Here is a 111,674-nt window from a genome sequence, read left to right as displayed (position 1 = left end):
TGATTGTTAGTTCTTCCTGATGGATGGACCCTGTAATTATTATGAGTGCCCTTCTTCAGNTCTCTCTCTCTCCTAGAAATAAATAAAAATATTAAAAAAAAGTAAAAAATAAAAAAAATAAATTCTCCATTTCTTATGAGGTTATCCCTAAGAATTTTATCTTTTGTTGCTCTTATCATTGAATTCTTTTATATCTGGAGAACTTATTAATTCCCTTCAACACATACAGTAATTTTTCTATTGATTCTTTTGGGTTTTCTAAGGAAAGTCATATAATCTGCAAATAAAATTTTAATTCTTCTCATCTTTGTATACCTTTAATATTCTTCTCTTTTCTGACTATATTGGCTAGTATAATTTGAAAACAAAAAGTCAGAAAATAGTCCTGATAGTAGATATATTTTTCTTATTCCTGGCTTAAATGGGAATATTTCCATTGTTTATGGATTGAGATGCTGGTTTTTGAATTGTAGTAATTATAGTTTATGGTGTTAAGAAAATGTCTTTTTATTCAATGTAAAGTTTTTTCCAAGCATAAGCACTAATGGACACTTTCCCCACAAACAGAGAGATGATGATACTATTTTTCTCCTCAGTTCTGTTGAGTTATATTAGATTTCCTATATTGAATCATCTTTGCATTCCTGAAACAAACTGCTTGATTATTATGTTAATCTTGATGTGTTGTTGAATAATGCTTATACTATTTCATTTGATATTTTTGTACTGGTGAATTTGAATTAGTATTAACCTTGATTTATAAAAAGCATTTGGAAACTTTCCCTCTTTTACTGTTCTCTAGAACAGTTTAAATAACAAGAGCAATGTTTTTTTCATAAATGTGTGGTAGAGTTTCCATTAGACATCTTTTACCCTAGAGCTTTCTGAGAGATACATGCTTTCTTTAGTTAGAAAAGGGGATGGGGAGCGTGCATGGGTGATTAAGCTTCTGACTCTTAATTTTGGCTCAGATCTTGATCTCAGGGTTGGTGAGATCGAGCCCCATGTTGGGCTCTGTGCTGAAGGTGCAGAGCCTGCTTGGGATTCTCTTTTTCCTTCTCTCTCTGCCTCTCTGCCATTTGTACACTCTCTCTTGTCTCAAAATAAACATTTATAAAGAAAGGAAAGATTGACTTGATAAATGGATTTTTAATGTTTTTGTAATTTTTTTTTAAAACAGGAGCGTTCAAAGGAAATAAATGTTGAGGAAACAGGTGAGTGAAATAAATTTTAATGTGATTACATTTTGTTATTTTTGGATATTTTTGATGCATCTATTCAAATTTGGAATTGAAGAAGAGTCTTGCTCACTTTCTCTAAGTGTCTTCCTTTTATTATTAGAAGTTTTTCTTCTCAGCCAAGATCTTGGATTTGGCACTTGCGTAGCCACAAGAAGCTACTTTCATCCTGTAATGAATAGAAAACCGTATGGCGACAGGATTTCTTGTAAAAGCAACAACTATATTTCAGGAATTAGAAAGCTAAGCCTAATGGAGTTTTTATAGTTCCACAGGTTTACCCGGAGATTAGAAAAGACATATATATATAGAGACAGAGATTTTCTAGGTCAAAATATGTTGCTATGACTATTTTGTATCTGAATACAGAAACTATTACCATAGCTTTATACCAGTTACAATGTTCTTAATAGTCCTGATAACTTATATATGAATTTATAATTTAGTTTACTCTTATTAGGGTAGTTTATGATAGAATGAATGTTCTGATTTTTTTTCCTTCAAATATTGCAGTTCAACTGGATATATAAATTTCAGTATGGATGCTTACCATTTGTCTTTGATTTTTTGAAGGGGAGTCTTACAAGGGACAAGATACCTTCCCTACCTCAGGAAGCACACATACAACTCCAGAACCTCAGAACGAGGAACTTGAACCAACTTTGCCGAGTGTAGAGTCTCAGTCTCTTGATGAAAGAGCAGATACACATACAGAAACGAGTACACCTCAGTTACCTCAGAATGAGATGATTGTCTCTGATAAGGAAGAGGGATCTTCGAAGCCTGAGCAAATGGATAGCATCACAGCAGCTTCAAAAACCCCATTATCCAGGTACTGTGAGAAGATCTTTAATAAATCCTCCCTGCCATTTCTGTCTCTCCAAGGATAAACGTAACCTCTACACAGCAGATATATATGTAAAGACTAAGTCCCGTACTTAGGATGATGTTGTATAAACACATTCCTCTGTCAGTCATGTAAACGGGAGGAGTTTTGTCAAAGGAAATTCAGTAATGTCAACATTTTTGTAGAACTCTTAAGATAAAACATTCTGTATAACAAGAGCTTACCTCTAAATGCTGAAACTAACTTTTTAGGTAGAAAATCTGCATAGGCAGCTCCTGGTATGATGGAATAAATAATGATCAGAATAATAATGATACTTAGTAGATGTGCTGATACCACTAAGGTGGTATATCACAGGTGTCATTTTAGCATTAATAGAAATTGGTATTAAGAATGTATCTTCCTGGATATTCTTGAATATGTTTACATTTGCATTTCTAGACCTGGCAGAAGACCCCTGGGATTTTTGTCTTTAATATGTTCCAAGAATAGTTTGGACTCTGATGAACCTACTCATGTTTATAATAAGAAACGCCTAAAGCCTTTTATACCTACTCTAAGACAGAATTTGAAAAGATCAAATCCACTCAATGAAAGCCAGAAAAAAACCCAAGAGTCCTCTGATCTGCTTCCATCTCCAAGTGTTGTTGTTAATACTGAATCTGAGAATATTGGCAGTTCACCAGCTCAGGTACGTGTTAACTGTTATATTTTTTTATTTGCATAGAATGGTTTAGATATCAGACTCAACTAGGAAGAACATGGCAATTGTTATTTTCTTTTGGATGTCAAAAATTATTTCAGAGCACTGCTTGTCCATCTCTTCCCCATCATACCTCATTAAAAGGGAAAGAAGATAGATGTTGAATTATTAAGTTACAGCTCCTTTAGTACAGATCCATTAAGGGAGCCATAAATGAACACTTAATTGCCATTCCTTTAAATGTTTTTTTTAATATTTTATTTATTTCTGAAAGAGAGAGAGAGAGATCGTGAGCAGGGGAAGGTCAGAAAGAGAGGGAGACACAGAATCTGAAGCAGGCTCTAGGCTCTGAGCTGTCAGCACAGAGCCTGACGCGGGGCTCGAAGCCACAAACTATGAGATCATGACCTGAGCCGAAGATGGACGTTTAACTGATTGAGCCACCCAGGTGCCCCTAATTGCCATTCCTTTAATGCAAAGAACTTTTTGACCTGTGGAAACAAAACAAAGCAGTACTTGTGTTCTCTTTGCTTTGGGGAAAATGTCCTGACACCCATAAGATTTCAAGGAATGGTGGAGTGGCTGGATGGCTCAGTTAGTTGAGTGTCTGAATTTGGCTCAGGTCATGATCTCACCGTTCGTGAGTTCAGGTCCCACCTTGGGCTTGCCGCTGTCCGCACAAAGCCGCTTTGGATCCTCTGACCCCTCTCTTTCTCTGTCCCTCTCCTGCACTGTTTTGTCTCTCTCAAAAGTAAATAAACATTAAAAAAAATTCAAGGAATGGTAAAATTAGAATTTGTATGTTTCCTTTCTGTACATTCTGTAGCTGTTCATATGGCAAGTACTGGGGTGGAAGAACATGAACTTGTATCAAAAACTTGGAAGAATATTGCAGTTGGTTACTTATGATCTAGCACAGGAAAGCTATTGGATAATGTGAGCCTCAAAAGGAGTACTTTTGTGAAGACCATCTTTAAAAATTTTTAATATTTTATATTTCCTAGAATTATTTTCTGAGACCAGTATTTTATGAGTCTTTATTATTGCCAAATTTCTATGGAGAACAGTTATTACAATTACCAGCAATGTGGAAATGTAATTTTATTTGTTTAATTTGCATTTCTTTAGTTAATAATGACTTTTTTCCCCCCATATATTTATTACATTTTCTCTCTCTTTTTTTTTTTTTTCTGTTTTGTTCCTGTCTTTTGCTTATTTATAACTTTGGGGATCTTAGTGGTTTTCTTAACCAGTTTATGTGAGATCCTTATGTAAGAAAGCCACATACCTTTTTAGCTCTTTGCTTCAAGTAATTTTTTCAAATTCATTTACTTTTTAAAATTTTGGAGGGTTTTTAATAATAGGTTTTAAATGTTTAGCCAAATCTATTTTTTCTTTACAGTTTATTAAATTGCTTTTATGATTAGAGAAAGTTTTTCTCCAAGGTATAAAATGTTCAGTAATTAGTTTTAAAATGAACTCTGTTCATAGTTATTGACTTTGGTATAGAGTGTGAGGCAAGACTAAACATTCTCAAATTGCTATTTTATTATTATTTTTGAAACAGTAATATATTCTACATGTTTTCAAATTTGTATTCTACAAAAAAAGTTTACAAAGTTTCCAACATCCGTTCTTTAGCTTCCTCATTTCCCCTTTATACAAGTGTATGCTGTTAGTTTTTGGTTAGTTTTCCAGAGATATTTTCTGTGTACACAAACATAAACATTTTTCTTCTTTTTATTTCAAAATAATAGCATACAGTTCTTCCTTGCTGTTTTCACCATAACAGTATGTCTTCGAGATCTTTGCAAAATAGTATGTAAAGTTCTTCCTTCTTCTCTGTCTCAGTCTCTCTCTTCTCTTTTTTTATGTTTGTTTATTTTGAGAGGGGACAGAGAGAGAGGGTGAGAACAAGAGGGAGAGAGAGAAAGAATCGTAAGCAGGCTCCACACTATCACCACATAGCCTAGCACAGAGCTCCATCCCACCAACTGTGAGATCATGACCTGCACTGAAATCAAGAGTCAGACGCTCAACAAACTGAATCACTCAGGCACCCCATCTTTTTTTTTTTTTAATTTAAATTAAACTTTTTTATTTTGGGATAATTGTAGATTCACATGCAGTTTTAGAAAACAATCCAGAGAGATCCTATATATGTTTTATTCATTTTTCCCCAATGTTAACATCTTATAAAAGTATGGTACAGTATCACCACCATGATAATGACATTGCCACAGTCTAGCTACAAAAGAGTTTTGTCACCACAGAGATTCTTTGTGTTGCGTTTTATAGACATGTTTCCATTGCATCCCACCCCCACTCTTCTGAATTTCTGGCAGCCTGTTCTACACCATTAAATTTGTCGGTCAAAGAATGTTATGTAAGTGGAATGTTGTATACAGTTGTGTCAGTGGAATCAACTTTTTTCCCACTCAGCATAGTTCCCTAGAGAAACATCCAGATGGTTTTATGAATTTGTTACTTTTCAATGCTGAATAGAATTCTCATGTTTATCCTTTTACCACTTGAAGGACATCTGGGTTATTTTCAATTTTTGCCTATTATGGATGAAGCTGCTGTGAACACTCATACACAAGTTCTTGTGTGGATATAAGTTCATTTTTCAGGAATAAGTACCCAAGAGTGTCCTCATTATTTTTAATGACTGTATCCTACTCCATTGTTTGGGTGTACCGTAGAGCAATATCGGTCTCACATTGGTAGCTATTTAGGTTATTCCTAATGATTTGCTATTTCAAATAATGTAATATCTAACTTAGAAATGAGTGATTTTATACTTTGATCTATAGATTGAATTCCTAGAAATGTAGCTGCTGATCAAAAGGAATGATTATTCGTTTGATAGATATTACTTGATTGTCTTCCATAGGGAATATATCACTTTCTCTTCTTATCAGCAGTGTATGAGAGGGCCTTTCTCGTCACACTAGCATGTAATCAATTTTTTTCACATTAGGACATTCTTCATAGATTTAATGAGCATTATATGAGTGAGGCTGAACACCTCTTCATGTATTTGTATGATTTATGCTTTCTTTGTGAACCATCTGTTTATATGTTTGATTTTTTTAAAAAAATTGGTTGGTTTATTAGTCTTTTTCATATTGATTTGTAGATGCTCTTAAAGAAAATCCTTTGTGATGAAGCTTGTATATGGTTTTGGTTTTGTTTTGTTTTGTTCTGTTTTTAGCCTGTATGCCCTTTATGTTTTGATTTTGTGTATGGTAGTTTTTGCCATGCAGATATTTTTTATTTTTACTTAGATGACTTTTATCAGTCTTTCCTTTTATGGCTTCTGTCTTTCTGGTCATTTAAAGAGGCACTCCTGGGGGCGCCTGGGTGGCTTAGTCAGTTAAGCGTCCGACTTTCGCTTAGGTCATGATCTCACGGTTCGTGGGTTTGAGCCCCGCGTCGGGCTCTATGCTGACTGCCAGCTCAGAGCCTGGAGCCTGTTTCAGAGTCTGTGATTCCCTCTCTCTCTGACCCTCCCCTGCTCATGCTGTCTCTCTCCTAGAAATAAATAAAACATTTAAAAAAGTAAAAAATAAAAAAAAAGTAAAAAGGCACTCCTGGGGTGCCTGGGTGATTCAGTTGGTTAAGCGTCCGAGTTCAGCTCAGGTCATGATCTCACGGTTAGTGGGTTTGAGCCCTGCATCAGGCTCAAACTGCCTGTGCTGACAGCTAGCTCAGAGCCTGGAGCCTGTTTCAGATTCTGTGTCTCCCTCTCTGACCCACCCCTGCTCACGCTGTCTCTCTCTCTCTCAGAAATAAATAAATAAACATATAAATAAATAAATATAAATATTTTTTAATGTTTGTTTCTGAGAGAGAGAGAGACAGAGTGCAAGTAGGGGAGGGGCAGAGAGAGAAGGAGAAACATGCTGAAGCAGGCTCCAAGCTCTGAGTTGTCAGCACAGAGCCCAATGCAGGGCTCAAAACTCACAGCCATGAGACCTTGACCTGAGCTGAAGTCAGAGGCTTAATCGACTGAGCCACCCAGGTGGCCCATGAGTGTGTCTGTTCTTACCCGGATTATTAAAACTTTTCATTGTAGATTTGATGTTATGTTTTTCTATATAAAATTTTTTTCATGGAAATGAGGGTAAAATAATGGACCATGTGTATATTATAATTAATTTAATCATGTCTGCTGTTGTATATTGAGTCCATTTTTATTAAAAGTAATGCTTCAAAGGTTGTCTTATTCATAAAACTCTTATACTATGTTTTGTATTATTTCCCTAATATAACAGCATAGAAATGAAATTACTTGGTCAATGAGCATGAACATAGTTAAAACTCTTAATATTTATCACTATATTGCTTTGTGGTAGTTTAAATTGATATTGAAAGGCAATATCAATTTAGATTACCCCTACCAATACATAAATGTTGTGTGGCGTACTTATTTTTATTATCTTTTTAGGTTTCTTCTGATCATCCCTTACCAAAAGAAGAATGTAAAACTGGCCAAAACCGGGCACCTGAAGAGGGGCCCACCACAGTCTCTGAATATTTTTTTAGTGATATCTTTATCCAAGTGGATGAAACATAATAGAAGTCCTTTTTTTTTTTTTTTTTTTTTTTAAAGTCTAGGATTTCCACAGTCAATTATATCAACTAAGCAGTATTTAGAAAAAAGCATCACTGGCTATTTTTCTTTAGGTTGATTCTGAATATTTAATGAGCTTGATTTGAAGCTTTTATAATCAGTGGAAAGCTTTGCCAGGTTCCTTTCATTCTGACTGATTCTGCATTTTGGAAATACAAAGCAATTAAGAACTGCTTCTGAGATGGAAATAGCTTCTCTTGTTTACATTTTTATTCTTCCTGTGCTGAACACACATGGACATTCTGGAATGTTGTGGATAAATGTTTCTGTATAAATCACAGTGCCCAAGTATTTGGAGGTGGACTGTATTTAACATTTAGTGAACTTCTTTTGTAAAGGTTTTTTTTTCTGGGATTTTTTTTTGGTGGGGGGCGGGGAGGTGGTTTTGTTTTTTGTGTTTTGTTGGTTTTGCTGAAGGCCTTTCAGTTGCCTCTAGGTATATGAAAGCATATTGTGAAACTCCGCTTTAGTATGGTAAATGTTAAAAACTTCTATTTTCATCTATTTGACTGGAAAATATGTATTTTTCTAACTGATGTTGATGTAACATTAGTCCTAATTGAACAAGTAAGTAGTATTTAAACTTATTATTTATAAAGACAAAACATCAAAAAGTTTATTTATTTTTAAATTTTTTATTTAAAAGAATATTCAGTTTTAATTATTTTCACCACTCAGATTATGGGTAGAGAAGGCATTGACAAATTTATGTTTGTCCCTTTTCCCTCTTTAATTTTAAAGATATTTAAAGTTATATCACTAAAGGTATTTGGATAGTATATGTTTTGAATACATTTGTTTCTCATAGTTTAGTATATTGAATTTGTACTGTGAATTTTTGGTTTTTCTTATTTCTTGGATAATCTCAGGATTTGTATGGGGGAAAAACCCTTAATTTATGAGGGAGATTTACATACAAAACTCAATCCCCTTTACACACACATACACTGACACACATTCCTTTTTTTAAAAACTGATTTCTTGATAGTTTTTTTCCCCCATTAAATTCTGCTTTAGGAACACTTAGGCCGTTAAGCACAGAACATAATTGTGATATTAAAACAGAAAATCAGATAATAATAAAACTTCATTAAGTCATTGATTATCATCAGTATTAATTTAAGGGTTGTTTTTAATTTTGAAATTTTGTTATTTACATTTGTAATTCCATTTTCCACCCAAATCTTTGGTGGTTTGAATCTAACTTCTTAAAAAAGCAGATTTAATATTCTATTTGAAAAGTCTCAGAGCAAGAGTCAGAAATACTTTCCACAAAATATGTTCGAATTGTGGGCTAGAAAGTGTCTGTGGCAATTATTAAACTCTGCTATTTCAGTGTGCAAACAGCCACAGAGGATTCTTAAGTGATCTACATGGCTGGATTGGGCTTTTAATTTTACCCCTACATTAGATAGCAATTTTCATACCTTAAAGGTGCTGACATCTTTATCTATAAAATATTCATCACTGAAGTTATGAGTTGTGCATCACAATTAAAACTGTTGATTGATTGCATTACAAAATCATCAGTATTTTCAGCTGGGAAGATATTTTAATGTCCAGATAATTGTATATTGAAAGAAATTGTGGCCAATTTTTGAGTTCACTAGTAAAATAGGATATGGCTCAACAAGTGTAACAGTAATCCTAAAATTGCTGTTTGAGCATTTCTTATTCATTGCTTTATAGTGAAATTTACAATTTAACTTTGTCATAAAGGAGGATCTAAGAATCTGAGTGGAAATTCTCAATAGGTATGCATTAATTTATTTCATGTGATTAAGATGTCACAAAAATCATGGAATTAAATCACATTGTCATTTTAATGCCCTGTTTTTATAAAATTTTTTAAAGTCTCATATTCTGAAATAGTTTCTTTCAGTTAATGTTAGTTTTGGTGTTAAGTTGCCACAGTTAAACTATTATTTTATCCCTTGTGTAATATTTATTTTTTAACTTTGTTAACATCTGTCTCTTGTTCATCTATAATGAATTAATTTTATGGAAGATACAGCTTCTTACTGTATAAGAAGTAATTTTATCTTTGGGTATTCATTGTGTTAAAGAATCAAGTCAGCCAGCTAAATTGTCCTACTATTATATCCTTAAAACTAATCTGGGAAAATGAGAAACGTAATCAGTGTCTTTACCTTACAGGGTGGAAGGAATTAGTCACGCCTGTATTTAATCTGATTCATATAAAGATAATGTTGTGAAGAAGAATTTTATAAATCTTAAAGGAGGTATGAATAATGGTTTTTGTTTTCTTGACTTTTCCTCCTGAACACTTATATCTTAGCACGCAATCAACATGATGGTTTAAAAGCCTAATTGTTGGTAAATGAATGAGGCACAGATAAAATTATGAATATCCACTCTTGACCATGTTATTTGAAATAGAAGTGTATATATAGACCATGTATATACTCTCTTGCTTGAAGGAGTTTTTGACAAAAAGCAATATGTCATTTGTAAATTTTCTTGTTATAAAGAAAGCAGTTATGTTCTATAGATATAAATTATGTAAATAAAAGTTATTTTATACTATTTCTGTTGTCTTTTTTCTTTTCAAATGACCGAAAGATAGTGATGTTTAATTAACCAAAACTTGTCAGTTTTTCACCTACAGCTTACACTTAACTTTCTTCCTTCTGTACAAATATAGTATACCTGGAAGAATTAATCTTTTGTCTGATACGCGTGCTGTGAAGGATATGTTTTTGATCTTGTAAGAATAAAGAATAGACTTGCCCCTGATTCCCATTTAGGACATGTGGAGAGTTGCTTTCTTGTTCATTTATTCCTTAAATAATGAATTTTTAGGTACAAGAATTCTCAATCTCTTTCATTCTTTTTTTTCTTCCAATTTTGTTTTCTCTGTAGAGAAAGACAAATGGGAAACTTTAGTCCTGGACATAATATAATCCTGGACTTCTGAAGTGGATGGATATTGACAAAATCTTAGTTGTTCAAAAAATTTAGCTGAGAGAAATATTTGTAGAAATTTTCCTAAAGAGTAGCCTGGCCATTTCTCCAAGTAGAATTTTTATACTGAATTTGGTCAGATCATCAAAGAGCTATGTATATGGGCTGCATACATTGTTTTGTCTGCTGTGGTTAAGGACATTATGTCAGATAGTACAAAAGCCTGAAGAAATTGTTATTTTTACCATAATGATGTTACAGACTTAATTTTTTTTTTTTTTTAATCTCCCAATATCCTACTTAGGAGAATCTGTAGGAAATATTTCTTTGACTTCAGTGCCAGGAATAATTGGACTTCTGTTCAACTGGTCTGATACTTTATGTGGGCCTTGTGAATCCTTATGTTGTTTTCTTTATCAAAGCAAGGCTAAATTTGTGGCAAAACTACAGCAAGATACTTCATATCACACACTTTATGTAGTAAATTCATTCTGGCTTTACTTTTTACTCTAATTTCCCTCTGCCCAGATTTTTAAAAACCCTCACTTTTTAAAAATAACAGGTTACCATTTATTATTCTAGGCTTGGTACTAACCTTTTAATATGCATTATTTCGTATTTTAAAAAATCATTATACGTGGCTTAAAAAGTTAAAGAGTGCTAGATTTCAAACTAGCTGTTTCTTCTGTTATTACGTATTTCTAAGTACGGTTATTCTGTTAATCTCTTACTTATGAATGTTAGATATTGTGCATTATGGTGCTTAAGAATATTAGCTTTCTTGAGGCCCCTTGGTGGCTCAGTCGGTTAAGCTTCTGACTTTGGCTCAGGTCATGATCTCACAGTTGGTGGGTTCGAGCCTCGCATCAGGCTCTGTGCTGACCGCTCAGAGCTTGGAGCCTGCTTTGGAATCTGTCTCTCTCTCTCTGCCCCTCCCCTGCTCACAGTCTGTCTCTCTATCTCTCAAAAATAAATAAACATTGGGGTGCCTGGGTGGCTCAGTCGGCTAAGCGTCTGACTTTGGCTCAGGTCCTGATCTCACGGTTTGTGGGTCTGAGCCTCACATCGGGCTCTGTGCTGACTGCTAGCTGAGAGCCTGGAGCCTGTTTTGGATTCTGTGTCTCCCTCTCTCTCTGACCCTCCCCTGTTCATGCTGTCTCTCTCTCTTAGAAATAAATAAAACATTAAAAAAATTTTTAAAAAATAAAGTGGGACCAAACATACATATTCACAAAATAAACATTAAAAAAATTCAAAAAAAGAATTTTAGCTTTCTTGGGCACCTGGGTGGCTCAGTCGGTTGAACATCTGACTTCAATTCAGGTCATGATCTCATGATTCATGAGTTTGAGCCCCACATAAGGCTTTGCACTGACAGTGTAGAGTGTGCTTTGGATTTTATATCCCTCTCTGCCCCTTCCCTTCTCTTTCATGTGTGTGATCTCTCTCTCTCAAAAATAAACATTAAAAAAAAAAGAATACTAGCTTTCTTAAACTCTCCCTTCCATATGTCCTTAATATGCTACAATTAAGGTTTAATCCGTATTCAGTATTGCTATTGTATTAATTGTAACTATTCATTGCTGTGCCACATTATGTACTAAGGTGACACTTATGGTACAACCTTTTGTTTTTCTTGGAGTCAGTAATTGCTTCAGAATGCCTCTGTGTATAATTTTCCACATGGCCAAACTGTCAGATAAACGGTTTCCTTTTTTTCTTAGAAAACTTTATGAACCTCTTCCTACTGTAAACTGGTCTAGTGGCTTCGTAGGTCTTTATGTGCAGCACAGCTGTCATTGTGGGACTGCCCTTTGCCTTTACTCTCTGAATTTCCTACCCCTCTTTCCTGGTTTAGATTCTCTGTAGGACCCTTGGCATTGTCTTTCTTGATTTGTTTTTAATTTTTTTTTAACATTTATTTATTATTGGGAAACAGAGAGACAGAGCATGAGCATGGGAGGGTCAGAGAAAGGGGGAGACACAGAATCCAAAGCAGGCTCTGAGCTGTCAGCAAGAGCCCAACGCGGGGCTCAAACCCATGAGTGGTGAGATCATGACCTGAGCCTAAGTCGGAGGCTCAACCGACTGAGCCACCCAGGTGCCTTTTCTTGATTTGTTTTGGAAGGTACATTCTCCACTGTTTACTGCAAGACGGTACATGGGCGATAACATTATTTAAGACTTTACCTGTCTGAAATTTCTTTATTCTACTCTCAGTTGGGCTATGAATAGAATTCTTGAATAATTTGAAAATACTTTTCACATCATTTTGAAGGCATGCTCCATTGTCTTCCAGTTTTCAGTGTTTAAAAGTTTGGTGCCATTGATTCCTTATCCACTTAATGGACCTTTTTAATACAGAAACTTCATTTCCCTCCCTTCTGGGAAATGTTCTTATATTACTGTTTTGATAATTTTGTTTCTTTTATTTTCATGGTTCTTTTATCTACAATTTCTATTAATCTTTTTTTCTGTAAAATAATTTTAATGTGCATTTTTTTTGAAAGAGCAGGCAGGGGAAGGGCAGAGAGAGAGGGAGAGAGAATCCCAAGGAAACTCTGCACTGTCAGCGCAGAGCTGATGTGGGTCTTGATATCAAGAACTGGAAGATCATAACCTGTGCCAAGATCAAAAGTCAGATGCTTAACCAATTGGGCCACCCAGGTACCCCTGTAGTTAACAGTTTTAAGGCATAGTTTACATTTCATAAAATACACAGATCTGAAGTATTCACTTTGAGTACTAACAATGCATACTCTTCTGTAACTACCCTGCAAAGCAAACATTTCCATTATGCCAGGAAGTTACCTTGGCCTCTTCCCCTCTCTCACCCACAAAGATTAGTTTTGCTTGGACTTAAACTTTGTGGAATCACACGCTGCATTTTTTTTCTATCTGGTTACTTCTGCACAATGTTTTTGGGATCCATCCCTGTTAGTACTTTGTTCACTTTTGTTGCTGAGTTTTATTCTATTTTATGAGTATACCACATTATATGAATAGACCCTAATTTTCTGTCCATTTTCCTAGGGTATTGTTTCCAAACTTTGACTATTTTGAATAAAGATATATATTCTTGTGCATAATCTTTTTGTTGATAAGTTTTTCTCTTGTGTAAATATATGGTAGTGTCATCTCATTTGTTAGATATACATCTAACTACTTGATGTTCTGTTTTAAAAATTTTGTTTTTATGTAATCTCTACACCCAGTGTGGGACTCAAACTCACAACTGTATCAAAAGTCATATGCTCTACCAAATGAGCCAGCCAGGAACCCCAGTACTTAATGCTCTTTGAATACATTATAAATGATGTTTTAAAAATGCTTATTTTCTAATTGTTTATTGCTGAAATATTTGACTTTTATAAAACAGTCGACTTTTATATTCTAATAAAAATTTTAACTATAGTTATTTCCATAGCATCCATTCATAGTCTTAAGGTTTAAAACCAACTGTGGGGCTATTAAAGCAAGCCTTTCAATCCTAAAGGAAAGCTATTTCCCCTTAGCAAACAGTTAAAAACTCAGTTATAATAAGATACACAAGTATAAACCACTAAAACTTTAGTTAAGTATAATGTTAAGTATAAACTGAAATTTAATGCCAACCAGGAAATAATAGCCCTGGCACTTACTAATAAATTTAGTGTCTAGCAGAGTATCTTGTTTCCTCATAACATGTTTTCTCATCCTAATAATTTCTCATTAAGTGACTAATTAAAGCTGGTAATCTTTAGTTTTGATTACATTTCTACCAAGTTGTAAGTTGGAAATGGGGCTTAAAATTTTATTTCCAGGGGTGCCTGGATAGTTCAGTCACGTAAGCGTCTGACTCTTGATTTCAGCTCAAGTCATGATGTCAGTCATGAGATTGAGCCAATCGTGAGACGGAGCCCTGCATCAGGCTCTGTGCTAATAGCTTGGGATTCTCTCTTCCTCTGCCCCTACCCTGCTCATGCTCACTTGTTCGCTCACTTTCTCAAAATAAATAAACGTTAAATAAAATAAAATTTTATCTCCATGTTTCTTTCCCTTCTACAGATTTTTTAAAGTCTTGGTTTCATATCTTTATTTACAAAAGCTTTAAATTTTTTTTTCATAATCCTGTTCTTGTTTCATGAATGCAATGTATTTTCATTTCTCTAAGGATGTTGTAGTTTGTTCCTTTTACCATTGGTTTCTTCTGAGGTTTTCTTGTTTTTGTTTTCTTGGTTGGGGTGGGTGTCTTTTTTCATGTTGAAAATTTTACTCAAATGCCTGTTGATGCTTGGTTATCTATGTATATGTTAGAGAAAGTTTCTAAAAAGTTGATTGGGAGCTTTTACAAGCTTATTGGAGTATAAATAGGATGAGCCAAATTGTAGGTACACAGTAGATGCTTATTTTCTAAGGAGTTTTTCCATTGGGAAACCTCAGATGTCACTGTTGATCTTTTCTATGAAGTGGTAAGGTTTCTCTAGACTCCTACATAAACCTGGTAGCCAGCATTTTAGGCCTTGGAGGAAAAAGGAAGGTCAGGAACAGGGCTTTCTTGATTTGGCCTCCAGACTTTCAATTAATCTTTTTGGTTTCAATCTGGCACTTTAATCCTGTGTAGTGTCCCTATATTTGGAACTTCTGAGATGGCAGTTTCTCCAGAAAATATATCCTGGGCCAAGTGGGAATGGAAACCTGAGGTTCTAATTACTTCTTATACAGATTTTCAATTAGTTCCACTGTTTCTTTGTCTCTACCGCCTTTCCTCAAATCCATCCACACCTTTGTCTGTTGCTGGTACCACCAATTTCTGAGCCTTGCAGGGGTTTCTGGGAGGCAAACTGACTCGTTATTTGTTTTTATCTTCCACTGGAAGCACTTAGATTTCAGCTTCCTTTTTTCTTCTAAATTTAGTATTCTTGTTTTTGCCTACTATCTTCACATATGTCCTAGTTTAATTGAAGGTGGGATATGAATTCTTCTTTGTGTTGCTTTGGGATCATTTATGAGAGAAAGAGGTAAAAACATCGTTATTTCCATTATGAAAGCTGAAATACTGTATTCCCTAAAGTAAAAAAGTAAACAATACTATGTACAACTGTACACCAACAAACTGGATAACCTAGATCAAATGGACGAATTCCTAGAAACAAAACCTATCAAGACTACATTACAAAGAACAGAAAACTTGAGAGGTGCCTGGGTGGCTCCGTCAGTTGAGAGTCTGGGTCTTGATTTTAGCTCAGGTCATGATCCCAGCATCATGAGATCAAGTCCCATATCAGGATCCTCGCTGAATGTGAAGCCTGCTTAGGATTCTCTCTCCTTCTGCCCCTCTCCTCTGCTCGTGGTCTTTCTCTCTCTAAGAAAACAAAAAACAAAGACAAAATTTGAATAGATCTATAGTAAAAAGACTGAATGAGTAGTAGACAAAAAGCACTGAACCTTATGGCTTCACTGGTGAATTCTACCAAACATTTAAAGAAGAACTAAGATCAATCATCCTCAAACTTTTACAAAAAACTTGATGAGAACACTTCCTGATGCATTCTGAGGCCAGTATCCTGATACCAAAGCCAGACAAAGACACAAGAACCTTACAGACCACTATCCTTATGAATGTTGATGCAAAAGTCCTCAATAAAATACTAGTAAACTGAATTCAGCAGCATAATACAAAGGGTTATACATTAGGACCAACTGGGGGGCTTATTCCTGGAATGCAAAGATGATGGTCCAACATATCAAAACTGATTAATGAAATATACCACATTAACAGAATAAAGAAGAAAAAAGACACACATGATCATTTCAATTGATGCAGAAAAAGCATTTGGCAAAATACAATACTGTTTCGTGATAAAAACAACTAACTAGGGATAGGAAAAAACTATCTTAACATCATATAAATGCCATGTATGAAAAATGCACAGCAAACATCATATTCAGTGGTAAAAGACTGAAAGTGTTTCCTCTAAAGATCAGGAACAAGGCAAGAAGTTCCACTTTTGCCACTGCTATCAACATAATGCTGGAAGTCCTAGCCAGAGCAGTTAGGCAAGAATGAGAAAAGGCATTCAAATTGGAAAGGAAGAAGTAAAATTATCACTTTGCAGATGAGGAGTAAGTAGAAAACCCTGAAGATACTCGGACAAAAAAAAAACCTGTTACAGCTAATAAATGAATTCAGCAAAGTAGCAGGATACAGTCAACACACAAAGAGCAGTTCCATTTTTATACACTAATGAACAAGTTGAAAAGGAAATTACAGAGACAATTCCATGTACAATACTATCAAAAAGAATAAAATACAAAAAGCATAAAATAAGAATTAACTAAGGAGGTGTAAAGCTTGCCCAATGGAAACTACAAAACAATCCTAAAAGAAATAAGACACAAATACCTGGTAACACATCCCATGTCCATGGACTGCAAAACTTAATACTGTTAAGATGTCAATATTATCCAACGTGAACAGATTCAATGTAATCCCTAACAAAACCGCAATGACATGTTCATGAACAGAAATACTCATACTAAAATTAATACGGAATCTCAAGCAGCACACCCCAAATAGCCAAAAACAAAAACAAAACCCTTGAAAGAGAAGACAAAGCTGGAACACTCATGAACTTATAAGACCCAGCGCCAGAAGAGCAATGGACACAGGAGACACTGAAGAAATATTTGTTGAATGAATGAATAAAGACGTATCGCCTCTAAAGAGTTTTGTTTCTCAGGACAGCTTACTGCCTGTGTAGTTTACAGCTCTCCTATAATGATGAGATTTTTCAAGTGCCAGCCCTCTTCTATTAAGAGGGGAAGAAAAAGACAGCACGTGGAAAATGAACTGAGACTATTTCCAAGATACTGTACCTCGTCTACTCAACTCAGTGCGCAGACAGGAGGGGAGGCAACCGGAAGGTGGCTCCGCCTCCGGACCGCGGACCTCCCGCGCTCGCGAGGGGACGGGACCTCGCGGGGCTGCGCCTCTGTCGCTTATTGGCTGAGTTCCGGGGGCGTGGGGCGCCGCGACGACCAATTACGGCTGGCGAGCGCACGCAAGCGCCTTTGCTGACCTGGGAGTCTGCGGTGTTTTCAGGCGTTTGGGGGCTGCAAGGAAGCGAGCTGAGCTGTAACCTGAATTAGGGAGGCTGGTTGGGAAGTAACCAACTCTGAACCTGCGCAGGCCGCTGTTTTCCGCTAGTTGCTCGCTCCGGGCCTGCTGTTATGTGGGCTTCCCTGAGGTTAGCCCTGCGGCCTTGCGCCCGCGCCCTTGTCCCCGGGCCGCGCGCTTATCACGGGGACTCGGTGGCCACGCTGGGTACCCAGCCGGACTCGGGTTCTGCCATCTACCAGGTAGGCTGCGTGAGCGCTCGGCGGCCCGGGCCTGGAAACGTCTGACCGAACCTGTGACTCCCTGTCCGCCAGTGTGGGCCGGACAGGACTAAGCGGTGGCGGGACTAGGCAGCGAGTGAACTGTTGACACTCTATCTGTTCTTTTCTCTGGAGCCTCCAGTCATGGTTCTGGGACACAGTAGGGGTCATGAAGTTTGCAGAGGAAGATAATTCCAAATAAAATACATCTTCGTTTTCTTTTAGCCCTGGCACTTACTTTGTATCTTTGAAATCACTGGTTCTCAAAACCTGACTTAGTATTGTCAGCCGAGGGAGGAACTTGCTGAAGGCTGCGGTAAGCCTCATCCTGGACCTTTGGTGTCTCTGGGATGGGATCCTGGTGTTTGCATTGTTAGTGAAGTCCTGAGGCCTTGGCGGCGTTCAGCTTTGGGAACACTTGCCTAGCACAGATAACCCTGGGTTTTGCTTACCAGACTTTAGTTAAATAGTTGGTTATGTTGATAGAACATACTTATTGCACACACTGTTTGAATACCATTTTTTGGAACGTCAAAGAAACAGCTTGTGAAATTTCAGAGCTGGGAAATTCCGCCCTGGCCCATGGTTTCTGAGCTTATACAGATAACATTTAAATTGTATAAGTAACTTTCAAAAAAGACATTTTAAACAATTTCCTTACATTGAAAATAAGCAAGCTGAGATGAACAATAACCAGTGAGAGGGTTCCAAAAGTCTAGATTTTCTAGGGTCAGGAAACAGTGTTTAGTTCAGAAATATTAAGTGGTTTCTGTTGTTTAGGTAGTAGTTGAGCATTTGGTATAGATGGGTAGGCATGGAGTCATAATTTTGGGGGGAAGGTGAACAAGAAAGCATGTAATTAGAGTGCATTGTGATAAGTGGTATTTAAAGCTTGAAAAGGTAGTTACAGAAAACTGCAGATAGAAGTAATGAGTGAGTTGGATCTTGATCGTTTTTGGGTCAGAGCTGGCCAGGTACAAGGTGGAGGAGAGGCAAGACTGTACAAACTATGGGAGTTATGAGAACACAGATAACCAAGTTCTGAAAGCGTATAGAGGGTATGAGGACTTTGAAGTCATGACTAGGCTATGGAGTTCATGGAGTAGACGAGATTAAATAGTCTGGAGCGTTTTGCTTGCTGAAGCCACATTCGGATTTCATTTTGCAAGCTATCTACTAAAATAGTTAAGTAGAGAAGTGGCAAAATCCCTGTGGATGTGATAGAATCATCAGCGTGGTGGCAGTATGGAGGAGAGGTGTTTGTCTGATTGCTGTAGGCTTTTGACTATTTTCCAGAGCTTCATTAAGGTTATTTTAGCCAGTTTTTGGTTGTTTGGGCATGTCCCTGGGTAAATGAGGGCCTGGAGCTTCCTGGTCTGCCATTTTTTTGGCTTTAGGTCCAGACCTGTTTTTTGTTTTTTGTTTTTTTTAAATGTGTATTTATTTTTGAAGGAGGGAGAGACAGAGTGTGAGTGAGGAAGGGGCGGAGAGAGAAGGGGACAGAATCTGAAGCAGGCTCTGGGCTCAGCTGACAGCACAAGCAGGCCTGATGTGGGGCTCGAACTCATGAACTGCAAGACTGTCACTTGAGTTAAAGTTGGACGCTTGACTGACTGAACCACCCAGGTGCCTCAAGGCCTATGTTTTTGATGGTGGCTGTTAGCTAGGGGTTAGGGAGTGTGGGCCTGAGCATACAACTTCTTTCTCTGTGTAAAATGTTTAAGGTTCTGGTCCAGTCTGTGCACTAGTAATTAGAATAGGTAAGTAGTTGTGGTATGATGGAAAAGGCACTGATCTAGTATTTCCTGTATGTTAAAAACTAAAAAATAATGTATTTCCATGGCGAAGAAAAGAAAAACCAGGAGGGAAATAGGCTAAAATATTAACAGTGGCCCCATGAGTGGGCAGAGACAGTGTAGCAGAACGGTTTAAGAGCAAGATTCTGGATAGGGGTAGGGGAGAGGGAAAGGGGGGTGATGGGCATGGAGGAGGGCACTTGTTGGGATGAACCCTGGGTGTTATATGGAAATCAACTTGACAATAAACTGTTAAAAGAAAAAAAAAAGAGCAAGATTCCGGAGCTAGTGAGCCTTGCCTTAAATCCTAGCTCTACTACTTGTTAGCTGAGTCATTTTGGACTAGTTACTTAACCTCTCTGTACCTTAGTTACCTCAGTTGTATAGTAGCATTAATAACTGCATATCTCATAGAATCATCAGGACAGATAGTGGCTGCCTATAACATTGCCTGGGATATAATAAGCCCTTAAGAAGTATTAGCTCTCACAACTTTTCCTTCTCTCCATGATGTCATGTCAGGATCTCTTTAGCCAGCTTTTTGCTTCAGTAATGCTGTATAGCAGACAATTCCAAGATCCCTGTGTCCAAAAGAACAAATATTTATTTTTTGCTCTGGGATCTGGGTTGGCTGTGGCGATTCTTCTCTGGGCAGTGCACCAGATTCAGGTCTGCTCTATTTGTTTTTTATTCCAGAACTCAGACTGAAGGGACAGTGGCTACTGAGGGGTGCTTCTCTCATAATGGAAGGCTGGGGCTCAAGAGGAGAGTATGGAAACACTGGCCCTTTTAGAGCATTTGCTTACAGTTGCTGTACTGTTGGTCTTGCCCACATTCCACGGGTCAGAGCAAGTAAAAGGGACAGACTCATAGACTGTGAGTGGGGAAGTTTATTCTCACACTGAACCTTGGCAAGGGTGGGAGGGACAGAAGAATTTTGAGCAAGTAGTACAATCTGTTTCATGCTGTGGACGTGGTCGCTTAAGCTCCACCTATTATGTCTGAGTTCAGGTACAAAGGAGGAGGAAGGGTGAGTAGGTGAAAGGACACCCTCAGCTGTTCTCTTTTAAGAAGCCTTTCCAGAAGTCATGCCTAATAGCTTCTGCCTCTGTTTCATTGGTTACAATTTAGTCACATGGCCACACCTGTCTACAAAAGGAGGCTAGGATATTTTTACTTTTCCAGATAGGCATGTTGTCACCTTGAATAAAACTGGGATTTCACCATCAAGAAAGATGGAAAGAATGGATGTGGATAAGCAGCTCTCTGTGTCTTCCATAGATAAATAGTATAGAGAGAGTGGATGTGTTCTTCTTATGTTGAATGTTAAAGATTTCACTTAGGTGTACCTTTATCTTTTGGGACCACCAACTATAAGTAGTAAACTCTGATGCAAACTAAAACCCATAAGAGGGGAACAAAAAATAAAACCATGCCTTGGATGGGAGATGACACCTAAGAGCCTTGGTCAGTTTGATTTCTCTGGCCACTCTTCCTAGTGGCTAGGAATCTGTACTGCCTGCTGTCACTTCTCATGGCCATATGCTTCAGAAAGTCTTGGCCATCAGTGACAGTTTCCTTTATTTCTTAATTGGGAGGCTGACTTAGCTAGGATAAAGATCCCTTGTATAAATAGCTTTTGTTTTGATTGACTTTGTTCTAAATTGAGCAATGCCATAGACTATAGCAATTGTTCCTTGGATTTGAGTCCACGTTATCACAGAGTCACTTGTTTTCTCTGTGTGTATGCAACTACTCATCAATTCTGAACTTTGGTGCCTGTGGTTTGCAAAGTTGACAGAAGACTCTGGGAGGTCGAATGCAGGTGGAGGGACATCAGCTAATTCTTTTTTTTTTTTCCGCTTTAAGAAATTTAGAGAGAGACAGAGAGTGAGAAGGGCAGAGGGAGAATCGTTTTTACTTTATTTTTTTAAAATGTTTATTTTTGAGAGAGAGAGAGAGAGAGAGAGAGCACAGGTTGGGGAGAGGCAGAGTGAGTGGGAAACACAGAATCCAAAGCAAGCTTCAGGCTCGGAGCTGTCAGCAGAGAACCCGGCACAGGGGTCAAACTCACGGACCGGGAGATTGTGACCTGAGCCCAAGTCCAACACTCAACCAACTGAGCCACCCAGAAGCCCCGCAGAAGGAGAATCTTAAGCAGGCTCCATGCCCATTGTGGACCCCCACATGAAGCTCAATCCCACGACCCTGGGACCATGACCTGAGCCCAAACCAAGAGTCAAATAAATGCTCAACTGACTGAGCCACCCAAGCACCCCGAGGTCAGCTAATTCTTGATGAATTGGGGGAAAAATAAGAAACTAAGGCACAAAAAAGTCCCATCAGCCTCTAGATCTGCAAGGGAAGAACTTGTTGAAGAATACTGGGAGGATGCATTTAACAATCTAGGGGACAAAGAGAACATGTCAAGACAAAAAAAAAAAAGATGGGAGAACTTACCTTTCAGAAAAGGCTTAAGAAACATCAGTCACTTGTGGCTATATATACCTTCCATAGAATCCTATCCAAATAAACAGTAAAAAACATCTCTCTGAAAGCTGAGGAAATGTCTTCATTAACTGGATATTTGATGTTATTAACAGAGCATTGATACGCAGTAATGGTCCTTATCTTTTGGAGATTTGGAAATACAGAGGAAGTGTTATGTCTAGGATTTTCTTAAAATAAATCAGGGTTGGGTGGCAAAAATGAAACAACTTTAGCCATTGTGGATAATTGTTAAAGGACATTGGCTACATTTATTATACTAGTCTTTTTTTGTGTGTATGTTTGAAAATTTCCATGAAACAAAGTTAGGTTTCTTTTATATTTTTATTTTTATGTTTGTTGTTGAGAAAGAGAGAAAGAGCAGGGGAGGGGCAGAGAGAGAGGGACACACGGAATCTGAAGCCGGCTCCAGGCTCTGAGCTGTCAGTACAGAGCCCAATGCAGGGCTCGAACTCATGAACCATGAGACCATGACCTGAGCCAAAATCAGACACTTAACTGATTAAGCCACCCAGGCCCTCCTAAGTTTCTTTTATTAACAACAATGACAAACCCCATTAAAGGGTAGCTGAACATGTTAGAAAAATCTCTGCCTTTTCACTTTGCGGTACTGTAAACTGTCTATTCATTTTCTAGTGCTGTTGAGATAAATAAGTAGGACTGAGCAGAAGATAGTATGTCATAATGACTGGATAGACTTGTTTGAGAATTAGCTCCAAATACTGTCATTGGAAAAACCTTTTTTTTCTTCATCTTATCAATTTTAAACTTAAGAAAATAAGATTATTCCAAGGTAAATGTGTTAACCTTTCACATACCTTGCTGAGATAATAGGATTCAGAGGGTTTTTTTGTTTTTTGGGTTTTTTTTCATTAGCACCAAATTCCTTGTATTGAACTTGGAATCTCATGTTGAACAATATATTGTGGCTTCTCTTTTCTTTCCTACAGTGTATTTTTCAGATTATCTTTCACCCTGACTGCCAGATGGTAAAGCAACACAAGGGTTAATAGTTTGGATGAGATTCTTTTCCAGAAATTCCTTAAACTCAAAATGAACAAATCTTTTGTTAAATAATCACGGAACCAGTCAGCCATCAGTCAGCCAGGCTGAGAGGGGCAGAGAGAGAAAGTGGAATTCCAGGCAGTGGGGCGTTTGCAAAGGCTGCCTTCACCATCCATGGGGATTTTTGAGATCAAACTTTCTGAGTGGCTCCTGGCTGGCTCAGTCAGTAGAGCCTGTGACTCTTGATCTCGGGGTCATGAGTTCCAGCCCTGTGTTGGGCTTTAAAAAAAAAAAGTGGGGCGCCTGGGTGGCTTAGTTGGTTAAGCGTCCGACTTTCGCTTAGGTCATGATCTCACGGTTCGTGGGTTCGAGCCCCGCGTTGGGCTCTGTGCTGACTGCCAGCTCAGAGCCTGGAGCCTGTTTCAGTCTGTGACTCCCTCTCTCTCTGACCCTCCCCTGCTCACACTGTCTCTCTCTCTCTCCTAGAAATAAATAAAACATTAAAAAAAAAAGTATCTTAAACATTTATGAGGTGGATTTTTTAACCTCAAAACAAAGTAGAAGTGACAAGTTAGACTTTAAGCACAAAACAAGCAAAAGATACTTTGTGCAGTAAAATAACCTGCTTTCCTTTCCCCTTAGCAACTAGTAATCAGATCTTTTCCTCACCCTGTGTGTTTAGCAGCACAGAGTGGGAGCCCAGGGCCCGAGACTGGAGTAGCACCCTCGCTGAGCCACAGAGCTGCAGCCCAGGGTTGGGTGAGAGAGCCCCACCGAGAAGATGCCCTTTAGCCACAGATAGGAGTTGGCCACCACCTCAGTCCCCGGAGCTTCCTCTGCCAGGCCGTTCTGTTCAGACAGGGAGGGCTGTCCCTCACAAACCCCCTCCGCTAGGTCCCTCGCAGATGACAGAGGGGTTCAGGACACAGCCTGTGCTGACTAGCGGTAGTTCCCAGCCTAGGAGACTGTCAGTACAGAGGTTGGATGTTAGGTTTTGAAAGGCTGTCTCTTCAGACGCGTCAAGTGGCTTATGCACGTTGCTCTAATGCCATCTCTTGGTGATGGGCTGAACAGACATGCTCTGGGCAGAGCTCTCTTTCTGTCTGAGGCACTTCATAAAGTTGCAGGTTTCTGAATTTGCTAACTGTGACTAAAAAGCATCTCTAACCTGGGCTTTTTAGTAGAGCGAAGTTCTCAGCATCCTCTGCCTCATGCTATTAATATCAACAAATACTATGGTAATCTGAAAAAGTTCTGGTGATAAAGGAACCGTTTTTGCCTATTACCAACCCCCCCTTTTTGGTAGGTTTCCAGTTTGCCTTGAGTAGAACTCAGAAATGGAGACTGTGGGCCTGTGTTCCTCTGTTTTTCGTTGGACATTTGAATCACTTGGCGAACCTTTATCGGGCTTAATGCCCAGGCCACATTTGCATCCAATGACATCAGAATCTCTGAGGGTTTATTTTTATTTTTATTATTTTTCAAAGCCTCCCCGTGATTCCAGTGCCCGCCGCCATGGTTGGGAAACAACGTTCTAGGTGAGTTCTGGAGTTCTGTTGCCTGGAAGGCCTCCCAGGGAAGTGGACAGAGACAGTTGTGAGGGTGGGAGCTCCCTGCTCCAGGGCAGAGGTTCTTTCCCTAACAGTCTCCTGCTTCTCCCATTTTGATTTTCTGGATTTTGCAGAGCAAGAGAATGTAGCAGAAACTGTGACGTTGGGAACTCTTAGAACTGTAGAAAATAAATAACAGCTCTACTGTAAACACTGTAAACACTTCTAATTTTGAACAGCTGGAAAGCTGCTTAGTACTGCATCGTGTGAAAGGAATTACATCACCAGAGACGTTAAAGCCATCCTGGGGAGCGAACTGTGTTAGTGGGTTAAACTCTGAATTTTCAAAAATAACGAGCTACTTAATTTTTGTTCTAAAGTAATGTGCTGATCCAACAAAATTTACGGAAGGGTGAAAAATGAGGCCGTCTACCCTTTTTTCCACCCCCCACAGTTTGTTTTCTTTTATATTACCCTAGAAAATTTCTAAAGACCTGCAAACGTAGTTTTGTTGCTTTTTATTTATTGATTAAAATTTTAAAAATATTTATCTTTGAGAGAGAGAGACAGAGTGCGAGTGGTGGAGGGGCAGAGAGAGACACACACAGAATCTGAAACAGGCTCCAGGCTCTGAGCTGTCAGCACAGAGCTCAATGTGGGGCTTGAACTCATAAACTGCAAGATCATGACCTGAGCTGAATTTGGATGCTTAACCTACTGAGCCACCCAGGTGCCCCTTGTTCCTTTTTAAATGTAAAATAGGATCTATTGTGTTCCCTGAGCTCTGTTTTTAAGTGTAATTTGTCAGTAACCAAGTATTTCTTTTTCTTTTTAATGTCTATTGATGAAAAAAAATTTTTAATGTTTTATTATTTTTGAGAGACATAGAGACAGAAAGCGAGTGGGAGAGGGGCAGAGAGAGGGAGACACAGAATCTGAAGCAGGCTCCAGGCTCTGAGCTGTCAGCACAGAGCCCGACGCAGGGCTCAAACTCAAGGACTGTGAGATCATGACCTGAGCCAAAGTTGGATACTTTACCGACTAAGCCACTGCTCCTTATTTATTTATTTTGAAAGACAGTGAGCATTCAAGCAGGGAAGGGGCAGAGAGGTGGTGGTGGTGGTGAGACCAAAAATCCCAAGCAGCTTCTGCAAAGTCAGCAAAGAGAGCAATGCAGAGCTTGAATCCATGAACTGTGAGATCATGCCCAGAGCAGAAATCAAGAGTTGAATGCTCAACCGACTAAGCCATCCAGGTGCCCCCAAGTATTTCCATTTTGGTTGGAAACTCCTTAGGGCAGTAATTGATGGGACAGAAAAAGGAAGATGACATTTTAATTTTCTCAAAGGGCTTATGTTACTTAAAATAGGAAAACAAATAGAAATCGATTAAGTTTGATTGATGCTTAAGGAAGATGTTAAAATGAGTAGGAGTGACCAGAAATGAGAGGTGTTAGAGATGAGAGGGAGCAGGAATTATGCGCTAAAGAGGGGTAATATTCGGATTGATGGATGGAGGAGGAAGGTGGTTATGAGAAGAGCTGGGGCAGAGACGGAGAGGCAGGAGTCATCCTTTCCATCTGGTGGGGTGACCCAACATGGAGGTCGCATGGGTAGAGGGTGGCCCTGTGTGAGGCCACATGCGGTTGGCACCTGATGTTCACATTAGCCCTTCCTTTGGTTAAAAAAAAAAAAAGATAATTGCTTTCTGATATTACTCTCCCTTTCTTTCTTTGCTTCTATTTTAGGAAAACTATGAACAGATGAAAGTACTTGTAAATCAGCTCCATGAACGAGCACAGAAAATAAGATTAGGTAAACACTCATTTATTCTTCATTTTATATTTTCAGTGAAAATGTTCCTTGATAGTTATTGGTTTTAGGAAAAACCAGTAGCAGTAAGCTTTGAGTCTTCAAGACTGTTGGTATGCTGACATTTCATTTTTTCCTATTACTTGGTCAGTTTTTCTGCTCTTACAGCATTTCCATTACGTGGGGAAAAGCAAAATTTCAAATTCATCAGTTTAAAAAAATTTAATGTTTATTTTTGTGAGGAGGGAGGGGCAGAGAGAGAGGGAGACACAGAAACCACAGCAGGCTCCAGGCTCTGAGCTGTCAGCACAGAGCCCAATGCCGGGCCAGAACCCACAAACCATGAGCTTATGACCTGAACCAAAGTCAGACACTCAAACAACTGAGCCACCCAGGTGCCCCTCAGATTCATCAATTTTTAAAGTATTTCTGCTTACGGGCTAATGTCAGCCACAGCATCCACTGAAATTTTTGTTTTACCTGAAGCAACGGAAACATTTTCTGTTCATTAGTTATATGCATCCTGTATACTAATTTTACATAATTATGTATTTTCTGCTTTGTTTTATAACTTGGAAATAATTTCTATGTGGGTTTATTGCTGATTAAATAAATGAGATTTCTTAAGAACTTGGAAAATGGTTATTATTTTCCATTTTTAATTGTGGACATAATAGACATCTTTTTGCTTAGAAGAAATTGCATCATGGCAGGGGGAATGAAACTATTAATGTACAAACAATTACCACAGCAAATTCAGCTGGGCCATTATTGGTCAGTGCAAAAATTTACTTTAGAAGTCTTTGTGACTTGAAACTAAAGGCCATTTCCAAAATAAGATTCTTTTTTTTAAGTTTATTAATTTAATTATTGTGAGAGAGAGAGTGTGCGCGTGATTGCATATGAGTGAGGGAGAGAAACTCTCAAGCAGGTTCTGTGCTCACAGCACAGATGTGGGGCTCGAACCCACAATCTGTGAGATCATGACTTGAGTAGAAATCAAGAGTTGGATGCTTAACTGACTGAGCCATCCAGGTGCTGCTATAAGTGTTTTTGATAGATTCAGAAGAGCTTAGCGTTATAATGCTGGGTGATAATTACTTTATCAATATAGAAAAACAAATAATTTTGGTGGTTAAAATGGGACTTTTAATGATCTAAAGATAAGGCTTGTGTAGTTTTTGAAGACTTTTTAAAATGGAAGTTAACTCCATGCATATAGTTCTAACAGTGCATGTAGCACAATTGAAGTGACTTTTGTGCTGTGCAGGCAGGCAGAAGCAGACAGATGTGTTGAGTAAAAGATGCTTGGGGCTCCTGGGTGGCTCAGTCAGTTAAGCATCTGACTCTCCATTTCAGCTCAGGTCATGAACTTATGGTTTGTGAGTTTGAGCCTGGCATTGGGCTCTGTGCTCACATCACAGAACCTGGTTGGGATTCATTCTCTCTCTCTCTCTCTTTCTCTCTCTCTCTCTCTCTCTCTCTCTCTCCCTCCCTCTCTTTCTGCCCCTCCCCTGCTGGTGGGCTCATGTGTACTCTCTCTCTCTTTTTCTCTCTCTCTCAAAGTAAAAAAAAAAAAAAAGATGCTATAGGGGCACTTGGGTGGCTCAGTCAGTTGAGTATCTGACTCACTCTTTTTTTTTAATTTAAAAAAAATGTTTATTTATTTTTGAGAGAGAGACAGAGCACAAGTGGGATAGGAACTGAGAGAGAGAGAGAGAGAGAGACAGAATCTGAGAGAGAGAGAGAGACAGAATCTGAAGTAGGCTCCAGGCTCTGAGCTTTCAGCACAGAGTCCAATGTGGGGCTTGAACCCATGAACTGTGAGATCATGACCCGAGCCAAGGTCAGATGCTGTAGTGAGCATTTAGGTCACCTGATCTCCAGTTACCAGGGCGTGGCTTTCCTTTCAGTGTCTCAGGTGCCTTTTTCTTTTAATTATTTATTTTAAGCAATATTTTGAAGGTATAATTGACATACAATGAACTGCATTATTTAAAATGTACAATTTGAGTTTTGACATAGGTATATTCCTCATGAAACCGCCACCACAATCAAGATAACGAATGTGCCGTGCCTCTCCCAGAAATTTCCTCTGCCCCTTGGTAACCCCTCTCTCCCACCCTCTCTTACACCCAAACCCACCTCAGTAGGGGAAGTCAGGTCCTCTGAGTGGTTGGGAGAAACAGAATAGCAATTTGACTTAATTACACTACTTTGGAACTAAATCTTTGCCTCCCAGAATTATTTGCACTTTAAAAGAAGGTTAAATGTGCGATATAATTTTCTTGGTAACTTTAAGGCAGATTTAATCTTAAAAATATGCCATCTGCCTCTTCAGAAAAAGAAAATTCCTTTGGATAGAGGAAAGAGGTTTGGTTTGAAAAACAAGTTAACACTTGGAAGCTTGTATCAAGTAGGTAACAACTTGTTTTCTCCTCTAAAAAGCCCCCAAAGAAACTTTTTTAAAAAAATTATTTTTAGGGGCGCCTGGGTGGCTTAGTCGGTTGAGCGTCCGACTTTCGCTTAGGTCATGATCTCGCGGTTCGTGGGTTCAAGCTCCGCGTCGGGCTCTGTGCTAACTGCCAGTTCAGAGCCTGGAGCCTGTTTCAGTCTGTGACTCCCTCTCTCTCTGACCCTCCCCTGCTCACGCTGTCTCTCTCTCTGTCTCCTAGGGGAAAAAAAAAAGTTCTTAAAAAATTATTTTTAATGTTTTTTATTTATTTCTGATAGAGAGGGAGGGGGCATCATGAGCAGGGAAGGGTCAGAGAGAGAGGGAGATACAGAATCTGAAGCAGGCTCCAGGTTCTGAGCTAGCTGACAGCACGGAGCCTGACACGGGGCTCGAACCCACGAACCGTGATAATCATGACCTGCGCCGATGTCGGACAATTAACCGACTGAGCCACCCAGGCGCCCCAAGAAATAACTTTTTTAGGTAGTTGAGCACTTCATCAGGCCAAGAGTGTATTAAGATGTATTAAGATGAAAGTTGTGGGCAACAGTGAAAATTAGCCTTTTGAAGTACTTTATGGTCCTTCAGTTTCTGGCCTGATACCTTGGGTTGCTGAGAGTGGGTTGTCAATGTTCCGGAGATACCGAGCCCGGCAGCCATCAGTCTGGGGGAGGCTTGCTGTGCTGCCCACGTCAGGCAGCCTCACCTGCTTCCCTCGGTGGACTCTGACTACTATTGTTTTCTTGGACTGGAGCAACTTGAGGAAACACCGAAGACCATCTCTGAGTGAAGATGCTAACGGAAGTGGACTTCGTAATTACTGTATTAGGTGTGCAGCTCTCTCCCATTTGGAGAGTGTGTAAAAAGTTGTGGGTCACTTACCTTTAGGGAAGTCTTGCTGTGCTCATCATGGAGGTCGTTTCTAAAATAGTGCTTTTCGCCTGGGGCATATGAAGCTATGACTTTTTTCCAATTTCACATCATACGTAGCAGAGCACTTGGCAGTTGTGGTAGATATTTAATAAATGTGGTGTAGGTGAGGCAGTGTTTGCAATGCATGAGATGCAGAGAAGATACATGTTATTTCTCTAAGTAATTACCGATGAATTCAGGTAATGTATGATATACTGTGAAATCAGAGGTTGACTGATTTTTTTAAATTGCCAGTTTATTTACTTCAGTAAATAAAGCTTGTGAGTTTGAATAAAAGATCTGAAAATTAGCTCTTTCTCAAAAGATACGTTGAACTTTTAAAAGTGCTATATTTTGGTCTGTTTTATGTTTTTCTGGCCTTAAATTAATTGGAGACGTTATATGGTGCCAAACTAATCTAATCATGTTTTTATTGCAGGAGGCAGTGAGAAAGCCCGAGAACGCCACATAGCAAGAGGAAAACTTTTAGCCAGAGAAAGAGTGGATAGTCTTGTAGACCCAGGGTTGGTATAGCCCAAGTGCTAACTCAGTGTTCTATAATCTGTGGTACTTTCTTAAACAGTTTTTATAGGCAAATGGTTTAAAATTCTGATTCTTATTCTAAGATTCAACAACAAATGTTTATTGAGAGGCTGCTTAAGTGTCAGGCACTATTATAGGCACTAGTGATACATGAGTGAACAAAACCGACACAGATCCTTGCCCAACTGGGGTTTACATTGTAGCAGGAAGAGATAGAAAGTACATTATACATGTGTAAGATCTATAGTATGTTAGAAGGTAATAAATGTCATGGGAAAAAGAAAGACCAGAGTGAGGGAGAAGATGAAGGTCAAGATGTAGTTTTAAATAAGGTGGTTAGGGTAGGCCTCATTGAGAGGTCTGAGCAAAGATTTGAAGGCGTGAAGAGAGAGAGACCTGAAAATACTGGTGAAAGAGCGTTACAGGCAGAAGGAGTGGCCATTGCAAAGGCCCTGAGGTAGGAATGTGCAAAGTATGCTGATATGCTCAGGAACCCAGTATGCCATTGTGTTTGGGGTAGAAAACGTGAAGGGGAGAGTGGTAGGAGATAGGGTTCAAGTCCATAAAACCTTGTAGGTCAGTGTAAGAGTTTGGGCTTTTTTTCTTTTTTAAGTTTATTTTGAGAGAGTGAGTGAGAGGAGGAGGGGTAGAGAGAGGGAGAGAGAGAATCCCAAGCAGGCTGTGTACTGTCAGCGCAGAGCTCAACATGGGGCTCAAACTGAGGAACCGTGAGATCATGACCCAAGCCAAAATCAAAAGAGTCCTAACCAACTGAGCCACCCAGGTGCCCCAAAAGTTTTGGCTTTTATCCTGAGAGAAGTGAGGAAGCTCTGTGGGATTTTGAACCTGAAACTATTACAATCTATGTGACATACGTCTGAAAAGAGTCATTCTGGCTGCTGTTTGGGGAGCAGAATATGGGCAGCGAGGCTGAGTTAGGCGGCTATGGCAGTGACTCTAAGACGACGTGATGGTGACTTGAACTAGGGTAGTCGTAGTGGAAGTGATGAGAATGTCAGGTTCACGGCATGTTGTCAAGACAGAGCTAACCCAGGAGATTTCCTGAAGGATTGGAGTGGGGGCAGGGGATGCAGGTGGAGAGAAGGGAATGAGGACTCTAAAAGTATTTTTTTTAAGTTTCATTTTTATTTATTTTGAAGTAGACAAGTGGGAGAGGGACAGAGAGAGAGAGGGAGAGAGAATCCCAAGCAGACTCTGTACTGTCAGTGTAGAGCCCAAGGTGGGGCTCAACCCCATGGACCAGGAGGTCATGACCTGAACAGAAGTCAGATGCCTAACTGACTGAGCCACTCAGTTCCTCTTTTTTTTTTTTAATTTTTAAAGTTTATTTATTTATTTTATAGAGAGACAGAGTAAGCAGGGGAGGGGTGGCGAGAGAGGGAGAGAATCCCAAGCACTCCCTGCACTATCAGTGCAGAGCACAGTGTGGAGCTCTAACTCAAACTGTGAGATCATGACCTGAGCTTAAACCAAGAGTCAGACCCTTAACCGACTGAGCCACCCAGGTGCCCCCAAAAATATTTCTTATGACATAGACCCAAACTCCCAAACTGGAGACACAACCCTGTAACACCAAGTGTATGTCCTTCTAGGCTCTTCTTCTGTATATGTGTAATAGACACATTTTTTAATAAGAAAAATGGAAAAAAAAGAAAAATGGAATCATACTAAATGCGGTGTTTTATAACACCCTTTTCCCCCCTCACTCACAGGGTCTTGAACTATTAAGTAAGTGAAAGGCAGAGTATAGCTGCAATGGTGTGGAGCCTGGTCCCTGGGTAACCCCAGGGGTTATTAAATTGCTTATTAAAACCCAGCTCTCCCACTTACTAATTGTGTGACCTCAGAAAAGTGACTCAGTTTCTTTTCTTTTTCTTTTTCTTTTCTTTTTTTTTGTTTTTAGTTTCCCCATCTGTCAGTGGGGATCATAATAGGACCCACCTCAGGAGGTAGTTCTGAGGAACAAATGAGTTAGGTTTCTGAAGCTCCTAAAAGAGAGCCAGGCACAAGGTAGGGGCTTATATAAGCGTTAGATGCTGTTCTCTTTCTATACTAATAAACACATTTGTACAACATCTTTTAAAATAGGTACTTAGTGTTCTATTGCATGGCTATACTGTGGAAATCCTCAAAATATCCACTCTAGGTTTTGTTTAGTATTCTTCTTTTTTGTAGATTTCAAATATGTTCAACATGCATGCTTGAAACATTGGCTCATTAAAATCTTTTCCACATAGAACTGTTTAAATATGCATCTTTAAAAAATAACTTTAATTCAAGCAAATCCTTTCTTCCCTGCAGGTCTCCATTTCTGGAATTATCCCAGTTTGCAGGTTACCAGTTATATGCTAATGAGGAGGTCCCTGCCGGTGGCATTATTACAGGCATTGGGAGAGTATCAGGGTGAGTGTTCTACTTAGACTCCATAATGTGGGGCAGGAAATAATTGACAGGCACAGGCTTCCAGCATTCACTGCTTTGCCTCTGAACTTGTAAGTTTTGTGCTATTTATATTATGTAGGGCTGAGGCTTCCTGCCCAAACGTGTATTAGATTTATCTGTGGAGTTTTAGAGACAAAGATTGAAGGGAGGAAAAAACCCCGTAGCGCAAATTCTGGGACTCGAATCCAAATCTTCCTACATAGTCAGAATCTGCAGGTATGTGCTTGGCTTGTATCGTTTTCCAAGGCTCTGTAGGTGATCTCTTGCACATCTCACCAGAGATGTGAAAACCACTGTCTTAGAGGAGTCATTCTCTAATTGTGTTCTTCAGCATGCCCTGAGAACTTGTTAGAAATGTAGATCACTAGGTCTTCCTAAGAAGTAATAAAATTAAGTTTTGAGGGTGGGAACTGGCAATCTGTTATTTAACAAGCCTTCCAAGGTTCTGGAATGCTAACATTTGAGAACCACTCTAGATTTAGGGAATGTAGCTTGGCTAGAACTTAAATTTACTTGCGTATATTTATGTATGGTCTCACATTTACCATCTCAAGTTAGCACGCCAGGCATTGTAGTAAACCCTTCCCACTGATTGTTTTATTTTATTTATTTATTTTCAGGGGGAGGGGGAGAGAGAGAGCACACACATGCGTGAGTGAGGGAGGTGCAGAGGGGCAGGGAGAGGGGGAATCCTAAACAGACTCCACACCCAGTGTGGAGCCCCATGCGGAGCTCTATCTCATGACCGTGATCACGACCTGAACCAGAATCAAGAGTTGGATGCTTAACCGGCTGAGCCACCCTGGCGCCCCTGATTAGTTAGTTGTTTTAATCATCACCACAGCTCTGTGAGAATGGGTATTACCGTCTGCATCACTTCTGGAGGTAAGGAAGCCTGCTTAGTGGGATAGATGACTGGCCCAAGATCAAGCCCCTGGCAAAGCCCAGCTTTGACCTCTGGTGGATGGCCTCTGAGCCCGATCCAGTTGCATTTGACTCAGATGCTGGTTTATGGTGTGTGTGCTCTTCCACCTTCTCCCCATGACCCGTGCCTTCCGAGGACATACAGCCACACCCATTCACCGTTGCTGCTTCACTTTCCTGTACCCCCAGAACTCCTCCACTGCTCTTTGCCAGTTACAATCTGCTTAATATTTACCCAGTATGGAGACACTTTTCTTTTTGGACTCTTAAAAGTAAACCTTTCATAAAAGGATAAACTTAATGCAGAGTTAAACTAAATTCATAATCATGAAATACTTAACCAGGACAGTTACTGTTAATTATGTTTCCAGTCATAATGACAGTCAGGTTAGAGCATGGTCTTCCGCCTTTCCTGTGCATATGCTAATATTTTATTATTTGTGCTTTTATATTTTTCATTTTCTTTCTTTGTGCCTTGTTCTCGCTTTATCAGGTTCTCAGCTTGGAAGGAAATTGAATTGCACTTAGGAGCTATGTGGGTTCAGGATTTGTCAGCCTCCGTTAGAATCTGGCTTTAGCATTTTGTAGCTGTTTGACCTTTAGCAAATTGCTTGACCACTCAGTGCCTTGGTTTTCACATCTGGAAAATACGATTCATTATAAACTGGAATAATCCTATAAGCCACTGTAGAGGGTTGTCATGAGACTAGAGAAAGAAACAAGAAAGAAAAGAGAAACAGCTCGATTCCTTAAGAGATACCTGGTACCACTGGTACTGCTGCCCCTGAGAGTAGACAGACTCGTGTAGATGCGAGAGTTGAAGCTCTTTTCCCTGCAGCAGGGTCATGGGGAGCTTCAGCCTGGAGCTTTTCAGAGCCAGAGCCATTCATAAGGTCATTACAAAAATTTTATACCTTTATCACTCTTTTATATATTTTTGAGTAGTGCTGGGTCTTTGATCTAGCCTCCATGATACATATGTTCTGAAGTAGACCCCAAGGAATTTAATGAGAAGACTTGTATGGAATTTCTTTTTTTTTTTTCAAAAATTTTTAAATGTTTTATTTATTTTTGAGAGACAGAGACAGCGTGAGCAGGAGAGGGTCAGAGAGAGAGGGAGACACAGAATCTGAAGCATCCTCCAGGCTCTGAGCTGTCAGCGCAGAGCCCGACGCAGGGCTTGAAACCACGAACCATGAGATCATGACCTGAGCCGAAGTTGGACACTTAACCGACTGAGCCACCCAGGCGCCCCTGGAATTTCTTTATAAACTAGCTTAGAATCAAGGATTCCTTGCCTAAAGTAGTAACTGGCTGAGGAATAGTTGAGCTGGAGTCCTTTTCTCTGGCAAATTCACGTTTTACGTGGCTTATAAGGTCCTGTAAGATGCAGTCCCTGCCTGCTTTCCTCTCCTTACTTTTGTACCTCTCTCACTGTGGCCATCCTGCTCTTGCTGTTCCATGACACATGCAAAACTCCTATATATATAGGGCCTCTACTCAGGCCGTTTGCTCTGAATGAAGTGCTCTTCACCTGGGTTTTTGATGGCTGACTACTTCTCATCTTTTGCTCTCTATTCATATTTCCCCTGGAGCAGTGCTTAGGAGCACGCATTCTAGAATCAGACTGCCGAGACTCAAGTGCTGGTTTTAATTTGTTGGTTGGTACACTTGGGCCAATTGCTTAACGTTTTTGTGCCTGTTTGCCCATCTGTAAGGTGGGCTATCTCACATACCTAAAGCCTTGAAAGAGCACCTAGTCCATTGTAAGTGCCATGTCAGGCTGGACTGTTATTTTTACCATTCCTTGACCATTGTACCTTAACATAGCCCCATCACAATGACTTTGTTTTTATTATATATTTTACTTTGTTTTATTATATGTCCTGTAGTAACTAATAATAATATATATTGTATTCCTGTAATAGTGTGATTTGTAGATAGATGTATTTGGGCAATCAGATGACCAAAATATGTTTCTCATACATATTTGGTCTTTGTCCATAGTTCCTGGCTCTCAACTCCAAAAATCCTTGCAAGTGTTGAGAGTGGTCATGGTACCTTTTGTTCTGTGAATGAAGGTGGCTTTTGGACCCCAACACGGGCAGGGCCTAGTCGTCCAGAAAGTGTGATTAGAGGGTTGGAACTTCTCTGCCTCACCTGTTCCCCAAGTTCCCACCTTTGGGGAAGGGAAAAGGGCTGGAGATCGAACCAGCTAATGGCCACTGAATTACTCAGTCGTGACTACACAGTAAAGCCTACATAAAACCCAAGAGGACTGGGGACTTCCTGGTTGGTGAGCATGTGGAGGGGGGCAGAGTGGTGTACGTAGAGAGGGCGTGGAAGCTCCCCGTCCTTTCCCCATACCTTGCCCTGTGCGTCTCTCCACTGGGTGTTAATTTTGTCCTTTATCATACCTTTAATAAACTGGTAAACTTAAGTGTTAACCTGAGTTCTGTGAGCACTCTAGCAAGTTAAAAGAACCTAAGGTGGAGGTCATTGGAACCTATAGTCTGTAACTGGTTGATCAGGAAGCACAGGTCACAGCCTGAGCTTGTGATTGACATCTGAAGTCGGGAGTGGAGAGCAGTCTTGTAGGACTAGCCCTTAGCCTGTGGAGTCGGTTGCTGTTTCAGAGCAGATAGTGTCAGAACTGAGTTGAGTTCTCAGACACCAGCGTTACCCCCACGGAGTGTCCGAGAATTGTTTGATACTGAGTGTGGGTGAATCCTCTCCCCTCCCCCACCATTGCGACTGGAAACCCAAAAAGAATTGGTGTCTAGAATTACCTGGTTTTATTAATTTCATAGCACACACAATCAGAAATTATCTTACAGATTTGTTGTGTGTTTGCTTCCCCTAACTGATCCTCTCCAGTAGAATGGGAGCTCTGTGACGTCAGGAATCTTGCCCTTCTTGTTCACTATGTGTCTTTAGTTCCTAGGAAAGGACATGGCACATAGAATACACTTAAAAAATGTTGTTGAATATATGAATGGACTACAGGAATTATTTTATAGGCCGGATTATCTCTTGCGGTTATTTCCAGAATGAGATAGTGAAATTATTATCATACTTACATGATGATGCTCTGTTTTTGTTTTCTTTATTTGGGGACAGAGTATGGGATTCTCCCTTACTCCACAGTGGTTTCAAGTAGGTAAAGGACCTACCTGATCCAGGACCAGAACACAGCCTGGTTTAATTCCATTGCACATTTAAACCCTGTAATCAGAAATCTCCTCACAGGCACCAACTTTCAAATTGTTCTCTATGCACATCAGTAACCAAGGTTTCATACTGAGCATATGCATTTTACCCCATGAGACTCCTCTCTGTGATGACACGGGCCAAGGATGTTTATTCTTGAGAGAGAGAGAGAGAGAGAGAGAGAACAATCAGGGGAGAGTCAGAGAGAGAGGGAGACACAGAATCTGAAGCAGGCTCCAGGCTCTGAGCTGTCAGCACAGAGCCCGATGTGGGGCTCGAACTCCCTAACCAAGAGATCATGACCTGAGCCAAAGTCAGACTCTTAACTGACTGAGCCACCCAGGTTCATAGTTAGCTCAGTGTAGGGATAAGTATGCATATTATTCTTATGAAATAGATATTACTCTTATCCCTATTTAAAATTTTTTTTTATCATACAGGTGAGAAAACTGAGGTAGATGAAAGTCAAGTAACTTTGTTGAGGTCATTCAGGAGTAAATGGGGCTCATGCCCATTGCTGAGCCACAGTGTAGACTTGGGGTAGAAAGGGCTAGTTCTTTTGTATACCTTTGAAGATAGGTTTTGAGGGCCAGTCTCACTTGAACCACATGGATTAGGTAAGAGGCAGTGTCTGAAAGAAAGTTTAGTTCTGCTGCCAAAATAATAGATTGTGAGTATGCAAAACCAGAAGATGTACAATGCAGTCTTTTTGTGGACTAATTTTATTTTTATTCTGTAGCATGTCTGTGACCTTTTTTGTTTTTTGTTTTTGTTGTTGTTGTTTGTTTGAGAAAGAGAAAGAGCACGCATGGCATGCACACATGAGCAGGAGAGGGGCAGAAGGAGGGAGCGAGAATCTCAAGCAGGCTCCATGCTCAGTGCAAAGCATGATGTGGGGCCCCATTCCATGACTCTGAGATCATGACCTGACCCGACATCTAGAGTTGGACACTCAACCCAACAGCCGTCCAGGTGCCCCTGTGACCTTTTAATAAACAAGTGAGAGTGGCTCTGTCTCTTGTTCAAGGTCACATGCCTAGCAAGCAGCAGAGCCAACATTTCACCATAGCTTGTTTGACTCCATTGTCTGGCCCATTTCCAGGCTCACGGCTTCATAAGCTTTTGAAGGGTAGCACCCCCGGGGCAGGCAGTACAGTGCATGCTGGAGGTTTGAGATGATAGCCCCAGCAACCTGCCATAAGCATACATTCCCTTTGAAATCTAAGTTGTTTACTAAAGCCTTGAAAAATTGGCATTCCACTCTAAAATGCTAACTGCAATGTGGATAAAGAATTTGTATCAATAAAATAGATGCTCTAAGGAGGGGAGCCCTTTTATCTTGTGGGGAGCATTGCTGGCCACATACCCTAATGCGAGGAGTCCAGTGCTAGCTGAGACTGCTGTTCAGTTGCTGTTCTCTACTTTATTTTCAACAGGGATCCAGTGACTGACTCACTTTTTAGAATTCTAGAGAATATAAAGTGAGATTTTAAAGCATATCATAAATAGGAGCACCTGGCTGGCTCAGTTGGTGGGGCATGTAACTCTTGTATTTGGGGTTGTAAGTGCAAGCCCCATGTTGTGCATAGAGATTACTTGAAAATAAAATCGTGGGGTGCCTGGGTGGCTCAGTTGGTTAAGTGTCCGACTTCGGCTCAGGTCATGATCTCATGGTTTGTGGATTCAAGCCCTGCATTGGGCTCTGCGCTGACAGCTCAGAGGCTGGAGCCTGCTTCAGATTCTGTGTCTCCCTCTCTCTGTCCCTCCCCCACTTGCTCTCTGTCTCTGTCTCTCAAAATAAAATAAAGATATAAAAAATTTTTTAAAATAAAAAACCCAAAATCTTAAAATAAATACAAATACCAGAAATACAAACAAGATTATATTTTGTAAAGAACACACTGTATTTCACCCAAGTTTCTTCCGGTTTTCCGTCGGAGTTGAGCAGTTTTCCTTACTGGTGGTCTTGCACTCAGCCCCCTGCTTTTTGTGTGTTCCTTGTGGGCGTGGCACTCAACCAACTGGTTCTGGTGAGAAAGGGCACCATTGATGATGCATTTTAACATGTTTTCGATACACTATTTTATTTTATTTTTTTAAAGTGTGGTTTTTAAAAGTTATTTTGAGAGAGAGAATCCCATGCAGCCTCCACACTGTCCGTGCAGAGCCTGACACGGGGCTCAAATTCACAAACTGTGAGATCATGACCCGAGCAGAAATCAAGAGTTAGACGCTTAACTTGACTGAGCCACCCAGGCATCCTCAATATGCTATTTTATAGTTTGTATCTGTTGTTACTTTAAGTAAGATAGATATTGTATTTTAAACTTCTTTTAGTTTAATAGAGGAAGCATGTGGTAGGAATATTTAAGAACTTTTGAAAATATGAAAAATAAGTTCTCCTAATAGGTCAGTTTTCTTTCTTTGCAAATTACCATCCTAACAGGAAATTTGGCAGTTTATTAAGAGCGATTTTCTCACCATTGAGACTTAGGTCTTTTTTGTGTGTGTGTGTGTGTGTGTGTGTGTGTGTGTGTGTGTGTGTGTGTGTGTGTATTATTATCTTGCTAGGATCATTTCACTGAAAAAACCATTAGGGGTGTGTGTGTGTGTATTATTATTACCTTGCTAGGATCATTTCATTGAAAATACCATTATGAAATATGGCTGAGGTTGTTAGTTTTTCACTGCTAATACAGGACCAATAACTCTTTAAACATCAAGTATGAGTTTGTAAACTTGTTAAAAGTGATGATTTTATATTATATAAGTGAGCATGTCGCCTATGATTAAAGCTTGCTTTCGTATCATGAGATTGTCTGCTAATGACTGTCATTAGTGATATGCACTAGAAGTTGAAGGTTGCATTGGAGTGTCTTATAATGAAATGTACTTGGCCTTTTAACTTTGAAGGAGTCTCTCATAATACTCTTTGTAACGAAATTTCTATCTTTCAGAGTAGAATGTATAATTGTTGCCAATGATGCCACCATCAAAGGAGGTACTTACTATCCCGTGACAGTGAAGAAACATTTGCGGGCACAAGAAATTGCAATGCAGAACAGGCTCCCCTGCATCTACCTGGGCAAGTCACAACAGTTGTAAAATGAATGATTCTTAGGTGGTAAAATGCAAGACTGTTTAGAAGGCCTTATTTGATGTCATCATTGTTTTTTGTTTTTTGTTTTTTTTGACAGAAAGAGTGTGGGGGAGGCAAGGGGGGTGGGGACATTGGATCTGAAGTGGTCTGTGTGCTGACAGCAGAGTCCGATGTGGGGCTTGAACCCCAAGCCAGGAGATCATGACCTGAGCTGAAGTCAGGCTTTACTGACTGAGCCACCCACATACCCCCATCATTGGGTATTTTTAAAAGCTGTTGGTTTCTCCCATAATTACAAAAGAAATGCATGTTCTTTGCTGAAGACTCAGGAAGAAAACGTGAACAAGAACTACCCATAATAACATCATTGAGGAATAACCTCTCACAGTATTTTCACGTCTGCCGGTTTGTTCTCTACGTGTATGGATTTTTTTCCTTCTAGATAGTTTCTTTTTGTCTTACCCTTAATGAGTTCAAAGTGTGAGAAAATAATAGTTAATATTTATGGATCCCTTGAGTGCTAGGTACTAATCTAAATGCTTGAGTATGTATATAATTTTCAGCAAATGAAATTTAAGAAATTTAATTTTTAATGAAAGTAGATTTATATTTGAAATGAAAATACACTTAAATCTAAGGATACTTCAAAAGGAACATAAAAGCAAGGCAGTTTAAGATTGGCACTGCCTAGATAATGGCTTCGTTTGGTGAAATACCAGTATATGTATATATATGTATATGTTTTTGAGAGTGTTTGAACAGGTACTGGCTTAGAGATTTTTTTTTTTTTTCTGCAAAAGTGAATTTACCTGGTTGACTCACAGTGCGAACTGTTTTCGCACATACGGAAAACAGCAAATGAAGCCCTACTGTTAGCAGATGCTGTGCCAAGCACTGTAGGAAATGGAGTGAAGAGTATTATGTGGTCCCCGTCTTGGGCGAGCTGAAATGCATTGGGGACAGGATGCCATGTGTTAAATCACAATGAAAGACATAATGGTTGTAGGCAAGAGTAGTGGGCAGAGGATGAGCTAACCTTTCATAACATTGCTATTAGCACTCACCCTGTGCTGAACTAAGTGCTTTATAAACGTTATTTCATGTCATCCCAAGAACAGCTTCCTGGGGGAGCTACCATTGTTACTTTGATTTCCCAGGTTAGAAGAACAAAGCATGGAATGGCCACACAGATGTGAAGTAACCAAGCTCTCTTCCAAATTCAGCTGACCTTCTTACCCCCGACTCTACTCTGCAGTAAAAAACAGTCCCAGAGGCAGCATGTGGCACCTTATCACATGAATTCTGTAGATGGTTTTGTATTGGTTTAAAAGAAGGAAAGATACTTTTTTTTTTTTTTTGCTGAACTGGTAAAGAATTTGTGGTGTTTCTGGGGCTTTAGCTGGTCCTCAAAGGAGAGAATGTCCTAAATATTTCAAGTGGAATTTTGTGCAGGGAGGGGAGCCTAATGGATTTGATGAAAACAGTGAATTTTTTGGCTGCTTTGGGGGACCGGAGAATGATGCTGTTGAATAGTTTGGAATGGCGATAGGGCACATGCTTCGTGAATGTGATTAAGAACTGTTGCTGTCAGCGGTACAAGTCTTCCGGTGTACAACTTGTTTTGTTCATTCAGATGTACTTATTTCTGTTCTTTCCCTTGTCTTCAGTTGATTCAGGAGGCGCAAACTTACCTCGGCAAGCAGAGATATTTCCAGATCGAGATGACTTTGGCCGTATATTCTATAATCAGGCAATTATGTCTTCTCAAAATATTGCACAGGTAACTTCTCATTAATGAAAGGTATCGCTTTTTGCTCCAGATGCCTTTGCCAGAATTTAATACAGAATTTGGATTTTTTTTCCCTCGCAGAAGTTGCCTTTAGGTTAGATTATTCTTTTGGGCATACTTTTATGCTTTAATAAAGGCTGTTCACTAAGGGAAAAGAGTTTTTTAAAAGAAAGGACACTGAGTAATTGCTTTTTTTAAAAAAATTTTTTACATTTATTTATTTTTGAGAGACAGACAGCACGAGCAGGGGAGGGGCAGAGAGAGAGGGAGACACAGAATCTGAAGCAGACTCCAGATTCTGAGCTGTCATCACAGAGCCTCACACAAGGCTCGAACCCGCAAACTGTGAGATCATGACCTGAGCTGAAGTTGGACACTCAACCAACTGAGCCACCCAGACGTCTCAGTAATTGCTTTCTTAGGACTATGCTTTGAGACACTCTGGTGTCTGAATAAGGAGACATGAGCAAGGAAGATTGTTGTACCATTGTCATAGCAAAAGTTAACCGTTTTTGGGATGACCGTTATTGGGAGATGAATAATACCATTTGTAGTTGTTAAAATGAATGAACCAGAGTTGCATGCATCAACATAAATAGTCTCAAAAAATAAGTTGAGTAAAAATAATAGTAGAATAAATGCATAGTCACTTGCTTTGCATGAAAATGTTAAATACATTAAAAAAAATCTATTTGGCTTAAACATGTACATGGGAATCATACACTCAGCTTTAGGACAGTGAATACCTTTGAGGAGACAGGGGGCAGGCAGGAGGCTTCAACTATATCTGAAATATTTTATTTCTTTAAAGAAATCTGAAGTAAATTTGGCCAAATGTCAAGATTTGTCAAGACTGGGTATTAGGTTAAAAGATTAACATAAAAGTAAAAGAATTTATTATTCTGTAATCTTTAATCTTGTTGGCATGTTTGAAGTACTTCATAATACCAAAGCTTGTGCTCTGTTTATGTTTTATTCCTAGATTTCTTAAGTTTGTAGTGTTTTTAGTAATATTCCAATGAATTAGCCTTTTCTTACAGTTATTGTATCTCATCTTTATTTTCTATCGATACAGTATGTTGTTGGCATTTATTATATATTTTATTATTATGCACTGGCCTTGCCTCTCTGTGCTTCATATACCCAAATAGAAACTTTAGCTTTGCTCACTTGTGCACAGGGGTGCCTTCTATTACACAGTATGAAATTCTTTAAAAAAAATTTTTTTTTAATGTTTATTTATTTTTGAGACACAGGGTAACAGAGCCTGAGTAGGGGAGGGGCGGAGAGAGAGGGAGACAAAAAATCTGAAGCAGGCTCCAGGCACTGACCTGTCAGCACAGAGCCCGATGTGGGGCTCGAACTCACGAACCGTGAGATCATGACCTGAGCTCAACCGACTGAGCCACCCAGGCGCCCCTACACAGTATGAAATTCTTATCGTGATGTTTTATTTTGTAGGGGACATTAGCCCCTCTAATCCGGTATTATAATTTGTATAGTTGTACTAACCTTAACCTTGTGTTAGTTTCCTAGGGCTGCCGTAACAAATTTCCACAAACTGGGTGGCTCAAAATAACAAAATTTGTTCTCTCAAGTTCTGGAGGCCTGAGATCTGAAATCAAGGTGGCAGCTGCACTGGGCTCTCTCAGAAGGCTGTAAGGCAGATCCTGTCCTTCGCCTCTGCCAGCGTCTGGTGGCTCCAGTTGTTCCTTGGGCTGGTGGCTGTATGACTCTGATCTCTGGCTTGTTGACCTTCTTCCCTGTGTGTCTGTGTCATCTCTTCTTTCTCTTATAGGGACACTTGTCATTGGATTTAGGGCCCACCCCTGTCATCCACAATGATCTTATCTCAAGTTCCTTACCTTAATTACGTCTTCAAAGACTCTTTTCACCTAAGGTCATAATCAAGGGTTTTAGAGATTCAGGTGTGGACATATTTTGGGCAGAGAGGGGCATCATTCAACCCACTATAGACGTGTCAGCTCACATGCTTATTCTTTTCCCTGTCTTTTCCATTTGTGTAGCTTGTAAATAATCAACATGTAACAAATATTTATGGCGGACCTACCGTAACCCAGGCGTTGCGTTGGTGAATAAAACCAGGTAGGATCTCTTCTCCTGTGGAACCTAAAGCTTGAAGTGCTTTAAAAAACTGGTCTTTTTAGGGGTTTCTGGGTGGCTCAGGTGGTTCAGCTCTTGATTTCAATTCTGGTCATGATCTCATGGTGTGTGAGTTTGAACTCCACTTCGGGCTCCATTCTGACAGCGTGGAGCCTGCTTGGGATTTTCTCTCTCCTCTGTCTCTCTGCCCCTCCCCTGCTCTCTCTCTGTCTCAAAATAAATAAACAAACTTAAAAAAATGTCTTTTTACAATTAAAAGTGTCCATATAGTTTTGGATAAGTAGTACCTGCCTGTGACTTAAAAATCTGAAATGCCTAAAGAGCATTTGAATGCTTTCTTTTTTCCTATCTTAGTTTCTTAAGATTTTTTTTAACATCAGTATTTCTTTGAGCCACTTCTCTTAGTATTTCTTTTCTCTGTTTTACTCCAGTTGGAAGTTCAGGGTACAGGTGTACCTCTATTCTTCGAAACCTCTTGGAATTTGAGAAGATTTTGTAATTTCTCTTGTGGACTAGTTTCCATAGCACCTATTCTGATCTGTTCCCCAGTAAATGAGCTCTAAACCCGATGTCTGCACTGCAGCTCTTGCTTCATACTTCCCTGAAAACGTCAGGCTGTGTGCGAGCACGCTTGTACTAAAAACATGCTGACTTCGCCTTCTTTTATCCTAGGAACAATTGTTCCTCTTCCTCTCCAGGGCTAAGCCTTTCGTTTATAATCCTAATGCCAACCCTTTGTGCCTCATCATTTATCCCTTTTCTCTCTCTTACTCTAATATTTTCTCATTCACTTTTTTTTCTCACAGTGAATAACTGTATTGACTTCCTGTGTTCNCCAACCGCGAGATCATGACCTGAGCGAAAGTCGGACGCTTAACCGACTAAGCCACCCAGGTGCCCCCGACTTCCTCCATTTCTAAAGGAAAGAGAAAAAGGACCAAAAGCAGTGACAAAAGAAAAGGACCTTTTCTATCTTCTGTTCCTGAAGCTTCCCTCCTTTGCTGGATCAGCAAACTTTGTAAGAACTGACCTAGGACCTTTGTTCCTGACTGCTCACTCTCCATAAAACCTGCCCTCAGAGGACCTGCTAGCTTCCCAGAAACCAGTTTCTTACTCCACACAACCTCTTGGTGGTGTCATTTGTCCCCTTTCCTGAAATCGTCCTTAGGCTCCCTGCCACTGGCTTTTCCTGATTCTCCCATTCTCTCCATTTAATCCTCCCCATCTGGGAACTTGTCCTTAATGGTTTCATAAAGTCTCATGACACACTTTTCACCTCCATGACCTTTCCTGACCTCTCTCTGCACCTCCACTTGCCCTTGGGAAGTTCTGCTGTCTGTGTGGACTTCCTTTGGTACTTAGAGGCTCAAACTACACATTGAGCACATTGACTTCTCTACTGATGGTTCCTTCATCCGTGTTCCTGTCTGCTCTTGGTGGTATTTCCTTCCTGGGCTTTTCCCTAGGGTTGAAACCTTGGCATGTCACCCTTTACTCTTGTCTGCTTTTTCCCCTACATGATCATTTTTGGTTAAAAAACATACACACACATATAGATATATGTATATATTTATGTATAAATTTATTTATTTATACATAAATATAAAATATAAAATTATAAATAAATATATACATAAATATATACATATATTTATATGTGTATTTTATATTTATATATAAATATATATTATACACAAATATGTATATATACACACATATAGATAGACACACATGTATATATACATATATGTGTATATATTTTTAGTTATATAAATCTGTCTATATATATCTTTCTCATTTTTGGATCTCCAGGATCTCCTCTGGTGCTGCACAGCTAATCAACACGTAATAAACCTTTGACAAATCCCTGTTGATTTTTATCTTTGGATTGGCGCTCTCTGCTCCATTCCTGCTGACATCACCGTGGGTGGTTCAGGCCTGTGTTGCCAGTTACAACGTGGCACTAGCCTCACCTGCCTAGAGTTCCTGACTACCTAGTCTTCCCTTTTCTGTCCACGGTACATGCTACTGCAGCATTACTCTTCATCTGGTTCCCTGGCTCGAAACCATAATTTCTACAAAACGGACTTCAGACTTACTAGCCCGATACATAAGACCCCTTGTGATCTAGCTCCGACCTTCTGTTCTAGCCCTTTTGCTTAGTGTAAAGTGCTGTCAGTCTGGACCACTTGCTCTTCTTCATATGCCCCTTGGTCTTTCATGACTGCTCAGGTCCCTGCTGGGCCCTCTCTTCCCCATTCCTTGCAGTCTGGGGCTCCAGCCCATTTTCCCAGGGCATCTCAGATGCCGTCTTTTGCAGGAAGGCTTCCCTTTGAGCCATACCTTAATAATGGTGTTTATTCCTTTTATCTAGATAAATTCTGACTAATTTCCCCTCACTAGACTCTAAGCCTCTTGAGATAAGAGACAGTATCAGATAAATCTTTATATCCTCACATATTTCTCTGAGAAGGTACTTTTAGTCAATATTTATTAAAAAAGTGAAACTTTTGGGGCGCCTGGGTGGCTCACTTGGTTAGATGTCCTAACTTTAGTTAAAGTCATGATCTCATGGTTCTTGGGTTCAAGCCCCGCATCGGGCTCTGTGCTGACACCTCACACCCATTGAATCTGCTTTACATTCTGTGTCTCCCTCTTCTCTGTCCCTCTCCTGCTCATGCTCTGTCTCTGTCTCTCAAAAATAAATAAATGTGAAAAAAAAAAGAGTGAAACTCTTTATGTAACTGTTCAAGTGATGTCTGATGTACTGAGTACTAGTTTTTATATTTTAATGTATGTTTTATTTACTTAAGACTTGGCTTAGATGGACTGATAAAGACAAGTTTTTATGCTTTATTTTTTTAAAGATTTTATTCATATACTTTATTACATAAAGCAGTCACTTGTAACTCCAGTCATGTTACGTGTGCATTTTGATAGGGAGCACTAGCTTCTTTACTTGTTGAGTTCCTTCTTTCCCCCCCAGCGTTGGTTTTTATTTAACGTTATTAATCTTGCCCGTTGTAAATCCACTTAATCCACTTAGTTCTAAGATGTATATCTCTTGACAGTCATATCTCTGTTATTCCCTGTATCTTTGCAGTGGTAAAAATGTGAACAGATTCCTAGCACCTGGAAGGTTTAAAATTTTTGCTTTTGCTGTTGGGGAAAAAAGCAGTTACATAAGGCACCTATGCACATCTATATTCTCTTCTGTTTCATCTTTCCCTCCTTTCTGGTATGTTTTGGAACCCTTTTTTTTTTGCTTTTGAAGTTTAAAAACTTGGCATACTGGTGTCCAGTGGTCTTGCTTGGAGTCTCACGTCCTGAGGATACCTTTCCTGGGCTTTCTTCAAATCCATGCCTGATGTCTTAATGACCTTGGAAACATGCTTCCATTATTTTCTGGATCATGACTCCATGTTGCTGGCTTTTGAAGGGTGAGGCTTATAATTCTCTTCAGAGGTGGGATCTTTGTTTTTTTTAGGTCTCACATCACCATTAATTTTTAAAATTAGTAGACAGGGCACCTGGGTGACTCAGTGGGTTGAGTGTCCGACTCTTGATTTTGGCTCTTGTCGTGATCCCAGGGTCGTGGGATCAAGTCCTGCGTTTGGCTCCACGGTAAGCGTGGAGCCTGCTTAAGATGATCTCTCTCTCCCTCTGCCTCTCTCCCCTGTGCACACGCTCTCTGTCTAAAAATAATAATTTAAAATAATTTAAAAATGAGTGGTCGTCTGGTGTAGCTGGATCTTTGCCCTGCTGCATTACCTCTCGTCCTGTTTCACTGTAACCCTTTAGTGCACCGGGAACAAAGTGTTTCCACTGTGGCTAACGGTGTGTTTCTTCTGAAACAGGCATTATTCGTCTGGCCATGTGGAGGCACAGCTCCTTAGGCCTTTCCCTTGTGTTTCTTTAGCATCCCTGCCTCTTTATTCTTGTTTTGGAGATGTACTTAAAATTATTTCAGGTGTTCCTGCTTCCGTCTCTCCATCCCTGCCCCCACTTCCACCCTCTTGGCTTAGCTTATTATTTTTTAAATTTATTTTCCTTTTTCTTTGCTTCAGGTCATGGTAATTGTTTTGAGGAACTTAGGAAGGCACTGTATCTCTCTCTCTTTCTTTTTTCCATTCAGAAAAGGTGGTTTTATTAAACCACATGGATAGGACCCATGGGCAAAAAGAGCTGCCCATTATTTTTTAATGTTTATTTTTGAGAGAGGGAGAGAGAGCGCACGTAAGTGGGGTAGGGGCAAGAGAGAGGGAGACATAGAAACCGAAGCAGGCTCCAGGCTCTGAGCTGTCAGTATAGAGCCTGATGTGGGGCTTGAACCCACGAGCCATGAGATCATGACCTGAGCTGAAGTCAGACGCTTAATTGACTGAGCCACCCAGGTGCCCGAAGAGCTGTCTGTTATTTCAGTAATGCATTTCAGCTTGTCCATGAAGTCAAATAGGACTTGGCAGGGGAATGAAATCATGCTGATTGCTTTGAGGCTGATAAAAAGGAAGAAGTAGGATATTCTTGGTAAGGTGAACTTTTTATATCTGTGCACATTTCAGCCTGTCTATTTAGCACAGATAAGCATGAGTACTCCAGAATCAGTGGTGTGGTCAGTCAGAATAATTGAGAAGGATCTTAAATTTTGGACAGCTATTGAACTGATTGTGAATTTTTTGGCTTTAAAAAAAATTTTTTTTAAATGTTTTATTTATTTTTGAGACAGATAGAGAGCATGAGCTGGGGAGTGGCAGAGAGAGGGGGAGACACAATATCTGAAGCAGGCTCCAGGCTCTCAGCTGTCAGCACAGAGCCCGATGTGGGGATTGAACTCCAAACTTTGAGATCATGACCTGAGCCAAAGCCGGACACTTAACCAGTTGAGCCACTCTGGCGCCCCATGGCTTTTATTCTTTTAATGGAGGCTGTGTAGGTAGAGGAAAAAAACAATGTGATACAGGCAGTATTTGCTTTCCACATTTACTTGGAATTGAACAAGAAGTGAGATGAGAGATTTAAAAACATTATATTTTTAATGGCTTTTCCATCAAGCACTTGAAACTTTTCCCCCCTCTCAGTTATATTACATTTATCACCGTGTACCTTTGAACTGGATAGCCTTCTGCAATTTCTCAGTGGAAGGATAGAGGTCTGGAGTTCACACAGCTTTTCAGAATTAGGTATAAAACCTTGTGACTCTCTCTCAGTGACCCTTTCTGTAGGGCAGGCTGCTGACCTATAGTATGTAATTTGGTTTTGGTGCAGTGAGAACCAGTCTCTATTTGTTTAGGCAAGACCTGGCAGGTAATGAAATTTTGTCTGAAGTTTTTGCAGACTCTTACTTTTGTTTTGTAGAATCTCATTTCCTTTTTTTTTTTTAATTTTTTATGTCTTTATTTTATTTTGAGAGACAGAGATAGAGAGTGAGCAGGGGAGGGGCAGAGAGAGGGAGAGACACAGAATCTGAAGCAGGCTCCAGGCTCTGAGCTAGCTGTCAGCACAGAGCCTGATGTGGGGCTCAAACCCATGAACTGTGAGATCATGACCTGAGCCAAAGTCGGACGCTTAACTGACTGAGCCATCCAGGTGCCCCTTCTCTTTTCCTTTTTTAAAAGAATTTTTACTTTTTTATTTATTTTATGTACTTAATTTCTATTTTTTTAAGTTTATTTCGGGGGGGTGGAGAGAGAGAGAGAGAAAACGCAAGTGGGGGAGGGGCAGAGAGAGAGAGAATCCTAAACAGGCTCTGTTTTCAGTGTAGACCCCGTTATGGGGCTCGAACTCACGAACCATGAGATCATGACCTGAGCCAAAGTCAAGAGTTGGATGCTTTACCAATTGAGCCACCCAGGCGCCTTGTTTTTTATTTTTTTAAGTAGGCTTCAGGCCCAGCACAGAGCCCAACGTGGGGCTTGAACTCACAATCCTGAGATCAAGACCTGAGCTGACAGCAGGAGTCAAACGCTTAACCAACTAAGCCACCCAGGTGCCCCACATGTCATTTCCTTTTTCTCAAAATTTCTGCCTGTGCCTTCTGTGGCATTGATGGCAGGCCGTGTTCCACTCATTACACCTCCTTCTTAGCCTTCTTGCTGCTTTCTTGCTCTTGATTCAATGATTCAATTCTTGAGTGCCCATGGACCTCCTCACCCTGTAGGAGGGAACTCTTGGCTTGTCCACATTGCAGGAAGCCCACCTCATGGGTGCCTGGGTGGACTGTAGCCTCTCATCAGAGGTCTTGGAGGATGTCCTGTGTTCTGATGCACATGAGAATCACTGTCCTGTCTCCCCTGATTTGGTGCATGTGTTGTGCCCCCAAAGCAAGCCACATCTATACCCTGAGTGTGCTCACATCAGGTTATGCTCATGCATCTTACTTATGTCCTTTTAATGTCTTCTTAGTAGACAAAGCAGCAGAATTTTCTTCCTGGGATTCCACATCATTCATCCAGCATGGTCAGTGTGAGATCTTTGTTGTAGCACATACAGATGCTTTGGGACAGGGAAAGCCATTGGAGCTGTTTGGCCCTGGGATTCCTGTGCTTGGTGAGAAGAAGGAGCAGACGCAGTGGCAGGGCTCTTTTTGGTGGATATTCCCCTGTGTTGCAAGTAAGTGCATGGCTGATAATTAAATGACAAGATGAGGAGACTCTGTGACAGTGGTGACTTCTGCAATCTAGGGCCTTTTATTTAATTTTTCTATTATCAGAATTTGCTTTAGAAATACTAAGTTTAGTGTCTGTGAGCTACATGGGACTAGCATTGCCTGTTTCTTTTTTTTTTTTTTTAACATTTGTTTACTTTGAAAGAAAAAGAGAGCGTGTGAGCAGGGGAGGAACAGAGAGAAAGAGAGTGAAAGAGAGAGAATCCCAATCAGTCTTCACACTGTCAGCACTTGAACCCACGAACCATGAGATCATGACCTGAGCTGCAACCAAGAGTGGGACACTTAACTGACTGAGCCACCCAGATGCCCCTACCCTGTTTCTTATTGATGAAAAATTTGAGAATTTTGATTCTTATAGAATTAATAATTCCAGCTCTTATTTTTTAAATTTTGTAATAGCTTTATTAAGATCTTAATTCACATACCGTACAATTCGCCCGTTTAATATGTACAGCTCAGTGGTTTTTAGGATATTCCCCAAGTTGAGGCAATTTTAGAACATTTGCATCACTCTGGAAGGAAATGCCATATCCATTAACAGTCACTCCCCATTTCTTTCTGGTCTCTCCAGCCCCTGGCAATCATTCATCTTTCTCTATGGATTTGCTTATTATCCATTTCATTTGAAAGGGATCATATAATAAGTGGCTTCTTTAATTTAGCATAATGTTCTCAAGGTTTACCCGTGTCTTTTGTTTCTCCTTACTCTCTGGGGTGGTTCATTGTTCTGTTTATAGTCTGTCTCCCATCTCTGTAATAGGGGAATGGTTTATAGATAGATATGCTGAAGGGCAGCAACAACAAAGTATTTCTTTCTTTCTTTTTTTTTTTTTTGATGTTTATTCATGTTTGAGAGGCAGAGACAGAGCATGAGTGGGTGAAGGGCAGAGAGAGAGGGAGACAGAATCTGAAGCAGGCTCCAGGCTCTGAGCTGTCAGCACAGAGCCCAACGCGGGGCTCGAACTCATGGACTGTGAGATCATCACCTGAGGTGAAGTCAGATGCTTAACCAAGTGCGCCACCCAGGCACCCCAACAGCAAAGTACTTCTAGACAAAGACCATCCCAGGGCTTCAGATATGCTTCAGTTGTAGTTACTTAAAGTAGATGGTTTTTGATCAAACTGTATTAGTTATCTATTGCTGCAGAACAAATTACCCCAAAACTTGGTAGTTGAAAGCACCATTTTTTACCTCGCAGTTGCTGTGGGGCAGGAGTCTGAGCACAGCTGAGCCGGGTCCCCTAGGTCTGGGTCTCACGTAGCTGCAGTCCTCTGCAGCTTGCACTAGGAAAATCGCCCCGGCTTGCTCACGTGGTTGTTGGCGTGATTCAGTTTTCTGCAGGTCTCACTCAATTCCCTGCGAGTGGTTGGCCAGAAGCATCTCTAGTTTCCTTCCCGAGTGGGCATCTGTATAGAGTAAGTCCCCTCATGTCAGCTGGCTGCATTAGAGCAAACAGGCAAATGGGCAAGGGAGGAGGCCAACAAGATGGAAGACACAGTCTCTCATAACTTGATCAGAAGAGTGACAGTTGTTATAATCTATGTATTAGAAGCATGTTACCAGATCTGCCACACACTGAGGGGATGAGATTATACAGGACGTGGATACCAAGAGTCAGGGATCGTTGAGGCCATTATCAGTTCATGTTGGAGAAGTGGATTGTTGCTTTCCTTGGCTTTGGAAGTGCTTTGGGAAAAAACGCATCTGAAGTGCCCTTAGGAATATGGTAGAATTCCCTAGCATAGATGCACTAATAACTTACTAGCAATTCACTTGTTAAACTTTTCTACCAAATAGGTAGGTCTTTTCTCCCCGAGATGGCATAATGACATTCAGGCCCCATTTCCCTCATTTTTGTCTTACTACCTTTTGACCAAACAGATTCTTCTTTCCTTGTTCACCACCTACCCCACCTTCCATCTTTGTCTCTATGAATATTTTTTTTAATAAATATTTTTATTTATTTCTAGGAGACAGAGAGAGAGACAGCGTGAGCAGGGGAGGGTCAGAGAGAGAGGGAAACACAGACTCTGAAATAGGCTCCAGGCTCTGAGCTGGCAGTCAGCACAGAGCCCGACGCGGGGCTCGAACCCACAAACCGCGAGATCATGACCTAAGCGAAAGTCGGACGCTTAACCAACTAAGCCACCCAGGCGCCCGTCTCTGTGAATATTTGCTGACAGTTGCTATTCCTTCCTTTTGCTTTCAGTTTGTTTCGACAGAACCCTGCTATGCCTGTTTAGTTCTTTAGGTCTTTTGAAATTTGTCCCTTTTTAGATTTTTCCTTCACTGTGATGGTTCTCTACTTCCTTGACTTTTATTTTTTTTTGGTACTGAAATAGTTTGTATCTGCTGTTCTTGTACAGAGAACAGGTTGATAAGGTGAAATCATATCCATTATTCCTGATAGAACCTTAAAGAAAAGCCCATAAAATATTTCAAAAATGCAGAAAGAACAGAGAATAGTACAATAACAAAATGGAACACTCATGTACCCTCCACATGGATTTATAAAGTGTTAACATTTGTTTGTTTTTCTTCCCCTAAGATTTTTAAAGAACTTACTTATTGACAGTTTGTTTATCCGTTCAAATGCTGTGTTGATGGATGTGTTGCTTATTTGCTACTTTCATGAACAGTGTCACAGTGAAGGTTTCTGGCGCTCCTTTCCTTGTGCAAGAACTTTTCTATTACTTTGAGACTAACTTCTGTGTGATTGATAAGCAAACTGAACGCATGATAAACTCTTGTAATATGTTGGCAGTGCAGTGTTGCAGCCATTTTTAATAACATATGTGAAATAGGGGAAAATGGTTTTTGTGACTACTCTAGTAAAAGGCGAAAGATTTATGCGATCTGAAGAGGAACCAGAGTATTGTGACTACTCTTTAGATGGAAAAATGTTAACTTGTGCTGCCTTGCATCTTTGGATTGATACTAGTGTACATTTTCATTTCACAATGGGTATTTGTATGACTGTAAGAAAACTAATGGAATGGATATTGGTATTAGTAGCAAAAACTGCTTTCATATGGTAATTTAAGAAAATAGCCATTACATACTTTGTAAAATTTTCTCTGGTATTATTTATTCCTACTTAGGCATAATCAGCCAAACCCATATTTATTCTTTGTGTCTTATTAATCTCTAAGCAAGAATTTTTTTAAAGCTTTATTATGGAAAATTTTAAACACCCACAAAAGTAGAGAAAATAATACTGTGAATACTCACATACACATCACCCAGGTTCCATACAATTGACTTTCTTTTGAATAAAATTTTCAACTGTGATGCTAACATTAGTTTTATATTTACAATGTGCTGTATTGTAACACGCAGTATTAAAACTCACTTGGAGAATTATTTCAGTATTCCTGGGAGGTAAGTGGTAGTTGTTGAGAAGATTTATTATGCATTTCAACACAGCATTGCTGATCTTTGGGTGGCTTGTGGAGTTTCTCCTCTCAATCAGTCGATCAGGCTAATGGTCTAAATGGCCAGTCTTCTTTCTCACAGAGACAGACTTATGTTTACATAAGTTAGGTTTATGTTACAAAAACATAAGTTTTATAAAAAATGTGACCTAAACCCTTCAGAACGCTTTGATAGAAGTAGTTAAGAAACTATTCCAAACATTCAGAGGACCGTTTTTAAAATGAAATACACAGGCCAGCTAGTAACATCTTCTGGTACTGCAACATTTATGGGACCATAGATCTAGAGACTATAATTAACTGTGTGAGCTGTACCTCATGGGCTTCTTGTCTGCTTGAATTCCAGATAGCGGTGGTCATGGGCTCCTGTACGGCAGGTGGCGCTTATGTGCCTGCAATGGCTGATGAAAACGTCATTGTGCGCAGGCAGGGTACCATTTTCTTGGGAGGACCCCCATTGGTAAGAACATAGCTTTGATTGATTGACTGATTGAAGTAAAATATGCCTAATATGAAATTTACCATTCTAACCATTTTTAAGGGCACAGTTCTGTGGCATTAAGTATATTCACTTTGTTGTGCAGCCATCTCCACCATCTACCTCCAGCACTGTCTCATCTGCTCCAGCTGAAAATCTGTACCCAGTAAACACTTAACTCCCTACTCTCCCCAACCTCCACTGCCCCTGGCTACTCCAGTTCTACTTTTTCTAGGAGTTTGACTACTGTAGGTACCTTGTACAGGAAAGAATCATACAATATATATCCTTCTGTAATTGGCATATTTTACTTAGGATAATGCCCTCAAGATTCACTATGCTGTTGCATATGTCAGAACTTCCTTTTTAAGGCTGAATAATATTCCATTGCATGTATATACCATTTTGTTTATTCAGTCGTCCATCAGTGGAGTTTTGGGTTGCTTCCACTTGAGGGTGTGGTGAATAATGCCACTGTGAACATGAGTATACAAATATATTTGTTTGAGTGTCATGCTTTCATTTATTTTGGGAGTATGCTCAGAAGTGGAATTGCTGGAGCATGTGTTTAATTTTTTGAAAAATCATTTCTTTCTATTGCTGAATAGTATTTCATTGTATGGATAGGCTGCATTTTGTTTATCCATTTGTCAGCTGATGGTCATTTGAGTTGTTTCCAGTTTTTGTATATTATGAATAATGCTGCCATGCACATTCACATCCAGGTTTTTTTTTTAAGTTTATTACTTATTTTGAGAGAGCGAGCGCGCACACACACCTGAGCAGGGGAGAGGCAGAGAGGGAGAGAGAGAATCCCACACAGGCTCCGTGCTCTCAGTATGGAGCCTGATGCGGGGCTCCAACCCGTCAACCGTAAGATCATGACCTGAGCTGAAATCAAGAGTCAGACGCCTAACTGACTGAGCCACCCAGGCGCCCCTACATCCAGGTTTTTGTATGGATATGTTTTCCTTTATAATGGTTATGTGAGTATAATTGCTAGGTCACATGGTAACTCTGAGTTTGACATTTTGAGGAACTACTGACCTGTCCAGAGCATATTTTACATATTTTACATGCCTGGCAGCAGTGGGCGAGGGTTCTGATTTTTCCGTTTCTTTGCTCACAGTTGTTATTGGGTATCTATTTGATGATAGCCATCCTAGTGGTTACCTCCTTGAGGTTTTGATTTGCATTTCTCTAATGGTGAGTCATGGTGAGTATCTTTCATGGACTTGCTGGTCATTTGTGTATCTTCTTTGGAGAAATATCTATCCAGATCCTTTGCCCATTTTTAATTTTAATTTTTTAAGTTTATTTATTTTGAGAGAGAAAACATGCAGCATGTGTGTACATGTGCACAGAGGAGGGGCAGAGAGAAAATCCACGCAGGCTCTGCACTGTCAGCCCAGAGCCCGAAGTGGGGCTTGAACTCATGAACCATAACATCATGACCTGAGCTGAAACCAAGAGTTGGACTCCTAACTGACTGAACCAACCAGGCGCCCCAAGATCCTTTGCCCATTTTTTAAATTGGGTTATTCGGCTTTATTGAGTTGTAAGAATTCTTTATATATTCTACACACAAGTCTCTTTTCAGATATTTGATTGTACATATTTCCTCTCTACGGATTGTCTTCACTTTCTTGATGGTGTCTTCCTTTGAAGCATGCACATTTTTAATTTTGATCAAGTCCACTTTATGTGTTGCTTTTCTCTTTTTGCTTGTGCTCTTGATGTCACCTATGTGATGGCTTTGCCTATTGCAAGATCATGGGGATTTAATACTTTGGTTTCTTCTCAGTTTTATAGTGTTAGCTCTTACTTTTAGGTTTGTAATCCATTTTGAGTTAATTTTGGGTAGGACATAAGGAAGGACATTGTTTTGTATGTGGATATGCAATTGGCGCAGGATCCTTTGTTGAATGGCTGATGAAATCTTTTGTCTTTTTTTTTTAAATGAGCCAATTAATTCATTCAACACGAGTTTCTCAAGCATACTGCTTTTTACAGAGAGAGAGTAGGGGAGGGGCAGAGAGAGAGGGGGAGAGAATCCCAAACAGGCTCCATACTGTCAGCGTAGAGTCTGATGTGGGGCTCGAACTCACAAACTGAGATCATGACCTGAGCCCAGATCAAGAGTCAGAAACTTAACCGACTGAATTACCTAGGTGCCCTACTTATTTTTTCTTCTATATCAGTTGCAGTGCAGTTTGACTCAGGGTCAATAACAAGCTGATAGATCGTTAAGTGAAAAAAACACCAAGGTGCTTGCACATATGTCGACTTTTTTGTAAAATGGGGGAAATTATACATGTATGCATATGTATAAGTGTGCATATGCATATAGTGTATTTGCATATAGAAACTCTGGAAAAGATACAGTAAGCATAGTTTAAACACAGAGGAAATGGAACAGGGTGGGAAAGAGACCTTTGAGTCTTTTTTCTTTTCTTTTTTCTTTTTTTTTGCTGCACATAAACATTTTGAAACCTTTGTCTGAGCCTTGTGAAAGTACTACTTTTCAAAAAGGTTAAGTTTTTATAAAAAGGAACAGTGTAGAATAGCTATGAGAGGTGCTCTAGATTTCTAATACTAGCAATCTCTATGAATAACTAGTAGCGCCAGCTATATAATTTGCAGACCTCAGTGCAAAGTGAAGCTATGGGACCCCTTGTTCAAAAAGGAAGAAAGAAATACTAAAATATAAAACATTTTCCTCCTGTGGTACCTTTACCTGTCATGGTGGTTTTTATTTGCTATTTAAGGACCTGCTCTGTCAAACGTGGAATACACCCCTTCTCGGGCATTTGTGCTTCCAGTGGGCCCACCATTCACCTCCTGGTGGACATATGACCTCCAAGGGTATGCAGCCTCCGCTCCAGGAAGTGCTTGGTAACCAGATGGGCAGAGGCCAAAGGCTCTCCCTTAGCTCCCACCTCCACTGAGTCATCTGCTAGAGAATACACCTCAGCACCGCCAGCCCAGGATCCTGATGGTGCTGCTGGGCTCCACCCTGAGGCACCAGGGGGTGCACGCCTGACCCCCCATTCTTCCTGTGCTCATGCCAGTCACTAGGTGGGGGTGGGGAGGACCAGAGAGGGCAGAGCTCAGGGCCCACGCACCAGGTGTCAGGGAAGCAGGGAGCCAAGAACCCCTCCCAATGAGGTGGTGGTAGACAGACCAGGCAAGAGCTCTGAACCCCAGCACATAAGTCCCATCACTCTTCATTAACAGAATGCAAATTCAAAGATAAAATTAGAATTTCAGGGGCATCTGGGTGGCTCAGTTGGTTAAGCATCTGAATCTTGATGTCAGGTGATATCATGATCTCATGGTCATGGGACCTGCTTAAGATTCTCTCTTCCTTTGTCTCTCTCTCGCTCGTGTGTGTATTCTCTCTCTCTCTCTCTCAAAAATAAGTAAATAAAAATCAATAAAATTAGAATTTCAATAAGGTAACCACTGAGCATTAAGCCCTGAAGCACAGGGCCCTTCTGAGAGTGAGGCTCCCGGGCACCCTTACTGGCCATCTGCCTGTGATGCAGGACTGAGGAGTAATGTCATCCTAGGCTCTTGTCCGTTCCCTCTTTAATCAGCTCCATTCTGGTGTTGTTCGGTGATGCAGTCTTCACTCTGCTGTGCTTGTGTCACGATCTGGCCCCAGGCTTCAAAGGGATAAAGAGAGGGTAGGTGAAGACACAGGTGATTACTATGCCTTACAACAAAATGTCCCATGATTTAAGTGAAATCTAAGAATATTATATAAGAGGAAGAATGTTGAGGATATTCTAGAATTGAAATATCCATACAATGGAATATTCTGATATATGCTACAATATAAACCTTGAAAACATTGTGTCAGATACAAAATGAGAAGCATTGGGGCGCCTGGGTGGTTCAGTCGGTTAAGTGACCGACTTCGGTTCAGGTCATGATCTCACGGTTTGCGGGTTCAAGACCTGCGTCGGGCTCTGTGCTGACAGCTAGCTCAGAGCCTGTAGTTTGCTTCAGATTCTGTGTCTCCCTCCCTCTCTGCCCTTCCCCTGCTCATGCTGTCTCTCTGTCTCTCAGAAATAAATAAAACATTAAAAAAAATTTAAAAAAAAAAATGAAAAGCATTATATAAGTCTGCTTCTATGAAATATTTAGAATAAGCAAATTCATAGAGACAGAAAATACATTGGTGGTTTCCAGGGACCAAGAGGAGGGTAGAATGGGGACTGTCTATAATGAGCATGGGCTTTCTTTAGGGAGCGATGAAACTTCTAGAAGTAGGTGGTACTGATGGCTCCAAAGTCTCGTGAATACACTAAAAAACAATGAATTTTATTCTTCCCATGTGAATTTTGTGGTATGTGAATTCTCTCTCAGAGAGTAAATTTATTCCTTTAAAATTCTGTCCAAAAAATCATCTTTGGTTTTGGAATAGTAACACAAATTTATTAAAATGAGTATGTTAAAAACAACATGCACTTGCTTTGATGTGAAATACGTGTGTTTTCCAAATGATTGTGTTCATTTTTAATAAATTTTATTAAGGATCCAGTAAGCCTGAAGAGCCGCTATTTTTTTTTTTAATTTTTTTTTTAATGTTTTATTTATTTCCAGGAGAGAGAGAGACAGCATGAGCAGGGGAGGGTCAGAGAGAGAGGGATTCACAGACTGAAACAGGCTCCAGGCTCTGAGCTGGCAGTCAGCACAGAGCCCGACGCGGGGCTCGAACTCACGAACCGCGAGATCATGACCTAAGCGAAAGTCGGATGCTTAACCGACTAAGCCACCCAGGTGCCCCTGAAGAGCCGCTATTTTAAATGTGATAAAAGTCTCAAGGCGTTATTCCAAAGGCTTATGATCTCAACCATTCTTTCATATTTTCCTGGCTGTATGTGATACCTATCACTGGTTAATGAGAGAATTCATTCACAGTTTACCTTTGTCTAGTGAAGGGTACAGACTTTGAGTAGTTTGTGTGTGTTTTTCCGTAAAGAGCAAGTAGAGGATGTTAGGCGGCATGAGAGCAGTGAAAGGACACTCGCTGTTTGCAAGGAAGCCTGTGTCTAATGAGCAGTTGCAGCGCCCTCCAGCCACTGGATTCGGATTCACCTTGTGCCTCAGCCGGGAGCAGCGAGGCAGCTGAAGTCCGCAGTTCTCTTAGCTCAACTCTGTCCTCTAGTCTCCCACTGAAAGACATGGTTACAGGTTTAAAAAAAAAAAAAAAAGCAGCAGCAGCAGCAGCAGCCTCATCTGCTTGAGAGTTCTAAATTTGACACTTGTTTTACTAAAAGTTGAAAAAGATTTCAAGCATAATGTGGAGTTGAGTTGCTACAGCTTTTAGTCGCTTAACGTGGCTGGAGAAATGCATAATAATAAGACAAGTTTTTTGAAGGATCTTTTTGTTCTTTTATCTCCTGAACTTTATGTTTAGTAGAATGAGCCATTTTTGATTTTTATCATCTTTGCACCTGTCTTAGTATCAAACATGTTGTGGGTGTTCAGTAAATATTAACCAGTGACGAATTCTTATTTTATCAGTTGATATTAGTCAGAGCCCTGGAAATAAATAGAGCATATCAGTTGTTATTCCTTTTTTACAACTTTAAAATATCCAGACAGCTCTTATAATTAGTTATGGTCTGGGCTGAATGTTGTTTTACACTGAATATTTTGGGAAGAAGAGAACTAAGAATTTAGTCCTGTGGGTGGAATAATTGGAGGTGAAAATTTTAATTACTCTTCCCTGTGCAATAATATTTTATTTAAGACAGAGCTTTTTTAAAATGTTTATTTATGTATTTTGAGAGAGAGAGAGAGAGTGCGTGGGCACGAGCAGGGGAGAGGCAGAGAGAGAGAGAGATAGAGAGAGAGGGAGAGAAAGAATCCCGAGCTATCAGCGCAGATCCCACGAACCGTGACATCGTGACCTGAGCCGAAACCAAGAGTCGAAAGCTTAAGTGACTGAGCAACTCAGGTCCCCCAAGACAGGAGATGAATAAGTCCTTGCTACACTGCAGTTTAGATAAATGTTCATTATTCTAATGAAAGTTTTTCCTATTTGAGGAAAAATCAGTCAACTCAAACAGGTAGGAATCAATAAGTAATTCCTAAGGGATCATGTTGGCGTTTAACACCAAATAATTTTTCTTTTTTTCTCTGTTAGAGTTTCTCAGGCTGTAATTAAATCATTCATAATTTATTGCTTGAGGCTCCTTTCTGTTTGGTCATATTCTGCTGAATCTTAGATATGAGTAATCTTAGAGACTTTTTTTTTTGTCCTCTTAAAGGTGTTGTACCTTGAAGAGTTTAGAATAGTTACTGGAATTTTTCAGGATAGGCCAAAAATGTCATTAGTTCATTAAATTTATTGAGCATTCAGAGACAAACACAGTCACAGTTCCTGTCATCAAGGAATTCACAGTATAGAGGAGACAATAGAGACGTGCAGATTACTGACAGATGGTCTGATAGGTGTCCTGTGGCAGGTGTATGGGGAGTATTCTTCCACCACAGATGAACAAGTGTTGTTCTTTTAGCACTGTGGAGAGTCATTAATGATGAAAAGGCCCGGGCAGGTCAGGAGAAGCCACATAGAGCAGCTGGGCCTAAGGATGAGGAGGGACTCCTCAGGTGAGTGACAGGGGAGCAGGGAGCCCAGGCAGTGGGAACAGCGTATGCACAGACACAAATGCTTTAACTTGCATAGGTTAGGATAAGGAAAGTGGACTTTCAGGCCAGAAATACCTCGATTCAACTCAGGTTCTGTCACTTGCTCAGGGGCTCTGGGGAAATTTCTGTGACTCTGGGTTCAGATTTTTCATCTGTAGACTAGAGACCATTTTATGTCGGTTTGCTAGGTGGGCGGAATAAGAAAACAAAGTCTTTAGCTCTGTGGAAGAAAGAGTGGTAGCTCTAGTCAGGTTAGAAGACGTGCATGTTAGGTAAGCATTGGTATTTCTGCAGGGGACAGAACTCACCACTGACTTTTATCCTTGTTCTAGGTTAAAGCCGCAACTGGAGAAGAGGTCTCAGCTGAGGATCTTGGAGGGGCTGATCTGCACTGCAGGTGAGACAGGCTGTTGTTTCTTTCCAGGATTCACTGTGGCCTGTCTGTCTGTTGTAGGAGAAAGTGTAACTATTTTTTCTTTCCAGGATTCACTGTGGCCTGTCTGTCCGTTGTAAGAGAAAGTGTAATTATTTTTTCTAAGAGTTAAACTTGCCGGATCTAACCACAGTCCACTGGTTCTCAGGTTGCTGCTTTAGGGTTCAGTTCTTTGAACTGTAGAGTTGTATTTCTAAGCTACAATATCAGCTTTTTCGTTATAGCCTAGAAAGACTAGAGAGACAGGTTTCTCATTTCTTTAACAAACATTCTTCAAGCACTGGTTATGTGCCAGACACCATTGTAGGTATTCAAGATAATGAGGTAGACATTGTTTTCGACCTCTAGGAGCTCATTAACATTCCAGTCAGGGGGGTAGGTGGTAAGTAATTACCAAACAGTGATATAAATGTGTACATGTGCTAAGGTCTACAAAGCAGTATATGGAGAGCATAGAGGAGGTGGAGCTAACCCATTGCCTTGCAGGCATTGCAATTATGTGAAATTAACATTTGTTAAGTGGAGCTCAGGGTGCTGGTTGGTGAGCTGCGATTCAACAACAGACCGCAAGAGAAATTGAAATGGACAAGTGCATGACTCATAGAACCTGCAAGACATGCCTCGAGGGGCCACCCTGGGAGCTGCTGGCAGAACCCCAGCACATATTTTTCTTAGGGTCCGTGGTGGGAGCACTTTGAGGTTCCCAGACTAGGGCTAGTTTAGTCCATGCAAACCAAAAGATGGAGGTTTTGTTCAGTTCCATTTGGATCTTTAAGGAGCACGTAAGGTATGCAGGAAGGAGCTGGTGGGCAGGGGCCACTGTTGATCATGAGGGTTCCTGGGAAAGTCACATGGGGACTCACACCTGCTTGTGGTCTGTGGCTGCTGTCCAGGGCATGTGCTCTCATGAGCGTGCCGGAACGAGTTTAAGGTTCCTGCAGGCCACTCAGCTAAACGAAGTAGACGCTGAGGCAGCCATTCACCCTGAGGTAGCTTAGCTAAGCTCTCCATAGCAGTAGGTGCATGACAGCTGGGTCTCTGGGGAGGACAGAAGCCCCACCTTGTGGCCTCTGCCAATGCCTCTGGTATAAATTGTCCCACCGAGGCTGACTGCAAAGTCCCGAGAGGACACCACTGAGTGTGGCGTTAGGAAGAGGTGCACGCATTTGGCTCTTGTGAGTCAGTTGTGAGCTGGCTCCACCATGTCACTGGTCCAGTCATTTCCAGTTAGAGTTCAGGGGTCAGAAGACCATCTGCCTCCTAGAGTTCTGTGAGGATTAAATGAGATGATACATAGAAATTGCTTGAAAAGATACTTTATTTTTTTNTATTGTTAATATTTTGAGGAACCTGCACACTGTTTTCCAGAGGGGCTGTACCAGTTTACATTCCCACCAACAGTAAATACACATATTTTTTTAAAAAAATTTTAATGTTTATTTTTGAGAGAGAGAGAGAGTGCACAAGTCAAGAAGGGGCAGAGAGAGAGAAGACATGGAATCTGAAGCAGGTTCTAGGCTCCAAGCTGTCAGCACAGAGCCCATCGTGGGGCTGGAACCCACAAACCATGAAATCATGACCTGAGCTGAAGTCAGATGCTTAACCAACTGAGCCACCCAGGTGTCCTTTTGTAAATACATATTTAAACCTCTCTGATTAGTCATCCTGAGGAGTTAATTTGACACAAACACTTCCATAATACAGTGTCTTATCAAAGGTTTCCCTTTCCTGCTGTTTTGATAAATACTAGGCAATTTTGAAAAGAAAGCATTTTATTTTAAATATTTACTGATTTTGAAGTAGTTCCTTCTGCCTTTGTTTGCTTACTGAATTATTGCAGTGCAGCTAGAAGTCAGCAATGATACCTGGTATTTTGTGTGAAGCATTTAAAAGATATGGTTAGTTACAAAGTGTCATATTAAGTTAAAAAAAAAACTATAGGCCCTACTATTTACAGAGGATTATGGGAGTAAACAGGGTCTCTGCTTACATTTAGAAACACCGAGTCCAGAGGTGGAGAGTGCCCTGAAACCACTATGAGAACCCAGTTCTAAGAAATATCTATCAAGGGTTTGGCCTGTTCCCTAGACAGGGCATCACTATCACAATTTAGATTGTAGCAGATTAGTTCTTACTCATAAAATGAACCAAAATTTTATTTTTTTCAGGTACATATTTTTGTCTGTGTTTACTATCATTTCATTTCTTTATTTATTAAAAATTTGTTTTGAAGTTTATTTATTTTGATAGAGAGAGAGCAGGGGAGTGGCAAAGAGAGGAGAGAGAATACCGAGCAGGCTCCGCACTGTCAGGGTGGAGCCTGACATGGAGCTTGAACTCATGAACTGTGAGATCGTGACCTGAGCCAAGATCAAGAGTTGGACACTTAACTGACTGAGCCACCCAGGCACCCCTTATTTATTTATTTTTAAAAAGATTTTATTTTTAAGTAATCACTTCATGCAATGTCAGTCTTGAGCTTAATACCCCCAGATCAAGAGTCACGTTCTCCACTGACTGAGCCAGCCAGGTGCCCCTACAGTTATTTTTAATATTATATTACAGAGTCATAGTATATCTACAAGTGAGATAATAAGCTATCTAGTCAGAATACAGCTAATAACCAGAACAAGCCCATGCATCATTCACACTGAACTTGAAATTGAATGGGAACTTCAGTGGCCCTTATCACATTTCTGTTATCAATACCCATGTTTACCATTGANTCATTTTAGCCACTCTGACTGGTGTGAGGTGGTATCTCAGTGTCGCATAACAGCTTACTCTTAAGGTGTAAGTTTATAAGGTGTGGCCTCAGCCATCTCTCTGAAATGAGAGACCATAGCTGGCATCTTCCTTAGGAGCTTAGTTAGTGGCAAACACTTTGTTATTATGGACTACATTATGCCATCTGTGGTTGTTGAACTTTACCATACACAATTTTGTTTTGAGATGCATGGGATGAGCATTAAATAGAAGTCCTTCTCACCAAGCCTCTGTGGTCTAGTAGAAGAAGGTCAAGGTTGAGAAATAGAAGGTGCGGATTCTTATACAGCTACTGCTGGTCCTAGGGCAAGGTACTTAAGTATACCTCAGTTTTAAGGATAATACCGTTCTGCCACAGCCATTATGAGAATCAAATTAGATGACATTTATTAAAGTGTTTTGGAAGTAAAATGATGTCATCCCTAAATGAGAGAAGGTATTTGGGGTTTAAGATATTTATTTTCCTTTTTCCTGTTCTGATTATTTTAGTGTGCTTTACTCTGTAGAAAGTCTGGAGTGTCCGACTACTACGCTTTGGATGATACTCATGCCCTTCACATAACTAGGAAGATTGTGAGGAATCTGAATTATCAGAAGAAATTGGATGTGAGTTGGTTATGTTTCTCCTATCTTTTATTTTCTTGAAAAGCATTTTGACTTATGTTACCCTGAATAATGTCTTTAAACAGGTTAATGTGGTTGCTTTATGTTTCTGCAGGTGTCCGTTGAGCCTTCGGAAGATCCTTTGTTTTCTGCTGATGAATTGTATGGAATAGTTGGTGTTAACCTTAAGAGGAACTTTGATATCCGAGAGGTGTGTGGAGTGGAGCTGTGAGCTGTAAACCATGCTGTCAATCTCTTTATATCCATTTTTAAGGCTGCAGTCTGTTTAGATAGGTTGGTGCCTTAGAGCCTGTTACNTGAATTGTATGGAATAGTTGGTGTTAACCTTAAGAGGAACTTTGATATCCGAGAGGTGTGTGGAGTGGATATAGATCCTGTTATAGATCTCAGCAGGGAGGGACATAGACGGGAAAGATCTCTTACTAGGAGAGAGAGGCAGATCAAAGTCCTCTTAATGGTTGGAAAGTTTTCATTGCACAGTCATGAAGCTTGCTTTGTTCAAAAATAGGACTCACTATTCCTGTAGACCTTCAGAATGATGTAGGCAACCTCATAATTTTCAGCTCTTTCTTTTTAGTGTTCTTATTTTGGGAAGTGGATGCAATGTCAGCAAGTTGTTGAACAGAAAAAAACATATTGTTTTAGATCAATATGACATTAGCAGAGATTAGACTTTTGGTTACAGTTGAAGACATTGCTGTGATTACAGATTCGACATGGTCTTCTTTGGTCTAGATTGACAATTTTTAGTGCTTGCATATAGCATGTAGTCTTTTATTTTGTTCACTCTCTGACAGTGTTTCCTAAATTAGGGAATTGTCTTTTTTTTAATTAGGAAATTATCTTACTATCAGGTTCTGTGCCTTAATATTTGTTAGTTTTCCGCTTGACTATATCCATTTAGCAGTTGATGGACATTTGGGCTCTCTCCATATCTTGGCTAGTGTTGATAATACTGCAGTCAACATTGGGGTGCCTGTGCCCCTCAACTCAGTATTTTTGTATCCTTTGGATAAATACCTAGTAGTGTGATTGTTTGGTCATACGGTAGTTTTATTTCTAGCTTTTTTGAGGACCCTCCATACTGTTCTCCAGAGTGGCTGTACCAGTTTGCATTCCTACCAACAGTGTAAGAGCATGCCCCTTATCTTTTTATTTTTCTTTAAACCAGATGAGAAAAGTGAGGCTTAGAGGACTTAAGGTAGCCAGCCTGTGACTCTAGTTTCTCAGCTGTAGAGCCAGGGGTCAGGGCTGGCTCTTCCTCTCAGCACTATTTTCTTAGGTTCATCACATCCTCACAACTTTGTCCCACCTTTGCAGAGGCAAGAACTGAGACTCCCTCCAGGACATGCAATTCCTGTGTTAACCTTAGGTTGGAGCCCAAGTCTCCTGACTCTTGAGTCCAATATCATGCTTTGTGGTTGAATCCTTAACTCTCAGCCCATAGTTTTGACTTAGAGCTCCTGAAGCTCTGAGTCAAGCGTGCAGCCCTTACAGTCTATCTGCGTCTCTGCTTTGTAACATGATGCTGCCACTCAGACCGTGCAGCATAAAACCAGGGCCCAGAATGACTTCAGGGTGCCAACCATGCATACAAAGTTAAATTCTAGTGAGAAGGCTTGCCGGCTACGGTGAAATTCTGTGGAAGTAATAACTTAGCCATGAATTTGTTTTCCTTCTGACTAACTTTAATGCAAAAATTCTTTTGTAATGTAATATCTCAGGAACACTGTTATTTTTCTTCTTAGGTCATTGCTAGAATCGTGGATGGAAGCAGATTCAATGAGTTCAAAGCCTTATATGGAGACACATTGGTTACAGGTATAAAGGCAAAGAATTGAAAATATTAACATTTTCTTTTTTCTTTCTTTTTTAAAAAGATTTTATTAAAAAACTTTTTTTAATGTTTATTTTTGGAGAGAAGGAGAGAGACAGATTGTGAGTGGGGGAGGGGCAGAGAGAGGGAGACACAGAATCGAAGCAGGCTCCAGGCTCTGAGCTGTCAGCTTATAGCCCAACATGGGGCTCAAACTCACGGACCGAGCTGTGAGATCATGAGCCACCCAGGCGCCCCCTTAAAGATTTTATTTTTAGCAATCTCCACACCCACCGTGGGGCTTGAAGTCACTATCCGGAGATCAAGAGTCACATGCTCTGCGGACTGAGCCAGCCAGGTGCCCCTGAACATTTTCTATTACTTTGAAAATAAGTGATCTTTGATCTCAAGGTATTGATGTACTTGGCGTGAGCTTTGTTATTTAGAGCATTACAAGTGTGTGGGTCTGTATTCAAAAGCTGTCATTTTGTGAAGATACTGGTAGCTGAACAGCTTCATAGATCCAGAGAGTTTACGGTGATGATGGCTGGATGCTGTGGGAGAGGACCTTGTCTGTGACTTGGTGGAATTCACTGTATAAAAACTTGTTATCACAGTAAAATTAGCAGGAATATTTGTAGTTCTTTTTGTTTGGATAATTTGTGATTGTTTTGAAAATTTCAGCACTGTTTCCTTGGTTCTTTAGCCTCTAATTCAACTAGGAGGTTTTATATGATATCCTTCCTAGAAGGGCCTTCTCATAGCCTCTGTGTGGGTCTAACATCGAATTGTGCACACACTAGTCCGAGAATACAGGACAGAAAACCAATTTTGAAAAAACAAATAAGTCTTTATAAAAGTTCATTCATTCATCTAAAGTGTTAAGTTTGTAGGCTTTGGAAGAACAGTATTTGAAACATAGATGTTAGACCCATAATAATCTATCTTGGACAAATGGCAAAACTAATTCTCTGAATTTTGCTTGGTCTTGTGAAAGCCACAAAATGTAGTAAGTAATTTGAAGACAATATATCAGAGTGGAAAAAAAATAACCACAGAAATCCAAATTGTGAATCTGTGGTGGAGGTTTAAGGATAAATCACAACACTTTCTCCTGGTGTGACTTATGAGCAATAAAAGGGTTCACGCCGGGAGTGGAATTTATGTTTTTGTATTGAGGTGTTTAAGTGATTAAGAGACTTTTGTTTGATATATAGACAGGATTTGTGGCCACATAGTTCCGGATATAACCCTCACTGTGCAGCGGTTTAAAACAAGTCAGAGTTGTTTCTGCTTCTTTTCCAAAGATGGACGGGCTGTCCTTGTTCTCTGTTTCTTGTCGTCTGTTTTTACCAGTTTGCCCCTTTCTTGCTGAAAGACCTGTCGTACCTTTGTCCCCTAGAATACCGAAGATATATGTAATTCCTCTGTCTGGAATTCAGATTAGATTGGGGAAAGAGAAGGGGCAGTGAGAAGAAGAGGGGACTGAACGGAGGGTAGTGATAGGTAGTGATAGCAGGAAGTACTGGNTGTTTCTTGTCGTCTGTTTTTACCAGTTTGCCCCTTTCTTGCTGAAAGACCTGTCGTACCTTTGTCCCCTAGAATACCGATGATATATGTAATTCCTCTGTCTGGAATTCAGATTAGATTGGGGAAAGAGAAGGGGCAGTGAGAAGGAGAAGAGGGGACTGAACGGAGGGTAGTGATAGCAGGAAGTACTGGGGGAGGAAGAACAGGTTTTCCCGAGGATCAGGTGCCTCAGCAGCTCCTTAGAGTTCCCTCCTGCCCCTGCACTAGCCTTAGTACGCCCTAGTAGTTTCTTGGACCTTTTGCTTTCCTGTTTGGCGCGAAGAAAGGCACTTCATCCATGGCCCTGATATAGTGGGGCATGTGCCCTACTTCACAGGTCCTGTGCCTGGAGATCCCAAGCCAGGCTCAGGATGGGTTGAAGATCGAAATAGCTCACACAGGGCAGTGCACCTTAGGGGCAGCACCACACTGCCGAGGGCTGTGCCGGTTCCTAGCTGCTTTGTGGGGTGGGGCACTTAGAGTGGACTAGGCCTTTGGGGAAGGTCACCCCTTTGTACTATCTCTGTAAGCGGCATTGCCATTTACAGAACGCAGCATAGGCCTTTGGCTGGGGTTTTAGGACTGAAAGACCAAGAAAATCCAGACAAGGCCAGACTAAAGAACAAAGACACATTTTTAAAAATTCAGTGTTCTGCAATATCAGCAGGTTGACGTTCTCTCTTATCCATTAATTTTCCTTCAGCAATTTTTCGAGCACTTGCTTTGTGCCACGTACCACACACTGGACCTCTCAATGTCAGCCCGTGGATCCTTGAGCGTGAAGACAGAGCCGGGCCCCGGGCACTTTGGGAGTGTGCTTTCTTTTTGACCCACATCAGCAAGCACTGTTTTTGACTCTTGGGTTCCACGTGTTTGATACCTATTTAGAGTCCTAATTTGGCTTATTGAAATTCACTCTTGGGAAGATCTCTGTGGCCATGTTTTTCAGGTTTACAAAGCCTCCTGAAATTCCCCTCAGGTGTCTCCCTCACATACTAATCGTTTTCCCCCTTCTCTCTTGCTTCTCCTGTGTGTATGGAGACAGGGTGTTTGCAGAGGTCGTGGGGCTGGTGGTGAGGAATAAAGGAAGCTTTTAGAGGAAATGAAAGTGCAGTGGTTCGTTGTTCTTCTAAGCTTAGCTGGATTTTTCACTTTAAACTACTCAGTGACCACCGGGCTTGCCTGTGCTGCCACTTTTGAAAGCAAGTTGGACTGGGTGTTATATGTAAGCCAGTTTGACAATAAATTATATTAAAAAAACAAGAAAGAAAGTTGGCCTTTCCTGAGTTCATACCCTTCACCTCGAGGGCCTCTCCTTGCCACAGGCATTTGCAGGCAAGCCGGTCACCTGAAACTGGCAGATAGCTCCGAACATAGGCCTTTAAGGGCTCTCCGCCTGTGATCTATTCCATTTCAGAATGTCCTCTCTCTGGTACTTAGTAGGAACTCAGACATGTGTTACACGAATGAATGGGCAACACCTTACCCTCATCATTGAACCAAACCAACCAGACAGACAAGTCATAACTTGACATATAATACACTCTTTTCAAGGAAGCAAAAAACCCAGACTCTCTAGTACCTTAGAAAGAAGAAATTGTGACATGAACTATTCTGTACCCTAGACAGAATCTCCATGTTAAAAATTTTTTTTTAATGTTTTTATTTATTTCTGAAAGAGAGAGAGAGAGCATGAGCAAGGGAGGGTCAGAGAGAGAGGGAGGTACAGAATCTGAAGCAGCCTCCAGGCTCTGAGCTGGCTGTGAGCACAGAGCCCGACGTGGGGCTTAAACCCACAAACTGTGGGATCATGACCTGAGCCGAAGCCAGACACTTAACCGACTGAGCCACCCAGGTGCCCCAGAATCTCCACATTTTAAACTTTGATTTGAAATTAAAGAATGTATAACTGTCTGTTGGCTGTGAATTAAAACCCCTCTGAAACACATAAATCTTTTTTCAATTTTCTTTTGAGGATTTGCTAGAATATTTGGATACCCTATAGGTATCATTGGAAATAATGGAGTTCTCTTTTCTGAATCTGCAAAAAAGGCAAGTACATGTTTCAGAATTTTCTGTTTTAATTTAAACTTTGAAGGTCAAGTAATGAATGGAAGTTTATTGCATAAAAGCTTTAAGATATTTAACCAGATGCCTCCGTAGGCAGAATACTGTATGTGCATGTGAGCGTGTGTATGTATCTGTGTGTTAGTGTTTTTGAAGAATGCTGTGTGTATTGCATGTGAGCGTGTGTGTGTGTGTGTGTTAGTGTTTGAACCTCTTTGTATGGGGGTTTACATTAACATGTTTTATCTAGAGCATTATTTAAAAAATGAAATGTTTTAAGAAAGTTTTTATAAGACACTTGAATTATAAGTGCTATGGATGACATGTATGTATCCTAAGACTGTAAGAATACTTGTCTTAAAAGTCTTTATGTTGTTTTCTTTTTTAATTTTTATTAGAAATCTTTTCTCTTAATGTTTATTAATTTTGAGAGAGAGAGCTCAAGCAGGGGAACAGCAGAGAGAGAGAGAGAGAGAGAGAGAGAGAGAGAGAGACTCCCAAGTAGGCCCTGTGCTACCAACATGGGGCTCTATTTTATGAACCATGAGATCATGACCTGAGCTGAAATCGAGAGTTGGATGGTTAACTGACTGAGCCACCCAGGCATCTCTCTGTTTTCTTTTAAGGTGGAAAACTAAGGAATTAAAGTGATGCTCAGGAATTCCCACTGCCAAGCACTTCTCTTAGTTTCTTGAGTTTCGCTTGCTGTTCAGAATATTAGTGATTGACTTCATCCCAACAGCTGTGTGCCAGTGACCACACACGTGACTGCAAACAGATGCGGTACCAACCATAGTCGCACATCCCATTGGCCATGGGTCCACATGGTAGTAGTATCGTTACTGTTAGTATAAGCTTAAACTAGCCAAGCACAGGGTACACTTCCTTATCACTGACCCAGGCACGGTGTTGGTAGGATGCATGATGACTATAGATTTGTTCACCCCTGCTTTAAAAAGATTATCTCATTTGCTTTAGGGGGCTCACTTCATCCAGCTCTGCTGCCAAAGGAATATTCCTCTGCTGTTCCTTCAAAACATTACTGGTAAGAAAATAGCTTAATCAGTTTTGTTGCGTTATTCCAGAGCTCACTGTCCAGTAGGACAAAGGTATTGGACAGTGTCGACATAGAGCACTTCCATCAGAGCAGTAAGTTCTATTGGATACTCTTTGTAGAGTCTCTTCAAGGGTTAACACTTCATGAATGTAAAATGAGAAGTTTATCCATATTTGGATAAAGCAGTTTCTCAGTTACATGTATCACAGTCAGAGGGCCTCCCTTTACTCCTTCGCCTACCCCACCCCCATCCCCCCCAGAAGGGCTGTGTTCTCTGCCAGTAACACTGATCTCACTACCAGAGAGTGTTGTCTGACCCATCATCTCTTTCCTAGCACTTTGTTTTCCATAAAGGATTTCAAACACATGCTCTGCTCCTCCCTTTTCCTCGTCTTTTTTGTGTAGTTAATTTTCCCTGAAGTGGCCCAGTAGAAGAGGTATATGTACATCCTGAACAATAGTCTGGGGATTTGAGTTTGGACTCCAGAGAATGGTATGATCAGTATCACCTCTCTGGATTTCATGTTTCATAGACGATCTTAATAGGGTGGGTGAAATGATTTCTATAGTCTTTTATGGTTGTAGGCTTCTTTTTCCTAGAATTCTCTGATTCTGTTATTTATCTTGTTTGTGGCACAGTGCCTAAACTATAGGGGGCACTTAGAGATGGTGGTTAGCTGAACCCCCCCCCCCTCCTGTCTTCTAAGTGATCCCTGGTGATCTCAAGCTCAAATGAAGGAGGGCTCTTAATTAGTCATTAGAATCAGGTGAGCCTTCACAAGAAAAAGGAGTTTGGCTCCTGCTAGTCAGCAGGGCTTTAAATAGTACTGGTGCTAAAACATCTTTATTTGGTTGCCCTTAAATTTATGATAGTTTGTTAGGTGAATTTTGAGAGACATTATGTCCAGACAGCAGCCTGAGAGGCTGTGTGTGGCAAATGTTGTGGAAGGGCAGATAAAAAGGATTCTGAAGCTTAAGGAGACCTTGTTTCTAATATTGTTTGATGGTTTATTAAGCACCAGAAAGTTAAACCTTGTTTTTGGAAGATATACCTACATTTCTGTTCTTTGGTTTTTGGGTTGGGTTGGTGGCAGAGTGCAGAGGTTGAATTTGATTTTGCAACCTTGCATTTGAGGGGCTTGTGTGACGTCCATGAAGGTACACATACAAAAGGCTGGTGAAGAAATCTTTTTTTTTTATTAAATATTTTTTAAATATTTATTTTGGGGAGACAGAGACAGTGTGAGTGGGGGAGGGGTAGAGAGAGAAGGAGATACAGAATCGGAAGCAGGCTCTGGGCTCTGAGCTGTCAGCACAGAGCCTGATGTGGGGCCCTGAACCCACAGACCGCGAGATCATGACTTGAGCTGAAGTCAGACGCTTAACTGACTGAGCCACCCAGGCACCTCAGCAGTTGAATAAGTCTTGAACACAGAGGACGTGTGTTGGCTGCGTATAAAAATATAGGCATCCTCAGAATGTGTAGATGTTATAACAGCGTGGGAAGAGATGAGAACACCCCCAGAAGAAGAGGGCTCAGGGACAGTCTTTGACGAACTCTGATTTCTCCCAAAGAGAGGAGAAGAAGGAAGGGAGTATGATTATGTTTTTTATGCTGGGAAGGATTGGGAGAAAGACAACTGAGGTGGCATAATCTTTTTTTTAATGTTTATTTTATTTATTTTGAGAGAGAGAGAGAGTGAGTGAGGGAGAGGGAGGGTGAGACAGAATCCCAGGCAGGCCCTGTGCTGTCAGCATGACCCGTGAGATCATTACCTGTGCCGAAACCAAGAGTTGGACGCTTAACTGACTGAGCCACCCAGGTGCCCTATGGTATAATCTTTTTGAAGGCAGAATCCTCTCCAGGGAATAGAGAAGCGGTGGGGTGCTGTGTGAGGGACTGAAGCCTGAAGATAGCTGATACTTGAGCTAGCTCTTGTGGAATATTTCAGGGAGTCCAAGGCGAGGCAGGAAGAGGCACTCTGAGCTATTGAGAGGGCCCTGTTCAGCGGGGTCCCAGGGAGGCACCGCATGCCTGCCAAGGGCTGTATCCGCAGAGTGTACAGCTGTCCCATAAAAACTGAGTGGAATCGGATGGCTCAATTGCTGGGGACTCGAAAAGCAAAAACAGTGCCAACCAGTTACGCAAGTGAGTGGACGGGTGGGGAGGGAGACACGTGAAGCCTGGCTTGAGTTTTGGGAGGTGAGGAGGAAGCAGTCTCCGCATGGCTGGGGGCCTGTGGAAGCGCAGGATCTCTGCATCTGCCATGAACAATTTTTCCTCCCTAGGATGGAGTCACTGGCAGGGGCGCTTAGCATCTCTGAAACATTTACCTTTATTTCATCTAAGTTTTAAAGCAGCGTTTCGGAAGGAACAGTTTATATAAACCAGGTCAGGAAGTACTGAAGCCCTGGTAGTTCGGCTCACCACAGCACTTCATCCTGAGCTTGCTGGGTCGCAGTCTTTCATCACCGAGCTGCTGTTCATGGAGAATTTTTGACAGCAAATTCCTGGCATCCTAGTCTTGTTTGAAGATGTATGCATCCACATGAACCATTTTAAGGAAAATTTTAGAAGTGATCAGCAATTTTATCCATTTTTTAAAAATTATTTTTAAATTTTTTATTTTTTGAGAGAGAGAAAGAAAGAGACAGAGTGTGAGCAGGGGAGAGGCAGAGGGAGAGGGAGACACAGAATCTGAATCAGGCTCCAAGGCTCTGAACTGTCAGCACAGAGCCCATGAGCTGTCAGCACAGAGCCTGATGCAGGGCTCAAACTCACAAACTGTGAGATCATGACCTGAGCCGAAGTTGGACACTTAACCAACTGAGCCACCCAGATGCCCCTTATTTTATTTTTTCCAGCAAACTTTTTGGGTATGTATATTTCACATGTAAATATTGTATTATAGTGGGAGGCTCTGTAGCAATAGTTTGGCAAGATGTTGGATTTGACTTCTGCACATAAATCCCATCACATGCAGAGGCTCTTTTTTCCATTCTTTTTCTTAGGATTTATGGTTGGCAGAGATTATGAGGCTGAGGGAATTGCCAAGGATGGTGCGAAGATGGTGGCTGCTGTGGCCTGCGCCAATGTGCCTAAGATAACTGTCATCATTGGGGGTTCCTACGGGGCTGGAAACTATGGGATGTGTGGCAGAGCATACAGGTAGGTGGTTTTCATGGTCTTCTCCGGAGAAAGAATCATGCTTCAAGTATATTTTACAGATGGTCACTTTGTTACAGGTTTATTTGAAACATAGAATGGCATTCACAAATTTTGATCAGTTATATCATAATTTGTATCATCTGGAGGAGCGAAATGAAATTTTAAGGCTAAACATGCTGCTTGGAAAAAACCCACACCAGGAATCAGAATATTTTGCAGTGGCTCATAATGAAAATACTAGATGTCATAACTTATGTGATACAGCTAAAGTCTTGCTTGAGGAAGGCGTGTACTAGACGTACACATATATAGACTGGAAAAGAAAGTAAGGCTGAAAATCAGTGAGCCAGGCAGCCAGCTCAAGAGGTGCAAAGGAGAACAGCCTGTTAATCACAAGAAAAATGGAGAACAGGATGTAATAAAGAGCAAACATTATAAAGATAAAAGAATCAGGAAAGCCCAGACTCGTTTTGTTTACAAAGGTTAACAAATTTGATCATCTCCTAGTAAAACTAAAAAATAAAGCAGAAAGGCTGTATATCAGGAATGGAAAACACAACATGACTGCAGGTAGTAAGGGGATATTGTGGGTATTTTTATACCCAGTAAATTGACATGAAACGGACAAATAACATTTATCAAAACTGGCGTCAGAATCACCTGGAGAACTTAAAACTCCAGCCACACTCAGGACACACCTCTGGAGATTCGTCTGGGGTAGGTTCCGAACGTTTTTTAATAAAATGCCCTTGGAATGCACAGCTGGAATAAAGAACCACTATTTTAGGAGGTGAACACGGGCCTGTGAAAACCTCTGTGTTGTACTGTGGATTAATTTGATCATTTTTTCTCCTCCCTCACAGCCCAAGATTCCTCTACCTGTGGCCAAATGCTCGCATCTCAGTGATGGGAGGAGAGCAGGCAGCCAATGTGTTGGCCACAGTAGCAAAGGACCAAAGAGCACGTGAAGGGAAACAGGTAAATGCCGTTTCTTCTCTGTCTCTGGGTTTGGCTCAGCCAGGGGTGGGCGTGCCCAGAACCCCTCAGTGTTCCCGGATTAGGGACTGGCTTCATTTAGAAGATGCTGACTTCCAGCAATTTGGACTTACATATGCTCTCTCTTTTTTATTTATTTTATTAAAAGTTTTTTAATGTTGATTATTTATTTTTGAGAGATAGAGACAGTACGAGTCAGGGAGGGTGCAGAGAGAGAGGGAGACACGGAATCCAAAGACAGGCTCTAGGCTCTGAGCTGTCAGCACAAAGCCCAGTGCAGGACTTGAACCCACAAACTGTGAAATCATGACCTGAGCCGAAGTCAGATGCTCAACCAACTGAGCCACCCAGGCACCCCTCTGTCTCTCTTTTTAGAGCTACTTTATTTGAGGTTGCTTCTTGTAATTTTTTCAGAATTTCAAAGAAATTTTCCAGGAACTTTGCCTTGTGAGTGTCTGATGCATAAGGAATTTTGGTTCATAGTCATTTGCAGTTAGTGAGATTTAAATAAGTCCAACTTACTTCTTTGATTGTATGACCTAAAGCAGCAGAATTTTGTTTTTTCCATTTTATCTCTTAGATTGTCCTTGAGTGGGAGGGCCCAGTCATCTAACTGAGAATTGAGTAACATTATTATACTGTGCACACATAAATGAAGAAAAACAGAGAGGTCAATGGATGCTTGATGAAGGCAAATCAGCAAGTGGCTGCATTTAGTGTTGCTGCAGGTTAATAGGAGGTACTTTAAGGGATTGTTTTTTAGGTATCGACAGCAGCATCACACAAAAGGTACTGACTGAGTACTCCACAGGGTACAGCGTGTTCCCATGCTCCTTAGAAAGTTTACGTGACTTGGAGAAAATGTGGTTATTGCCCCTTGAGGAGCTGACAGTCTGGGGGCAGAGAGCTTATAGTCTAAGGGTTGGGTGAACAAGGCAGTAATTTATTAAGACAAATTCTTCTTTGCAGGTGGTTGTTAAAATGGATTCTTTTGTTTGTGTCTCAGAGATTTTTCTGAAGTTGTGCATTAATTTTTATTAGTTACAACTACTTTGTATAAGCCCCCAAGCCTTAAAATGACTGATGCATGCTCCTGGGATTGTTTATGTGATCTGTTTTATCATGATCACATAGGACTGGCCCTCCTTTCTGCTAGTTAGGATCATCTGGTCAACCTCCTAGCTTGGGGAATGGGGCTAAGATAAGTATGAAGGGTAGGTGTTGCCTCCCTAAATGCATCCCACCCATGCCCCACAGCCTCAGTTGCCTTTTCCAAGCAGCAGGAACTCTGCAGACTTAAACTGAAGTTTCATATTCATTTCAGTACTGACTAGTATCCAAGCGAAATGAGAGGTTTATTCATGTGTGTGTGCATGTGTGCGTGTTAGGCATCAGAGGTGAAATTCTGATATTTTGAAGACCTGTCTTAAACCCTAGCCCAGTATGGGCTTATTTATTAATAAATAAACTATTTATTAAATAGTTGTTCTTTGACTGATATACAAATATATGAATTCATCCATTTTTATATACCAAAGGAAAGTATAGGATTTTAGTGGTTCTCTCTCCAAATTCTTGACATATAAATGATAACGAATTATGAAAGTACATAAAAGAAGATTGGATTTATTTGAAATAAGTCATTTGTTTTTGGTGTGAAATACTTGTTAAATTGAAAATACTTTCCAGGGTTTCAAAATTAGTTTGCATAAAGATTTTTGCAACTGAATTCATTATCACTTGTTTGTGGCAATACTGGTGGGCAAGTCACTAAATTTTTAATTAGCAAAAAATACCTCTCAGCTATTTGGGTTTATTCAAGTTGTGGTTGATGTTTCACCCCTTTAAACTTTAAAATTTTTTAAAGTTGGCTATTTTGAATGAAAATGAAATTCCCTATGGGGCACCTGGATGGCTCAGTTGGTTAAGTGTGCAACTCTTGGTTTCAGCTCAGGTCATGATCTCATGGTCGTGAGATGGAGCCCCTGCTCTGGGGCACTGACATGTGGAGCTTGCTTGGGATCCTCTCCCCTTCTCTCTGCCCCTCCCCACCACCCTCTCTTTCAAAAAAAAGAAAATCCCCTACTTGTCTGCTTTCAACAGAAGCTGCTAAATATAAGATTGCCCTTTTGTTACATTTCACATCCCCTGTTGGGTCCTGCTAGAATACTCGATCTTCTTGGGGTTTTTTTTCAACTTTATTTACTAATTTTGAGACTGGAATGAGGGGGGAGAGCAGGGGAGGGCCAGAGAGAGGGAGACAGAGAATCCCAAGCAGTATCTGCACTGTCAGCGCGGAGCCCAGTGCGGGGCTCCATCTCACAAACCATGAGGTCACGACCTGAGCCAAAATCAAGAGTCAGATGCACAAGCGACTGAGCCATCCAGGCGCCCCGTGATCCCCTTCGTTTTGAACCTTACACTAAACCGCCTCAGGATGTTGTCTCTGACAAGGCAGATGTAGTGGTGCGCCAGTTTGGCGCTCATGTCTCAGGTGAGATCATTATGTGCTAGAGCTTCCCTTGTCATCTGTATACAGCACTGTGCAGATGTTGATTGTAACATTCTTACTCATGAAACGCTTACCCCTTTTTTCTTGAGGTTTTCTTGAGTGGATCTGTTGCTGTAGTGCAGTGGGCTTACTCATGGTCCCTTTTCTTTCAGTTCTCCAGTGCTGATGAAGCAGCTTTAAAAGAGCCCATCATTAAGAGGTTTGAAGAGGAAGGAAACCCTTACTATTCCAGTGCAAGGTGGGAGCCAGCCTGATGGGTGCATCTGGGCTGTCAGGGCAGCAGCTTTTTGGAGATACGGGCAGTTGGGTTGGTCTGGCCTTCCTGGGAACCAGAAAATAATGGGCACATAATTTTGTATTGTTGTCTTTACAGTGGGCTTACCTGCTGCTGAAATCCCACCCCTTCCCCCAGGCTGGGCTGTGGATCCACTACCATTGGTCAGATTCCACAACGCTCCACCCTTCTTCCTTCTCTTTTTTTTTAATGTTTATTTTATCTTTGAGAGAGAGTATGAGCAAGCGAGCATGAGTTGGGGAGGGGCAGAGAGAGAGAGAGAAACACAGGATCAGAGGCAGGCTCCTGGCTCTGAGCTCTCAGCACAGACCCGACACAGGACTTGAACTCACCAACTGCAAGATCATGACGTCAGCCAAAGTCGGCGCTTAACCGACTGAGCCACCCAGGTGCCCCCTTCCTTCTCTTCACTTCTAAATGAGGTGTCTGGGCCTGCAGGGGCTGAGAAGTTAAGAGTTATAATCCTGGCTGTATCATTTTCAGGAATTCATTCTTTTATAATTTTTGCTTAAAAACGTGAATTCCTGGGGCGCCTGGGTGGCTTAGTCGGTTAAGCGTCCGACTTTCGCTTAGGTCATGATCTCGCGGTTCGTGGATTCGAGCCCCGCGTCGGGCTCTGTGCTGACTGCCAGCTCAGAGCCTGGAGCCTCTTTCGGTCTGTGACTCCCTCTCTCTCTGACCCTCCCCTGCTCACGCTGTCTCTCTCTCCTAGAAATAAAAAAACAAAAAAAAAAAAAAAACAAAAAAAAACGTGAATTCCTGCCATACCCTGTATTTGATTATTTTGTTTTTACCCCCATTTTTTAAACATGACTTTGGTTGAGCACATTTTGACAGCTGCTAACAAGTGTGCTTGTGCACTGAGGAGGTGATTACTCACAGCCAGGGTCTGTGTGTTCACACCAAGTAATCACCTCACCTACCATTGCAACTCTTGGTTCTGTTTGTTTCTTACACCCTTTAATGAGGTCATAAATCATGGTGCCTGTCCCGCCTGCAGACTGGCTGGCATGTGTGTGTTCAGGCCTCTGTTTTCAGCAACTTTAATGTTTTTCATTCTGAAGAATAATCTAAGCTTCATATCTTCCTTTTATCCCTTGGGCATATGGGATAAAGAAAATAACTATTTGTGTCTTTTAAAATTAGGTTAGGGTGTGATTTATGTCCTTTACTGGGGAAGGCAAACTGGAGAGGAAGGAGAAAAGAAAATAACAAATTAGAATCCATTTCAGTCATCTGAACACATCTTTTGTGGCGGGGACTGCTCCTGGCACTGGTCGTACAAAGGCTGAAGATACTTATTTTCAAGAGCATATAATTAGTTTCAGAATGAAAATGATACCATTTGGCATTTTTAAAAGGCTGTTTCTCTTCTTGTTCATATGTATTTTTATAAGCCGATTTGCAGGGATATTCTGTTGTGGGTCATTGATTCATTTAATTAAGATGAAAATATTTTAAAGCCTTTGAGACGGAAACATGTTCTTTTTACCATCACTTAAACAGACTTACACAGTAGCCAGTAGAAGCAAAGAGCAACAGAAAACCCTAAAAAAGGTTTAAGAGAAAATAGTAAGTTTTAAGCTCACATACAGTTTTTTTGTTTTTGTTTCTACATAAGATTTTGAGTGAAATTCACAAGGACAGTTGAAATATTAAACTTTGAAAAATAGCGTATCTTGCGTGAGCCATTCATTGCTTTTGCAGCCCTGGCTAAGTCATCTCTTGAGAAAGGCTGAATCCCTTATTATTTTCATACTTGCATTAGTATTATTATTTTAATGGGCTGTCTTCAGGGCAGGGGAGCAAATGGCCCAGATACATAAAGAGTGAAAGACACTAAGGGTTTTTATTACTGTCAATGTGTAGATGCTTAGCCCAGTGTTGAGACACTTGGTGGCATGGAGACAACAGTTTTCTTTCCAAGATGAAAGGATGTTCAGGCCAGTTCATGGCACCTTCCTTAGGTTTCACGAATCTCAGCCTAACAGTAAACTTCTGTGGTCTGTTTGGGCTCTACCATGGTTGGCTCTGACTTTTCAGAGGGCTCTTTCATTATCTGCAACCGTGGATAATGACAATGTGTGTTTCTCTCAGTCCTTCGTGTTACCTGTGCGGCTTGCCAGTTTCTTCTGCTCAGTTCTTATAATCAAAACTTTTTCAGACATTCGGTTAGGGCCTCTTACCTAGAGCGCTCTTGTTAATGACCGTCATGAAGCAGGCCTGGGTCGCTGTGCTTGCTGCTTTACTCTGCTCTCGGCATCAGGAGGGAGTGTAATCATTTGACCTGGTTACACACGACAAGAGCAGCCTCTCCTTATTGGCTGCTGCTACTTCAGGGTCCCCAGTATGAATGTTTTATGAGCAAAGATTTGATTCATGGTCTGTCAATGTAAGGATGGTTTAATAATTGATGCTATTGTCCAGATACTGAAGGCAGTTTGTTTAAAGAAAGCCAAACCTCCACCTACTAATGACCTTTAAACAACAGGATTTCTCATTCATCTTTCTTGAGAAAACTGAGGTTGTCAGTGAAAAGCAAACAGATTTGTACTTCAGGGTTTCTTTTGAAAGCATCTTAAAGCTATGACTTATTTTCCTATTGTAGCAAAAGACAAAGAACTTACGTTGAAGGTACTTTAATAAAGTATAGTGATGTCTATTCAGTAGTTTTCCTAGTTTCTTAAAAGTTTGGGAGTTTGGGGGAATACACCTTTTCCAGTAGAGACTTTGGTTTGAGATTATTACCTGGGTTCATGTGTCTCTCTCCATATTAGTAACAGGAACACCATCAACTCGTATATTTATATGGGCAGAAGAAGAACAGGAAACATTTTCCTGAAATATGCTAAAGCATTTGAAAATCAAGGATTAATTTGAGGTTTCTTGAAGCAGTTCCCAAAACTATAACCTCACTCTGACATTCTTTAAGGGCCTGGGATGAAAGTCCTGTCATTTTTCTTTCTCTCTTTTCCCTACCTTTGACCATGGTTTCGGTTGTGAGAATGTAGTACCCAGAAACTCATGGGTGGATCCCCATAAGCATTTCTGGGAGCAAATTGTATAAATGGTGGTTTGGTGGTAGATTCCTAATAAGTTTTGTTTTGTTCTTTTATCAGGCTGTGGGATGACGGGATTATTGATCCCGCGGACACCAGACTGGTCCTGGGTCTCAGTCTTAGCGCAGCCCTCAACGCGCCAGTCCAGAAGACTGACTTCGGCGTCTTCAGGATGTAACTGGGATATAAAGCATCTTCCATTGGACACGTACCAAAACTAAGATACTAGTAGCCTTAACATTTTAGACTTTTCCAACATGTGGCTATTACAGTAAAATTGTTTTCTTAACACAGTACATTGTACTTTTCTCCCTTAAACAAAAATCAGTGAAGATATGTATCTGATGAATTTCAATTCCTTGTCCATTTTCTTCGACAGATTTTTCGTGCCATTACCACCATCCATCTCCAGAGCTTTTCATCATTCCAAACAGAAACTCCATTATTAAATAGTAATTCCCCATCCCCTCTCTCTCCGCCCCTGGCGCTCTTCTCATTCTTCTTCTTTTTTTTTTTTTTTTTAATGTTTTTATTTATTTTTTGAGAGCATGAGTAGGGGGAGGGGCAGAGAGAGGGAGACACAGAATCCGAAGCAGACTCCAGGCTCTGAGGGTGTCGGCCCGGAGCCCAGCGCAGAGCTCAAAACTCACCGACCGTGAGATCGTGACCTGAGCGGTAGTCGGACACTTAACTGACTGAGCCACGCAGGTGCTCCTGCTCATTCTTAAATATATGTGTTACTCATGGTTTGGTTTATTCTTTCTCAGTCATTTCAGCCCTTCTTAGGGCTTCAGAAGCCATCTAAATGCAGATGATTTGTGTGTTAACATTGTTTTCCCTGAGCTCTAGACCTGTGTATCTTATGGGTCTACCGAATGTCTGCACTGATGGTCTTTTAGGAACCTCACATTCAGTCATCAAGGTCAATTGATTTTGCCTCCTCACTCTCTCTTGAGTTCCCCATTGTCTTTGTCTTTCACTACCAAGGGCCATAGAAGTGGTCTGCCTGCTTCCAGTCTTTGCTCGTCCTGCGTCTCCATCGCTGGGAGGCGGGAATGACCATTCTGAGTGCACACCTGGTCGTGCTGCTACCCTGCTTCAGGGTGTCCCGGTTTCCTGTCAAAGTGCCAGACTGCTCATGCCCTCCACGATCATGATCATCACGTCCCCTCTTCCGTCACGTCTTCTCGACTCTTCCCCACCCTCGGTGCTCCAGCTCTTCTAGACTTCTCGTTCCTTGAACCTACACGGCCCTTCCCACGTTAGGGTCCACCACCTAATGTTGGCTCTGCCTGTACTTTCTGAAACACCCTTTGTGACTTCTCTGTGCTGGGTTAAACACTATGTGCTCTTGTAAAGCACCAACCATTTTTTCTATCCTAGGTATTTATGAGAAACATAAATGTTTCTTTAATATTGCCTTCTTGCTAGCATGTAAGCTCTCTGAGAGCAAGGATTTCCTGTGTAATCTGCATCTCCAATCCCTAGCACTTGGAGATGCTCACGTGTTTATTGAATGTATGAAAAATCCTTATTTTAAATGATAATCTCAGGCCACATTAAAATTAAGTGACCAATGAAATGATTTAATACGACTATCAAATGCTTTCCTAATAAAATTAATGTTTCAAACATTGTGTGTGATGTTCAATTTAGGCAGCATTTGTGTATCAGAAGTCAGTTTAATTTTTTGAGATGTATATAGATAAATGTGTAATTGTTGCACTTATTTAAATAAAGTCGCATTTGGGGCACCTGGGTGGCTTAGTCGGTTAAGCGTCCGACTTTCGCTTAGGTCATGATCTTGCGGTTCATGGGTTTGAGCCCCGCGTCGGGCTCTGTGCTGACTGCCAGCTCAGAGCCTAGAGCCTATTTCAGAGTCTGTATCTCCCTCTCTCTCTCTCTCTGACCCTCCCCTGCTCACGCTGTCTCTCTCTCTCTCCTAGAAATAAATAAAAATATAAAAAAAATAACTTTAAATAAAGTCGCATTTTAAATAAGTAAAGATAAGTAGGTTGCATTTTTGGGGCATCTGGTTGGTTCATTTGGTTGAGTGTCTGACCTCGCTTGGTCATGATCTCATAGTTTGTGGGTTTGAACCCCACGTCGGGCTCTGCAGACAGCTAGAAGCCTGGAGCCTGCTTCAGGTTCTGTGTCTCCTCTCTCTGCTTCCTCATTCATGCTCTGTCTCTCAAAAATAAACATTAAAAAAAAAAAGTAGGTTGCATTTTCAGAAGGGTGTTGGAGGAGGTCCCCGAGGACGTGACTGACCGCTGGTTCACCTGCTTAGCAGACCCGGCAGCGGGAGGCTCCGCAAGCCCTCCCTTCCCATGGAACAGCCGTCCTTGCGCACTGTTCGGTAGTGTTCGTCTTTCCCAGAGCACAGCCCTTAGAGAGAGTGAGGCATTGTTGAGACCATCTGAACCCAATGAGGGCCTCTTTATAAACAAGGCTCTGGCACGTCGGTGCGGAGATGCCCCGGTGTTGTGACGGGTGCTGACCACCCCCCAGGAGCGCATCCCCTCACCTACCAGCGGGGCTTGGCCTCTTCTCTCAGACCTCAGCCTCCCTCTTCTGGGGCTGGTTTTTGAACCAACAAAGGAACACGGTAAGTATTTTAAAATAGTAAATTATATTTTCAGTTAAAATTTATGTCCATGTTAGGAAACAAAAACAATTTTTTTTTAAATCAAGAATAGGTAAGGTTTCTTTGCAAGGAACCATCAAGAAGTCAACGATTGATGGTCTTTTTAGGAGAGTTTTTGCCTCTAAAAAAATCCCAGTCATCACTCATGCCACACTTAAAATGATTAAATGATGTTGCATAGTTTATCCAGTAAAAAAATAGTCTTACCCAAAACAAGCAGCAGTTTTTGTCTGCCTCTTACTAGCCTTACAGACACAATTGACATAATGTGTAAGTTTCAGGTGTACAGCAGGATGACTTTTTTTTTCTTTTTTAAAGTTTTTAATTACTTATTTTAAGAGTGGGGGATGGGCAGGGAGTGCAGGAGAGAGAGAATCACAAGCAGGCTCCAGACAGCAGGATGACTTAATACACATACTGTGAAATGATTACCACAGTATGGTTACTTAACACATTCACCTCACATAACTTTTTTTTGTAGGGAGAATATATTTGTTTTTCTCCACTTCAGTTATAAATAAGACCAGCTAGGATAATATGAGTAACTCAGAATTTTAAGAAATATACAGCTAATTAATCTCTAAATTAGCCCTCTGTGTACTTGCTTCAAGAATAAGAGACAAAAGTATTTTTCACTTCTCAAGAAAAAACTTCGAATTAGAATTTGTCAAACTTTGTTTTTTACACGACCAGAAGGTATTATTGTTGAATGTTGTTGAATGTGCTAGTGAGAAATGTACCATTTTGGGGAGAGGTCACATAGTCCTTGTTAATTCTGAAATGTGGTTATTGGTGTTCTGGATGGATGATTGTTTACTGTTCTGGCCAAAGCCAATTCTTACAAATCTTTTAATTATTGGTTCCGAAATTTAGTACTTAGAACTAACGGCAGGAACATGATCTAGATAATCATTGCCTCTGGTTATTTACAACAGTTCTCTCTAAATGTTAGAAATTAAATGCAATCACTAATAATGACAGGTTCTTATTGTTTTGACAAAAAGTCGACCCCAAAACACTTAAATATATATATATTTTTTCATTTAATGAGCCTCAAATCCTCTTGCATCTGAAATCAGAATGTTAAGGATCAAGCTGCTCTTGGAGCTAAATGAAATTTCTCTGCACCTCTGACCTATCTAGACAAATGTACATTCTGGGGGAGGTTTACACTCAAGCTAATTGATGATCCACTCTGGGACGCTTGAGAGGGAACCAGCCTCTACTAGTAACAACATGGGAAACAGGTGTGAGCAGATGGGGGCCGTGTGCTTGTTCTCTCTGTAGTTCATTATCATGAACCCAGTAACTAAGGCTACCTGTTTTGATACTTACAAGCCATTGTTCCAGATGCCTGTAGCTTTTGTTATTATGTAACTTTTTGGTGGCTGAAAACAATACAAGTTCATTCTGTTAGAGTTGCGGGGGTCAGAAGTTTAAAATCCAGGGACTCCAGGGTGGCTCAATTGGTTTAGTGTGTGACTTCAGGTCATGATCTTGTTGCAGGATTCTCGCACAGAGAGTCTTGACACCGAGGCTTTTCTTTTCAGGAAGCAACTTTATTCGTGCCGGCATCGCTCAGTTGGGTTTGTGCCCAGAAGAATTGAGCGGTCCACATTACAGGGCATAGTTTTTTTTTTAATGCATTTTCTGTTTCTTTGTCTCCCATATATGGTAACACACATAAACATGCAGTCTGATTAAGTTGTCTCAGTTTAGAAGGCCATGGGGAATGTAGGCACCTAGGCGCGTATCTAGGTGACCTTGAAGTTTTTTTCTCTTTTTCTCTCTCCTTAGGGAGGGGTCCATACCACAGTCTCACCACTGTGGGTTTGAGCCCAGGGTCATGCTCTGTGCTGATGGCTCAGAGCTTCGAGTCAGCTTCGGATTCCATGTCTTCCCCTCTCTCTGCACCTCTCTGGCTTGCTCTCTGTTTCTCAAAAATAAATGTTAAAAAAGTTTAAAATCCAAGTGGAAACAGGACTGCATTTCACTCTGGAGGCTTTGAGGGGAAAGGCCCTTGCCTTTTTCAGCTTGTAGAGGCTGCCTGCCTGCTTTGTAACTCTTATTTATTTAAAATAATTTTAATTTTTTTAATGTTTATATTTTTGAAAGACAGCACACAGAGGAGGGGCAGATAGAGAGGGAGACACAGAATCTGAATCAGGCTCCAGACTCTGAGCTGTTGGCACAGACTGGAATCTACTAATCAGAGATCATGACCTGAGCTGGAGCCAGATGCTTAACTGACTGAGCCACCCAGGCACTCTGCTTTGTAATTTTAACACAGATTTCAGTATGATGACAACCACCTCTGTGTTAGCATTCTAGAGAGGCATTTAATTGACCCAAGAGGAGAGTTTACCACAAGGCAGAAGTTTTGTTTTCTGTAGCACCCAGCATTTCAACATGTCTGGTGGCTTTTTCTTTCACAAAGGTGACCCAAAGCACAGGTTTGTGAAACATTAAGAGAGAGAAGTGTCTGGATTTAACATAGTGATTTGGAACATAGTGATTTAACAGAACTGACTGAAGAAAAAACATGACCAGAGGTACTTGTTAGAAATAAGCTGTAGAAGGGGCGCCTGGGTGGCTTAGTCGGTTAAGCGTCCGACTTTCGCTTAGGTCATGATCTCGCGGTTCGTGGGTTCGAGCCCCGCGTCGGGCTCTGTGCTGACTGCCAGCTCAGAGCCTGGAGCCTCTTTCGGTCTGTGACTCCCTCTCTCTCTGACCCTCCCCTGCTCACGCTGTCTCTCTCTCCTAGAAATAAATAAAACATAAAAAAAAAATTTAAAAAAAAAAAAGAAAGAAGCTGTAGAAGTTTAGTTTGTAATTCAGCAAGTATTGATTGTTATAAGTGAACAGGTACAGTTCGGGAATATTTGGGCTAGTATCAAGAGGTTTCTGTAGGAAATGTATTTTACATTTTTTAGTAGCTCTATTGTACTCTTATGTTGTAGGATAATTAAAAATAACATTTGTTTTAAAATTGTTTGTAATTTAAAATCCAGTACTGTTTTTTTTTGTAGAAATTTTAGGGACAGTCAGGAAAGTGAACATTCTCCATAATTTTACCACCCAGAGATAACTGCCGTTATCAATAATTTTTTGTAGACTGTACTATTCTCTTTTTTCTAGCTGTAGGAATTTTTTTTCACAAAAAGTTATTCTGTAATCTCCATTTTCACTTAGTATAATGTAAATATATTGACATGTTTTCATGTTGTGTAATATTTCACCTATGATAATTGTGATGTTGCCTGATAAGACAAGTATGGACACCTACTTGCTTTAACCACTCCCGTATTGTTGGGTACTTAGGTTGTTTCTGGTTCCTCACTGTTAGAGCTAATACTGCAGTAAATATCTTACAGTTTCTTTAAGTAACAGTGATTAATTCCTAGAAGTGAAATTGTTGGATCCAGGTATCTGTGGACCTATTGCCGCATTCTGTTCTATAAACGTATATTTACGGTACAAGTAGTGCCAGATACAGTGATAACTCATTGTCATACAATGGTGCTTTCAGATGCTGAAAAAACTTCCAGTGGAATTTAATGGTTTCGGAAACTAGTGTTTTCCTTCATTTTTAAAAGTTGTGTCTAAGTAACGATGTGACATTAGTAACAAGCTGTGCTGACTTAGCATGAATGCATGGGTGGTGTCGTTGTTGTGGAAGGAGAAGACGGGAGAAGGCCACTTGTGTCCTAGTCATGCCAGCCAAGAATTATGTGAACTTGAGGACGACGGGAGGGGACCAAACTCAGCCTCTCTGACCCTGCAGTTGATTTCCTTCTCTCTTTCCAGTTGCTCAAGTTTTCTTTCCGTCTCCCTAGGTCCCCTCTACTTCTGCTAGTACTGGAACAAGTAGGCTGAGAGGGCTGAGGACCAGAGGAAGGGGAAGGTGGGGACTTAATAGAGAACTTAAAGGGAAAACGTGAGCAGATCTACTTGTTAGAAGTAAGCTGGAGAGAAGCAAAGGGGATGCTAAGAACTTTTTTTTTTTTTAATTATTATCCATCTGCACTAAGTATGCACCAGCTGACTTGGTGAGACTGAGGTGGAGACAACCTGCCAGGAAAAGCAGCCTTTAGCTTTGTCAGAGTTTATTTTATTCAAATGAACACACGTTTCCTGAAGGTTTGCTGTGTGTCTGGCTTTGGGATAGAATACAAAGTAACTGCGGCAGTTAACAGAAATAAGTGTCTAAGAGCATACAGTGACACAAATAAGTACAGCATGGCCCCTTCCTTGTGTGGCCATAGGTCAGTGACTTGGGAGGGTATTTTTACTGGCTCAGTCCCCCTCCATAGTCCCTTAGTAACCGCACTCTTATATTCCTTTGCGAACTACCCCTTTCCTGTGCAGTCATGGCGAGTGTCGAGCAAGGAGCCCTGATCTCTTTTGGGGAGCTGGACACTTCCCTGAGGCCTGGCCAAGCTGACTTGAGCCCCTTGATTCTTGGGCAGAGGGAGGAACATGGAAAACAACCGGCCCTGAGTTACTCCAGTGGACAGTCAGAGGCTGTTCGTTCGTTCTTGCTCTGTATCACTGGGACCACTCTGCTTACTAAGATTCTGGGTGGGAAGTATCCTGGCATCCTGTGTTCTTCCGGCAGTCTCTTTTATTTTCTTTATTATTTTTTTTAATGTTTGTTTGTTTGTTTTTAAATATTTTTATTTCTAGGAGAGAGAGAGAGAGAGAGAGACAGCATGAGCAGGGGAGGGTCAGAGAGAGAGGGAGATACAGACTCTGAAACAGGCTCCAGGCTCTGAGCTGGCAGTCAGCACAGAGCCCGACTCGGGGCTCGAACCCACATACCGCGAGATCATGACCTAAGCGAAAGTCGGACGCTTAACCGACTAAGCCACCCAGGAGCATTTTTGAGAGAGAGAGAGATGCAGAATCCGAAGCAGGCTTCAGCCTCCGAGCTGTCAGAGCACAGCCCAACATGGGGCTTGAACCACAAACTGCAAGGTCTTGACCTAAGCCAAAGTTGGACACGACGCTCAACCGACTGAGCCCTACCCTCCCCCCACCCCCCAGACCTCCAGCAGTCTTTTAAAAAGCTTGCCAGAGTCAGCTCCAGTGCTGTAGCAACAAATACTGGTACCATGTCCTACAAGACAAAGGTTAAGATAAGTTCCTCTCTGTTTGCAACATTTACTGCCTACATTTTAAAGGGCAGTTTTTGGGTGGCTCAGTCAGTAGAGCATCTAACTTTGGCTCAGGTCATGATCTCATGGTACACGGGTTCGAGCCTTGTGTCCAGCTCTGTGCTGACAGCTCAGAGGCTGGAGCCTACTTGGGATCTGTGTCTCCCTCTCTGCTCCTCCCCCGCTCATGCTCTGTCTCTCTTTCACAAAAATAAACATTTTAAAAAATTGTAAGCAAAAAAATTTCTTTAAATAAANAGGGGGGATGGGCATGGAGGAGGACACTTGTGGGGATGAGCACTGAGTGTTATGTGGACACTAATCTGACAATAAACTATCTGTAAAAAAAAAAGAAAAAGAAAATAAACAGTGCTTCCAAAGGAAGGATGTGCCTTCTCACCACAATGAGGATAGATCAAGTGTTACACTTGCCACAAGGGAGATTTGATTTACTGCAACCTTGTGATCAGTAAAATGTGTCACAGAGCAAGAGTTTAGGTTACTTTTATTGAAATCTGACTAAAAAATATCTGACCATCTTCCCCTGGGGATAATTTAAAACAAGCCATCCTGGGGCACTTGGGTGGCTCAGTTGGTTAAGCATCCAACTTCAGCTCAGGTCATGATCTCATGGTTCATGAGTTGGAGCTCCACATTGGGCTCTGTGCTGACAGCTCAGAGCCTGGAACGTGCTTCGGATTCTTTGTTTACTTCTCTGTCTCCGCCCCTCCCCTGCTCACACTCTGTCTCCCTCTTTCCCTCAAAATAAATAAACATTAAAAAAAAAATCCCAGCCATCCCAAGAGCCAGAAGGCGGAACTGAAAGGCTTCTTAGATACCTGTTGGGTAGCCTTCTTCTCGTAGGAATGCTAAACATGTTGTCTATAATCTCTTTTGAAGTGTTAAGAAGTTGTTTTTATTATGTGGGGGTTTGCAAGTAATTGTGAGGTTCTTGTTTTTAATTTGGAGCTTTTGGTATTTTCATTTCATTTGTCTGAATTTTGATGTGTCTTGTCTTCTAACCTTCTGTATCCACCATGAGGGATCTAGGAAAGAGAACCAAAGGACCAAGTTCCTAAACCAGAGCACTGTTAAGTGTTTGAACTGGCTCATAATTTAAAGCCATAGTAGAATGGATTCAGTTTTCACAGTAAGAGAACTAGAATTGCTTACTAGACATAGAGCTCAATTTGGAATCAAGGGATTTGGAGTCTTCTTCAGAGGGTAGTACTAACTACGTGTCTAATCTTGGGCTGGTCTTTCCTTGTCTCTTAAAAATTTTTTTTCAAGTTTATTTATTTTTGAGAGAAAAAGAGTGCAAATAGGGGAGGGGCAGGGAGAGGGGAAGACACAGAATCTGAAGCAGGCTCCAGGCTCTGAGCTATTGGCACAGAGCCCAGCGCAGTGCTCAGACTCACTAACTGTGAGATGATGACCTGAGCTGAAGTCAGATGCTTAACCAACTGGGCCACCCAGGTGCCCCTTTCCTTGTCTCTTAATACAGGGTGGGGCTTGATTAGTTACACATTGGAATCAACCAGAGAGGTTTTAAAAAGTGCTTAAATCAGGGGTGCTTGGGTGGTTCAGTCATTTGAACGTCTGATTTCAGCTCACGTCATGATCTCGTGGTTGGTGGGTTTGAGCCCCATGTCAGGCTGGATCCTGCTTCAGATTCTGTGTCTGCCTCTCTCTCTGCCCCTTCCCCACTCGTGTTCTGTCTCTCTCTCCCTCATATATAAACATTAAAATAATGTATTTTAAATCAGAATCTTTGTGGAATGATGAGTTATTTTTTTAAAGCATCAAGTAACTACTCTTAGAACAATGGTTCTCAGAGTTCAGCTGCTATCAGGATCTCCTGGAAGGCTTCTTAAAACTCAGATTGATGGGCTCTGCCTCAGATTCCGATTATACAGGTCTCCAGTAGGCACCATAATCTGCATTTCTAACATGTTTCCAGATGACAGTGATGCTGTTGGTTCAGTGTTCATGCTTTGTGAGCTGCTAACCACTCCAGATGATCTTTAACTTCTTCTCTAGATCTAAAATGGTAGGATTCTAAGGTCAATCTGCTTTGCTGATGTTACCACCCTGGTATATTTTTGGTTAGGTCGTTGTATATTTATCTTCATCCCTCATTTTCACAGTGAGTGAATTTGTCTTAACTTCTTGACCACTGATTCACAGTACAAGCTGAACATTAGAATCACTTGAGGAATTTTGCTTACAAAAAAATCCCGATACCCACCCCAGACTCCAGATAAGCAAATCACAGTCTTTCAGGTGATTTTTTTTTAAAAAGTGTATTTCTTATTTTTTGAGAGGGAGAGTGCACGAGTAGGGGAGGGACAGAGAGAGAAGGGGAGAGAGGATCGTAAGCAGGCTCCAAGCTGTGAGCACGAATCATGACCTGAGCCGAAATCAAGAGTCCGACACCCAGCTGACTGAGTCACCCGGGGACCCCCAAGACTCTTTGAGTTAGGATGCAGGTATCAATAATTTTTAAAACTCCCTTAAATGATTCCAGTGTGCAGTCAAAGCTGAGAGTCCCTTCATAGGGTGAAGCTACCTCAGGGGATCTCAAAATGGAGCAGCTATTCATTTCAAGATCTTTGCATGGATTTAAAACCTTAAGTTTTAGGTTGCATAAACATTTTCTTAAGGTACTGTTCACAGCTTAGATAAAGACTTGCCTTATTTTGACTTCCGTTTGTACCTCATTTTAGGCTAACTGCTGAGAGTGCCTAAATAGAAGTTTCTGAGGAAATTTATCCAAGGTGATGGAAAGAATTAAGATCAGAGCAAAACCAAAAACAAGCAGAAGCAGAAGTATTTTTACATAATGGAGCTAACAGCAGCTGACATTTTGCTTCCACAGAATTGTTTTCTGAATCATCTCTTTATGATTCTGGTGCTTCTGTTGTAACTTCTCAGTGGATTAAACAGAGCGTTGAAGTCTCTGAGGACCCCTGTCAGTTCCTCACTCCCAACCAAGTTTAACCAGATAAAAAGGGGAATAATTAGCAACATGGATGGCTGATAATGTGAAATTACATTTGAGACATTTTTGTTATTGTGGCAAAATATATATCAGCTAGAGATTTCCATTTTAACCCTTTTTTTTTTTTAATGTTTTATTTATTTTTTTGAGAGGCAGCCTGAGCAGGTGAGGGGCAGAGAGAGTGGGGGACAGAGGATCTGACACAGGTTCTGTGCTGATGGCAGAGAGACAGGTGTGGGGCTTGAACTCACGAACCGCGACATCATGAGCTGAGCTGAAGTCAGACACTTAACCCACTGAGTCACCCAGGTGCCCTTCCATTTTAACCATTCTTAAGTGTACAGTTCAGTGGCATTAAGTACACTGCAGTGCAGCCATCACCGCCATCTGGCTCCAGAACTTTCTCATTATCCCAAATTGAAACTTTGTGCCCATTGAACACTAACTCTCCATTCTTCTCTTTCCCCAGTCCCTGGCAACACCATACTCCTTTCTATCTCTATTGATTTGTCTATTCTAGGTATCTTACATAAAGTGGAATCATAATATATTTACCCATTTGTGTCTGGCTTATTTCACTTAGCACAATGTCTTTGAGGTTCATCCAGGGATTATTTTTGATGGACTCTCTCCATGTCACAATTGAGTTAGGTCTGTAAAGGCGTCAGTCCTGTTTTACTTCGAGATACAGGTGTTGGAGGACCTATCTCCACGGGGCCCTCTGGGCTTCATGTGGTTGGGCCGAGATGGTTTGCCCTTGGTCCTGTTCTCAGCAACAGCAACTGCTCAGGTGCTCAGTCTGGAAACACGGGTGTCACTGTGACTCTTTCCTCTTCCTTACCTTGACATTCCGTTGCCCAATACATTTTATTGTTGGTTTGTTTGTTTTTTGAGAGAAAGAGAGAGAGTGCCAGTGCCTGCACGTGTGTGGGCAGGGAGAGGGGCAGAGAAAGAGAGGGGGGCTGAGGATCCGAAGCGGGCTCCTTGATGACAGCAGTGAACCCAATGAATAGCTCAAACCCACAAACCGTGAGATTATGACCTGAGCCAAAGTGAGGTGCTCAACCCACTGAGCCACCCAAGTGCCCCTAAATTATGTTGTGTATACCTCTCAAAGACCTCCCTAAATCCTCCTTTTTTATCACTGAACTAGCCTCAACTCAGACCTCCATCTCTTCTTGCTTGGATAAGTATTAGAGCCTCCTCGCCAGTATCCCTGGTTATGACTGCCATCAGTCATCATCTTATTCATTCATTCAACAAGTATTACATTGCATGAACACTTCTTGTCAGGCATTGAGCTGGCCTCTTAAGTTACAAAGTCTTGGGCATAGCCATTTGAGCCATTTATCTCCAATAAATCTGATTTTACCCAAGTGTGTCTGTTTCTAGAGTCCAACTTTTCACAGTCCATTCATTGCCTTCCAATAAAGGATGGAATAAAGATTCCAAGCTTTTGGCAGGTGAAATCAGGGGTTAAAAACAAAAAGTAGAAATTGAAGAGGAAAAAGTACAGTCTTATGTCTACATTCAGGAAAATAGAGGGCTTATGTATAGAACTGAGGAAACCTGATTTCGAAGCAGCTCCTATAGGAGTAAGAAAAAAACACCCTGGAATTTTGTTTATCAGCAGGCTTGACAGAGGTTAACGGTGATGAGACTTTCTTATAAGATCTAAGTGCATTTTAGGCTGCACAAATTAAAATAGTGTGTTCTGATCATTGGTCGAAGTAATGCTTATTGTTTGGCTTGATCTTTGTCTTCAGCTCTAGAGGCTGTACTCTGTGAAGAATATTAACAAGCCGGAAGGCGTGCAGGGCATTGATTCTTAGCCCTGAGATCTGGGTCTTGCCTGTACTTGAGGAGAATGTAAAAAGATATAGATTCCTGGGATCCACCCTTGGATATTTTCAAGTCTTTCTCATGAACATCTTAGATTGGGTACCACTGAGATGGAAGACATGGACAGCATGATTTAGGAAATACTGAAGGAAGTGGGGATTTAGCTTTGAGAGGCCTATGGGAAGATGAAATAGGTGTTGGCAAGATTGGAAGGGTTATTATTCGTAAATTGAAATGCAGACCAAGGGAAAGGTATAGAATGATAAGGGAAATTTTAGCAATAATTTACTAATAGTGAGAGCAATGTGCCTCTGGATCTGCTGTCCTGGGAAAGATGAAAGAGGAGCCCTGTGTCAGGAATGCTGTAAAGCAGTACTTCAAACTTTAATGTGCATGTGTATCACCTGAGGGTCTTATTAAGATGCAGATTCTAATAGTAAGTTTGGGATAGGACCTGAGATTCTGCATTTCTAATAGGCTTCCACTGACGTCAATGCTTTTGGTCTGTGGACCACACTTGGGCAGAAGGCTGTAGGGGGTGCTGGCACTGGTTGACCAGATGACTTAGATGATCTCTCAGGTCTGAGTGGGCATTCAGTAAAGGTTAATCAACTGAAGATGGAGAAAGCAAATTATCAGCCCTACACTGGAATCCTTCAGGACTTATGGTGTGGAACATGTTTTAATTTATTTAACCTTTAAATTTCTCTAGAAACTAGGTATTATAGATGAGTGATCAAGAGCATGAGCTTCAGGATCACATAAACTTGGGTTTATGTCTTGCTTTCCCTGTTAATAGCATTATAAATCTGGGCAAGCAACAATCTGAACCTTATTTTCCTCCTTTCTAATAACCTCTCACAGGTTTTTATGAGCATTTTATGTATTAATGTATATAAAGTGTTTAATGTGGAGCAAGTGCTTGATAGGTGCTTTCCATGATTATTTTTGTTAACTTATTCATCTAACCATGCATTGTTACGCTTCCTACAACTCCTATATCTTTGGAGACCTCCTGAGAGCTGTGCAAATGGAAAGCATGTGAGTCAGCTCTTAGAGTGCGGGCATTCTCCCAGAATTCAGTGAAATTACTAGAACTACTTCTTATGTGTGTCTCAGCACTTCTTCTCTGTTGACATTATTTTTTCTTATCCTCACCTCCCGAAGTTGGGAGCTTAATATTTTCTCTATATCTTTTGACCAAAATTTTAATTGAATATAATTTGATTTCCTGATCCTAAATTTTCAGTTTAGACATTAAAATGGATGCTACTGGGTGTTTGTCCAGCATCTGTGCCTCTCTTTTCTCTCCTACAGAACTCTGATTTTTTTTTTTTTTTTTTTGTCCTTTAGTTATTCACACTTACAAGTGTATCCATTGGCTTCAGGGAAGCCTATCAGCGCACAGCTCTGGGTGGACCTGACTGGTTTCAAGGGTTTCTTGTTCTCTTTTCCAGGGATAAGCCCAGGTGTTGGCATGGGAGGAAATCTGTTGAGGGGCGGGTGGTTCTAGGAGATATTTCTTTGTCCCAGAGAAAAGCCAGAACATTTGATCTCTTTCTTCTTCTGGACCTTGTCATGTGGACAGGGATCCAGATGTGACTCTGGATCTGTGGAGCCTTGTTGCATTCCCTCGGAGGCTGAAGCTGATGATGAAGTGCCGGAGCATGATGCAATGGTTCAGGTCTTTGGTCACATCACTGAGCCCCAGGACCACCATTTTCAAGCTGTTCCTTCTTCTTTTCATCCATACATTCTCCGTAAACATTTGGGATAAAACTTAGTGGGGAATATTTTAAAACACAATTTATAAATTCAGGACCACTTCAAAAACTGAATAAGTTCAGCTTTGATGACTCCCTCCAAGTGTCATCTACACGGGCCAGCAGGGAAGTGGGCATGGAGGTGTCTGTAGGGTGCCAGAGGAGACCCAAACTTGCCATTCAGATTCTCGTTGTGTCCACAGCATTATTACACGCTCTTCAACCTCAGGCGTCCACCCTGACTCTTTAGTTCTTAGTGGAAGTTTCTCTCCTCTAATCATCTAGATTGGGTCTCAGTGTAGTATGGGACCATATGTAGGTCTTTATATCCCAAGTTGATGAAGATAACTGATGGAATAATGAATAAAGGAAAAGGCTTGTAGTAGTGTGCTGTGTGTATAAGGGATTAGCATATATATATTCTCTTCTGGACCTTGAAATTGCAGGTTAAATAGATTCTGAACTGTTCAGCTCTGGGAGCCATGAGTGTGGAAAGTTCCCCTCTGACCAGTCTCATACAGCCTTCGGTCCCGCCCTTCCTGTGGGTCTCTGTATTCTTTAAACAAAAATCTTTATTTTTTCCAGTATGGTTGACAAAAAATTATATATATTTAAGGTGTGCAACTTGTTTTCATAAATGTGTACTCTGTTGAGATGATTACCACAATTGAGCTAATTAACATCTGTTACCTCACGTAGTTATTTTTTTTCTTTTCTTTTGCCTGTGGTGAGAGCAATTAAATTTACTCTGTAGCAAATTTCTAGAATACAATAAATCATTATTGATCATAGTCGCAATGCTATACATTAGGTCTCTGGAATATATTCATTTCTGACTTAAAGTCTATGCCCTTTGACCAACATCTCCCCATTTCCCCCCATCCCTCAGCCCCTGGAAACCACTATTCGACAGTTTCTATGTGTTCTACTTTTTTAGATTCCACATATGAGATCATGCTGTGTACTCCTGACGTAGCCCATCCCCCTAATTTTCTAAAAACACCTTTTAAAAAATGTTGATTTATTTTTGAGAGGAGGGGAGAGAGAAAAAGAGAGAGGGAGGAAGAGAGAGAGAGAGAGCCAGAGAGAGGCAGATAGAGAAGGAAACACAAAATCCGAAGCAAGCTCCAGGCTCTGAACTATCAGCACAGAGCCTGATGTGGGGTCAAACTCATGAGATCATGACCTAAGACAAAGTCGGATGCTTAACTGATTGAGCCACCCAGGTGCCCCTAAAAACACTTTTTGATCATACCACTCTCTTAAGTACTTGTGTTGACTCCCTGTCACTTAGGGTTGAAATTTAAATGTCTTTGCTTGGCATCTCTGAGTGTTCTGGACCTGGCTTAAATTCTTTAAAATTTAAAAAAAATCAAATAATATTTACAAATGGTTAAAAAAGAAATAGAACAAAGGGACTTATCATAGTCCACATGTGTCATCCATCCCTTATCTACAGACACAGTCACTTTCAGCCAATTCTGTTTTGTTCTTGTGGTGATAAACCCCCAAAAAGCTATACTTGCATATCAATTTCTTTTCAACATTAGTAATTGTCTATGTAATTCTTGCTATAAGAAATCAGAATTTTAGCTCATTTATACAGCCCCTTCTCCCCTCAGAATAGTTTTTCTACCTTTCATCCCCACAGGTTCATAATCTTTTATCTACAGTTTAAAATTTTTAAATGCTATGAAATCTGAAGGCTTTTTTTTTTTTTTTTTAAAGTCTGGTTTCAAAACCCATTTGGTGGTAAATTCAGTCTCTGTATAAACTATCTTGTGTATGGTTCATTGTGATAACCACTGAAGCAAATACCTTTGGGGAACAAGTAGCTGCTGTACTTGACCACTGTGGCGGCAATAATGACTAAAAAGGACAGTAGGCTGGGATAGATCCTTCCAGGTCCTTCAGATCACTTAGAGAAGAAAAGCAGCGAGATTGGATGTTTAATTTCTCGGCTCTAGTTAAAGAGAACCAGAGAGCTTCTACAGTGGCCGTAAAATTATTTCTCACAGCTACACAGCCAATCTTGCTGAAACTGAAACGTGAACATTCATTGAATTCATGGCTTTGCCATGACTCTCTTGGGGGAGTTAGGACATTCACTGAGAAAGAACGGGACCTTAAGTCTTGGAATGGGGACATCTGATGGGGTGGGGATGGAACTGGCAGTGCTGAATTCCCCAGCTACTCAGAACTTGCCTTGTTGGTTGAAGACGGCTGTTTTTCTGCATCTGGGTAGACTAGCCGTCTCTAGCATGGACACTAATCCTCTGATTTGGGGAAGCTGCCTTACAAGAGGATGCCTATTGTCCTCAAGAGTCACTCCAGTCTCTTCCTGTTGTCACTAGACCCGTAACTGGGGAGACCAGCACAAAGTGTGGCAGGGGAGGAAATCGCTAACCCTGCAGAGGACTTGCTATGGTTGAATGGATACAAGATGTGAGGTGCTCATGCTTACATCCTCCTGGAGCTTGCCTGTCTGGCCTTTGCAGAAGGCAGAAGAATCTTGGAGGATGACTGTAGATGACTGTAAACTTTACTCCAATTTTACCAATTTGTCGGCTATGGTATATATACTGGAGCAGTTTAATGCAACCCCCTGGCACCTGGTATGCAGATACTGGCTCACAAAATGCTTGTTTTTCTCTTTACCAATTTGCAAGTATTACCCAGAAGCAGTTTGCTTTTACTGAGCACAACCAACGGTGTCTTTCAGTCTTGCTTCAGGACCATGTCGCCTGTCCCGCTCTCTGCCACAGTGTAAGTCTGCAAAAGACTTGGACATTTTGATACTCCATACAGCAATACAGTGCAGCACTATTTTGATGACTGTGTTAGAGCTGATGAGCATGAAGGAGCAAGGACTTAAGATCCTTAATGAGACCTGTGTGGACCACAGGGTGGGAGATGCGGCGTGAGAACATTTAAAGGTCTGTTTTCTTAGTGAAGTTTCTGTGGCGGAAGCAGCTACTAAAACGTGCAAAATTTGTTGCTGTATCTTTGATGGCCTGCCAATAAAAGGAGACACAATACCTGGTAGGCCTTTTAGGATTTGGGGGAAACCTATTTGAGTATGGCGTTTCTACTCCTTTACCTTATAAGTGTTTAGTTTGGAACAGATAATAGAGCAAGGGAAGGATAATCATCTGGCTGCGGAGTCTACCATGCGTGGCAGAGTGTCTGCTTGGTGAACTGAATTTCAGTTAATTTCCAGTTGATTTCTGACCATTCCTGCTCTTCCATCTATGCCCGGAGAACTTTGCTCAGTGATTCAGTGCTGCGGGGGCAACCCTCTACCAGGGAGGGATGGAAGTTTTTCTATAAATATTTTAGCTCTGAGGTCTGTTCTACATCCACACAGGGTCGAGCCCCAGCCGCCCACAGCGGGAACCTTCATATTAGCCTGCACTTCATGGCCCTGTCTCCCTTTCTTTCCCATCTCACTTTGCCCTCTCCGTCATTCTGCCTTTTTTGGGTCACCTCCCAAATAAACTACCTGCACACGAGTCTTTGTCTCAGGGTCTGCTTTGGGAAACCCTGAGCTTAGCCGGCTGTCAAGGGCTCTGTCCTTGGTGGGTGCCACGCTGTGCACAGAGTGGCTTCTTCTGTTCCACTTCATGGGTCAGCATCCTTTCCAGTACTTTCACGCTCCTTGAGATCTTTTGCGCATCCACTGACAACCTCTGTTGTTGATGGTTTTTTCCTTTCTGCTCCTTCCTCATCTTACCGGTGTGTGGGGGCGAGGAGGCATTTATCCTGGCTTCTCTGGCCTTCTGCAGGCGAAGCCTGTCTGATGTCTGTAACCAGATTTCCTGTTCTGTTGTCATTCGCCCGTAACCCTACAGTCAAGGGACCCTCAGATCTGTTTCCCTCCTTCCCTCCTTTGCACGCGTTCTCCCTCTGCCTGGCGTTTTCTTCTCCTTGTCTGACGGACGAACTCTCATAGCTTCCTCAGAGTGCTGTTCAAATGGGAGCCGTCCTGTTATATCTCCTCTAATTTCCCCTCTCTCTTCAAGTAGTTGATAATTATGAACTCACTGTCTGTCTCTTTACTTGGTTGTGCATTCTGCCAGGGCAAGGGCTGCACCTTCTGTTTATCACTGTATCCCAGGCTCGGGCCCAGTGCCTGGCCTGGCACCAAATCGGTGCTGGATAAATATCTGTTGAATGAATGCATGACTGCATTCCTTAATGGTAAGGAAGTCAACGTGGCTGGGCCTGGCACACAGAACGGGGCGTGGCCCACAGACGGGCCTCTCCAGGGCGGCTGTAGGGGAGCTAGCTGCCTATCTCCAACTGCCTTTTGGGTGAAGACTTTGCAAGGTGAAAATCCGGGGCAGTCAAGCGGAGCCTGTGTAGGCAGCAGATTGATGGTAGGGAGAGGAGCAAGATGTGAGTTACTGTATTTTGTCCCAGAGTCTGTCTGTTGTCCTCCCGATACTGTTCCTGGAAGGAAGTTAATTTCATGAGATCTCAGCCCCCCACCAGTCCTTCACCAGAGACCGTATGGTACGGAGATGAGCTGGAGCTGAGTCTTGGACTTGGCCACTTGTTAGTTTTATTTTTTATTTTTTAAACATTTATTTATTTTGAGAGAGAGTGGGGCAGAGAGAGGCGGAGGGACTCTGCTGTCATCGCTGAGCCCAGTGCAGGGTTCTGTCTTATGAATTGTGAGATCATGACCTGAACCAAAGTCAACAGTCAGATGCTTCACCAACTGAGCCACCCAGGTGCCCCTCTCAGTTGTTAGTTATATAATTTGGGGGCAAGTAACTCAAATTCTCTCTGTCCCAGTTGCATAATCTGTTGTTAGTATTAAGTGAATATATATTATATATTTATAACATATTATTTATTATATATTATAATTACATACTGTATGTAGTCACTTAAAGTCCACAGAGGGCACATTATAAACCTTAACTGTTAGATATTAATATAATAATTACCAGGTGACTAATGTAACATGTTAGGTCACGTGGCTTCCCCAAAGCCAAAAAGGAAGTCTGGGGTGGGTTGAAGGATACTAACTATATTTTGAGATTCAAGGACTATTTTAAAAATCTGATTTGCCAGAGGCCTGAGGAAACTGGCTGCACCTCACTGAGCAAGAGGACCTGCCAGACACACTCAGAGTAATGCCTGTGTCCAGGCAGCAGGATGGGATGATTCAGAAAGTCTGCTTGATTTCCACCACTGGAGCCCTGATATGTATTTGGCATCAACAGCTGGACGTTCCCTAGATCATTCAAGCCCATGCCACGGTGTTTTCGTCTCTGTGGACACACAGATGCAAAAAGGAACTGAGCCTTAGAAAAATGGATCCCTTGGTACTGAAAATGGCAGTGCAGTTCCACTGTGGTTATTATACATCAAGCTGTATTAAAAAGTGATTCTGAAAATATTTCTTCAGAAGTGATGATGGTAAAATGGAAATTATGGCGATCAATGTCAAAGCTTTAGGATCCAAGCTTCTCTGGTTAGGCCTTGGGTTTATAAGGAGGAAACTTGGATTTCATCTAGTTCGCTTCTCTCTGCAGACCATTTATTGACGTCCGGTTTCTTAAGCAGTTTGAGCAGGTGGATTTGGATGCCTCTGTTTTATGAGTTGAAAGGTGGGACTAAGGAATTAGACCAGAGTCAAGTTGTTAAATGGTATTTTTACTTCTGGAATAGCAGCAGTTGGAAGTAGTGGAAGAGTCTGCCTGAACCTCCCAGGGATGGGTTGTTCTTGCTTGAAATACCAGTTGTTGGTTTGAATTGTGTATTTACTGTCATTTCCTATTTTTTATTTAAAACAATTTTTTACCTTATTTTTTGAGAAAGAGAGAGAGAGAGAGCTGGGGAGGGGCAGAGAGACAGGGGGAGAGAGAGAGAGATTCCCAAGCAGGCTCCCCACTGTCAGCACAGAGCCTGATGTGGGGCTCAAACTCATGAACTGTGAGATCATGACCTGAGCTGAAATCAAGAGTCAGACACTTAACTCACTGAGCCACCCAGTCACCCCATCATATTTTTTGTTTTAAATATTTAGTGATTCAGGGGCAGCTGGGTGGCTCAGTTGGTTAAGCGTCCGACTTCAGCTCAGGTCGTAATTTCATATAGTCCGTGAGTTTCAGCCCTGGATCCGGCTCTGTGCTGACAGCTCAGAGCCTGGAGCCTGCTTCAGATTCTGTGTCTCCCTCTCTTTCTTTCTCTCCTGCACTCGCATTTTCTATCTCTTTCTCTCTCCTCTCTCTCTCAGAAATAAATAAACATTAAAAAATATTTAGTGGTTCTAGGGTTTACAGTGCACATATCATCACATTTTCCTTCAAATAACATTATACCACTTCGTGAATAACATTAGAACCCAACAACAGTTTGCTTCCATTTTCTTCTGCCACCTTTGTGCTACAGACGGTCATGCCTTTGAAATTTACATTTGTTATAAAACCTACAGTACATTGTTATTTCTTTTGGCTTTCAGCTGCAAGTTATTTTTGACAGACTTATAAAGAAAAAAAACAACAGAAAAGTTATTTACCCACATTTTTACCATCTGATGCTGTTTATTCCTTTGTGTAGATCTGGAATGATTTCCTTCAGCCACAGAACTTCCCTTGACATTTTTTGTAGCATAGGGCTGCTAGCAACAGATTGCCCCAGCTTTCATCTTTCTGAAAATGTCTGTAATTAACCTTCTTTGGTGTGTGTGTGTGTGTACAATAAATGTTGATCAAATATGTACATTGAGAGAATGAAATACATGCAGCTGTTTAAAATAATGCAGTGGGGCACCTGGTTGGCTCTGTTGGTTAAGTGTCCGACTTCAGCTCATGTCATGTTCTCAGGTTGTGGGTTCAAGCCCCGCATCAGGCTTAGTGCTGACAATATGGAGCCTGCTTGCAATTTTTTTTTCTCTCTCCCTCAAAATAAATCAATAAGCTAAACTAAACTAAAAAAGGAGCACCTGAGTCACTTAGATGGTTAAACATCCAAACTTGGCCTCAGGTCATCATCTCCCTGCTCCTGAGTTCGAGCCCTGCATTGAGCTCAGCACTCAGGGCTCAGAGCCTAGAGCCTGCTTCTCATTCTCTGTCTCTCTCTTTCTCTCTTTCCTCCCCCATTGTGCACTCTCTTTCTCTCTCAAAAATAAATAAAACATTAAAAAAATAAAGTAATGCAGAAAAAAATTAAAGACATTTGGTCTGTGTTAGGTGGAAAATAGCAGTTTTTGAAGATGGGTCTACATATAAGGTCATTTTTGTGTCCAAATTCTATGTATTTTTAATCATAGAATAGCCCTGGAACAATATACCTGGGAATGTAAACAGTGGTGTGTCAAGTGATGTGTTCTCTTTTTGCATACACTGGTATTTTCTAAAGTCGCTAAAAAGCTGTTATCACTTTTATCATAAGAAAGGAAAATGGGGGGTGCCTGGGTGGCTTAGTCAGTTAAGCGTCTGACTTCAAGCTCAGGTTATGATTTCACAGTTTGTGAGTTTGAGCCCCACATCTGGCTCTGTGCTTATAGCTCAGAGCCTGGAGCCTGCTTCCAATTCTTAGTCTCCCTCTCTCTGCCCCTCTCCCACTCATGGTCTGCCTCTCTCTCAAAAATAAAAATAAAATTTAAAAAAACTAAAAAAAGAAAGTAAGATGGGTTTGTTTTAATCTACTTGACTTTGTCCTTCTATTCTCACATGCTAAGATGCACAGCTTTTTAAAATTTGCTTAAAAGCAAATGTCAATTAAGCTGTATCTTAATAACGCAGGTGTTAATAGATAAGATTAAAATTAAAGCATGTTTGTGGATTTTGGGCTTTGCAAATATGAACTATGGGGAGAAATGGGTACCTTTTGTGAGACTCTTGGGAATACTGAAAGGGCGGTACACTGACTTCCTATACTCCTCCAAGTTGAGGAGATCTTTTTAAAGAAATAAAATATGAGAGTCTGAGTTCACCTTCTCTTCTCATTTCCCACTCCCCATGTCTTGTTTCCCCCTCTTTCCCTAATGAACCACTTTCAGGAGTTAGGTGTACCTTCTTCCAGTCCACTTAAAACTAATTTCACATGATGCTGAGAACAAACTGAGGGGTAATGGGGGTGAAGGAGGGGGGAAGGGGGGTGATGGGGATGGATGAAGGCATTTGTTGGGATGAGCACTGGGTGTTTTATGGACACCAACTTGACAACAAACTATGAAGGGAAAAAATAAAACTCAGGCTATTATTAAAAAACTAATTTCACATGATATATTTATGGATCAGTTTCCAATAGTAGGTATTATTATAATATATATGTGCCCTTAAAATATCCACAAATGATGCCTTACATAAAGTATTGTATCCCCCTTCTTTTCCACTCACATCTTGTTTTGGCATCTGTCCACTTTGATTCCCATAGACATACAGGCAGCAAAGCCCTTAGGATCACAGGATCTGGAGTCAGGCTGCCCGGGTTGAATTCCAGTCCTACCATGGCTAGCTGTGTGACTCTGGGCAAATTTCCTGTCATCTTGGTGCCTTAACTTCTTTATCTGTGAAATGTGGGTTCTAATTGTCTTCACTTTATTGGGTTGTTGGGAAGATACATTAAACTAAAACATGTGAAGCCCTTGGAGCAGTGCTTGACGCGGAAAGTGCTAGATAACTGACATTTGTTGCTGCTGTTGTTATTAAAGATGCCCCTGGCTGGCCTTGTCTAGGATGACGATGTTGAGCTGTTTGTTTGTACTGGGAATGTAGATTTCCACTGAATTTCCCTGGTGTTCTCAAGTAAGCATTACCAACATTGCTGCATACGGGTTGACTTGAAATTGTTAGCTACATGACAGAAATATTTCCAGACACCCTTTGTAAGTACTTAATAAATATGAGCCATTGTGATCATCTAGACCACTTCTTTCAACTCTTGGGTAATATTCCACCATATCAATACATTTCCTTAAGGGTGGATATGTAGGTTATTTCTTGTGTTTTCCTATTAAAAACAATACTGCAATATTCATCCATGGACATGGTTCTTTATGCATGTGTGGAAGAAAAGAACTGCTGGGCTGGGATCGAAGCCAAGTCTGGTTAATGCCAAAGCACTGCATTATGTATGTATGTAGAGACAAACTTAATAGATTTTGAGAGTGGTGATGACCCATTGCTAATGGAGAAATTCCCCAGGGATGAATGTTGCCCCTGAGAGATGGCATCCATCCAGAGGGGCTTGGGCGGAGGAGACATTGAAAGCTTTCTCATTCCGTAAATGAATCTACATCGGGCATTTGCTTGAATGTGATACATGTGAAGACCAACAGGAAAAAACAAAAAGACTGACAGGGATATTGTACAATGAACAGTTTTATTGCTCCAAGAATTAGAGTTTATTAGCAAAAAATTTTTTAAATTGTATCTCTTCAGTGGGCATTTAATTGTAGACATTTGTTGCAGACTTGAAAGACTGGTGATTTGTGGGGACAAGAAGCTTTGAAACATTATTTCTTTTTCATCCTGACATAGCAAGTCTTATTACTGAGCCAAGAGACATTTAATTGTCTGCATATCAAAGAGCTCAAGGAATTATTGGATGGTCTAAGTTTTAGGCAAGTAGTGGGGTATTTTAAAATGTCAAATGAGCGAAGAATTGTAGAGAAGGGGAAAGAAAGGAGCAGACAGGAGAAAAGAGGACTTCACTGGGGGTCGGGGTGGGGCAACAGCAGAACATTCTGTTTTAATGGAACCAAGTCCAATATCCAGGAGAGAGGACTGGCTATTCTCTCTTTAAAGTCCGTTTCCAAGGATGGACTCTGCAGTCTCCCTCATGTGGACCTTTCTTAGCTTTCAGCAGGCTCAAAATGAAATTTGGCCATTCAGGTTTATCCCCATGTCCCCACCTTTAGTCCTCTGAGGGCCCTATAGCAGCCCTGAAGGTGGTTCTAGAAGCTTATGTTAAAGCTCTCAAGGCCCAGAGGATGGAGAGAATGGTACCGACTCAGCCTTTTCCTTGGTACTCAGTCCCCTGCTTGGGCTTCCTCTTTTCTTCGCAGATGCCTGGCCCTCTTACTCATCATTATTCCACCAAATGTACCCAGACATGTGCAGGAGTGCTGGAGTGCTCCGCTGGCAAAATTGGGTCCTTGGTAGTTGTCTCTTTCCTTGAGCAGCTTGCCTGGTTTTGTCGTCCCAGCCGCTCCTCCTTTCCCTTATCTGGGCAAAAGTGCAAATGACAGCAGCACTCCCTGCACAGAGCTGCCATGCATTGTGGGTAAGTCTCAGCACGGTGTCTGGCACATGCTACCCCGTTATGGTTCCTTGGTCCAAAGAACACTAATATGCAGAGGAAAAGGGAAGTAGCTTCCGCTTAGGAAAATTCAGGGCATCGCTTTGGCTTGTTGCTATCCCTGACCCTACCCCTAACCTTAACCCCCGTCTCTGAACTAGTTTGAGATAGAGACATTCTCAGACAACTAAGAATAGGTAAGCATTCCTGCCAAATGGATCCCTTTTTCTTTGGAGTTGGTGCGGGCCCCACTCCAGGCTGGTCAGTTCTGGTCAGGATCAGTTGAGTCTCTAACCTAATTGCTAGTATCCTTTTCCATGTGTCCCCACCATTTGGAAAGTTTTCTTGATTAACTTCAGGGCTATTCAGCCAATTGAAACAAAGTGGAGGGCAGAACTTTGTCTCAGAGATGTGGTTAAAGACAAAGAAAACCAGACTGTGCTTTTTAATAAAGCATTTTAAGGAAGGCACACAGCTTACAGGCATTGTTCTGTCTATATGACCCAGTTGTGATGAAGTCTAATCATTTTCCTCCTCCCTCCTTCTTCTCGCTCACCTGCTTTGTAGATAATGTTTACCCAGAATTATCCTGTCCATCACCATTGTGATAAGGATCATGATTTCAATGACTAACAATAGACAATAAATTCATAACCATAGCCACGGATATGTTTACCACAAAACTCCTTGGTTTCTCCTGCTATGTCATTCAGTTTTAAATCAGTCATTTAGAAAAAGGGAGAAAGTTGATGGTAAACTAAAAAGAATGCAAAATACGAATTCCAAACTTACAGCAAACTTCACCAAATTTTACACTAAATTTTAGTTAGCCAGTTAAATAGATAATCCTTTTAATAATAATCAATGATATGTGAAAGACACGGGTAATACAAAGTTTATGAAGGAAAGAAAATTAATAGATCAAGGAATGGCAGATAAATAATACTTTATGAGTGTTAGGTCTGTGTATTCCCTCTTGATTAAATAGCTTTTGACCTAAAATCAGGGTTTTATGGGAAAACATAACTGAAATCCCTTCTCATCCATTCTCTGAGAAAGGCAGTGTCATGGGTAGAAAGCATGTGAGCTTTGGATCAGCTCGGCTTCAAATCCTGGCTCTACCACTCGCGTGACTGTGTGACCGCGGACACACTATGTGTTCTCCCTGAGTGTCCTGCTCCCAGAAGTAAACCTTGTAGTTTACTTCTAGCACTGTGCATTCTAGCAACCTCCCTCCCTTCTGTCTGCATCTGTCTGTCTGTCTGTCTGTCTCACACATACACAACTATTTAGCTATGATCTGTTCCCCCAAGATTCATCTACATGTAGGTTTTAGCTGATCATTTACTAACTGCATAAACATCCGGTGAATATGTTCTAAACCATTCCTGTGGATGTATAAATGGCAACACTATCAAATTACAGATAGAAATGCTTGTCAGATTTATAAAAATTTCTAAGTTTTTACTTGATCTTAAAAAATCAGTATCTCCATACTATGTAACATTAAGCACTCATCACTTCTATCTCAGTACAGGGTGTGTTTCTATGAATTGTATATGATTCTGACTCTGTCACAAGAGTGAACTCTTCCTGAATTTGCTAATCCATTTTTTTTTTTTTTTTTGCAATTACTAGTTGTGCACAGTTATCATTTGTTCTCTCAAGAGCCATTGGGATTTTGAAGGACTTGAAACAGCAAAGCATGGAGGTCATAAGTGTGGGCTCTGAAATCAGACTGCGAGGGTTCAAATCTCAGCTCTACTACCTATTTGCTGTGTGACCCTGAACCGATTACTTAAGCGCTCTGGGCTGCAGTTTCCTCATCTTCAGAAAAGTGAGATAATAACAGTATTTTTAGGAGGACTAAATGAATTAATCTTGATAGGGGCTGACCCTGTTCTGAACTGTAATTGCTATGAAAGTCTGAAAGAATGAAATGGTTAATTTTGCTAATAATCTAAAATGGATAAATAAAATACTTCATAGTATATTGATAACTACTGATATTATTAATAAATTAATAGCTTTAAAATATTAGTAGAATATATATTATTTTTGATACAGCTTTTAAGAGAAATGCACGTTAAGCATCTGACACATAGTAGATATTCAGCAAAGGGTAAGCCATTCATTGTTATTCTGCCAGGAAAGAAGCCTGTTCCGGATTGTATTGAAAGGGCACCCATTAGACTCTGTTCTGTGTATAGAGCTTTGAAAGAGCAGCTTTTTAAAAGTATGTTGTTTTCAGGTTCAGTAAAAATGCAGTGACTAATGCTGAGTACTGTCAGTGTGTCAAAGCCAAGTCATCGTCGACCTGTGGGATGGGAGTCACGTGGGGCAGTGTGAGTAGTAGCGGGTGAGGGCCCTGAGGCATTTGCCTTCCTCCTTGTTACTCTGGTCACTGCTGCAAATCTTACTTTGAAGCAGCAGGCTTGAGAGCCACCTGCCTAGGGCTGCCGGTGATGAGGCAACCCGGATGGGGGTGGGAGAGAACAATGTGGCGGTGGAGGGTGCATAGTGGATTTTAAGCTGGTTAACTTTGCTGGGTTTCTCACTGATGCCCTGCTTCAAAAGCATGGTGATAGTGGCAAGAAAAACTGAAGGAGCCAGGTGGCGAATGGCTCAGATTCACCACTCACAAGCTGTGTGACTACTTAATTTTGCTGAGCCTTAGTTTCCTTATGGAAAAATGGGAGAATAATTCCTGACTCTTGTTTAAAAAGGTTTTAAATGTTTATTTATTTACTTATTTTTGAGAGTGACAGCGAGAGAGAGTGAGTGGAGGATAGGGGACAGAGAGAGTGGGAGACACAGAATCTGAAGCAGTCTCCAGGCTCTGAGCTGTCCACAGAGACCCCTATGTGGGGCTCGAACTCCTGAACTGCGAGATCATAACCTGAGCCAAAGTCGGTCACTTAACCAACTGAGCTGCCCAGGTGCCCCTTGACCCTCATTTTAAATGAGATATGCCTATCAGCTGCTTTGCTCAGTAGTGCCTGGCCCAGAGTAAGGCTCTGCTGGCTTCTGTTACTAGCATATGTAGCAGGATTCTGATGTCCACATTCATCAAGTACATCCGTCCAAGAGCGCTTATGCATCTTTACTTCCCAGCTGCTGTTGAATAAGAAGCTCTATTCTATTCTAAAAATCAATTAGGTTACTACCCCCCACCCCATCTCTTCACTATACAGTTGTAAATGTTTTTTTTCCCATTTCTCCAATGCTATACATTTTAGAACAAAAATTTCCCCTGTGGATGCAGCTATAAAGGAATAAGCTCTCTGATGCCAAGACCCAGGCTTAGTTTTAAACAATTAAAAAAAAAAAAAAGACCCAGGCTTAATTCAGGGAAATGGTCCTTGAGATGCAATCACTCAGTTCAGCTCAACCTGTCTGATCCCTAGGAAAAGAGATCTTAGCCATTTCGTTCTGGAAGCATGAGGTCTGTATTTTCCGGATCTTATGACTAAGCCTGTGCTTTGCCACTTTGAAAGGCTGGTGCTGGGTCATGTATGAGGTCACCCAGCGGTCCACAGTCACTCATTGGCACTGTCGGGAACTCTGGTCACATCTGATGTCCTAGGTGGCAGTGGCAAGAGCCTCTTAGGCTCATTGATCGGGGCCTGCAAATCTAACTGGTAATAGATAGATTAATAGGAGAAAGGGCACACAATTTTTTTATTAATATTTACCTGCCTGGCAGTTCACAGTAAACAAGTTAAACTCAAAGAACCAGTTAGACTCACGAGCTTATATACTTTTCTTACCAAAGGAAAGGGGGTTTGGGCTTCAAGGGACAATAAATTGTGAGGAAGTGACTAGGAAATATGTCAGGGAAATGAATGGAATATAAGGGCTATTCTGTTAAAGTTTGTTTCTGCAGATTCATGTTGCTACTGGCTGTCCTTCTTTGATGATAAGATTACTCCTCTTAGGTATAGAAGTGAGTGGGTAACACTGTCAAAAAGGGAAATTTGTGCTTTGCTTTTAAGCAGATCAATCCGGAATCTGTTGATTCTCAATTGCTTTCAGCTCAAAGTCTTATCTGAATAATCTTCATGCCAAAGTGCCACATTTTGGGGTAACGTGTCTTCATCTCTTTCCAGATCCATGTAGACTTTAAAACTCTTCATATAAAATAATCAGTTATATTAGTTAAGAGCTGTACCCACTCCACTCCTGGGCCAGGGAATCTGAATCACAGGTGGATGTCTTAGAAAAGAGAGACAGAGCAGAGAAATATTAATAAAAACCTGCCTAACCACTGACGGGATGTCATTCCTTCAAGCAAACTTGATATACAGCCTTAATGCTGTGGGGAGCTCAGGCAAAGGGCTGGGTGTGGCTTACCTTTTCCTCCTCAGAGCCTTAGTAGAGTTGTTGGAGATAGAAGTCCCTACATGTTTGCACAATTCAATTGAATATAGGCAGATGTTGTGGAGGATGGTAAGCCATGACTATAGCTGCTTTTTAGAATGCAAAGCCCACCAAGATGGGAAACGTGATTTCATAGCTGGCAGCGGGTGCTGAAGGCAAGATGGGGCTCTGCAGAAAGAGGCTGGGAGAAAGTGCCATTAGGGGCATTTTGGTCTCCTGGGAGACGTTTCTGCGTACCTGAAGAAGATGAAAATATGAATAACACACAGTCTCTTCCCTAAGGGCAATTATGTCCGGTGACCATATGCAGAACTCTCAGTTGAGGTGTTTCTACATTCTGATGTGCTGAGTGGCAAGTGATAGAGTAATTCTGTGAAATGCTTGAAGAATTGTGGAAGGTGGGCAGAATTCAGAGGGTGACAGGGACCGCTAGAGCCTTGGTGAGATGCTGGAAGGAAGAAAAAGCTCTAATGGAAAGGGGTCTTTGCCACCTGGACACACATATGTGGAAGGAATGTAGTAGTTGCTGCTGTTGCAGGTAAGCAAGAGGAATTTAGAATTAAATCATGGATTTAGAAGGAGTTTCGTACAGTAGGAGTTTTGAGATGCTTTAATTAGATTATCAATGCACAAAAATGGATACATTTTCTCTCTTTTTTAAAATTTTCATTCATTCATTCATTCATTTATTTATTTCTGAGAGAGAGAGAGAGAGAGACAGCGTGAGCAGAGGAGAGTCAGAGAGAAAGGGAGACACAGAATCTGAAGACAGGCGAATGGGAAAAGATAGTTGCAAATGACATATCAGATAAAGGGTTAATATCCAGAATATATAAGGAACTCATCAAACTACACGCCCGAAACACAAACAAGCCAGTGAAGAAATGGGCAGAAGATATGAACAGACACTTCTCCAAAGAGGACATCCAGATGGCCAACAGACACATGAAACGATGTTCAGCATCCCTCCTCATCAGGGAAATACAAATCAAAACCACACTGAGATACCACCTCACGCCAGTCAGAGTGGCTAAAATGAGCAAATCAGAGAACTCTAGATGCTGGCGAGGATGTGGAGAAACGGGCACCCTCCTACACTGTTGGTGGGAATGTAA

The 111,674-nt window shown here is 41.0% G+C and overlaps 2 protein-coding genes across 2 annotated transcripts; both read left to right on the top strand.

Annotated features, from left to right (window-relative positions):
• Nucleotides 1-1,180: 1,180 nt before the first annotated feature.
• Nucleotides 1,181-9,974, top strand: LOC144228544 (transcription factor TFIIIB component B'' homolog; the record flags this gene model as incomplete). Its single annotated transcript, XM_077760432.1, has 4 exons — nucleotides 1,181-1,214; nucleotides 1,812-2,070; nucleotides 2,527-2,776; nucleotides 7,242-9,974. Coding segments are annotated over 4 exons (672 nt in total), but the record flags the coding sequence as incomplete, so codon positions are not given.
• Nucleotides 9,975-17,419: 7,445 nt separating this feature from the next.
• Nucleotides 17,420-83,144, top strand: MCCC2 (methylcrotonyl-CoA carboxylase subunit 2). Its single transcript, XM_077760148.1, has 17 exons — nucleotides 17,420-17,693; nucleotides 26,318-26,384; nucleotides 30,188-30,272; nucleotides 32,614-32,715; nucleotides 39,846-39,973; nucleotides 41,656-41,768; nucleotides 54,350-54,463; nucleotides 61,480-61,544; nucleotides 64,853-64,952; nucleotides 65,065-65,160; nucleotides 66,719-66,791; nucleotides 70,331-70,407; nucleotides 71,401-71,467; nucleotides 74,492-74,648; nucleotides 75,512-75,626; nucleotides 78,309-78,394; nucleotides 81,571-83,144. The coding sequence occupies exons 1-17, from the start codon at nucleotides 17,565-17,567 to the stop codon at nucleotides 81,686-81,688; spliced, it is 1,692 nt and encodes a 563-aa protein (XP_077616274.1). The 5' UTR covers nucleotides 17,420-17,564; the 3' UTR covers nucleotides 81,689-83,144.
• The last annotated feature ends 28,530 nt before the right edge of the window (nucleotides 83,145-111,674 follow it).

Source organism: Crocuta crocuta, unplaced genomic scaffold, assembly GCF_008692635.1.
Source record: "Crocuta crocuta isolate KB4526 unplaced genomic scaffold, BGI_CrCroc_1.0 scaffold503, whole genome shotgun sequence".
NCBI lineage: Eukaryota > Metazoa > Chordata > Mammalia > Carnivora > Hyaenidae > Crocuta > Crocuta crocuta.
Note: the sequence above shows the minus strand (reverse complement) of the source record. Positions and strands in the feature narration are given on the sequence as shown.

Bases quoted from the DNA above. Each gene is read 5' to 3' on its own strand.
- MCCC2 (XM_077760148.1), top strand. From the start codon at position 17,565: ATGTGGGCTTCCCTGAGGTTAGCCCTGCGGCCTTGCGCCCGCGCCCTT. The intron at 30,273-32,613 runs GTTGGTATAGCC...TCTTCCCTGCAG, and splicing joins GATAGTCTTGTAGACCCAGG to GTCTCCATTTCTGGAATTAT. The intron at 71,468-74,491 runs GTAAGAAAATAG...TCTTTTTCTTAG, and splicing joins GTTCCTTCAAAACATTACTG to GATTTATGGTTGGCAGAGAT.